The following is a 144,179-nucleotide window of genomic DNA, read 5'->3' as shown; positions in this document are numbered from 1 at the left end:
TGACTCTTTCCAGCTTGGCCCTTGTTTAACCCCAGATCCCGTGGGATCTGTGCACAAGGTATTGTCCCTGCCAGACCTGCCTGTGTGACCTGATTCACACATCCTCTGAGCAGGCATGACTGCACAGAACAAAGTGCCCCATGCAATCCTGCTTTACCCAGCAGCTCAGTAATGAGCTCTCTAGCCTTGGATGGAGGCTTCCAAACCCCTTCTGCCTTTGGGGTCTCGGACCCATGTGTCCCATGTGTCAAAGCCATGCCTTCCAGCAGGCTGATCATAGGTGGCCGTCTCTGCCATGTTGGTCTTCCACTGGTATACTACTTCCATATGATCAGTGGGTAGAAATCTGAAGGATGGAGCTGAACTTGACTTCTCCAGCCATAAAATGGGTGATTGACCAGGTGAGCTGGCCAAGGTCCAGATTCAGGGCATCTTTTAATGGCAAAAAGTGTGTTAAGCTTGATTGAAAAGAAAATAAGTTGGTTTTTTTTTTTTTTTTTTTTTTTTTTTTTTTTTTTTTTTTTTTTTAATATATGATTTACATTGCTGCCAATATTATACATAGAGTGAGGCCCTCTACACAGTGAGGGAATAAGTGACATAAGGGTCACTCAGAGACATACTGCATGTGACTCCTGTGAGGCTTTTTTTTTTTTAATTTTCACTTTGTATGATTTGATCAGTGAGTTTAGGTTGCAGAATACAGTGTTTTTTGAATATTCAGTAGGAAAGAGCTTAAGGGATAGTAGCAGCCAAGGGACAGAATATGAGAGAAAGTTGGGAGAGGAGGGGGTCAGAGAGAGTAAAAAGCAGAGAGGAGAGCTGCTCTCAGGCACCACGTTGCCTTAGCAGCAGAAATCCTGGTATGCAGGAGATGCCAGTTGCTCACTCTAGTCATGTTAGTCAGCTGCACAAGCTGCCTTCTGTTACAGATCAGGGTGGTACAGCACACTCATAACCAGGGGCAAACCCTTCAGTGGAGATGCCCTACAGAGAGCATGAAGCTGTCAGTTCTAAACTAAAACACTGAGGATTTCTATCTCTCTATATGCTGAGAATTTTTATAAGGAGCAGAAGCAAAACAAGCATTTAACTACACCCAGTTTTATTCTTGCAACCTCTGTGTTAACTATGGACTTTTGTGAAAACCACCATTTTGGTGAAGTCTGCATGACTCAAGGAAACCTTTGCCATGCAGACAGGAGATACTCCAAAAGAGCTTTTATCCATGTGGAAAATGCTAGCTCTGTAACATTGCCAAGACAGGTGTGAGCTTTGGCTCCCTGCAGCAGGAGAGCTTGCCACACATTCTTTGCCTGATTGAGAGCTAAAAGGGCCTGATTTCATTTCCGCAGGTGCTCACTGAAATCTCTCCAAACACATCTTCTTAACCTTTTCATTCAGACTGTAACCCTTCCTCCCCCCAGAACAAACATGCTCGAAGGAGCGGCTGATTCTGCAGTGGGGCATGAGTATTGTTCAGTGTCACTTTACAGAAGATGTTGTAACAAGCTCATCACCAAAATATTTGAGCATCCTCCAGGAATGCTTTAAGCATTATCACTAACATTTGTCGTCACTAATGCTTTACTCCTCTCCCAGGAGAAGAGGAGTTTGCAAAGGAATGTTTTGCTTGGGGCTTACTTAGACTGAGATGAAGATATACAGATAAATTTTCCGCTGGCTACCTCAACTTGTGGCACTTTGATTTTACAGGTATCTATTACCGGTTTAGGTGAGGGAAAGTGAGGTGAAGTGAGGTGAAGTGAAGTGAAGTGAAGTGAAGTGAAGTGATCACCTGGAACAGAAAGTGCAACAATTCCTAGTTTCTACAGAAGTTTGTTCCACAGTCCTCCGGCAGCTCCACAGAAAAGTGCAATTTCAGCAGAGGCAAACTATGCTGAAACTATTTGGAGATCTGGGTTTATCCAAAACAGTCTGTGCAAGAGTCATATATTTTCTTTGTGTTCTGTGATCTTCACAACAGCACTGATAATATCCTTTCCCCAGGGTGGCAGCTAGAAAGCAGTACACTGACAGAGCAAGTCAAGTAATCAGCAGTCACCTTGTCTTTTGATACATTTGCTAGCCCTGAACTGTTTTAAAACACAGTAGTTTATAATAGTCCTGTGAGGTTCCTTCCTTTTCCTGTCAGTAATATATCCTTTGTAACTGTTCTAGGTGCCAGGGGCACAACCCACTCATCAGGTTATACCAGCAGTGGGATCGCTGGTGGCTCCGTGGCCTCCAGCAGGATGTCTCAGGAGGCCACAGCTCACGGAGGTGGAGTTCCCAGAGGCAGCACCACTTCCACTGTGCAGTCCATCTGTAAGTGAGACTCCTCTCAATAAAGATGAATTAACAGATGACTTCTGAGCAGTCAGCGGTATTTCAGCTCTTTTACCGCACACTTACTAGATGAAGGGATGCAAGGGACAGAAGTGTCTGCTTTGTACTTAAAGCAATATTTCTAGTGTTTGTTTCTTTAAACTAGGTGGGAATATGAAACTGGGGAATTAGTGGAAATAACTATGCCACACACGTGCAAAGGTATGAGTGGACAGAAGAGACAGAAATCTGAAACACTGTGACAGAAAAAAAAAAAAAAAAAAAAGGGCTTTTAGATTATGCTTTTATCAGCATCACAGTGGCAGCTCAATAGTTCTTTTTCAATCACAAATTTAGGATTAAACCAAGAGCTCCACACTTGAACATACAAAGCAGATATAGAGGGAAAAAAACAGTGAAACATAAGAATGGAGTTTTCAGACTGACAGACAGGAATCATTAGCCTACTTCTTGGGGCCTTTCAGAGCAACTTAGCTTTCTTTCCTTTAAAGGAAATTCATTGAGTCAAAACCACAGGAATCTGCCTGAACTTACCAGCTCAAAGCAGAGAACAACAGAAATCTCCCTCATCACTGCCAGGTTAATGCAACCCATACCCAGATAAAACAAACCAAATTACGAGAGAGCCTAGTCTATGCCTGAATGCATCAGCAAGGATGCTAATTGTGTTAGTAGGATCCTGCAGGGTTAGGAAGAGCATTGGAGATAGGATTAAAGTTCTTAATTTCAAAAAGTATCTTTCAAATAATGACAGAGACCTTTGATTTCTGACCTGGGAAGGCTGATAACCAAGCTTGTATAGTCTGTATGTTTTCCTGTACTGCAACTCTGCTTTATATTGTCCTCACAATTCCTCTGTATCTCTCCTTAGCCATGGGTGGAAAAGGAGGAAGACGTTGAATAGAGGAAAAACATCAGTCTGGAAATAAGTACTACAAGCAGTTCACCCTTCACCGTTGGCTATGACAATTTCTCCCCTTCTGTGATCTCCCTGTTAGGAAAGGCAAAGCCTTCCACATGTACAAATAAAGTTTCTGTTAAAATGATGGATTCTTGCATTAAATTAATGGGGTTGGAGATGAGGGATGGTTCTTTCCTCCATTAAGTATTCCCTGAAGCACAGACAAACACAAGCCAATGGAAGTTAAGGTACTTGGACTGCAAGGCTGCCTTAGGAAAATCCTGGGTTTAGCACTAGGCTCCTCAATTGCAAGTAGCTTGCTTTATTTATATTACAAAAAGTAATTACAGTGCAAAAGTCACCCTGTTGTGAGAGAGAAACGTAGAAACACTTAGTAAGGGACAGACAGATGTTCCTTTTAGATGTACTTCTAATAGGCTATCAAATTAAATTCTACTTAATAAAGGAGACACAGCAAACAAAAAGAGGGCCCAGGACTGATTTTTGTACAGCTCTAGAGTTTTTAAGGTCCTTATCACCGTAATTTCTAGTCTCTGTTTGCTTGCAGCAAGGTGTCAGCTTTGACCCAATCAGACTGAAACTTTCCCTGCAAACTTATGATAGGTGTGAGTAGGTAAGGAAATCAGCCCATTTTCTCTGATAGTGGTCTCATTGTTGGGGCTTTTTGCTATTCCTCACACCTGACTCCTTTCCTTCATGTGTGCTCATATAATGATATTTCCCCAAATACACATAACATTGTGCATTCCCTATGCAAATCCCCACATACCAACTACCCCACACATCTTCCTTTTGTCTTTCTGGCTCCTCATCCTCCCTACTCTATCACCTCCCTCTCTCTGTATTTCAAACAAAACCACACAGCTGAGCTTCTTCTTCCCTTTCTCCGCTCCAAGATGGAGGGAGAGAATCTCACGCCTTCAGGCCAGAAGTTAAGAGGTGCTGGATTTGGGGAGCTGCAGTCAGTGATCTTCTCCAGTGACTCCTGTCACCCTGCTTGAGCAGTCCCACCTCAGCTGCATTTCTCCACAGCTGAGAAATGTGTTTTCTTCCATGCACCTCATGCTGTCAGATGTGGTCTTCTCCCTGCTGCCTGGGCACCTTCCAGGATGCACACAAGAAGTCAACATTTGCCTCCAGTCGAAGCAAAGTTGAATTATATGTTGAGTGCCGAAATGCTAGCATGGAGGAGAGACTAATGAAGAGGAGAAGAAATGTATCTTCTCTTGCTGGGCTATACAAAGCGTTAAAAGGAAATTGAAAAACCGGGGCTGAATTCCACAGGCTAGAGATGATGTCTTAACAAGGAGCTATCTTGGGCAAATGCTTAAATGTAACCACGACTTGAATTCATAAAATCATAGAAGGATTTAATTTCAAAGAGACCTTGGTGTGAGGAGAGTGAGGGCAGTTCTCTAATCTAAATTTCTGTTAAAGAAGGATTTACCTTAATGTTAGCCTTGTTTGCTCAGGACATTTTCCTGTCAGATTTTGAAAATCTTCCAGGAGATTTTTCGTAGAAATCTTCCATACACTTTCCTTCCTAGTTCTAACGTGGTAGCCTGGGACTACTAAAATACAGCTGTGATCTACTGACAGATCTTTTTTCCCCTCTATGCCCTTCCCACTGGCATGATTTGAAGCCAGAAATTCTACCCTGCATTTTTCCCATTCAGAAGTTTTCTCCAAGTGCGAATGCCAAGTTATGCTCCCAGAGAACAGTAGGGGAGGGCCTTGATCCCCACAAGCAGACATTCAAACAACTGCTTAACACTGATGATGATAAATGAGTCATAAGAATGGAAATAGTGTAAGAATGACAAGAAATACTAGAAAAAGCCAAGTACATACATAACTCATCAGACAAACTGAAGCTGTATTATCCAAGAAACAATGTGCGATCATTTCATGGCAATTAAAAACCTTGTTTCTTATTCAAAGGAGGGAGATTTAAAGGTGGGTTTCACCATTAATGTTGCCATCACTTGACCTCGGGTAATTTTGTCTCCTTAAAAAATGACTCACAATAATGACAGCTGAAAAAGGGTACTTATGCCTAAAAGAAGGAAACCAAAGCAAGGATGCTTCAATCACTTATCATCTCACTTTTCAGCTTCTACATAGTTCTGGTGTTAAAAGTCTGAATTATTTTCCCATTTAGATCTTGTGTTGAGAAGTAGCCTAGATGGCTTTGCTGAAGCAGGGAGAATTCCAGGCTTCATTTGAAATCCCTTCATTGAGTCAGCTCTAATAGGTCTACAGGAGAATAAAGGTACAAGCATCCCCCTGGAAGCCTTCCTCACAGACTGCTTCAGCAAATTCATATGTACAGAACTACAAATGAACTATTTACATATTTAACAGAATATAATTGGAAAGGTGAGATAACAGCAAATATTGCAATTTGAGTCCTCCATGTCTCTCAATCAATCTTTGCACAACAAATAGACAGAAAGAAAGAGAAAGGAGAAGAGGCAGCAGCGTGTGATTACCAGAGCAATAGCGCTGGAACAAAGCACTACAGAGAGCACATAGCTCTCTGCACAGAAATCAATTTCTCCCATGGGATGGGATCAATAGTCATCTGACAGGACACTATGGAGGCAATTTAATAGCATTTTATCTAAATGAATCTATTCCTCCCCCCAGCTGGCCTCACAGTTCATAAGAAGTCTCTCTTAGTAAAATAGATTTATTTATTTTTTATAATACAACAGGAAAATATTTATCATTGTGAAGACACTGCCATTGTCTATTAAAAATCATTTATCCCTGTTAGTTACTAATTACCTACCACTCTTTCCCAACATCTTTATTCTAATTAGCTAACTCATGGACACAGACCATAAAAATTACTTTCAGTTACTCCGGAAAAATTTTCTTACCCCAAAATTTTCTTAACTATATATCAGCCATTCAGGAAAAATAAGCCCACATTTGAGCAGGCAAACTCAGTTAACTCAAAGGAGTATCGCTATCTGAAAAGACATTTTTATGCAACAAAAAATCTTATTTTTTGAGGAATTATTTATACGCAGAAATTGATTGTTTGGTGTATCTATTTTAATAGTACTTAATAAATAATAAAGTCAATCTGATCTTATTAGTGGATATCTGTGTGAAGTAAATGATAATGAATGAGAAACCCTAATAAGTATAATTCCAAGGATGGATCTTTGGCACTCTGGGAGTTTGGTGTTGTGCCCCAAAGGCTCTTGTAAATCCAGCTGCAGTTCTTGCTCATCATTTAAAAGATTAGGGGCTGATAAGCGACAGTCAAACCTTATTAGAGCAGACTAAGGCAACAGGAAACATTAATTGGGTAATTTAATGCACAAGAAGACATTAAATGCCAGCATTGTGGTTCAGATGCTGCTTCCTCTATTGATTTGTTCACATCTTCTTCTATGAAATTCTCCTATATTCTTGGTGGAGAGGGTGTAAGACAAAGCCTAAGTTTAAAAATGCCAAAATATTTTTGTTATTTCCTAGGGCTTCCCTTTACTCCTTGTGTTAATAAGGGAGCCATCAGTAATCCTGCTCTTGCAAGCAAAAGAAAGAGTTCTCCCTTGTACAAGGACTCTTCCAACAAAGGTGGGGAGAAAATCCAAGCTCTAGTAGCTCTCTGCAATGAAATGCTGTCTCACCATCTCACTTGTTCTGGTTTTCTTCACAGTGTGTGCATAGAGCAGGAGCCCTACAAATCTGGGAAGAAGCTCAGGTGCTCTTTTCCTCTAGAAAGCTGGGAGCACCTAACAAAACCATATTCTCTTGCACTGTTCTGGGGGAGATGTAGAAATCGTTGCTGGACTGATCTTCCTCTGGAAATAAGGAAGATGAGAGGAAGGTCCTGATATAGCTGTTTCTTCTCTGTCTAACACCAGAATTAATCCACTTATGTGGGCGGGTTTACTCTGTTCCCTCAGTGGTGGATATTGGTGTCTGGAACACCAATATCTCTCAATTACATATTAGGTCCTGATTTGGGTCCCATTTTAAGACTTCCTTCCTGAGACATCTTTCCCACAGCTGGACAGAAATGAAAAGAAGTAACCTGACAGTGTAAAGAATTCAAGATGAAAAGGGGAGAGCCTTTCCTTTACCTCACTGACCTTGGCACTCTTTGTTTCTCCTCTTCTAGTACTGCAGCTTGGGAGATCAAGAGTGATAATTCATGGACACTTTATTTTAATAATTTACTTTTGCAGCAATTTAAATATTAAAATGCATTCTGAAGACTTGCAAGCCTCATTAATTTTCAAATAAACATTGTCCATTATGCTCTGCTTAACAGCATTCAATCCTACTTTTTGTAGCCATGGTCTCTCCCTCCCACCCAGCAGCCTGGCACTGTTCCTGCTGCCAGCAAGTTTCCCCATGTCCATGGCATGGGCTGGGAGGCCACTGTGGGCACAACACCCCTGCTCTTCAAGCTTCCTCAGGTTTCACATTTCCTGAAATTGGTGTCTTCTTCACACCTCCCCATGTTTTAAGGGAGAAAACAGCCTCTCTGACTTTATTTACCATCCCTAAAGTCATGTCAGCCATGGTAGAAGAGGCAGGGTCCACCTACAACCCAGCACATCCCCTCCAGCACAGCATTAATTGGTGCTCTGGATGTGCCCCTTGCTTCTCCTCAAGGATTGACTCAAAAAAGGTGATCGAAGATGGACCACTGGGCCAGAAACCTGGAACAAGACCAACACATTCCTTTCAAACCAGCAACTGGGTACCCAGTGGCCAGGCTACACAGGTCAGTCCCTTTCCCCTTCAGGAGAAGAAGAGTCCCCAACGCTCCTTCTGTGGGCTCTCATTCCACTGAAGGTTTTAGTGTTGTAACTGTTGTGAAAAGCAATAAAATTATGCTGGCTGCCCACTATGGTCTGTTTCCTGAGAACCCCATACATTAAAGAGACACAACTAATAATTCCCTTTTAATACACAATAATTTAAAAAATCATCATTATTATTATAGTAATTAACATTAAATCATTCCCCATCCTTCTCTGTATCTCTTTGGGGTAATAGTGAACATTGAAATATAACCTGCTTTAGTGCTTATCTAATGTAAGTAATATTTCATCCAGGCTATCTTCTTTTTATCCATTGTTCAGTGGGTGTTGGGTTTTGTTGTTTGTGGTGTTTTTTAAAGAATACCTGGCTGTGAAAATAAACAAACACATGCATTTTCCTAAATGTAATAAAATTTAATTTAAAATATTATTGCTAAAGAAATTATGTGTGCCACAAAAACAGTTCTTAAAAATTCAGATGATGCTTTTTGCAGTCTTTTGCTATTGGAATTTCCACCCATCCAAGATTTTTACTGGCCAGTTTTAAGCTACCTCTGCAATTTATGTTTATACATAAACAGCTCTGATTTTAATTGCTATCAACTTCTTATACTTGATAGATGGTCTTAAACATTTTTTGCCTCCAGAGACTGCTTACTTTGCCAAGTATTGACACACTTTCAAGATTTATACTTCTCTAAGGAACAAAGTTTACAATAAAATGTAATGTATTCCGTGGCTGTGAATGGTAATGTTGCTAAACAGTCCAAAGATATTTCACAACTGATAGTTATTTTCCTCTCACATTCAGCACTGCCCTCCTTTAATACTACTATAGTTTTAAGCTTTTAAAGAAAAAGCAGATCCTTAATTTGCCTAATTTATTTTCAGAGATCCAATATGCCTTAATTTATGTTTCCTTCCACTAAAGCCACTATTAGACTAATGATTACACTTTCATTTTTTCCCAATAATTATTTTAAGGGGCTAACTCTTGTGGAAGGGATTAATTCACTTCTGCTATTGGGAATGATCCCTTTCAGAGCTCAAATACCATACTCCAGCCAGAAAAGGTGGTTACAGAACTGTAAATTACAATGTCAAACATACAAGTAGTTACTAATTATTGGGCAGCCGAAGCTCAGTAGATGATTGAAGTCACATCTAGATTTAAATTTTGGATTGGATTCCTGGTAGCAATCATGGGTCACAATGCCCAGAGAAACTCCAGAGGACGAGGAAAGGTTTCTTAAAAATAATGCATCAACTTGTACCATCTCCATGAAACTGCTGTGGCATTGCAGCAAAAGTAGCATCATCAAGCCCTAGCAGGAGCTCTTGTAAAATCAGCTGAAAAGATCTTCAGCGCTGAAACAATTCACGGATGCTACTTTAGCGACCAAGTACACCTCTCAACCTTCTAAGAGGTACACTTTCAAGGGAGAAGATTTAATTTTCTTGTTTTATTTTTTCCCTGCCATTTAATCTCTTTAATGCAGTTTTTCATATTAATCCATTCTGTAAATAGGTCACACAGCTCCTTTGCACAGGCAAGAGAGACTTCTCTGAGTTGCTCAAAGGTGAGCAAATATTGCAACCATAAAAGGAAACACTCTCCAAGAGTTGCACCACCCATTTTCTTCACTGACCACGGAATGGAAAGGATGAAGTCCAAGAGGTTCTGTAATTTCCCTGGGAGACACGATGATACAGCCTATACCAGATTAATCTGTCATGAAGGTTTGAACTTAAAGTTCCCAGCTCTCAGTGAGACCACAATTCCACATTATTTGGCTTTTGAGCTCAAGATGAAGGGGACATTCCCTATAATTTCTATAAGAAGTACTAAAAATTCTAGGAATAGTTTATTTTGTCAAAGTGACAATTTCTGTAATTACAAATTTCCTTGCCCTGGTTCTCCCCCTCCTACCCATCTTACAGGGATTTTTTTTCTAGAGCAAAAATAGTTCAAACTGCAGACAGAATAAAAACTGAGAAAAGCATAAGAACAGAAATTTACAGAGACAGAAACAAGCAGTGGCTTAAGTCTGTTAATAACCAGATATAGCAACAATGAATGATAATGATCAGAAAACAGAAGAGGCTGAAAAGGAAAATATTTTTTAAGATTTCAACCCTGTAGGAGAAAGCAATAGAAACAGAGACCAAATTTAGCATGTGATTCAAAAAGAATGGAAGTGCTAACGTATGCATTTAAAATCTTACTTAGGCATTTATACACGAATGTTTAAGAAGTCCTTCATGTTCTGTCAGCAAGAAGTTAATTTTTGCTTTGGCACAGTAGTCTGTGTTGCAAAGACTTTTTTGCAAAAGCATCAGTGAATTTTCAACAAAAAATTTATTAGGGTATAAATTAACTCTAGAAACCTGTTTCAAGATATCAAACCAATAATTCTTCTGTAGTGCATTTTATTTACGCTTTTTAGTGCCAGGATATAAATCTGGGGGTAATTTTGTACCAGTCCAATAGAGGACTTATGAAAGACAATGGATGAGATAATTCATTTCTGATTATTCACTTTTATTTTGTCTTTAGCATAAATAGATAATGAAAATAATATTTTCCATGGCTCCTTTGATGAATTTTAAATTATATGTGGAATATTCTTAAGTAGAAAGATACCAAAAATATAAATTTATTATTATTTTTACTCCTCTTGGCTCCTGTGCTTAAAAATGGTATATACACAAAGAGGTTAATGGCCTTGTGATTTTCAGATAATCTGTTTTTAAACTACTGGCTTGGAAACCGTGAGATTAATAGCACTGAGAACATCTAAAGGTAATAGGATTACAATTTAATATTAACTAAGTGTTTCTTGAGGGTCTGCTGTAGCGGTGCCTCATCTCTGGGATCCACTAGAGTAATTAGTCTGTAGTGGCATACAGTGGTGGTGCACGATAACTGCAGCTTTTCCTCATGCAGTCTGGATTTTCCATTCACTGGCAAAGAGCTTTTATTTGCAATATCTTCATAAACAGGCACAGAGCAAGCTTGCAATTCTTTTGCCCTAAATTGATGCTGATTAGGGAGAGAACAGTTCTCAAAAAGTCACACCCGAGTCACCAGTCCCAGCTGAGCAGGGCAGTGAAGTGAGGGGTTTGGAGGTGTCCTGGTTTAGGGACAGATTTGGGAGAAAACCCCTGAACAGGATCCCTCCGGGAAGCAAACCCAAGTGGCCCCTCCCTCCAACCGGTCCGGTAAAAAACCTCTTTGGAGAAAAGTGGAAAAAACTCTTCCATTTAACAAACGGAGTGCATACAAGTATAAAGAATGAATAATATGAAACAATAACACCTCTCCTTCTGAAGTGAGATGGCAAATTGAGAAAGTCCTTGCCGTGGGTGTAGCTCGGCTCTCTCTCAGTCTCTCCTCAGTCCCAGTCCCTCCAGCGCTGCTGGAAAATGCCGAGGTCCAGGCCCCGGTGGGCCGCAGGTGCAGCCCCCAGTGCTCCCCTGGGTTTTCAGTCCAGAGCAGGTTTAAACAGTTCCAAGAAAAAGGAAAAAAAACAGTCCAGGGAACTTCTCTGCCCTAGTTCACTGAAACTAACTAAAAGAAAAAAAAAGAAAAAGAAAAAGAAAAAAAAAAAAAAAAAAAAAATCTCTGTCCTGCAGTCTCTCCAACTCTCCGCCAAACACACCGCATCCGGAGCAGAATGTGGAGGAGTCAGGCAGTTTTCTCAAAACAAACTCCACGCTTCTCCTTGCTCTTAGAACCAGTCTTAAAGGCACAGGACTCAATATACAGCACAAACAGAACAGAAAACTGGGGATACAAGCATCATAAAGTTACCCTAGGACAGGTTTTCCTCCTGTTGCTGGAGGAGCGGGTTTTATCTGTAAACAGGGCAGTCAACGGTGGGCAAGCTTTTTAGCATTGAGGAAGGGGTTGTTTACATCAAGATCAGGAGTCTGATGCTTGAGTAAGGATGAGGTACGGCTGGGTCAGCCGAGGGGCTGCATGGAAGGATGACAAAAGGCTCTTTTTACTTGGCATCGCTCTCCCTGCTCTCCCAACAGGAAGACGCATCGTATTATGGGGGTGCCCAAATCAGGACACAGAAACAATGCATTGTAAACTAATGCTTGACACGTACAGGGTCAGGGGGTTAAACAAGAAATGCTCAGAAGAAAAAGGTTCTCTTACACTAAGTACCAATCCTTAGGGGCTCAGACAGACCCATTCAACAAAGCCCTTCATGACAACCCTGCCAAGCCCTGAAGTGCAGCGAGGACTCTGCAGCCAGAGCCCCTCATCCTCCAGGTCACACAGAGGGACCTCTGCCCATGCTTTGAGGACATCTCCATCTCACTGCAGGTGTGCGGGCCTGAGTGAGCAAAATCTGGGAGAGCTTTGTATACTTGGTAGCAAAATGAAAACATTTAAGTTAGAAAAGTAGGCTCGCAAAAAAACCAAAAACAAACAAATAAACAAAACCCCAAAAAACACAAACAAACAAAAACAAAACAAAACAAAACAAAAAAACCCCCCACCACCCAAACAAAAAACCACCAATCTCAAACCCACAATCATTTGAGGGGGGATATTTTAATGATCTTGGTTTGCAGGATGTCCTCACAAAACATAGATCTCGAGAATTTTATGTGCTTCAAGAGCTGCCTCCTGCAGAATGTTAGAGTTTAAATGATGCTACTTGTGCATTTTAAAATCTGTTTCAGGTAGTGAATAACTTGTGACTTTGATTACAAGGATCCATTCACCTAGAACATTCAGATCTCCAGAGGAGCTCATGTGCTGCTGCCTCCACAAAAAAGTAGTGTTATGCTCGGTAACAATCCCCCCCATACTTTCCTACAGTTCAACTGTTTCATTTTCCAGCTATTTTTACCACTAATTTTTAATCCTCTGCTTGCTAGGAAATGTCTTTATACTAGTAGGAAAACTGTTAATGTTGCAAAAAATATAAAGAAATATAAATAGTGAAAACCAATAATAGACCCATCAATGTAATACACAGAGGATGAAATAAAAAAGGGCTCTAGTCATAATTTCCTTCAATTTCAAGGCTCTGAAGCCCGATGGATCCCATTAGATTAGTAGATAGGAGCCTACCTTACACTCAAAAAACTCCTGTGAGGCAGAAAGTTGTATTTGGGAGCACCTGAGTGCATGAGGAACCTGAAGAAACCCCACAGCTATTCAGCAGAAGAGGGACCTAAGACTTATCAGGTGGCACTGACATAGAATGTTTTTTACCGAGGATCAAAATTTAAAGTCATTTAAGTCCCATTCAAGTGTGTTAAAATGTCACCAAGATACTTTAAGTTGCTCACGTGACAAGAGCCACTGATTCTCCCCACTGCTTGACCCTGTGCTCCCTCATTGGTGTACCCCAGGGTCTGTAGGTGATCACTGACAAAATCAGCTCTAACTGTGCTGCACTCATTCACAGGCTTCCCTTGTTCAGAGTCCTTTGTTAGAAACTCAGTCCCACAGCATCAGAGACACCCAGAGGAAATGGAAAACAAATTGCCCAATATCAGTGAAACATTCAGTAAAAATATGTGACCATCGGCCAAGAAACACTATCAGAGGTGAGACAGAAGGCAAGATGCGTATTTACAAGAGAAAAATGTGACGCTGGACCTCTGGACTGAAGGGAAAATAACTCAGCAAGGGGCAGTCAATAAGCATCTCCTTCTGAGAAAGTACAGCACCTGAGCACAGAGTTCTCCTTGTAACCACGTCTGGACCACACTGGGTCACAGAAACGCTGGCCAGAAGGGACTTCCGAAGGTCATGTCCCACTCAAGGTGGAAGTTGATCGTGTCAGCTTTGCCCAGCCAAGTCTTGAAAACTTCAAAGGACAGAGAGACCTCAAAATATTTTCATGTCATGGCCACTGATTTCAACAGAATTTAGGATTTTAGATGCATACCAAAATCTATGTTTGAAACAATAAGACCAAACGATTCTTCCACCGTTGGTAAAAATAGTCACTGTTTTTTGAAGCAGTGATAAGTAAATGGGGGTGATCTGTATATTAAAGGATTATCAGCATGTCTTGTTGAGGCCAGCCAGCTCCTTCTGCCCCGTGCCAGCCATGGAAGCTTCTGTAGATGCTCTTGTGCATCTTTCTTATCCCTTGAAAGCAGCAGCAGAGTAGTGACAGGGCGGCATCCATTACGGGGCTAGAACATGTCCCTGCAGTGCACAAAGGATTGTTTAATGGATCCCTTCTCATGATATTTGCAAAAGCAGGCAGGCAGGCATTCTCTTCATGTGGAGGGAGAGCAGCATAGCCCACCCAGGAGTTGTTTTTGACCACTGCTAGTGATGGCTGCCTGCAGTGAGACAGCTAACGAAAGTATTAAACATTGATACATTTCAGTGTGCCAATTGACTGTGCATTTTAAATAAACTCTGGTATTCTCTCCTAGCGGAAAGATTTATTTTACTTTAAGAATATATGGGGCTGTGCTTTCAGTAGTTTTCCTTTGTTTAACAAGCAGCCCTCTTACAGAAAGCCCAGTAGACCACAAAACCAGTCAGGGGCTTTTATCCAGGATGTCTGACCCATCGCCTGACAATAATTAGTTCAGGTTAATTACAGCAAATCTGTAGATTTGCAGCCTGAAATCATCTCATCCCCTAAGCTGAACCCTCCAGAGGTTTCTTTTATGAGCTCTGCATCCTAAGGGTGGACTTAAAGTAATGAATTTGTCTCTAATAAGATTCATAGGTTTGTTCCCTAAGCAATGGTGTCAATTATAGAATCTAACTCTGATGGCTTATTTTGCTGAAAATAGAGAAATTGAGAGTTTTTAATGAAGCATGCAGGATTTTTAATGCTTTTGTTTAACTCTTTGCATTGTTGGAAAGTATAAAAATACAATTATGCGAAATATCGTACCACTTTCTAAGTATTTCTGTGTGTGCCAATAGCTAATTTCCTTCTGCTCTATAATGGAAAAGGTTAATGTAATGACTCTGAGATTTCATTTGGAGATGTTCCAGAAGAGTGTCTGAGTATTTGCTGCACTTAATGGCAGGAAGTAATAAGTGAGGTTATGTATTGGTGAAAAATATTTCATGTACCGAGAAGATTAATACTGGAGAGAGGCACATGGGACACAAGCCCGAGGCTTCCTCCTCAATTCTGGCACAATATAATATGTCCATACTTGATACGTGCCCTTCTGTAGTTAGCTCTTAATCATTAACAAAGCAGACAGTAAATCTCTGGGGGATGTGGTATCAGGAGAAGAGAGGGAACCAGATGTAGGATTCTGCTCTTTCCTGCAAGTGAGTGGCAGACACCTCCACCTGGGAACGCTGGGCCAGATGGTACCGGTACCAGCAAGGTGTCTGCATGGCAAGATAATTCCACAAGAACCTTAAAGGGCTCAACTCCACCCTGACTATTCCAATACCTACACTAATTTTGGGGGCATCGTTATTGTACTTAGGAAGATGAACCACCATGTCACAGCTTCATTTCAGCCTTTAACTTCACGTGAGACTGCTTACTTACGAAAAATTTAGCATCATTGTATATGAAAGATTTAGCCCTTTATTTCAAACTTTTAAAAACTGCTTTTAATTGAGATTCTATTCCTGCTGTCTGAGTCCATGTCACAAAACTGATGTTTGAAGCTCATGAGAAATAGCTCCAGTCATTGATTGTACTGATTCTAACAATTAAATTATTATTTTTTTTGCAATAGTGACTTTTTAAAAGGTCATCTGTTGAGAAGACATGGGAGAATGGCTTTAAACTGAAAGAGGTTGGGTTTAGATCAGGTATTAGGGTGATGAAACACCGGAGCAGGCTGCTCAGGGAAGTTGTGGATGCCCCTTCCCTGGAAGGATGGGGCTTTGAGCAAGCTGGTCTAGTTGAATATGGCCCTGCCCATGGCAGGGATATCTCTAAGGTCCCTTCCAACCCAAGCCATTCTGTGATTCTATTCCGTGATTCTACAATAGAACAGGCAATGGTCAAGGACTCTACACCACTGGAAAGACATTTTTGAGGATGGAACTGGAAGGGGTTAAATATGTCAGTAGTCATCACTGGAAGGATGGATAAGGGGCACAGGAACTCTTCACCTAAAACAGCTCCTAATACTCAAAGCACAATTTACTCCAGCGGGGAAAATTGTCAAAAAATTGAAGCCAACCTTCCTCTGCTGGCAGAGTGCCACAGGAGTTTGCTCTTCTTCCTGGCCAGGGGTAACACCAGCAGGCTGATGCAAGCTACTTTTTCAGAAAGGCTTTTAGATCAGCTGTGGTTTCTCTGCACTTTCAGCTGAGTTGGTTGAACTTAGGGGCTGTTGGGTCAGACTGGACAGGCTGCCGTGGTCTGGCTGACACAGGGAGCGGGGATTGAGGACTGTACCTCCTCTCCTTCCCCAAGTCCACTGAATTCTCACATTTTGCTGACTGCCATGCATAATCTTTCATTGATCTCCTCTCTGAAGGCTGCTTATCTAAAGAAGTCTATTTCAGTGCACATTTGAAGCAATAAAGTTATCCATTAAGAACATAATTTAGAAAAGAAAAAAAAAATTGCACTGGAGATAGAGAATTAGAAAAAAAATTTCTCTAGGTTAAGCACTGATCTGATGCTTGCAATGACACATATTTTTATCTGGAAAAGGCTGGAGCACTGTATTTGATTTACATGTCAAGGTTCTGGATAGAATAATCTCTTCCTGTCCTTACCTCGACCTATAAGCTTTTTGTCCTATTTTTCCTCTTTTCATATTTTCCCCTCACTCACTCCCCTTCCTCAGCAAGATCCTTGTCTTGCTGAGGAGGGGGAGTGAGAGACCAGCTTGGTGGGCACCTGATATCCAGCCAAACTCAAACCACTACAAGTACCAAAATCTAACCTTTAAATGGAAAAATTACTCGATCTCACGTTTTCCCAAAAAGATCTGGGACGGTGTTTCTGGAGAAGGAAACTCTAAGAGTGCAAATGGATTGATTGCTTGTTTCAAATGGCAGTGCTTCAACATCAGCTGCTGGTCTCTGTTTCAGGACAGGGATCTGAACCTACAGATTAGGTGTTGTGCATAGGTATCCACTCTGCTGGAGGGAAGAGAAGGTCCACATCAGCCTGTCTGTAGATCATGCTGCCCTCTTACTCATTCATGCAAATAAATAAAGACAAACTGTTGAAGGTTGTACCTGCAGCTTGGTGGTTCCAACGTTTGTCTTAAACACAACTTGATCCTGTGACATTACTGAGGGTAGAAGGATCACATTAGAAAATTTTCTTCTGATGTTGAATAAAATAAAAGTTCTGCAAACTCTCACAACTGTCATAGAGCTAAAAAAATCATTTTTCAGGTGGCCCTATAGCTTGACAATTGGTATCAATTACTTAGAAGGCTGCTTTGGCCACCTCTGAAAACGTTTCCATTACAAAGCTATCAAGCAGTGCTATAGGTAGGAGAGGCACACAATGTGCTCTCTTCTGTTAAACCTGTTAACAGTGCGGCGTGTTTTGCCACATAACAACCCTTCCCCTTAGAAGGGCACGGGAAAGCTCAGGTGCACAGACTAGCCGTTGTTCAATCCTGCGCTGCAGTCGGAACTCTCCTCACTTGGAACCTGCAACCTGTTAATTGCCTTGCCCTCATTTATATGATAAGTGGTTCATTTCCTTTATTGTGATTGAATCCCCTCCCTACATTACAAGAAAACTGGAGCTGCAGAGAGTGCTTGATTGGATTTCATTGCTGTAGGCCATTTCTTAAACAGGTTACAGGTTGACAAACACAGAAGGGGGATCAATATCCATCCTTTGCCTCATTGACAAGCTAATCTTTTCAGTAAACATTTCATCAGTACCTGCCATTTGTATACACACCTGCCTCATGAGGATGGAGAAAGCTCTGCTTTATAAGGTTTAGGTAACTAATAAATGAAAAGACAAGGATATAAATTGGGCGAATCATTAAGATAGCATTTTTAGGAAAATGGCCTTTCATTGCCTGCAGAATATAACCAAACACGTTTCCAACCACTCTTAATTTTAATTAGGTTGCATTACACTCAGCCCTGGTGTCAGCTCCTGTTTCTTTGACTCAGCTCGTACTGCTCTCTCAGAAAGGTCTGTGCCTCAGCCTAAAATCTCCCTCTTGCCAGAGCTGAAGATATTAAATGAGCTCAGGGGAACTAAACGGTCTCTTTTTCAGGAACATGGCCTGCCCACTTTTTGCCTGCTTTTTCATTCCAGTGCAGATAAGAAGGGCTGCCACACTGAATAAAGTGACATCCTCCTCTCTTATCAAAGGTAACAGGGCTATTTTGAGTGGGGATTCAAGTTGAGGCTCTACTAATCACTTAAAACACATGAGTCATACTCCAAAAGAAAGCAAGGGCGTTATGTTAAATGTGTTGGGAGACTTTTTTTTTGTTTGCTTTTGTGTCACATGTTGAAACCTCCTTCCCCCACAACCGATGTGGGCTGGAAACTGGCATTGTCTCTGACATAAATAAGGGCCAAGAGAATCAGTATATTTAGGCTTCTCTTAGAGTCCTGTGTATTAGGATTGCATGGCTAGATGACAAATGTTGTCAAAATTGGTGATGTTGGATTTCAGTCTAACCTAAGATGGAGCATGAGCACATCCCCTGCAAGGTCTGGGGTGAAGGAAAATGAACATCAAACATGAAACTTTGGGTTGACAAGAAAACTAAGAAATTCTGATGTGGATACTTTAGTAATAAGTTTATTATTACCTTCCTGTCTTTATTATTAACCAAAAAGTATATCTTAGTGATGCAAACAAGCTCTGAATCATGGCAGGTAATTTAATTAATTTACTAGCCCTTTCTCTGCTGCCAGGATCCAAGCACTGGCTGTGCTAGAGGACTGCACTATTTCCTCTTGCACTTCTGAAATACCACCAGCAGAAGGGTGTACACAGGAAAAATACTCCTTTCCAGGTAGAAAAGCCTCCCTTCACTGCTCATCCAGGCTAACAGAAGTGGGTCTGGTACAACCTGGCTGTTAGTGCATGTGCTGCTTTAGCTAAGCTGCTTCTGATCACAGTTACAGGACTTGATGTTACTCCAGCTTTAGGCAATGTCAAGGCTTCTAGAGCAACTCCACAGAGAGCTGCCAGTGGATGCAAGGACAGGAGACACTGGTCCTCTGCAGTCATATCAATACAGGTAGGATACTGCACCAGCTCTGTTCATAGTGTGTGTTTGTTCCTCTGGATGTCTTTAATTTGCCATCTCACAAAGCCCTGCAAACCAGAAAAGGTCCCCTGCAGTAATTTCGGAGGCAAACTCTTTATTCGATTTCTCACTAACTATCTTGTTTCCTTTCTTCTGTGACATAAAGAAACTCTACAAAGTCGCACAATAACACTTTCCAGTCAAATACATTTTGCAGAGAGTAGAATATAACTGAGGGGGAGATTTCCCCAGGTGTGACTTCACTGACAACACTTAAGTAATACTAGAAATATTTGGTGTTGCGTCTCGCCAGTGAAAAATGAGGTGATCGCTACTCGGTGGCATCACTGGGTGTAAAGGCAGTGTAAAGGTCAGGGGAACACATACACAGATCCTCTTCTCCCCATATTGGATGCCCTCTTTTCTCATATCCATCTGGTCCATGTATGCCTGAGAACTTTTGTTTTCTAGACTCTTCAATTAGCAAAAACATCTATGATACATCTAGGATACATCTTTTATTTGATGTGCAGACTAGAAGAGAAATGTATTAGGAAAAAAAAAAAAAAAAATCCCATACCCCTAGGTTAATTGCTAGCAAATGTTGCTCAAACAGTCCTGGGTGTGTTGATTAATGGCCTCAGTGAGCAGCTGAAAAATAGCTGGGCTGCTGGAGAGATCATTAGCAATTTTAACTGCTCAGCTACTGTGATGGGCATAGAGAAACAATTGCTAACATATATCACACATTTTTCTCAGTACAGTGGCACACTGAAACCAGTTATAGCAAGGGAGAAACAATCACTGAACTGTTATTGAAATCAATTTTATAGAAGTTTACAAGACAGAGAAAGAAAATAATTTTTTTCTCGATTTTTTCCAAAGCCTTTGGACACCTCTTTGACAAATGCATGGGAGGCTTTATACGTAAACACAAATACTCAGTTCTGCTCATTAAATCCTATTATTTGAAGGAGGAGAGGGACAGAGATGCTATGTGAAAGGTACCATGCCCGCAAGCAGACCCTGTTTTTACTTGTAAAGACACAGCAATATTAAGTGGAGCCTTGTGACAGCGCAAAGCTGGCAGTCCAGGGCTGAGGAAAAGAATGAGGATCTTTCAAGCTGCCTCTGATCTTTGAAAGCTCTGAATACCACTGCCTCCAGGAGACCATGATACTTTTGGGAATTCTTGACAATACGTCTTCTTACCCAGAGTGGCTGCAGACCTTGAGGGTGCCACAGTGCCAGCTGAAGTTTTGGGCAGGAAATCTCTCAGCAACCAGAAGAGGGGAAATCAAAGCTTTTACAGACCACTCCTGGCCATTTACACCACACAAAACCAGGGCAAGGATCCCAACACCCTCCTTTGGACAGGTACCCTGCTCCACAAATGCAGTCATAAATTGCCTTTTTCTACTTAAGTCCTCAGAAAAGGAGGAAGCATCACCTTCAGGCTGACTCTTCATAGTGAGGCTTCTGCAGGCTCGAGCATGGCCCCACAAAGACCTGAAGCACTGCATGCAGGAGGCTGGGAGAACAGCCAGATAAGAAGAGAGCCCATAGAAACACACAATAGTGCTTTGTTCAGGAACAAAGCAGCCTCCAGAAATTACAATCATGTTCCTTGAAATGATGTACCTTTCAGCAGGGTGTATTGGTACACAGGTCTGTCAAAACCAGCTCTGTGTTGCTGAATGATCTTTCTAGCCCTGAGAGTCCTCGGCTCACTTCAGGCACAGCTGGGACATCTCCTCTGCCTGCTCTGCTGCACGAGCCAGACCTGCACAGAACGATCTTCTGAAGTCCTGCAGACATTTCTGCCAATCCTCCCATATTCTTTGAGCCACCTTCAGCCCCAGGAATTTCACAATGACCCCTGCCCATCAGATCATGTCTTTACTGAAGAGTAGTGTAAGGGTAACACACTCTCTCGAGCAGGCATCGCTGTCTCCTGGACCATCCTTTGGCAAGCCCTAGTCTGGGATATAGGCACCATATAAACCCTTTAATGAAGCATCCCTACTGCTCAGAGCCCTTTCTTCCTGACACTTTTCCGTGCTAACCCAGAAAAACTTATGACACCTACTGTCAGAGACTTCATGATCCATATTAACACTCAAATCCCAGGAGGGGAAAATAAAACATCCCTAAACAACAAGAGAGAAAGGGTGGTAAGAAGCTGAAGGCTATAACTGGCTGATAATTAGACAAGTTCAATTGTAACAGGCTCCTGGAAAGCTCATCAGGAACAATCCCTCACATGGTTTCAGAAAATATGCAACAGGAAATTACAGCCTGAAGGCACTGTGTTCACTAGCAATTCCCAACCAAGGAAAAGAGAGACAACACAAACCAAAATAATTGTGTAAGGCTCTTTGAGCTTTACATGCAAGCTCTGCACTTGTCAAGGAAAGTGGGCAAGCAGCCAAAAGTTATTATCAAATATTGGAGAGAAATAGCCAGCCTGTTGGAGAAACAATTCATAGAAACAGAGAAACATAGTACCTTTTACGATGGAAAAGACTGTTAAGACTGTCAAATCCAGCCATGAATCCAACACTGCCAATTCCAGCACTAAACCATGTCCAGAAACTCGGAATCTTTTAAATATCTCTAGGGATGGTGACTTAACACATTTCCCACAGCTTAACTCTGTCTGGAGCAAGGCATTTGGTAAGGTATCTGTGATGGCAGGGCAGGGGGCAATCCCTTCATGTTCCTTACACTTGGTACAGCTTTTCTATTGAGGCTTCTAAAAGGAGACTCAGGCGGTGCACAGCATGGACACAGAGCATGCCAGGAGCTCCAAGCCATTTGCTTTGGGTAAAAAACGTATGGGATAAGTAATTTTGTACGGGAGTTTTCCACTGTCATAAGGCAAATGAACCCTTCTTGGCAATCCCACAAAAAGCCAAGGGGGTTGCAAGGGGTTTCTTCTCTGTTTTTCAGGAAGCCTAAGTAAAGGGGGGAGAAATGAAGAAAAGTGGAGGCAGGAGGACTGGGGAAGCCATCTACATCCCCTATTGCAGCCTGGAGGGACACTACTTTCCCTCAGGTTGGGGGAAGCACTACAGGTCCAGCCAAGCTGCTCTGAAGGGGTGTTCCAGGCAGCGATTCCCCCCTCTGTGTTCTGCCACTCGCAGCGCACCGAAAGACACCCATCAGTACACACACAGGTATCCAGCACCACCTTCTCCCTGTGCCTAAGGCCAGGGACAACGTTTAGATATTGAGTCAGGACTACAAAACAACACTGAGAACTGTGTCCGTCAGGATGCTTTAATAAACGCAAGCTTTTTGTGACTTTCTACATTATTGCTTTGTTTTCTGGCAGCTTAATGTGAATTTCGGATGCAGGTGTGGGAGGACCTGCAGCCCCCGAGTCGTAGCTACAGGTGCGGACGCTGGGCTCACCAAAACAGGACAGAATATAAATCCACTCCCCGTTCCCATCACTTTATCTCGCTGTATATTTGGGCGGACTCAGCTAAACCGCTTCCAAATCGCCTTTTCAGCCAAATCCGTGCAGCAGAGCCCCAACCCCCAGCCGGAGCTGCTCCGGCGGGAGCCGTGGGGTTGAGGGCGTGGGGCCGAGGCTGGAGCGCGGCCGGAGGGCGGCGGAGCCGGGCGGGATGAGCGGGATGCGCGGGGTGCGCGGGATGCGCGGGATGAGCGGGATGCTCGGGATGAGCGGGATGAGCGGGATGCGCGGGATGAGCGGGATGAGCGGGATGAGCGGGATGCGCGGGATGCGCGGGATGCGCGTGGTGCACGGGATGCGCGGGATGCGCGGGATGAGCGGGATGAGCGGGATGCGCGGGATGCGCGGGATGCGCGTGGTGCATGGGATGCGCGGGATGCGCGGGATGCGCGGGATGAGCGGGATGAGCAGGATGAGCGGGATGAGCGGGATGAGCGGGATGAGCGGGATGAGCGGGATGAGCGGGGTGCGCGGGATGAGCGGGATGAGCGGGATGCGCGTGGTGCACGGGATGCGCGGGATGAGCGGGATGCTCGGGATGCGCGGGGTGCGCGGGATGCGCGGGATGAGCAGGGTGCGCGGGATGAGCGGGATGCGCGGGATGCGCGTGGTGCGCGGGATGAGCGGGATGAGCGGGATGCGCGTGGTGCACGGGATGCGCGGGATGAGCGGGATGCTCGGGATGCGCGGGGTGCGCGGGATGCGCGGGATGAGCAGGGTGCGCGGGATGAGCGGGATGCGCGGGATGCGCGTGGTGCGCGGGATGAGCGGGATGCGCGGGATGCGCGGGGCTCGGCTTCCCCCTGCGGGCCGCGCAGGGAACGGCGCTGCCGGGAACGCGCCGGGACACGGCCCGAGCGCCGGGCAAGGCTGCGCTCCACAGGGACCGGAGTGGCGGGGACTGCAGTGCTGGGAAGGCAGGAGGTGAAAACCTGCCAACTACTGCCTAGACTAGGGGGATATCTGATCGTAGAGTCACAGAACGGGCTGGGAGGAACCTTAAAAACCATCTAGTTAACAATCCTCCTTGCCAGCCCCGTCCAGCCTGGCTTTGAAGGCTTCCAAGGATGGGGGTACTCACAGTTTCTCTGCACGACCTGTTCCAGTGCCCCACTACTCTCACAGTGAAGAATCTCTCCCTAATATCTAATCTAAACCTACCTTCTTTAAGGTCAGTTTAAAGCCATTCCCTGCATCACTACATGCCTTTAGAGAGAGTCCCTCTCCGGCTCTCATGCTTTTACAGACTGGAAGAATGCTACAAAGTCTTCCAGGAACCTTCTCTTTCCTGGGCTGATCAGCCCCATCTCTCTCAGCCTGTCTTCACAGCAGAGGTGCTCCAGCCTCCTGATCATCTTCGTGGCCTCCTCTGGACTCAGTCCAACAGGCCCACATCCTTCTTACACCAGGGGTCCCAGATGCTCCAGGGATGCAGGGAGAAGGTCTCACCAGAGCAGAGTAGAGGGCCAGAATCCCCTCTTTGCCCTGCTGGCCATGCTACTTTTGATGCAGCCCAGGATGCTCTTGGCTTGCCAGTGCACACTGTCAGGTCATGATGAACCAGTCCACCAGCAGCCTCAAGTTTCCTCAGGAAGATGTTTTGTCCTTTTGGGAAGAACAAGGAGGAAAGCTGGCAGTTGAAAATGCTTAATTCAGACTTTCTTTTAAAGCAGCACCTTTTAAAGACCAATCTCGGTTCTTCCCATGCTCTGTTATTATTTAATCCAGAAGACTAGAAATTAAGCCTCAGGCTAACAAGTATTCCCCCTTTTCTTCCTCCTCCTCTTTCTCCTCCTCCTGCTGCAAAAAAGACCTTAGAAATCATTTGCAAGCCTCTAAAAATAAGTATTTTTCCCAGTTTAGCCTATTCTTTGTTCCCAAGGTAAATGTTACTTCTACCTCTAAAACTCTGAGGACCATCTTGTTTGGCTCTAAACTGACAGGGGATAACCTTTCTTTGCCACCTCCCAATCTCCACAACTCTCCAAGATGTGGTAGAGAGTCTTGTAATACTGGTGGCTGGCAAGTCAAGGATCAGCGTACAATTCCCAAAAATCGTGTGGCTTTTGAGTGAGTCCCATCAGCGACATTACCCTTCTCTTGGCAGCTGGACTCCTACATGCACCATGGCTTGCTGCCCAGCCAGAGTTCATTTGCAGAAGGCATCAGCATCATAATCTTTGGTCAGGAAGAAGTAAATGAACAGTTTGGGGTTTTTTAATTGTTACAGTCATGCTTGCATGGATTTTTGTGGAGTGCATGAAGGAAGCACTGAGGCAATCTGAGTTGCTTTGTGCTTCTTCCACATCCAGTTACTTCTGATGCCCCTTTAAAATGGTCTGTCTAAAAACCTCCAGAAGTACTCTTGCCATTATCATTTTAAATGAAGATAAGCAGAGCACTGTTTTGTTTTGTCCTCTCTTTACCTATCTTCCCAGTCCTCTCTGAACTTAACATAAAACCTCGGTGGCAGCTGAGAAAGATTCTGACTTGACTCACTCAACTACAATATGCACAGTTTTGCATCAATCATTCAAGGAATTATAGGGCCAATAACATGATAGTCATTAGGAAGAACACAGAGTATTTTAACTCTGCCAATTTCTTTAACATCAGCTCTTCACTTTACGTCAGCTGCAGCAAGCCTGCTGTTTATTTTAGAAAGTCCTGTTTTCATTGCCATCTTCCTTGTCAGCTGAGGGCTGAGGGGAGGAAGGCCCCAAGTCTGCAGTTCCTGAAACACACACACCTGAGTGGGAGTCGAGTGGGTTTTCTTTACTGACAACACGTCACCCGAGAGAGGGAGCAGCAGAATGACACAGGGGACAGAGCAGGAGCTCGGGAGACACAGAGGTCTGCCTCTTCAGCTTCAGCTTTTTACTCAGTCCTTGTATGAAGTGAGGATTTATGATCTGCTGTATGATTTAGCCTCTCTTAGAAGGTCTCTTCTTTCTTTCCTGGACTAGAATAGTTGCTGCTTTTATTTTCCCCCATGTTACAAAAGTAATAATGTCATATGCTAATGTCCTGGCAATAAAATCTGAGGATTATTCAATAAAGAATCACATAACAGTAAAGGCTTGAGTAGTTCATATTCAAAAATATTTATTTTTCAGTTGTTCATGATACGTGTCAAATTCTTGGTTACAGCAAAAAATTGTAACAAACAGCATCACAGTGACATATAATCAAGCCATAAGAATGCAGTTTATTACAACTGTGTAAACAAAAAGAAGTTTTTCTATGATGGGACTGTCCATGAACCAGATTATGGCCTAAGAATCTCAGCAAAAGTCAAGAGAAACTTTTACAAAGAAAACAAACCCCCAAATTGAAGCACAGCATATGAACCTGGCCAAAATGGCCCAATCCACATTTAATCAGAGAAAAGAATGTTCCCAAAATTTTTGCTTGGCTTGCTCCTAAGGAAAGTAAATCTTCATTTATTTCAAGGCATCAATACAGCATGTGAAATAATACTATGATTGAATAATATGAATAAATAGCTCTTAATTGTGACAATGTAAATACCCCTACTGTTACATTATTAAAGGAGATGAGATGATTTGGGAATGTTATCGCCTGTGTAGCACAACACCTTTAAAAGGTATTCCTTAGGAAATAAGTTATTGAGAAATGAAATCCAAAGTGCACCATCAAAGAAACTTCTTTGTGCATAAATATCAGAAAGTAGAATCTTTATTTTCTGTAACAGAATTAAACAATATGATTATAATACATGGTACACACTGTAAACTGTAGGATGCACTTTGAAATTAAAATACACTCATCTCAAACATATTTCATGTATCAGCATCTAAAATGGAATTCAAACATTTTAGGGTTTTTTTTTTTTAGATCATGCATTAGTTACAGATGGGTACAGTTTGATGGGCACAGTTTTGCCAGCAGACTTTTAGTGTTCCACGAGATCCTCTTAATAAAAAAGCACAGGTCTGAATTCCACTATATTTTACACATGTACCTTTCAAACAGGAAGTTTTGCATGTGTTCCATCTGCAGGGAGTAGGTCCCACAACAGCAGGAGGTAAAGACAGAGCAACAAAGGTACAGTTATCAAAAAGTACTGGACAGCTGGGAGTACATAATATAACTACAAGCTGGCATCTTCAGTTTACAGAAAGCTATACATTTGTTTGTTTAAAAAAAAAAAAAAAAAATAGACATCCAACATGTGCTTACTCACATGCTGACACGGAGTTCACGCAAACAAATTAAAAAAAAACAAAAAACAAACAAAAAAACCCCCAAACATTTTACCCTTCAGAAATGCTGCATATAGTTCATCCTCAAATAAATTGAGGTCCCCTCAGAAACAACAGGGAGTTTCCTGATGTGCAGATTGACTCAAGCAACATGGAATTGCTTCCTCCACACTGAGATGTGAATAGCGGTATCAAACAGGAGGTTTCATTGAACTGGGCTTCACTTCAAACACTGTTAGGTTCAAATCCAGGTTCACTTGTCACTAAGCAATAAGACTACCTTAAAAAAAAAAAGTTATTTTCTTGGAGGAAGAACATTTTCTTCATAGTAGCCTGGATTTACTACATTTCCAGCTGGATCATATCTAGCCACCACAAAGGTTGAGCCGTCACTAGCAGATGCCTTTCCAACTCCCATCTTTTTTGTGTTCTTCCACACCATTGCTGTAAAGTGACCTGAAGAAAGAGAGGGAAACATAAACATTCCCTTTAGATGCTAAATCTGTAACATCCCCTTTAACCCCTTTATGTGTGAGGTGCTGGGAGAAAAAAATAATAATACACAGCTGCTTCTTTATCTAATATGAGAACAAGCTAAGGACAGGAAAAGGAACCCTACCTTTCACATTTTGCCTTGAAACCCCCTGTTCTGATCTGTTCTCGTACTACTATTCCCATTTCCATGCCCTATATCCAAATGAGAATATATAGCAGGAGAATCATGAAAGAAGTAGTTTGTTAAGTATCTGACTTAAAATTTGACAAAGACATCACAGTCTTGACTCCCTGCAGCGTGAGCAGCAGCTCTGGGAGTGACTATTATTCATTTGCTTTAACCACCTCATACTCCCCCATGTGTTTGCATGTGCAGCTCTTCAAAAACCCCACTGTTTCTCTGGTTTCTTCTGCCTAGCTTGATAGCCACACCTACATTGTTGTTCCCACTATGCACAGGCAAATCCCAAAATCGGGGAGAAAAGCGTGATTTTCTTAGCCTGAAACCAAGTCAGGTACCTCTCTTGCTTGAGCATTATTTGAGGAACAATGTGCTCAGATACATTTTGCACTAGATCGTCAATATGCAGCCAATGACCCATTCCCAATCTCCAAATTTTAGCTGAAGTGATCTCTGTTAGTGATAAGATTCAGTAGAAGTCACATGTCATTACAAACAACACCACAGTATATTTAGTAAGACTCCCATATGATTCCAACTCAGTATTTCTTACAAATTAATTTGTCTTAAAAATAAGTTGCCTATTCAAAACTTTGAAGTTGGAGGAAAAATGCAGTACTAAAAAACCCCTGCAAATTTTGCTTAGTTTCTAATTTCTCAGGGTCTTTTAGACTTTTGTCAGTTTTTAGCATAATAGTAGAAGCTTTGTTTTCAAAGAGACAGTTCCCAGTCTGAACTTACCTGTCCTAGAAGAAAACCCTGGGTTTTGAAAGCTGTAATTTTTTATTTCACTGTACCATCTGTCAGCCACATCTTTTCCTGAAAGACAAAAGAAATGTGCTGCAGAATCATGGCATAAACACAGAAGTGTAGCTCACTCACAGACTGGCCAGTAAGATCTTCTGTAACTTTCAGCTTGGAAGGTAATGAAGACACATCTTCCTCATCTTGGATACGTGCTCCTGTCATCAGGCTTATACACACAGCTTCCGCCAGCTTTTTCCTCTTGAAATGTGTTTGAAAATGCCTGTGTGCCACATTTTCTGAGCAAAAGACCACACCTGTGGATGTTTGCCCCTTCCAGCTCCAGGTAAACCAAAGAAAAATTAATTTTCTGGTGGCTGTTAGTTTCCCATGTTCTCACCAGCACTGAGTATTTCAGAGTGCTTTTAGTTTTAGTGGTTTCTACCAAGAATTTTGAAGGTCCATTTTGAGGCACTATAATCTGGGGTACTACAGAAACCTCAAATATTCATTCTTAGGAGCTGTTTCTGTGTGGAAGTCTGTGTGTCCAGCACTGTCTCATCCCATCCAAGGCTTTCCCTGGCAACAGCTGTATAAGGACTATGACTACGGCCAGGGATGTAGCTCAGACCAGACTCTGCAGATGCTATGCAGACAAATGCCAAATATGTCTTGTTTTCCATTACTGGTTGTCAGGAAATTCTTGTGTCAAACACCAGGGGGATGAGAGGGGTCAGGTTTTTCCCTGAGCAACCTCGACAATGAAATTTCTGCTTAGCATTCCAGGATGCATCATCAAGGCAAGGCCAGGAGATTTCACAGCAGGCTGCCAAAGCCGTTCAGCCTGCCATCATGAAGAATGCTGGTCCCTGGTGGACTGTTGGCTGCAGAAGAGCAATGACTCATGCTTTGCTATTTTGCAGCAAGAAGTCTCGAACTCGCGCACTTCTCGAAGTCAGACGCCGCGTTAACTTCTTCAAACTTCAGTTTGTTATGGCTGAAGTCAGCTAAAAGGATGGTGCTGTTAGCCTGGCAATCTGGGTGTCAGAGCCGCAGCTGAAAAGCAAATATTCAATGAAATGCCATCCCTAGAGAGGTTTATGAACTGGAAGTACAATGAACTTATACACCACACTGCTTGTTAGGAACAGTGCTCTGTGGAGTAAATTATTTTTTCCACATAAAAAGGTAACAAAACATCTCTTGCCTCCCAAAGTAAAAATTTCGGGAATAACAATTGGTTTCTTCTTTTCCCGCTCTCCTTGCACTGAAAAATACCAAACCCAGTAGAGCTGTACTCTGGCTGAAGTACGTAACACATACTTATTTGCTCATTTCTTACTCACACCGAAGCTAAAATGAAGACCAAAAGAAAGTGGAAATAGTGATCTTTATGCAATACAAGGGGAAAAGAAAAAGCACATAGTAAAAAAACCACACAAAACCCACACAGATCATCCTGTCCCACTCTGGATTTCAGAGCTATGAGGGATTTAGGTGGGTTTGTGGTAAGCTGGGTGTAACAGAAGTACAGAATGTGACTGCTGACATATCAGGCCTTATGAAGCCCATGTATTTCATGTGTACAAGTGGTGAAGTGACTATACTACACAAGCAGGATTTTGGCAGACGTAGGACTGCATTCTCACTGCTGCCAGCTTTTTATTCCCCCTGTTAATGTATCAGTGTGATATAGTGTAAACAGCATTTAAAGAGAAATACTCTTATTTTAAAGAGGAACACTCTGTTTACTGTAGCTCTGAGAAGCGTGCCTAGGCTGCACGTGACAGAACTTAAAATCTCCATAATGCAAGTATTGCAGGGCACATGGAAGTTTTGACAAACACTATCCCTTCATAATTAATTTGCTTTTCATTCAAAGAATACTATCATTTGAAAAATTGTTTGCTTTTTAATTCAAGGGAGACTAACAGTGGTGTAAGGTAAGACTGCCTCAATCCTGTACCTGAAAGAAAATTAGCATAGTTGGGTGGCACAGTCTATCATGTGCTAATTCCCAGATTTCAAGGATGAAAGCTTTCAACTGACTGAGGCCAAGCAGTTAAAGCTGAGAAGCTGATCACTATTCTCCATTTTTCACAAGCAGGATCAAATTTTCATTATATAGCATTGCTGTCATCATCTTTGAATTAAGAGTCATGGCCTCATAAGCTGTGAGAAAATAAAGACTGACTTTTTTTTCCAGCAAAAGAGAAGGTCACCAAAGGACTAGGCAACTTTTGACTAACTCTGTCTTGAAATCATGTTAAAGAAGTGTCCTGCAAGCGAAGGGAATGAATTGTATTTGTCATGTGGCAAAGGAAGTGAGGGAGAGTCCAGTGTGGAAGTTATTACCATGTGAGAAGACAGGTAGGTACCTAGTGATTAAACAGTCTCTCTATCCTCTGAAATACTTTTCTTCTGACTCTTTGCCCTTTGTGGAACAGTAAACAATGCCCTGGTGGGGCACAAGCCAAACCAGTGTTGAAAGTGGCAGCTGGCACACAGGGGACTAAGGAAAATCCCTGTTTTGAACCCAGTGACACCCAGGCTTCCAGAGAGAAAACAGCACAAGGGTCAGGAGTGCACTGAGCCTACCTGCTTTAGCAGCAACTTGCATCCTCAGACTTACTGGTTCAGAAAACTGACCACAATATTTCCTTTTAAATGTATTATGGAATAAATTACGCAGTCATATTTAGGGTCTGTTTTGATTGCTTTTCAATGCTTCATTGAAAACAGCTCCCCCTGCTCCCAAAGTTCCCCCAAAACAGAGGAAGTTGGTTCTGTTCAAAATGCTTTTCAGTCAGAAGGAAAAAAACACAGAAAAGAAATTGCTCACATCCCTCATTCCTGATCAGAGCAGAAATGATAAATGTACTCCTTTAAAGAAGCACATGGATCTGCCCTGCAGTCAGAGCTGCAGCTTCTCCTCTGCTGCTCTGCTTGTGGAAATGATTCATAAACATTCTGCTGGGCTTTTTCATCACCCTTCCTCTTTGCACCGCTGTAAACCACACTCAGTTTCAACACTTTCACTATGGAAACACAGTTTGACTCCACCCTTCTCCCAGTGAGAGAGAGCTCACTGATGACCTGCTCAGCTAGGCTTACTAGTGCCTCATTTCAGAACAGGCTGAATCTCACTCTAATGAGTTTCAATGGTGATGGTAAATCTTCTTCGAATGAAAACTTGGTGCAACCACCCTTGAACTAGTGCCCAAGTATAGTTTTGCCTAAGACTAGGACCAAAACCAGCACAGAGATTTGATTTTCTTTACACAAGATATATGCTTGCAAGGTGGTCACGCTGACTGTGCCTCAAGCATCCTCAGAGGGTCAGAGGAGTGACCACAGGGGCTCAGGCCAGATGTAGCACTGACAGTCTAAATTGTGTCCCCATTATTACCACGGGACCACTGCATGTAAGCAGGTGCCATCACTCTTGCCTGGCCATGCTCTGCCCCTCATCAGTTGTGCTGTCATCCCATTAAATGTCATTTCCAGCTGTTCTCCTGGGCAAGGAGCTCCATGCTGTGTGGATACTGAGGGTGTGAGTGCCAACAACAGGTGCCAGACCAAGGGCTGCAGGGACCTCTGTGTCTGTGGTGCCAGCACCTGCAGCACCAGCAGAGCACGACAGGGACCTGCAGGTGAGCAGGTGAAGTGCTCTGGGAGGAGCTGCCACAGAAGTGTATGGCCATTGCAGGGTGGGTTCTGGTCAGCAGCCAGGGACCTGTGTGTGTGAGATGCACTCTGTTGGCAGCTGGAGTGGAACTGCAGCCTCAGGAATTGGTGTGTCCAGGTACAAAGTACTGCAGAGATCAGGATCCAGGGACAGCTACTGCGCAGACTGAGTGTCTGAGCTTAATTACTGCTGAGATCCACACTGGAATTCTATTTCAATTTCCATTGTTTTTTATATATATAATTTAACACTATAAAATGTACATTATATCTACTTTTAAATCATTTGCTGAGAAATAGACATTTGGGTATTTTTATATACTATATGAATTTACTTATATGTACTCCAGTAACATATATTGGAACATATATTGGAGTCAGCTGGAAAATGAAAAAGGAAGAGGCCACCGGTGCTGTTCATTTTAATACTGACTGCATCTGCTTGTGCTGCTCTGCACATAAACACATGCCCATGTGTGTATATGTGTGTAAGGCTGGAAACATATCCCCAGACTGTGCAAGACGACACACATTCCCAGACTCACCCTTGGGAACACAATGCTGTGGCAGCTCTATTCCTGTATTCAGCTCCCCTCAACATTTAATTTCTCTGGGCCCAGCCTTACTATTTCTCCTCATACCAAAGAATGCTTAAATCCTCAAGTAATCCCACTGAATTGCTAAAAACATCCTAATAGAATCACATAGACCATATTTCTCTGCAAATGGGCAGCACCTTGGTGATCTACTTAAAAACTAAGTTTTCACAACATTCCTTCCATTAGTCTTAGGGGAAAGAGGGTAGACTTAACATGGCCTTCGAAATAAAATATCTACCTAGACTAAAGTTATACCAATGTCTTTTGGAAGGAATTCTCTACTTTCAACATCCCTCATGCAGCTCCTTATTTTATTTTACTTTATTTAACAGTATTGTATGAGCCTGGAGTTAGACAGCAAGAGATACATCAAGGCAGGCCTTCAGAGAGAGCACACTCCTCCAGGATTTGGACAGACAGTGCTTGTGCTGTTCTGCACACCAGTCCCAACCTTAGGAGACCCAGATGCCTCCCATGACAGATTTGGGGGATAGCTGACCACGGATTTCTCTTACGAACCCTCCACAGAGTTCATAAGCCGCAGTGTTTCCATCAGCAACAGGGCATGTTCTTCTCAGCCACAGCAGCCATCCCAGACAGAATTCCCACATCCAGGGCTTGCCTTCAGCCTCCTGACACACGAGAAATGAGATGAGGCACCCTGAGAAGCCTGACATAGCCCAGCTGCCAAGGCAGGCTGCGGTCTCTCGCATTAGTGGCAGATGACAGCTCACTTACTTGAACACAGACAAAGAAAAGTCTGCCACGGAGCAGTTCCTGCAGGACTGGAGGGAGGAAACAGCTGTCAACTATTTCTTGGATTACAGGGATAAACATATTTCTAGCAACAGCTTTAGGCTATGTAACTCTAAAATCCTGATTAGAATTCGAGGTGTTCTTGTACCATGAGAGGAGTGATATTAGAAGGCTTTATAGTTGAAAGCTTAAATCTTCCCTGAAACAAGAAATGCATTTTCTGGCATTATTACAGAACTTAGCAAGGGCCAAAATAAACAACAGCATCACTTTTTGAGAGAGAATACAGAGTATTCTAGAGGTTTATTGAGTCTTGCTTTATCTGGGAAAGAAACCAGAAGACACTGCCTGCCTTTGTTAAGCTCCTGAATGGATGTCTTAATCCAAATTTCAGCCTCATTGAGCAGGGTACAAATTAACTACCCAGAGGGAACTATATGAGAAAAAGAGGAAGAATGAACCAACTCCACAGAGGTGAAAACTAAGCCTAGATGAGAAAATAACTTCCTCTGAAGAACTAGCTTTCTCATTCTGGTACTTTGAGCTATCCTGCTGCACTGGAAATGTAGAAACGTTTCTCAGAACAAAAGAGGATGTAGCTTAATTTTCTCAACATGGCATGTAATCCTGTGGATAAAAACCAGCAAAACTTCTCAAAATTCGAAAGTTATGTATGGAAACTATGCATTGAAGGAAACAGACTAGAGCTAGAGAAATGACAGACATTATGTAGAAGGATTTGTGTGTTACGTTTCCAGCTCTCTAAATGGAAATTCTGTGGCTTTAACCTCGAGGGAAGGAGCACAGGCCATTAACACAAACAAGAAGAAAGAACTAAGCTCAGTGAGTGAGTCATAGCCACTATGCAAACTCTGCCATACATCTGTGTTTTCCCATGCTGCTCCAAATCCTTTCTTCATACCCTTGCAAAGGACAGGGTGCCAAATACGAGCAGATCAAATTGTATTTTTCCACGACAGGTTTTTCTTTTTCGACATGAAAATGTACCCACTTAGGACTAGAGTTGGCACTTGAAGAGGAGCTAAACAGCATCCCTGGGACTAAAATTTCCAGGTCCTTCAAACAGAGCCTCCAGACTGCAGAAACGAGCTTCTGTTTCTTTGGGGCTGTGCTGCTAATTCCAGGGGTAGATTGGAATAAAGAAAGCAAGTGGTCACTTTTAACACATCCCACCTGCTGTCCCAGCAGGCTGAGGCATGAGCTCTGCTCACTGGAAGGAGGCAGGAGGGAAGAGCCTGCTGAATCTCTCTCCAGCTGAGGGCTCACTACAGGCTGTCAGCCTGACCAAAATTCAGCTCCTGGGGCACCCAAACCAAAGCCTTCTAGTTACATATTACACTTACAAGCAGAAAATACCTGGGGTAAAATCATCTTCAAAAATGTAATAATGGAAAAGGGCTTAAAGCCTGTTTGCTGACAGAGCGGGAGATATTAGTGGAAGGACATTAGCCACTGTCACTTCGGTGTCCCGTCCCCTGCTTTCGCCCCCACAAACAGCAGCTGCTGTGCAGTGTGCAAGAGCCTTTTTTGCATTTCCCTCACTTCTTCTGCCACAGCTGGGCTGTGGGCAGACCTCTCTTTGTCTGGGACAAACTAAGGATAAAGGTGAAGCAGGGGGCATTGCCAGCTTCCTTCTCTCCTGCTGTGGTCATGCAGGTACCACTAAAGACAGCTCCACAGCAGGGACACGTGGAGCAGCCCAGCTGCCAAGTCCTGCCTCCAAGGCACATAACACCACCACAATCCCTTACTCCCTCTGTGCCCACCTATGCTCCCTGCTCTCAGGACACAGAGGTGACTGCAAACCACCAGCCTGTCCCCAGGGAGCCTGGGCTGGGCTATGCTGGATGCATTTTTGCAGTAGAGGAAACACCAGCGACTCTCGCAACCAGGTGCTCTGAGGCCAAAGTACTTGAGATAAGGCATTTACCAGGTGTGTGTGAGAGACATCAAGAGAAGAGAGCTCACCTGATTGGTCATAGGATGCCCATGCTAGGTTTTCTCCACAATTCCCATTAGCAGACTCGGAGCTGTGCTTGAGGACCCTCGTGGTAGCCAGTTCTTCTGCATACCTAGCAAAGAAATCCACGCTTTGGGTCAGGGACACCAGCTGCAATGAACAGAAAGGAGAAGGAACAGGAGGAAGAGAAGAATATGCAAACAAGGAGTTGTGCTGGAAATGACGGGTTTAAGTCGAGTAGCAAAGCCCTGGAACCAGAGATGCTTTAAGGTTACATAAATCTATGAGTTAGGCAAAGAAAAAACACATTTTTCCTGTCTTTATGAGCATCTATAGAAATTCTGAGAAGGGCCTAGAAGAAATCAAAGGGCAGATCCCCTCGTACCACATTTTAACCAGCACCTGGAAATCCACTGGCTACCCTTAGCCACAGCTGCTGGTGAAAAGGAAAACACCTACAGCAATTGCTACAGGTCACCTCCTGGCATTTCTAGATCCCTCACAGGAGTAAATTTAATGTTCTCAGTGAAACTGGAAAAAAAACAGAAGTGGGGATTCAGTCAAAGCAAGGGTAAACCCCCCACATTTACAAACGAAAGAAAAAAGTCAAATGCAAAAAAAGAGCAATGTATCAGGCAACAAGATGGAAGAGAAGGGGACCACATGGAGGCTCTGAGGAACCAACTGTGTAAACCAACATAGGGATAAGCAGCACTGTTTCTATGGAGAGTTTGACATGTGTGCGAGTGTGGGATGTATTTTATTTTCTTAGAACAATAGGGTTAAGATGATCATAACAGGTAAAACAATTACTCTATTCAACATTGGAAAGGCTTCAGTACAGAGACAGGGAAATTGGAAAGACCATTTGTTATTTCTTATAGTGGCAACACAGAGAGTCATAAGGTTGTAGATTTAAAATTCAAGCGAGACAAAGCACTGCTTCCACGCTGTGCAGCGGAAGTCATTGCCACAGGACAATGCAGACACCAAAGCACATGTGAGTTTGAAAAAGAGAGAGGAAAATTCACAGTTCATGGATGTGGGGAGGAATTTTCATATTAAACAATAGCAACAAATAAATGAGGATACAACTTATTGCTTAGGAAAACCGCAATTTCCAGGATAAATCTGTAATTTCCAGAAGATAATGGGGGAAGGATCACATTTGTTTTGTCCTCCTACTCCTTCCCTAATCATGAGTTACTGGCATCTGCCAGAGACATTAATGTTCCAGCTGAACATTTTGACCCAAGCTAGGACTTCAGTCATTAAGTTCTAATTTCCTTCTGCCCTAATCCTCCCACCAAGACAAACAAACAAACAAAGAGTATTTAGCTACATCCGTTAATTTAGAAAAAATGAAAACCTGTCAGTTGTCAGTTTGCTAGATCCTGGACTAGAGGATCTTTAGATGCTACCTCCACACTCCTGTAAGTTTTCTCAGGATCCTCATATCTCAAGTTAGAGGCAGGATTGGGACAAAGTACACATCACAGATGGATGAAGCTGCCAGGGGTTTGAGACAAAGGATAATTAATCCACTCCAGCTCAGGCAGTTGAAAACATGAGATTTTCATCTGAGATCATCACCCTGTGCTTCATTACAGTCAGAGATAAACAGACACCTGCTGAGGCTGACTCATCTCATGTTAAAGCAGAGATCCAATAGTCAGTTCACCTGTCACAGTAACTGGACCTGTAAATAGTAGGAAACATACCATTTTCAACACAGGTAGAGAAGCACAGAAAAGTACCCAAAGATACACTAAATACATTCCAACAAATGTGTATATATATAGGATATACTCAAAGAAAAAGTGAAGTTCTTCTTTTAGTTTAAGAATATGCAAAATCTGCCTTGACAAATACGAGATTTCTTAAATTTCTCGTCTTTTATTCAGACCAAAACATTTATTGTTCTTGCTATCAAGCCGTTTTGCCAGTCTCCGGACATGTCTTTTAGTTCTTACAAGTTACAGACCTCAGCCAAAGAGAGGTTTCCTATTGCTGTCCATCACAGCAGGGCGTCAGCTGAGACCAAAGATGGCTGTGAGGAATTTCTGAAGGATCTAAAAATACCCAGCAAGGGCAACAGCACACTTAGAGATAAATGTGGAGCAACGCATATTTGAGAGAATAATCTGAACTATTCATACGAGCCGACTTGTTCAAACCAAGTGTTGCACTTCTGAGACCCAACAAGTGCTATTGACAAGTCAATGAAATCCCTTCCTCACTGTGAGCATGAAAAATAGAAACAAAACTAAACAAAACAAAAAACAAACAAACAAAAAAAATCAACCTAACTCCCCCTCCCCCACCAAAAAACCAACAACTCAGAAGAACAGAAGGAAAGCCCCAGTAGATTACAAGGTTCGTGAATGAGTCACCGGCATTCTACATTTTAGGAGTACTGTTTCCAGTTACAATGGTGTCTCAAGAAAAAAAGAAAAAAATAAATAAAAAAAGAAAAAAGTGAAAACACCAAGATTTTTCTTGCTGCCAGAGGTCATATCCACGTGCCATTTAGATGGTGTGCTGTGCAGCACAACACCTGGGAGAAATCTAGGAGCCAGGAGCCAGTTCATCTGCCTGACATCTGTGTCCCATCATGCTGGGACAATAAATCAGGTTCTGGAAAGGCTACAGCATCCCTGTCTCCCAATCATCCAGCAAAGAGAAATCTGCATGGTTATGGTAGAAGGCTAATGGGAGGAGATCTTATGTCTAGAGCAGGGATCAAAATGCCCACCATTTAGTATCATTTATCTTCTGAATAGTTTAATCAGCATTTACTCCTTCAGTTATCTCCTTTGTACCATGAGGATTACATGAAAAAAAAAAAAGAAGTTTAAATCTACTTTTTTTGAAAAAGATTGCTGTAAAGAGAGGGAAATTAATCTGGTTATTGTAACTACAGTAAAGAGGACAAGCAGTATTGGACTCAAATTTCTGTAAGGAAGACTCAAGTCAGAGAGCAGGAAGATGGATCCACTGTATGTTAGACTCAGAAGAAGTTGTGCAGTCTTCAACCTGGGGAAGAGGCAAGATGTTTCCTTCCTGACAGAACAGAGAACATTAATAACTTTTACTTTTGGGACTGGGAGATAGATACATTAATCTGAAATGACTTCTTCCTGATTCCACTGATCTTAGACCAGTCACCACTTCTTACCGTGAAAAAATTATTTTCTCACTATTTCAGCAGTAGATATTCTCCTGCAGATGACAATTCCTCATTTGACAGAAGTGATGGTGAAGTAGGTTTTAGACAACTGCCCTCCACAGAGGACACCTACAGGTGCAGACATATGTAGTCCACATCTGAAAAAGGCTCCAAGAAAGATTTATACAGTTGTGACCACAGAAGTGTCTGTGTGAGCAGCTATTGCTATGTGATGGAAAAAGAGGGGATGAAAGGGTAGAGTCCCTCACTTTCTACTCAGTAAGTCTTCTCTGGCTATCAGCATGTCAAAATGCAAATATCTTTGCAGTAAACACAGTCAAATCTAACAAGCAAAAGTGTCACAAAACTCATTAGAGAAAATGAAGGACTGAACTCACTGTTGGGCTCCTCTGTTTAACTTCTTGCAGAGTTTTAATGGGGGGACTCCATGTTTCTTCCTGTAGTCATTGTGTACTTTCAAGACTTCTTCAGCAAATTGTTTGGAAGCTGAAATGACATTAAAAAAATTGGAAAGGTCTGTCAAACACAAGCATTAGTGAAGACAGAAAAAACATACCCTGTACCTAAGCCACTGGTACAGGCTGGACAGGAGAACACAAGAGTACCATCCTCATTACCTGGCAGCAGGACAAAATAAACTACTTAAGACTTCCATCCAGAAACAAACTCTAACAGACACTCCAACTGGGAAGCTACAGACTCACCAAAGGTTGAAGAAAACTGTGGTCCTTACTGCTTTCCTCAATAGCTAGGTGATTTAATGTTAGTCAATCGGTTTCAGTTTAAAACAGAAATCAGTGTGACTGACTTTCATTTTAAACTATCAGTGCAGTGCATCACCATTCCAATCTCAGAGTAAGCAACAAATAGGTCCTTCAAGGAGATGGATTAAAAATGCAAATGATTGTCCCTCTATAGAATTGTCTGTATTAGTCAGGGCACCACCTAAAGAGAATGAAGATACTAAAATATTTAGATCTCTGCAAGTACCTTGAAACATGCACCATTCTTCTAACTCATTTTATAGTACAAATTCATAGAAATCTCAAAATGCACCTTTATTTGGCTCAAGACAAACAAATGTTCACAAACGGCAAGTGGTAAGGAAAGAAACAACTCCTGTGGCATTGGTTTTTATATTTATTAATGATTCAACAGCTTCATTTTTGAAAATCCAAATTAGCATGACTACCATAATTTTCCTTGTAAGACACTTCAGAAACCCAGCAGATCCGATGACTAGAAAGTGTTTCCTGTTATTAACCTTAGATTTCTCAACTTCCTCTCACTACTTGACCCTAACAACTAAAATCAGTAATTCTCTGCTGTATTAGCATTATTCTCTTCAGCTGTTTGCAATGATGCTCTTTCCCCACAACAGAGCAGTCAGTTTGCACAGACTGCTCTCAGAACTTTTCCCTAAGGTGATTACCCAGCTCACTCTCATGCTTTAGGCTGTTCTTGGAGTTCTCTCCAGTTTCCTCAATAGCACTGGGATAATATAGCATCCTAAAATAATCTCAGTATCCAATGCACATTAGAAAGCCATTACAGTTTTATGCAGTACCTTAAATCTTTTGAACACAGTCTGAAGTTTGGTTGACTCTTTCCTGACCAAAGTGTCGTTGTGGACATACATCTAATCTATTCTCCATAACATGCCTTCAGGTTCACTTTTTTGGTATCAGTTGGTTGGTATAACACAGCAGCCCTGCTGAGCAAGGTGACATCTGCCCACCACCTTCCTCCTCTTCAGTTCCCTTGGTTTTGTGTATCCCAAGTTGCACATCATCAGAAAAACTCGCGCCTCCATTCTGGTATTCAAGCACACAAACTCCTTTTGCTAATGAACCTGCCCCATCACTCTTGTTACCATTGCTCACAGCTCAGTGATTCTATCAGGCCAGAGTCCTAAACCTCTCATCTGCTCTGTTATAGAGGTAACCAATTTCTACAGCATCTATCAGAAGTCACTGAAGAAAGCAAGCCTACATCCAATTCTCCCCCTTCCCTGATGCAGGTGGTCCAAGTTTCCAGCAAGGAAATGTTAATACAGCCTACAAATTAAATACATTGAAAAACACAGCTTTGAAAGTTGCATCACATACTCCAGGCTACCTTTTTTTGCTTGAGATCATACTAAACTTGTGGCTGTTATAATCTAGACTTAATATCTCACCCACTCATCACTGAGTTGTAGATAAACAATCTGACCTGCAAGTATGGAAGGTTCTATCCAAATCGTTTGCTCTCAATGGCAACATAAAATTGAAATGCTATTTAAAAAAATAAGTCAACTGAAATTCGGATTTTGTGAGTGCTCTGTCCGTACATTAACAGAAGTACTGCTCTGTATAATAATGTAGCTCTGTACTAACTTTCTGATTTACAAAGAGTAACAAGTCACGGACAAAACTGAGGTGCTCCTAGCTGCAACAGGCACTGCTATGCCATCCCTGGAGAACCTCCGTCCTCCCCTTCCCTCAAAGGTGGCTGCTATAGAAATGCTTATCTTCTGTGACTCAAGCTCATGTGCTAACCACCTCCCTCTGTACAGCTTCTCCCGTGCCTGATGATGTGTGGAGAGGGACGCCCAAGTGCCAGATATATTTCAGATTTGTTTCACAATGCATGTTAAGTTTTTCCATTTCACCAGTGTTCCATACACTGAGAAGCCAGGCATTAAAAGTGAGAGTTAATGGAAGTTTTCAGGCTCCCACCCAAATGGGAACAGCTTCCCAAACAGCTGTGGAGACGTACTTCTTTCCCTTCATGTAAGCTGCTTAAGCTGCTAGAAAAAAATTATTTTCTACTGCCAGAGAGTTAAGTTTGGTCATGAATCATTACACAGCTTAATAAGTAAAACAACTGAAGGTATCAGATACAGTTGCTTGCTCCTCAATATTCAATTATTTGCCTCTATTTCTTATTCTTCTGGAACACTGCCTAAGATAATGGCAGCACGTGACGATGAATTTCTAGGCTATGATGTGGTACAGAGCATACCTTAGAGCTGTTATGCTCTTGGACTTCCAGTTTCATTGATCAACTTTGTGTGACAGGGAAAAAAAGGCATAGGAATCTAAATTGTCTTTTCCCATCACATTTGTTTTTCAGAGAATTCTATTTCTCTATTCTTATTGTCTCTAAACAATGCCAACCGACGCAGTCTTTCTTGCATGAAGAGCTCTTCATAGCTGAATCCACACAGCCTCTTCTTAGAGCCCTCTTCTCCTGCCATTTCTGCCTCAGTTTGGGCATCCAAACAGAGGTGAGTCACCCAAACAAGTGCTCCACAACACGAGCTGCCCTGTACCACCTTTGTAGCTGTCAACTGCACCTCCTCCACTGGTCTTGTGTTAACAAGTTGCTAACAGTGAATTGTTCCACAAAGCACCAAATCCCTACACAGCAGGAATGCTGTGGGTAGCTTTTACCTCAGCACTCAGGACACACAACATTATAGCAGGCACACACATGACTAGCAAAGCAGGCACACATCTTTATGCCTAAGTATCCACCCCGGTGACTCAAAAATGAGCCCTCTATCAACCTCTAGAAGTATTGTTTCTTCTCAGTACTTTTCATCCTATTGTTTATGGATTAACCTTCACTGGTAATGTTTTACTTTCCATAAATACTAATTTTTTCCATTTAGCCTCCAAATAATTAATATATAATGCTATCAAGAAGAGAGAGTTGGGACTGTTCAGTCTAGAGAAGGCAAAGCTTTGGGGAGACCTTCTTGTGACCTCTCCTTAAAGGGGGCTTATAAGAAAGATAGAGGCAGACAATTTACTAGGGCCTGTAGTGATAGGACAAGGGATAACAGGTTTAAAGTAAAAGAAGGTAGATTCAGGCATGTAGATATATGGAAGATTTTTTTTTTTTTATGATGAGAGTGGTGAAACACTGGCATGGGCTGCCCAGAGAGGTGGTGAAGAACCCACCCCTGGAAACATTCAAGGTCAGGTTGAATGGAGCTCTGAGAAACCTGACGTAGTTGAAGATATACCTACTCTGGGGGTTGTATTAGAGAACCTTCAACAATCTCTCCCAACCCAAATTGCCCTGTGTTACTACAAAACAATCCTCATTCAGAATCCTACACAGAAGGGTACCATTATGTCTGTCTCAATCTCTCTTTGAACCATGACACAGGCTCCAAACTCTCCAATGTGTGCATTAGAGGTAAATTGAGATAATGACCCCACCTTTCAATCTTCTCCCAAAAGTAAATAACTAGAAATGTGCTCATATTTATAACAGGACGCTGCATGTTACTTCTGTGTTACTCTTTTGGGCCCAGAACGTGGGCAGAAAGAAACTGTCCTATTTCCAACCAGGCCAGGGCTAATTTTTGCACTATAAAGGAGGAAGCACAGCCAGGACCTGGAGATTATTCTATACCACCTCTCATCATTTTCCATGAATAGAAGAAGGGGTCTCTCTATGTCAAAGTAGTGTGGCATGATCAAGTATTTTAGGCTCCAAGTGGTAGTGAGCATTTGCATATGAATTGATCACCTGTCTTATACATTTTTCTATTAATATTGTTGCTGTTACTCTTTGTTTTCTTCCTGTTTCCAGCAAACTGTTCTTATCTCAACACATCCTTATTTTTTGTTTCTCCAGTTCTCCTCTCCAGCCACCCACGGGTAGGGAGAGAGGGGATTGAGAGAGTGGTGCAACATTTTTGGAGTGGTTTCAGTGGGAACACTGAGTTGGAGAATACAATTCCTAAACCACAACAGAAGCCAAGTGCCAGAATACATGGAGAAGACACATGCAAAGTTGAAAGAAAACACATAAAAGGTAATCAAGTAACTGTTTAAACACTGAGTTTAAAGCTCTGCTTTAAAACTGAAATCTCTTCAGTCTCCCTTGATTCTGCAGAATTGTTCTGCTCTACCCTAGAAGCAGAAGTGGGTTATAGAATAAGAATGCAGCAAATATAGCTTTTAGTATGCCCAACAGGTTTGTGGAACAAATAATTAGAAGCTTTACAGAACTGTAAAGTAATTACATCAAAAAGTCCTTTGTTACTGTCCCAGGTAACTAATAGTTCTATTGTGACAAACTTCTCAAAGTATATTCACCGACTGGAAACAAACAAAATTCTTGAGTAGAAGAGATCCCAGCTTCTAAAGACCACATTTGCATCTAGACTCTTGTAAGAGAACTGGCATTTATTATTAATCTTTAGCCACACTTGAAATGTAACTCTCCCTAGCTGAATCTTTCACACCCTGAGAATAGCGCTCCTTCTATGGAGAAGTGATGGATGTCTAACTGCCATGAGAAATGTTAAGAAGATAGTCACGTTCTATTGCACTTTGACTCAGCTCTTTGGCTTGAAGCCACAAATGCTTCGGGGTGGTCTCATACTGGCTGGTGTCTGCCGCAACACAGGGAGTGAGCATTCCACTAGTCTTTCTCCACATATTTAACTGCACTTTCTTGCCCCCCATCTGGGACTGTAACACTTCCAAGACTGGCCCTTAACGCTATATGCCATTTGGGAAAATGGATCTGACACTCCAATCCATGTATCATTTCCAGCTATAAAAACTGATCTCCCTCAGTGTTAAATTCCCTTTTCCTATAACATAATTGGTTGACTGCTTGGAAATATACAGAAGAAATGAAATCATGTATAACCACCAGAGGAAAGAAAAGATAACATCATACTATGTTTAGAAAGTATTGTATCCTGGGTGGGGTTTCCTTGTCTCCTTTTACACAATCAAGAATTCAATAAAGGGGCAAGGTCTCCATCCTATTCAATAGGCATTTATGAGAGATACTGTAGTTGCTGGTACATGATTTCCCTTCCAACCTGATAACCTTACTAAAAGAAGAGAAAGTATTGCTTATGGAAGTGAAAGGAATCGGGAGTTATAATTAGATACTAGTTTAAATGGGAGTAGTTTCCTGGAACATTCTTATGTTTACTGCTCAAAATAGCTTTCCCTTCAGCTCAGGAGATCCTTCTTCAGGGAGGAGTTTCTGTGATGTTTCTCAGCACCCAGTTTTGCCTGAACTTTGCTCACACACGTGCTTATCACTCGAGTGAGCTTCAGGACAACAGTGAGATGTCTTAGTTAACTAGATCTGATGGACAAGGACCCCACTTATTTTAGTATGTGGACTTGCTCTACAGCAAACTGGCAGCTTAATAACCTTGCACTACCTGTGCCACATGATGTAACACACTCTTCTCCCCCATACCCAATTTGGGGCATGTGGCCCGAGAATATGAAGCTGCTGATGCAATAATGTTTTGAGACATTAGTCATGTCACTATTTGATTGCAAATTCTATTCTTGCTATAATAGACAGTGCTGATTATTTCCTCACTTAAGGCCTTTTGTAAACAGCAAGGCAATTGACTGCCCTGATTAAAAAGGAACACCTGGTAAACTGGAGGCAGCACAGCCCTGAGAGGCAGCAGAGCCTTCTGTGATACAGGCATTTAAAAAAAAAAGCAGCACTAATCAGCAGTCTTGAGGCCTTGAGCACTCAAGTGCTCCAAGTTTTCACTTTCACTGGAGGCAACAGTGTGAGGAGAAGTCCTTGGCTTGTAGCCCCTGTCTCCTCCAAACTGACCAACAATCAGAACAGCAAGCAGTCCCTTCCATGGAGTGTTCATCTTGCATAAGGTTGGAACTGACTGCTCACCATCTCCAGAGCAGCCATTCCTGGCTTTGCATGAAAGACAGTCAAAAGTGTTGTTTTTATTACTATTCTGCCAGGGAGGATACCCAAATATTGCAATCATGCCACACACCCACAGAGACAACATTTGTAGGCAGCTAATGTGCATGCTGCTATTGCTTTTAAAAAGACTAAGGAGACTCTCCCATCAGAAAGACCTTTTATTCTTAAACCCAACTGCACAGAATTCCTAGGGCACATGCGCTTCCAAATACAAAGCCACAAGTGGCCTGCATGTGTTAGAATCACACTACACAGGAGAAGTGATTCATGTAATCTTCTCCCCAGCACTGTATATGCTTAGAGCTTATAGTCACAGAAATTTATTCAAGAAAGTAAAGCACGACTACATTCATTACCGAGTGACAACAGAAATCAATTGGTTTGAGTAATTGCAAACAAGTAATTGAATTGAAACAGAATAATTTTTTTCTGGTCACCTATTCATATTTTGGATGCTGCATGTTCTTATACTCTCTGGATGGACAGCAACAGACAGAACCTGGTTTTTACCCAGTGCCAAGTTCAATTTGCATAGCGCTGCTGGCTGTGTGGTGCCAGCCAAAGTCTTTGGAAAGTGAAGAATTTTGCAAACAAGAACCAAAGAGAAATAGAAGAACTATCCCGTGTCTCCTGGGATGTGGTCCTTCAGTTTACACCTCTACCATTCATGTTCTATCACGGTTTGGGGTAGGCATACCTGAATTAGCTTTAATCTCATCAGCTCAATATCCTCCCACCTAGCTTTTCTGCCAAGGACATCCAAGATAGCTGTGGCAATGCTCAAAGTATGTTTATTTATGCACCTCCCTGAGGCATGGAAATATGACCATGCACATTTCTTCTGACCACTGATGTGTGAGAACTCACCTATCCAGTAGCCAAAGCCAGGCAGGGAGGGACAGAAATCTTTATTTACATTTACTATCAATTACATCACCTGTTTTTCATCCCTCTGCTCAACAGGTTAAACTCCAGTTCTCACAATACAAAATATTTTTTAAAAGGTTTTTATTTCATAGAATCACAGAACAATAGAATGGTTTGGGTTGAAAGGAACCTTTGAAGGTCATCTAGAAATCTTCAACTATACGAGATTGCTCAGAGCCTCATCTGACCTGATGGTGAACATTTCCAGGGATACATTAAATGGTGTTTACAGTGACCTAAACAGGCCCATATTGTCTTCCTACCCAACGCCCCAGACTCCACCTCCTCACATCTACTTGCACAGGAGCCAGTTCTGCACCAGGGAGACTGGGCACCCACAAAGCCTCACCTCATCCCCCTCTGCAGGGCCACCCAGCTCAGCTCTGGTCTCAGTTCAGACCTTCACAGACTGGGCAGAACTTGCCTAGATCTGCCTGTAAAAACAGAACAGAGAGAGGCTCCAACTTATCTTTCAGAGAACAGCACAGCCTCTACAGAAAGAGAGATCTGACACAGCCTTCTGGCCTGTTGAGATAAATAATAAACAACAAAACAGTTAAAATCAAAATACATGTTTTCTCATACTTTTTGTTCCTGCACATAGAGCAACTACAGAAGCAAATTCAAACCCAGACAAGACAGACACTACCAACTGTACTGATAGAAAATGCAGGATTTGTATGTTCCCAGTAATGAAAGCTTTCTTCATGCTCAAATTAAAAAAAAAAAAAAAAAAAAAAGTTCAACACAATAGCACAGGAAACCTTGGTAGGTATCTCAGTTACTACAGACAACCATATTCTATCTTATTCCTGAGCCCTTCTCACTTGTTTTGGTATTTATCTGCCTTGAACATGTGGAGCTAAGGGTATAATCTAAAAGCTGACAGGAGCAACCATTGTTGCATGTGGTGGCTGCTGCATTCTCCTCCCCCACCAAAACCCTGATGGTTCAGCAGACAGGTAAAAATTTGGCCCAGAATACTGCCAAAGCTTGACACATTCCTGGAAGACTTTTTTTAATCTGCTATTTATTGAACTTGGACCCAGCAATCAATGTCTTCTGCACATAAAAAAATGGAGCTGCGGGGCTATGAATTGAATTAACTTAGGTTTTGAAACATCATTTTCCCACCACACCTCAAGCTCAGTTCTGGGTAAAGAAAAAGACAGTAACTTAGGCTGGCAAGTTCTGCAAATGTCCCAGTGTTACCAAATGCAAAAGCTCAGTTTCTAGCACTTCAGAGCAATCCATCTTCCCTATTCCCACCAGTCCTGTAAAACCAGCCAGGACAACCCTTTGCCATTTTGGCAGCTTAGGAGTATCTCATTTCCCAGAAAGCAAACAGGTCACTTGTCTAAGATGCCTGTACTTTTGTCATGACCTGCCACAGCTATCTCTTACCAGGATGCTGAAGTACAAGTCAGCATTTCAGCTGAAGATGTAGCTCGTTCTTGTAGAAAGCACAACAGTCCTTTTTACTGTACTCTGAAGATGCATCTTAAGAGTTAAAAACTAGCACATGCTTCTAAATGAGATTAAAACCAGCACAGAAAACTGCACTGAGTCTGGCTCCTGTCTCTTTTCCTTTTGTGAAAACCCTTTCTCAGTCCCTCTTTGGTTTTTTTTGTACTGACTCAACACAGAGCGGTGTGTAACTCCCAGCCCTTTTTCTGGAGTCCCACCCACACTTGCAGAAAGGGAGAAAAAAGGAAAAACAGCAGAAAAATAAAACCAAACTATAAAAAGAAAACCAAACTCTGTAAAATGACAGCAGTATTTACTGAGTCTGACCTTGACTTTGACACCCACTTGCCGGAATAAAGAGGGCTATTCCCCCGTAGGGAGCGAGTGGGGAAAGCTTCCTTCACCCACGAGGTGGAACCTGGGGGCAAGCGGGAGAAATAAGACTTTTAGCAGCCTTTCCTACCACCATCCCAGCCTTTTCAGAGACTCCCACTGCTCAGCAGAAATCCACGTGCTGCGGAGCGGAGGAGTGGAGCTTGCAGCCAGCCGCTTCCCCGAGCGCCGCCCGCAGCCGCTCGCAGGGCTGGATGGAGATGCCCCGCGGGGCGGGGGCTGCCCGCAGGACCCCGGCACAGCTGCAGCGGGGGCAGAGCCCTGCCAGCACGGCCGTCTGAGCAACAGGGCAACGAAGAGCTGCCGGCTCACCATGCCCTCCTCTCCTGCAGAAACACTTATCCCGGCCTTTTTGGATAGAGCTCGCTGGGACCTGTGGGGACGGCTGCCTGCACCCACCACTAATCCAAATGGTGTCTGAAAAGAGAAGACCCGGGCGAGGGCAGAGGGGGTCTCCGTGTTTGGCTTAAGTATTTGCAGGAGTTATGACCACGGGAGGCATTTTTCTAACCCTGATAAGGAAGTTTCAGTATGAATTTGGTTTCATCAGCCTGCAACTTCCAGGGAAGAGAGCTGAGTCAGAGGCGCCGATGCTTTCAAAACTCAGCTCTATCCAATGAAACTCAGCAATGCTTAGTCTCTAGCTCTGACACTTGGAATGAACATTGCTTCAAATATAATCTAACAACCAGTGATACAACATTATTGAAGAGTTTTAATCGAAGAACTGAGATTTCCAATAACAGGTTTTCTTTGCGTGGGGATACTTAGAATACAAGACAGATTTACCAAAACCAAAAAGTTAAAGAAACCACTCATTTATATTAAAGTAGTGCACCTCCTTGTCATGAATTAGAGTATCCTTCAATTAAACCTTCAGATAATCTCTCCCTTAATCTTTCCGACCCAGGAGAGGAGCAAGGAATCTGTTTTGAGGTCAGACAGTTCTGCCATGCAACCTGTTACAAGCTCATGTACCCTAGTACAGAGAAATTTGTCTGCATCACACCTTAAGAGTACTAGAGTGGGAACCATTCTGTATTTCACACAAAACTCTGTAAAACAGCTGTTCTCCCCCTTCAAAGGCAAACCACACCAAATGATCTCAGACAGGAATTCGAAGACCTTAGTGAACTAGAAAGGGCAGATGGGATTTAGTCAATAAACCAATTGTCAGGACAGTTTTATGATTCATCTAAAAATATTGCACACAGCTCAAAGACAATAACCTGGACCCAGTTTAACATTGGTTTGAAAAGCGTGACACAAGTGACAAAACATTTTTAACACGTACCTAGATCTCAAGCTCTGTTTGTATAAACACTTAAGGATGCAAACATTACCCACGCCCTGGCAAAGGGAGTTTCTGGTCTGTCATTGTTCCTAAGTTTGTAAAAATCAACTAATGCACAGCAATAAATGTGCAGGGAAAAAAAATTAAGATGGCAATTTTGTTATGACTGTTTCAGCAATTTGCATGTATTAGAACAAAAGAAGATTTTTATTCCTTTGGGGATTGGAGGTGCACAGTGCAGTGCATCTCTACTGCTTTTGCCCAATGTGCTTGGCTAACGTAATGTACAGGCACTACACTCATTTGGTATTCGTACTTCTTATTATGTTAGCATGGGAAGTGATGAACTTGATGCTTCACAGCAACTACACTTATTTAAATTGTTAAAGGGTTATTTATCCCAATCTAGCTGCCAGGAAATGAGGACAAACCCACACACTAGCAGCTGGACTTTGCCAAAAAGAAAAGCAGGTGGTTTGTCTGGACTGGGTGTCATACCAATAAGCCCTCTATAGTCACATTTGCAGAAAGCTCTGATTTCATCTAGCAAGCTGACCTTTAAAAACAAAGAAAAAGGAAAAAACCCTCAATACACCCATGCTGAGGCTCTTCAAAGTGTTACTCACAAAAAGATTTTCCTTAAGTTTCTCTGAAGTGGCCTATAGTTTTGAGTTAATCTAGTACTAGGTTTTGCTGAGCATGTCCCCATATGTACCACTCACACACAGGACAGACAGACAACATGCCACCAGGCTCTGATTTATCACAGAAACCATGCCCTAAGAACAAGAACAAAAAGTCCCATCCAGTTTCACAGCTGTTTCAGAAATTCAGAACAGTTTTTCATTCATGGCCTTAACAGGACAAAGTGGAGAAAACCCGGGGCACTGAGCACTCCCTTCTTTAGGGCTCTGGCTCCTTGGCAGCTTTGGAGAAGTCTCTCCCAGCCCAAACTGAGCAGGGCACGCAGACAGCCAGCAGCAGTGGGGAAAGAACCAACAGCACAGGCAGAAGCAACAGGGAAAGGCTTAAAGAATATTTGCACAGATGGGCAGAGACTTAGGAGCTGAGCAAGGCTGTCCCCAGTTAAATGGTATCCAAATCCTACATTTAAAACCTTACGACAGGAAGGGTGAAAAAACTTACCCACCTCAAAGCATCCTGCTGCTTATCTGCAAGGCTAGTAAGTTTTGTCAGACAGCAAGACACGAAATAACTTTAAAGCTACAGAATCCATAATAATTTTTTTACAGCAAAGCAAAAGTACTTTAGGCTACAAAATACAAACTGTATATGAAATACAACTACCTCGACACGTGCAGGCTGAGGAGGAAGGGGGTCGCTTTTCTTTTTTTTTTTTTTTTTTTCCAATCCAACCCTTTGTCAGAGAGAACGCTCCTCCCAGGCTGTACCATGCACAAATGAAAGCAGCCTTCTCCGAGCAAAGCCACTGAACGCTTTAACAACGCTTTCCAAGCACAAAACCAGGCACGGACTTTGTGCGAACACACAGCCAGCTGCACGAAGGCGTTTGCTCACCTGATTTCCCCATGACCGTGTGGGTTTCTTTTTTTTGTTTGTTTATTTTTTTTTTTTTTTTTTTTTTTTTTTAAACTTCACCCGCTTCCTCCTCTCTTGACTGAGTTTTGCCGCTAAGTGCCGGATGAAGTGCTTGCAGTTTCAGCTCAACTTCTTCATTCGCCTGCGACCGCTGCTGGAAAAAAACTCAGCAGCACGAAGCCGCTCCCGCCCCTTCTTGAGCTCTGGAATAAGCCTGCCCATGCCTTTATAAGGCATAGGGGCACTGCTCTTTTTTCATGAAAAGATCCTGGTTAGGGTCAGGAGCTATTTATCCTCCGCAGTAACCAAGCAGCTCCAAAACACCATATGTTTCCACATACCATTTTAGCTTAGTAATCGCATCTGTCTTCTGATAAGAGTAGGCTGTGAGAAGAAATTCTGCTGACAAATAGTTCCGCTGCCACAGTGGGCATAGCCCGTGGGGCTAATTCATACAGCTAAATGCTGTTGAAGTTTTACCCGCTTGCTGTACGTAAAGTTGAAACAGAAAAGTGATAAAGCACTTTGAAGTATAACTACATTTGTACGTCTAAAATGAATCACTTCCTGCACTGTTACAACATAATCTGGAGGAGGTATTAGTAAAATAAGATTTTGCAGGCTAAAGAGGAACCGTGCTGATGGTGTGTTTCTGTGAAAAGCATTGGATGTGAGCACATCTCATTTTATCTGTGTAAGCACGCTGTGCCACTGTTATCTCCACATTACATCGAATGCCTCAAGCTAATCTGGCAAATATTAACTACTTTAACTACAGTGAACATGATACTTTGATTTAACTTCAGAACTGCTGCATATCTACAAACAGTAATTCAGTTACGTGTTTCCAACTTTCATCTTCTCATCATCACAAAAATCATCTGAGGTTAATGCCTCCCAATTTTTTACAATGCCTTTCAATATTTCAAGGTTCTTCTTGGTTTTGTGCCAAGTCTGCTAGCTCAGCAGGATTAAATTATCTTTTGTCCACCTTTGTAGGCTTGGCTCCATGGTAATAAAAGGAAAGAAAAAAAAAAAGATGCAAGGCTTGGGTTGGTTTTTTTCTTATGCAAGTAGCAGCAGCAGGTGGGGAAAGGCAACATACCTTCACCAACACACTGCTCCTCCTGTGGTTGTTTCACTGGCAGGGCTGAAACACAGGTTGAGGCAGTGTCACTGACAGCTGATGGGCTCACTGAGAAGAGGCATGAGGGCAACTGATCACCACCCAGAGGAGGAAACCGCAGGGTGTGAGACCACATTCATCTTCACAGCTGCCTTTTTCCTTTGCTGGCAGCAAGGCATGCAGCAGAACAGGAGAAGGAAGTCAGAGAAGGTGCAGAGTGCCAACTCTGCGGCCAGCGGCAGTAGTTGGCTGAGGAGGAGGGTGGAGAGCTGGAGTTGGTACTATCAAAGCCCTATCAGGAAAAAGTGCTGTTTCACTTGCTTGCAGAAGTGAACAAACCATGGATCAGTCTGAATGAACCACATCCCTAGTCTCTGAAAAAGCTCTACTAAACTTGAAATACTGCGCTGTACTACTCCAAGGACATACATCAGTGCTCAGCAACAGCCAGTGCCACCCCATGGCCGTGATAAGGAGCTGAAGGGATTTTACATTTGTACAGTTGGGAGTCTCTGGTATTTGAAATGTTCATTTATATTCTCATACTTGATTATTAAATTTTATACTGTTTGTGTTTTAGATCGTTATAATATTTATCTGAATTATAAAGGAACATCCCTTCGCGACCTGGACTGCTAGCAGGAAACAGCACCAAGCATTTTCAAAAGTGACCAGATACACCTTCATGCCATTGACACAACATCCTGTGACATCACAACTTGGAAAAGAGGGCTTCTCCGATCTGACAAAAATCCAGTGATACCAACAGGGGGAAAAAATTGTGCTTTTTCTGATCTGAAAACAAGGAAACCAAAATCAGTGCTCTGGCTTGAAATGTAAAAGCATCAGTACAGAGTAAATGCAATGACTCATCAAAGACAGGAAGGCAGTGTAAGATGAGACACACAAAAGCAAAGAGGAAGGAGGGAGCTGGGCTTTTTTATTATTTTAACATCACCTACTGAAAGTTCCACACTAAAGAATATTACTGAAGAATATTATCAGATGGAAATTTAGAGGAAGTATGTACACTAATAATTAAGAATTCAAACAAGCCTTTGAAAATAGTTAAGAGTGATTAAATAAAAGCCACTGCTAGTGATAATTTTCAGGCTGTAAGCCATTAACTTCCTTTTACCAGTTTCAGGCAGTATCAAACAAACGTGAATGGTAACAAACAGGATTTTCTATTTGCTTTATGATGTGTCAAAGCATCTCCAAAAGCATAAATCCTTTATACAGAGAAAATATTAGGATGACATTATGACTATTATCTAATAGTGGACATTAGAAACTACATTACAGCTACAGAAATGTCCTGTGCAGTCAGAGGACTTCAGTATTCTGCCTCCCATGGCCATACCTACTAAATGTTTCTGGAAAAGGAGCAAAAGAAGGTATAATGTGGACTGACTAATTTTTAATTGTTTCATCATCCTGTTAAAAGGAAAGCAGAAGAGAAACAGCTGGCTAAGAAAATGAACACTTACCTAGTAAAGACTGGTGTAATAAATATTCTTTCTGGAAATAAGACTATAGAGCACATGAGAAGGAAAAATGGATTTTGAAAGGAAGTGCATGAATCAATACAATCAGGGAGTTAGTGATAACCCATCTGCAGTAGAGCTATTTCATCTGCATCCTGAAAATCTGTGGCTAAAATTTTGGTGCAAACTGACTGGGCCATTCAGATGACAAAACATTCCTCCTTCTATCCTATCTCCTCTTTTCTCCTAACAAAGCAAATTCATTTCACCTGCCCACATCAGCCGCTTCTCTACTTTCCTGTGACCGTCCCTAATGCACAGTCTCATAACCTCTTCTGGTGCCACCAGAGACTTCCCTTCTTTGCTTTCCTGTCTCTTCTGGAAGCTTCTTGCACCTCTCTTTTTCCCTCCTGTGCCCTAGCCTGACCCACTTGATCTGCTGCTTGCATTGTGACCAGCCCTGGGTAACCACAGGGACCCCTGCGGTGCCCCACAGGTTGCCCCAGGGCTGTGGACCTTGCCAGACCAGTGGTGGAAGTGGCAGTGTGGATTTCTGGGCTCAGCTGGGATGGTGCTGCTGGTGCTGCTACCTGCTGTCTCACCCAGCTTGGTCTTCACAGCCGTGTGCTGACAGCCTTCGATATTCCTCCAGGACCCTCCACCAGCCAGCCATATAAGGCCAAATCTGTAGAAGCTCAGGATTAAACAGATGTCTTTTGATAGATCAAGGAGTCCCAGGCAGATCCCAGTTTACCTGTTGTCTTCCCAGGGGTCTGCCTGCACACAGCTAAATATCCCTTTCCATCTGGCAAGGGCACCCCCTAAGCAGGGCTCCCCAGCAGCTGTGTGCCTGTTGCGAGGGCCCCGGTAGCATCATGGATTTCAACCTGCACATTTCTGCTCCAGCAGCAGGGCAAGGGAGGAAGTAACAGCCAGCCAGCTGCTGCCTGTGCAGATCCCCAGCTGCTGGCAGGCAGGTTCAGACATATATAAGGAAGCCTGAGATGAACCTTTCCACATGTGCACGCTCTGATGGGTCCAGTTGATGCAAATGCCTGTCACCATCAATGTTTTGAGTCATTAATTCATTCAATCAGTCAGCATCTATCAGGTACAATTAGGTGTCTACAGAGACTGGGACAGACATATGACAACACTGTCACACGCGGGCCCTGCCAGGGAGGTGTGGATGCATCCAACCCTGCTTCTAAATACAACACTGAGCAGTTTCTCCACAAGTCAAAGCATGCAGACAAAATGTTTGTGAGCAATTCTGAATGTAACAAATCTGTTTTCCCCAGACACCCTTAACAAGCAACACTAAGGACCAACAGTATTTATATGACTATAAAAACATCACACAGAAATAACATCACATGTAGTTACAAGAACTGTGAGTAAACTGTAAAATTATTCACAAAGCTTTATCAGGCAACAGAAAACTGCTTATTTTAAAAAACGTAAAAGGAAAATTATGGTAGAATATTTGAGAATATTCCTCCTCCTACAGTTATGCCAGGCTTTGCTTCTGGGCTGTATATTGGTATTGCCATTTCACCTGTGAATTAAGCCAGGTTGTGTAGCAACAAAAAGTCAACTTGAACACAGCTGGAGATGTTAATTTTCCTTGCAAGACAAGATACTGCTTTTTAATTTGACCATAATGCTCAGTTGCTGAAGAAAATGAAAAGAACCGAGCTGAAAAGAAGAAGAGCGCAAAAGCACGGCTATTCCTCTTTTCTCAGGAATGTGCTCTTATCAGATGGCCACATCCACAAAAACCCTTACACAGAAAACAGCAGACTGTGAGCGCTGAATAGTCATTGACTTCAACTTCTTCCTACACACTGCAAGATAAAAGTAGCGCGTGATTAATCATCACAATAGAATTACAGAACGCTTTGGGTTGGAAGGCACCTTAAAGATCATCTAGCTCCAATCCCCCTGCCATGGTGGGGGGTGGAACCAACAACAGTCTCAAGGACTGGGTTCCAAGCAAAGGTTTGGGGAACAAAAGGTGTGAGTATTGTGGTCCAAAGGAGTGTAGCACAAGCACTGCTGTTCTCTCGAGGGGCCCAGCTGGCATTCTTCAGGATCATCTAAATGTCTGAGAGTAGCAGTACACTAATCTCACCAGAGCAGGGCAGTCAAATGCCTGCTTTGGACCTGGGATGTTCCTCAACACGGCTCAAACTACGGGGGTTCTCACTTCACAAAAGAACCAGAGCAACACTCTAGTTGCTTTCAAGTAGCTCAAAGCAGGAGCCTCCATAGGAAATGCCACTTCCCACCTGTCCCGATGCTCAGAGTGCTGCCCCTCCACCTTAGCAGGGAGAAAAGGGGCTCTGTAAGAGGCAGAGAAGAAGGTACCCTGGACAGACTTGTGACACAAAGAAGGATTCTGAGAACTGAAAAGAGAGTTCTATCAATTCTTCAAGGTGTTACCTGTCTCCTCCAAGGCTGCAGTAGGCTGAACTGTATCTGAAGCATGCTTCATGGGCTCTCTGCTTCAGCACAGTACCTCAGGACAATTTTACCAGGACCACTGCTCTGTAGCTATGATAAGAAAAGATAAATGACAGGCCAGGTGAGCACAAACACACAAAGGGGTCAGACAACTAGTCCAGTTGCTGACCTCCAGTAGTGGTGTATCCACACAAACACACTGACAAATGCAGCACCTGTATTTTACCTTCTTCTGCATTGCCTCACAATCTACTACTTTTTATATCTGATCCATATAACCTTTGTTTTAGCAAAACCTCATCCTACTGATTGGAAGTAGCTCCTGCTTAACAACCACAGATTTAGCTATTACATTAAAATATCCTTGTACATGAACCACAATATGAGTCAGAAAGTAAATTTGAGCAGTTACTCATAAATGAGATCACACAAATCTGATAGGTCCTGGAAACCATCAGTTTAAACATTCAGAACAAGACAAGTAAGCACATCTGATATAGGGGAATAACTAGAGAAGAAACAAGAAGAAGGCAGGTTGTGGTACTGTTTAAACCTCTGATTTGCTTCTGCCTTAAATTACACGGGTAGTCCTAGTTTTCTGATCTCAAATAGGATACAGCAGAAACAGGAAAGGATCAGAGAAAGGCAGCAAGGGCATGGAAGATTCATACAAGAAATAACAGGGCTTTAAGCAACCTGTTCTAGAGGAAAGTATCCCTGCCCATGGTGAGGGGTGGAACCAGATGATCTTTAAGGTCCCTTCAAACCCAGGGCATTCTATGATTCTTCAGCCAACGGAAGCGATCGTGGAAAAGGAAATAACAAACATTACTACAAGAGGATGAGCAACACAGATGGCTCATGACTGTTGATTGTGTCCTCCATTATAAGAATTAGAGGATATTAAAAGAAGCTTGTGGGAACAAGGTTCAAAAATATGAATGTGGGATGCAACAGAGAAGGTGTTCTGGCAAGGAGATTTTTGTGCACGCTGCCTCCTGTCTTACCAATGGGAACTACTGAGAAGTGCTTGTCTCCCTCTCCTCCACTCCCCCCTTTCAAGTATTTATACAGATTGATGAGATCACCCCTGAGTCTTCTTCAGGATGGACGATCCCGGTTCTCTCAGACACTCCTCACAGATGTTCCAGTCCCTTATTTGTCTTTGTGCACCTGAACTGAACTTACTCCAGTAATAAGATCTATATCTATCCCTCCATCATCTCCGCTCCAGCAGCAGCTTTCCTACCTGACATTTACATCTGGCTTTTCACAATTCCTACAATGTCCATATTCAAGCACCATCACATGTGCATTCATCCCAGAACTTTGGTTCAGTCTTTTTACCCCTGCAGAGTGTTGTTTGCTAGTCTGAGGCTATGACTGAGCTGGAAGCAAGTACTTCAGCACAGTAGTTCAGGCAGATTCATAGTTTAATGTTTCATCTTGGCCTAAAACTAGTGCATGGCCAGCAGCACGGAATGAATACCCAAGAACAGTTGCAGCAAGTCAGCTAAACTCCTGAGCTGGCTGTATTCAATCCCAAAATAATCCATTTTACACCCAGGGGCAGTCCCACAGTGCAAATTAATGAGAGACAGAACGGTATTCAAGATGGGCACTGGTATCTCGCATAACCCTGCTTTTGCTGACCTCTTTCTATTACTGACTCCGTGTCCTCATAATTTCAACTCACTTAGCAGAATCTTGACTTATCTCACTGGTACAAGTAATGAGCTTGTAATGGCACTGCTCATCTACCTTGTTAGCTAACAACATCATACTTGATTTTCCTTAGGTAAGATTCCTCTGTCATTATTGCTTCGTGTTGTCCTTCAGCTACAGAAACACAATTAAATTCAGGAGAAGTCAAGCTAATAAATCCAGAAAGAAAATACAATTTTCATTCAATTATAGTATTTGGTATTTTTCCTCCCAGATATGTTTTGGCTTAATAATACCCTGGATTTTAGATGCAACAGGCACACTTCCAAAAAAGTTCCCAGCAACCTCAGACACGAAGAATAACGGCACTGCTTATCACTAGCAGATGAACCATCACATTTTAGTTGATAAAATATTGCTGGAAGCAGGTATCTGAGGACACACAGACATCTCTGTAATGACAACAAGAAGGTTATTCCCAATACCTTGTTTCTTTCCTGTTCCTCTTTCCCTCTGTGTTTCCAATCAAATTGCAAAGGCATCCCTGTAGAGAAAAGGGCTAATCAAAGAAACATGAAGAAGACAGATGTTAATTCCATAGCAGGCATCTCCCCAGCTGTACATAGGGAAGCACTGCCAGGGTAAGTTCTTTGCTTGCCTCCTCAGGGGGATGGCTGAGAGTAGAGGAGTGTCATCCCCTCACCCTTGTGCCAGGACATCAGTGCTGGGCTGGACTCTTTGGCTTGGCAGGACTGATTTTTAGCCAGAACAGTTCAATGACCTGGCTAACTAACTGCAAGTCCTACTGCTTTTGAGAAAGAGGCAGTAACCAGAGGGAGTAACAGCAGCCTGGTTTTAGGAGGGGTTATAATTGTACTAGAACTCATCCATAGTTATAGCCCTTCCTAAAACCATGTACTTGGGAATAGTGCACACTGGAGGGGAAAAAAAAAGCTCCTAAACTGTGAAAAAAATAACAACATCACATATATATGTCATGTCTGTTGTGGATCTCCATTCATACCCCCCCTCCCAGTTCAGGGATCCTGCCCCAGTCTGTTGATGCTGCTCACAGCTCTGTCACCATGAGTTCACACCTTGGCACCTGTCCTGGCTATGCTATTTTCTGCCTCTTCCATTCCTGCATAAGGCTCTTAATTTTTTTTTTCTTTTTTTTTTTTTTTATATGAATCAATCAGAACCATCTTTATTGCCAGTCTGCAGTTCTCAGGGCCTTCTGTCATATTTAGTGCCAGCCCCCAGTTTTAATGTCCTAGGATTGTGGAAATGTCTTTTGTTTTTTCTTAAAGGTTGCTTTCTAGGCCTCTTGCTTGTAAAGAAATTCCTGACAATGTCACCTGTAAGGAACAGATGGCAATTAATTTATTTTTAAATAATGTAGGCATTGAGCTATTCTCAAGAAACCTACAGCTTCTGAAACAGTGGGAGATGAGAAATTGAATTGGATACTTATCCTTCTTTTCTCAGTGAGTGCACTTTCCCCCCATGAATTCTGTCCCTTTGTCTTTTCACTCAGAACTCTCAGATGAAATCCTTGCTAACATTCAGTTAATTTTCTTAAGTCTGGCAGTACATTTATATAGCTGTATTTTCAATATACTTTTAAAATATACTATCTAAGATCCCATATAAATAGCACAGTGGAATGATTATTAATGCAATTTTAATGTGTTTTTATTACTTTAATAGTCCACCAAAGAATGTACAGCTAAGATTAAACTTGACAAAAATGAAACACCATTTTGAGTCTTCCATGTAGAGTTTAGACAGGATATTTCAGTTTCCCTACCATATCCTTTAATCTGACATAATTCCAAAGCATTATTTCAATTTTCCTTTTCACACTCTGTATCTATAGGTGAGTGCATTCTGTCTCCCTGGCATTGTACCATACTGCCCACGAGCAACACCTTCTGTCCCCCTTTTTTCTGTTTTGCTTGTTCCTTGGCATTTTTAAGATATCATGCATCATTCGCATACCCCTTGGAGTTTTTCAAAACCATAAAAAATGGCTAGCATTGAAAGAGTGCATGAGTAGATAATACCAAGCAAGAAAGTCAAGAAAACTCCCCAAATCTCTGAGATCAGCTGGAGTCTATACTACCATCTTTAGGTTATACTACCACCCATCGGCTCGAAGCAGAATCAACAAAAGCAGCTGAGTGCACAAAGCCTTTGCTCTGCTGCTGCAGCACAGCCTGCCAGCAGCTCAGCTCCTACAGGAAGGTGAATCCCAGCAGCTGGAAGCTCCTCAGCCCTGATGCATTTAGCTGCAGTGGTTAGAGAGGTACCGACTCCTGTGATGGTCCTCTTTGGCCAGAGCTACATCTGACAGTGATTTTGGCTTTTCAAGGATTTTATTGGTAGCTGGCCCAAGACTAGATTTCTTTTCTATGAAATGTGAGGGAGTCTAAAAAAGTAATTACTAAAAAAATCCTTTTTCTTTTTCTTTTTCTTTTTTTTTTTTTTTTACGGGATTATTTACCAATTTCAAATATAAAGTTCTTTTCACAGATGCAAGCTATTTTGCTCTTCCTTCTCGTTCTGGGAGATCTTTCACTCGGGATCACTCTTTTCAGCTTAAACTTGCTATTTAATTCTTAGTATTGCAGGTAAAACTACTTAATCTTGAAGGTTATTGTCAGAAGAAGTAATGAAAAGCCACAGGTTTTGATGTCAATGTAATCCAGTGCATCTTTAAGTAATTTATCTCATTTGATCAGATAAACCATCAAACCTGTTTCTTTTAATTTCAGTCATCTGCATCCTTCTGTAATTTCTATGGGCTTTACCGCAGTTGCAGCAGCAATGCTTGATTGGAACAAAATCTGCTGGTCCAAAAATTGTTAAATACAAATCTCAAACTTTATGCAGCAACTCCAGCCACAGTTTGTCATATAACTAAATATCTGTGTAAGACAGATCACGCTGATTTTTGTCCAGGAGCTATGAAAATTGTAGACCTCTAACATTCAGTCCAACCTGGCTGTGATGTAACGTCACTGTGAATATCTTGTGAATGCAGCTTCCGTGACATATTGACACACACTGTACAGCAAACAGGTAATTTTTAGAAAGCTGCAGCATTAGTTTCAATCAGCATTAGGCTAATGCTAATTAACATAGGCCTAAAATGTCCATAACTATAAGAATATACAAAGTTACAGCATTACTTTCGCTAGGATTGCTTTAAAATGTTTCCTTATGACACAGAAGAAAAGTAAGATTTCTATACAGACTCCTTTGTTGATATTAAATATTAGCTCATTTCATGTGCCTGATACCCAACTTTTAGCAACTCAGCACAGTAACCACATTTGGCTTTACACCAGTTCTAGATGAAGAGCTCTTCATGTCAAAAACAGGTGATGAAGCTCCATAGTTACAGGCTTGTATCTTGGAACTCAGGCAAGAGGACAAACATTGTGCAGGGGAAAATGCAAATACAGACTTCTGGGCATGTGAATATTGGTTTCTGTGGATTTTGGGATTCAGATTTTGTTTGCAGCTAGCAAACCCAGTAAATATTGAACCTAATTCAGAATATAGTTATTACTGGATTTACACTAATCCAAGGTAACAGCAGACAGAATAAAAGAATATTCTGAGTCTTTCTTTACCAAGTGTGAAGACTTAGGATGGTTTTTTCTGCTATTCCTGTGTCGTGAGACTAACCATGAATAAGGAGACAGCCAAGGTACAAACAAACCAATAGCAGAGTGCGTTTTGTCAGTATTATGAGAATGCTTCAATTTCATAACCATGAGCTCAATTTCATAACAGATGAATTGTGACCTTGGTATTTTGTACCATGTATTTTTAAAAGCCATAATTTATTTATTGTCTGTACTTTTATAGCATTGCCTTAATTTTTTTTTCTATGCATTTTTCATTATCTTCAGTAATAAAAATATTTTGGAGAATTTCCAACATAGAACTATAGTATTTATAGGAACTGTCTGTTCTTTGTTTGTGGTGTGCCTTGAAGATACAGCCCTTTTTTTTCCATACAACAGTTCAACAGAAACGCTCACTTCAGAATATACGAACTTTCATTGTTATTAATATGAACAATATTGTGTGAAAAATACTCAGCTCTATAAACTTGTTAAAACCTTTTTTAATATTTCAAACATTATCTGTTTAAAAGAAACTGCGCTCTGCTGTGTGGAGCCAAAATGCAAAGTTATTTGATTGAGAAGTTGATACATTTTATTATAAAGGTCTTTGAGTGTAACTTTTTTCATATCAGTGTTACTATGTTTAAGAGTATTTGACTGTAGCCTTATGTTGCTACACTAAGTACGCCATTCTATTAGATCTCACTGAGGAGGGCTAAAACTCCAAGCATTATTCATGCATACACTGAAAGTCACCACGTCTTTTACAAATGCAACTGTTGCTCCAGTGTAACACCTGAATAATGAACAATTTCTGAAAACAAGTAGAATGGGAGGGAAGCCCTTCCTCAAAGTCATGTCTGTTTCATTCTGTATAATATGTGATTATTTTTCTAGAGTCTTGATGTTAAAATTCAGGTAAGTTTTACATCATAACTGCTTTCGGAGCCTACTAACTTTGACTTGAAAGTCTTTGTTTTAGTTTTTAATAAGGGTTGCTTTAGATACTGAAGAGCTGTTTAAAACCCAAGCCCTGATGGTCTTTGGAGACAGGATCTACAAATATATAATCTCTGTTCTGCAACTCCATACCTGTTTTGTGCATGCAACATGAAATCTAGAGAAATACTGTTTCTTTAAAGAATTCTCTTGAATTTTGAGTATTTCTAATGAGTTACATTGGCAATAGCGCAGCAGAGGAATACATCGATTTATGGTTAACACCTGCTAGGTGGGTCAATACTGTCCAGGGAAATGCAAGACCACAACAGGGGTTAGCCAGCTATTAGTTTATTGATAATATAAATTGCAAACAGCATGGGAGCCCTCAGTAACCACAGAAAGTTGTGAAGGAAAAGCAATCTGGTCAGGTTCCTGATCCAGGTTCAGTCCAGAGTCATCCCTGCCTCAATTTAGATACTCATTCTTTTTGACAGCAGGTTTTATACATCTATACATCTCTCTTTATATATAAATCTATTTCATGCCCACCTGGTTACACATCAAACAATACAATGATGCAACAATTAACAGCTTGGGTCATTGTGACCTGAGGATCATCAATGGGAACAGGATGTTTGCTTTCTGAACTGGGACTACATCACATGAATTAAGCCATGTCCTTGATTTCTTGATCTTCCACATCCTGCCCATGCAACAAGTACATCCCAGTGTAGTGCATTTCTCTGTACAAACTGCAGGGACCGGGCTTAAAAACTTGGAATAGATGATTTTATGCATAGTTTTTCTTTCACCTCAATCAGCACATCATGAAAAAAGACAAATAAACCCCCATCCTTGTGGCATAGCTACTTACATTTGCAGCAGCACAGATATTTACGTGTTAAAAAACTTATATACAATAGTATGTTTCCTATTATTTCTGTATTAAAAAAAAACATGATGCAAAAATATTCTTTAATTCCTTCCCCCAAATAATCTGAAAACTTACGTGGTGTTTTAGGAAGGCTTTTGAAATAATGTGCACAAACAAAGATTACCTGAAAATATTGCCTGAAGGAAGACAATGTGAATCAGAATGGCAATGTGCCATCAATAGTGCTTAGAAAATGCAGCTGTTCTGAGGTTGGCATTCCTTTTGTTCACTTAGCTCTCTCTATTCCAGCTGATCCATGTCAATCCCAAAGCAAAAATCATCAATAAGGTGCTTCATTAAGACATGGAAAATAGTCTTCAGTCTTGAAGAGGACTGGAGGCTCATAGAGGGTCTGCTGTTGTCGTGAGGAAGACGATTTCTGCAAATTAGATAAGTTTATTTTTTGCCTTTTTCATAAAGCATTTTAAAACAAAGCCTGCAGAGCAAAAACGCAAAATAAGGCAAGTTTCTAAGGAGTATCTCCTTAGTTGAATAAATTCTTAATCATAGCTCAGATGAGTCTGGCATGTTCCTAACGTTAGTGAAGAAACACAGCCTTTGACCTTTGCCGTTCCAGCACCTAAACCGACCCAGTTCTGGAACATATACGATATGCCAGCACTGCAGGAACCAAACTGTACCCCCCAGCTGATGGAGAGTCATTGTAACCTTCATCCTTTCCAAGCCATACAGCTTTACCTTTCCTGCTCCAGCCTTTGAATTCTCCTCAGCCGCTTCTTTTGAGTCACCTCTGCGCCTGGCTTCTCATTTAGTTAGCCAAAAACTCTTTCTATGGAAACACACCTAGCAACAGATTCTTTCAAGAAGGTTGCTGCTCCTGCTGAGCTTCTTCATAATGACACATTGTTAAAAACAATCTGGCAGTGGACTGGAAAAGAGCTGTTACACTGTTTTTCAGGAAAGAAACATGTTTCTTTTAAAAATTAACTGTACATTGTTTTGCTATATCAAATGGCTCGTTGAAAGAGACAACATCAAGGACCACTGCTGACGACTCTGTCAGCCCTGCTGCATGTAAGTAATGCTGCAATGAAACACAGACACAGGGTATGTTTTCAATGCCTGACATTAAATAGAATGCTTAAAAACAAGATGTCATTCATTAAAAGTTCTTCTCAACTAATAAAAAGATTTTGATGAACTATTTTGTAGAGCCCTCTCAGTTTGGAATGAGGAAATTAGCCTTCCGCAATAATAAAGTTTAAAGTATACCAAATATCATTGGTAACCTTGGAGTTTAGAATGGTTTTACAGCACCAAAATATAGATATAAGTAACCATACCTACAAAACAAACTGGAAATTTCTTAATATTCAGTTGAGCTGTATACTTGTATTCCATATGAACTAAGTACATGTTTTCCTGCTATATACAAAATTTCGGATATATTAGTTTATGTGTTTAACTTGACAATACCATTAATTTACCTAAGTTTGTTTTGCCATTCAAGTTGCAATGAATTATAAAATATAAACAAAGAACTGATCTATAAACAGTGTATATTATCAGTGTTCTCTGCATCAGAAATTCTGCCAAATGATTCTTCAAAATCAAAGCTCTGTTTTTTAAAATCATTTCCTAGCCCATACTGTCCTATCAGATAACAACCTGCAAGCATGGGAAACCAAGGTCATAGGTCTTCTGCAACTCCTGACACGGATTTAAGAGGAGTTGTATTTGCCTCTGTGCAAGAGTGGGGGTAATTTCAATCCAGCGACAAAATTTATAGGCAGGCACAGGACCCACAATTGCCTAAGCACACATTCATAGTTAGTTATTTTTGCAGCTGCTTAGCAGACATTTATACCTCTTGAGAGTCTACATTCTTAGCAATATTAGAAGTCTTATAGTACTGTTCTTTACACTGCCTGATATTCACAAGGGAAGAACTTCGGGCAAAATCTGAAAGGGAGATTATAAATGCACACCTTGAGAAATAGAAAATACAGCCTTTGTGTAAAGAAATAGATACATTTAAATAGGAAGAGAATGAGGGAACCTGAGTAAATTAAAACTAGCAGTAAAATGTGAACTACAGCTACAGTGAAAATCATGACACCAGAATAACCTTCTTTTCCAAACCATGTATTTTACCACTGATGTATTGAGCTAGTTAAATATCAGGCATGTGGAGAAATCTCTGTAGGCATTTTCATTCACATTATGCTTGTGTTTACTACTGAAAGCAAGTATTTTACTATGCAATACCCAGAACCACTGTGGAACATTAGCCTGCCTTTTAGTGAATCAAATAATGCCAGTAAGTTCTGAGTGTTATTTTATTGCTACCCATAATCAAACTAAGAAACCCCTGGAGATGCTAGGTTCACCTTCAAGACACTTTCAAAGATTTTCTACCTTTTAAGTTGTGGAAAAAGGGCTTATTTGACAAAGTGTTCCCATACAACACTGAAAAAAGCAGTTTCTTAGAACTATCAAACTTTTCAAGTGAAAATTGTAATTTCTTGGTTGATAACTGTTTATAGAAAAAAATTTGAAAATACTGCTGAATATTCTTCAGGGCAACTTGTGCAGTTTTTTGGTTTTGTAACTGGCCCATAAAGTGCAGCTTTGTGCTGTTTTTAGAGGATTTTTTAAGAAAAAATATCAGAACTCTAAACTTAAACACCAAGGAAAATGAAGGAATGAGATGAGAAATCAACTAACTTAAAGACTGCACGGTAAAGAGCAGTGAAGAACAAGTTCCTTGAACTGAGCCTTAACAAGACAACACATGTTCTTTTTATATGTATTTTTCTCTGCTGCCATACATGCTTGGAAGATGTAGGAACAAAAATTTCTCAAAGAGCCATAACCTTCTTCCTCTCCCCCTCTACAAAGCTATTTTTTTCACCATTCTTACCAGAATACAGAAAACTGAGTCAGTACAGGATGAATACATGAAAAGATAAGACAATCTGTGAGCTGACAAGATGCAAAAGAGTAGAAATTATAAATGGTGTACTGACAGGTGATGTCAAGAAGCATCAGGTATTCAGCTGATTTTTTTTTAACCAAAAGATTATTTTAAACCCAAGGCATAATGACAGTTCATTGTTGGGTAAGGCATCTGTGAAATATACCAGAGAAAGCACTACAAGTGTTTTGTAAAGGAACAGTCCACAAGGAAAGACAGAGAAAACTGCATCCTTAGAAAGTTTACCAGGGTGGTAACATGATTATCGAACTGTGTGGAATGAATATAAACATGACCTTTATTTTAAAAATAATGTGCAGATCGGCTTTCATTTTCTTCTTTGGTAATATTTGTGCAGTGATGTTATCAATGCAGAAGGATCCTTTAACAGTGTTGCCTGTACAGGCTCTTCCTGCTTGCTTTGCATAACACTAGAGATCAGAGGTGCTTTAGTATAAAGGCTTGTGCATTATATGCTTGTTTGTGTCCTTCACATTCATTTCTTTGTGTGCCTGGCCTTCTTTTGCAACGTTACACAAATCCTTGTAAGAAATTAAAATGTTAAGTTTGGTTGTTTCCTTTTTCTTTTTTAAAGACGCCTGAGAACCCTGTAAAAATCCTAATAAAGTATATAAAAAATGTACAGCTACATCCAGATAAATGTGTAACAAACTTATTTTAATCATTGCTCTAGTATGCAGAACAACTAAGCTTGTCACATGGCAGCAAAACTTTACTTACATTAAGGAAGGATGGCATGCTGATCGTGTGCAAGATTTTCCTGAATGTGCTCGGAAAAGCTCCAAGGTCTGTTTCTGCCTTAATGACCCGTTCTTCCAGTCCAGCTACGCTATTTCCAATCATTTTCACAAAAGCCTAGTGTGAAAAAAACCCACCCAAAATAAATATGGCATTTTCACTAACAAAATAAAACAGGATTACGTATTGCGAGACAGTGGTGAAAGATCCATTGCTTAAATGAGGATTCAAAAACATGCTCTATTTCCCTTCCACCTACAAGTCCACATTAATGCTAGAAATTACTTGAGATACTTAGAAGGCTGAAAACCACGTTATGTCTAATAAAATAATCTTCCTCTTCCAATTTACCTTTCAAATAACTAATTTGGGAGTTTTCAGAATCTAGACTTCTACCTGCTTTTTTACTAACAAGAGAAAAACCAAGGACCTGAACCTCGGTTTTGAACCTTTATTAGGGATCGAGAGATCTCTCATTCTATTTGTTTCTGAAACTTTGTAAGCTAACACAAAAAACTGCCTTGCTTCAAACAGTCAATGAAGAATTTATTTTCTTTTTAATATGTTAAAAAAAAAAAAAAGATCTAAAACATGTCTGAAATTCCCACAGTCCCCAGAAATTCTTCATAAATTTAGTCCTCTTTATTAATCTTGAAGTATTGAATGCAGCGCGGACGTAGAGAGCACAACTCACCTGAGCTCACTCCACGTGTATGCACATATGCACACAAACACGCAGACTTTGATTTTTCCCTCCGTTAGAAAACAAAATGCCTCTAGAAGACAGCAAATACATACCTCTAGTTTGTCAATCTTCCTATATATCTGCCTCATTTCTGTAGCTTTTGTGTAAATTTGAGGTATACTTTCATTGACAACTTGAGAGGAATCACTGCGAATCTAAAGACAATGCAAGGAAGTAATACAAAAATTAGTGAATGAAACAAAGTGTTTAATAGATTTTATTCTGGAAACTAGAACTGTGCTCCAATGAACAGACTAAAATTTTGAGTTTAAAAATACTGGAATAAATTAGTATAAAAACCACTAAATTAAAATAAACACACTGTAGGGTTTTTTTGTATAGTTTCTAAGTAACTTTGAAGAAAATTTATTTTTGCAGAGACTAATATTTACCTTGATATTTAAATTAAAAATAGGCTAATACAATCTCTTCTGAACTGAGATGGAACATTTCCTAAGACACACTAAAGAATTAAATATATTAAGCTAAAATTTTGTCTTAAGTTTTACTACCCGTACTTTTTCTAAGGTTTGCTGAAAAAGTCAGGCCACAGAAATTCTTAGTTTACTGGTATTAAAAAAAAAACCCCAAACATATAATAGAATTGTACAGGAGAACCATATATGCTACACTTTAAAAGACAGCCTGTCTACCAGCATCAGCTTACAGGAACTTTCTATTCAGTTCCCCCATCTAACCCTATGAGAAAAGTTAAAACAACGCTGCCTTTCTGAAAAGAGGGTCCCCTAAAGACAAATCTAGCTTTGGTGGTTTGGCAACTCTGATTAGATACTTTCATCATAAAACAAAGGATGTCTTTATGTATTTTAATGGATAAGCAGAATATCATACTGTTCTTAAAAACCTCTGTCACTGCACCATTCAAAATGGGATTCTGTGCATATACATAGACAGGAATACAAATACAACTACACAAATACGCAGTTAGGAAAAATGTCTTCACGGAAAGGGTTCTCAAGCACTGAAGTAGGCTGCCCAGGGAAGTGGTTGAGTCACTATCCACGGAGGTATTTAGAAGATGTGGGACTTTGGGACATTCACACTTAGTGGTAAATACGGCAGTGTTGGGTTAATGGCTGGATTTGACGATCTTGGAGATCTTTTCCAATCTAAGAAGTTATATATGATTCTATAGTTACATGTACACATTTTGTTCTGACATGAAAGCTTGGTAATTTTCATCCATGAGTTACCTGATTACCAAAATAAGTAATATAATTATCAAATGTGTTTTCATACTGGAACATGTTTAGACTAAAGGCTTCTTTCTCTCTCTGTCTTACTTACAAACACCGATTGAACTGTGTTTAATCTGACTTCAAATACACGACCACGTGCAAGTTATACATACCATGTCCAGCATTCCCACGAATTCATCCACTCTGGTCAGTAAGTCTTCTAGACTCTTGTCTAAGCTTTCTATCTGCAAAACAGACATCACTTAAAGTGCTTGAAAACAGACACACACATTCACAAATCCTCAGCCAGTCTCACAAACAAGACCACCGCGTATAAACACCGGTCAGACCACAGAGCCAGTCCCACAGCAATCCCACGGCTTTTCCCTCTCTCTTCGTTCAGCGCAAGGGACGCGACCCCCGGCCCATCCGGTCCTGCAGAGCCCCAGCCCGGGAGCGTGTCCAGCTCCAGAGGGCTCCGCTGCCATGGCCCCCCGTTCCTGTGCCCGGGAGCCGTGCGGGAGCCCCCGGCGCGGCCCCTCGCCCACCTGCTCGCTGAAGAGGCTGCGGTCGGCGAGCAGGTACGCGGAGTAAGCGGCGGCGGTGGCGCTGAGCGACGCCTCCGAGGCGTCCTCGTCCTCCGCTTCCCCGAGGCCGGAGGCTCTGCTTTGGCTCTGGGACACGTTCCCGCTGTCCGCGCCGGGGCAGGCGTCCGGCAGCTCGGCTCCAGCCCGCTCGCCCGCACCGGCGGCCGCCGCCATGCCGCGGCCCGCTCCGCCGGGATGCGCCGCCCCTCACATGACCGGGCGGGCCGGCGCAGCCGCGCTCCCGGCGGGCGGGGCGGGAGCGGCCCGGGCCCCGCGGCCCGGCCCCGGGAGCGGGCGGGGCGCACGCCGGGACGGCGAATGGCGCCCGGCCGGAGGAAACTCGGGCCCCGCCGTCTCCGAGCTGCCCCCGCCGGGCGCTGGGACGGGAAGGCGGCTCCGTCTGCGGGAGCGTTTGTGGAGGATGTGGCCTTTAGCGAGGGCTGGCGTGCCGCTGCTCCCTGAGCCCCACACCCTCAGAGCCCGGTCAGCCATTTAATCCCGCGGCCGAAGGGGCCCCGGCGGGTGAAGCCCGAGCGGCTCAGCCGCGTTTCCCCCGATTCCTCCCGTTAGGGCCTGAGGTGGGAAGGGAGCTCACTGTGAGGGGCCACTGCACAACAGAGCTTCACTTATGGCTATGGGGCACTCAAAATAGAAGCTGGGCTCTGTGTGTGTGTGTGTGTTTACTTTCTCCACGAGGTCTGCGGCAGGCCATTCTATGAGGAGGGTAGGAAGCTACTTGGTTCCCATGGAAATCAGGATAACAGGAACCTTTACTAAAAGCAGCACTGAGAAAAAACACTGCACTAAAATGGTTGCATAGTTGAAGAGCCACCCAAACCGGATTCCTTGTTTTCATAGGGAGGGGAGATACTTCCACATAAAATGCTTGAGGCACCGGCAAAAAATACAGAGCAGAAGTAAGACAGTGAACATTTTATTGCAGACAAGGTCACATTTTCATCAGTTAACTAAGGTAAAATGAGTAACTTCAGCCAGACAAATCCACTTATTCATAAAAGTAGTCTTATTTAAAGTGTAACAATTTTTTTCCGGATGAGATGGTCTGATTGACTGAAGCATATCCAGCTATTAATTTACTGCACCAATAATAATTTTTTCTTCTTTTTTTTTAATGAAAACCTTTGGTAAAGTACAAACACAGTTTTAAGATGAACAGCATCAATGTTCTATTCTTACTGTGCTGGGAAAAGTAAGTACAGCTCTATAGCTGCTTTGATACCTAGAAAAGTTTTAATTAGAGTAAGTGAAAGACTTTTAAAATAAACTCTTAAAGCAAATCTAAAAGAAATAAACTAAGTTCAATGTCCCAAAGATATTTAACCATGAGCAGAAGACTTGTTGTTCCACAGGTATTCTAAATTAGCGACAATGAATTAGTCCACACATCCTTTTTCCAGCCATTACAGATTCCAAAACGGAATGTAATTTTTCCAAACCAAGACTCCTGAATTTTCATATTCATAAAATATTTAAGAAATGTCTATTCCACCATGTAAAAAAAAAGCTTTAATGTACTACAAAGTTAAAAACAAAGAGCAAATGACACAAGCTAAAAGTAGAAAAATACATTTTAAAACATTTATATTTTGTTCCTTACACTGATCAAGATATAACAAAATATTTTAGATTAGACCACTTTCATAAAACTCATGGTGTTTCCAGAAGCAGACGGGTACTGACTCAACAGTCGCTGGTCGCTCACTAGCCACCTGGCCACCCAGCAAAGTTTCTGACCTTCACAAATACCCAGTATGTTTTAACTTTCTGTTAGTCCTGTGTAGGCATTAAGCTTTATTACTGGAGGAGTCCAGAAATAACAGAACTATTCTAAGTTAGGCTTGAGAGTCAGTCAGCACCCCTCCCCTCTGTAGGGCCATCTCTTGTCAAGGAAAGACCTTGTGGATTTGGATCACCTCAAAGGTACAGCAAGGAGCTGTGTTACCTCTGAGGCTTGCACGCCTAAAACTCACACGAACCATGATTTTGAAAAACAGAGATGATGCGGAGAGGGAAAAACAAAACAAAACAACAACAAAAGGAGGTATTATCTAATAAATATGGAAAGAGAACAGAAAGCGGCAGCGGCGCCGCCCCCGCTGCGGTGCCCCCGCCGGCCGGCAGGTGGCGCCCACGGCCCGGCAGCCGCGGGAAACACGCGGGTTTACATGGATGTGGATTTCTATCGTTTCCTTTGGAAAATGTGTCTGCAGCGTCCCCCGAACGCTGTTACTACCGGAATAGGAAACGGCTGCTTTTGCAGAGCTCGTCTGGATTAGACATAACGCTGAGGAGATGGTGTAAACAAGTTGGCAGAAGGGCTGTACGTAACAGAAGAGGGGATGGCTATTAAGAAGCACACTCTCCTTAGCTGGTATTAGAAGAAAACCAGGTTCCACTTCAAATAGACATATCTGTTACTATTAAAATCTAATTCATATACATGCATGTATAAATACACCTACCCATGCTTTCAAACCCGAGTATATAACACTGCCATGGGTAGCCTATAAGACTGCTTAGGTTTATACCAACTAAAACAAATCTATGTTCTCACTCCAGGGCTGGGACATAAACCAGGTTTTGCAGTCTGGCTTTCTCCTGACAAATTTTGCAGTGCGCCTGACAGTTTTATGTCTAACTCCAGATGCTATGTTTCCTAGAAAGCAACAATTTTCTGCACCCGTGAGGTCTGTGAGAATATCAGCTTCCTGTTTTGTGCACGTGTTGCACGAGTCAATTGTCCTAATTGGCACTTAAGACTGTAAGAAGAATTGCAGAAATTGCTACTAAAGTGTAATGACTGTTCCGTCCTCCTCAATACCTCCTCTGGGGATAACCAGACTGTGTCGGGGATCAGTTTTTAAGGAACTGAGTAATTTGTGGATGCTGCCGTTGCTTTCTCGACCAGAGTTGTTGTTGAGCACCAGGTCCCTTTGAAGTCTGTGGCTAAGGCTGCTGCCATTGATTCGAGAGAGGCTACTGGAAGTAAGGCTGTGCAGTTTAGGAATGTGTTGTGGCTCCAGCCCACCCTCGATGACAATGTCAGCCTCTTCGTCACTCTCCATTTCATCAGGATGGAAGTTCTGCAGCACATGGGATGTAGACAAGCTGTGGTGACTCGCAGTGCTGTCTGTAGACTGGCCAGAGCTACCAGACATCCTACTGCTCCGAATAATATTGTTCCTCTGGTTTGCTGGCTTGACCGTGATAATGAGATTATGGCTGTTGGCAATCATCATGTCTGTGACTTGGTCAAGAGTCTTTCCTGCTACTTCAATGCCATTAACTTCCAGGACTTCGTCATTCACAGCCAGCAAGCCCGTGCTCTCTGCCAAGCCACCAGGAACCATACGGGAGATGAAGATACCGGGTACTTTTTCCAGTCCGTGAGGAGTCACCCTTACACTGGTGCCATCGCGGATGTAAAATCCCAGGGGTTTCTCACACCCGTGTCGATACAGCCTCACTCTCCTGTGTGTTTCGGGGAGAATGTCCACATCGATTATGGAAGACACTGGTCTAAAATCATGAGGCATACTGATGTTGATGTGGGGACGCCGGCGGAGGTTGTCATTGCGCAGTGTCACCAGAGCCTTCTTCTTCCTCGACAGCGTATTGGTCCCGAAATTGCTGTAGTCCACTTCATCTGAAAGAGAAACAGTACCAATAATTCAATCTGCAGGGCATTTTCCTCCTCCAATTGGTCCAGCGAAAGCACTAATAATAATATGGATATAATAATAATATGAAAAAAATAATACTAATATGGGGAAAAAATCAAATTAATTCTTCCATTTACTCTAATCTTTGTTTCACTTAATGTCCATCAGCACAACACTCAGAATGAATTAATTCTTTACAATGACTCCCCATACTTCTTCCTTGTTTTGGAGAAAAGAGACTTCTGATTCTCAACTCTTGTCAGCTGTGCAGAAGGCAATTTCTTGCTGCAAGCCTGATACACCATATCTTGGACGTGAGACTGTATTTTGAGAGCTGGACTGTAATTTTACACACACCTCTCAAGTGGGCAAGGAGCATATACAAATTCCTAACCTAGAAGTCTCAACTGGGGAGTATTTTAATACCCAATACACTACCTTAACTTTAGGTACAATCATGAAAGCAAGAGTGCAAGAGAGTAGTTAGGTATGTTTCCAGCCTAGGCTTTTCTAGTAAAGGAGTTTTGTTAATAAGCATCTCTTGGTACATCACTTTTCTCTCTGGATGACTTTACTTCAGTTCAGCTGAACTTGACAGCAATAAAAAGTGCTAAAGGTGACAGATAACAAAAGGTACTGTGTAAGCAAGCAGCCTGGCAGAAAGAGAAGCAGGTAGAAGGAAACTCCTCTGCTTAGTCTGTATGCTAAGGATCACAGGATGGACAGGGATTCACACACACGCTCCTGCCTTTGAGAGCAAGAGTCACAGGAAAATGCCTTTCTGGGATCTGCACTTTAAGGAATTGCTTAAATATTTTAGCCTCTGTAGCAGTTATCTCAAGGGTATGTGTAAAGTGATCACCTTACATTCATCCAAGTAAACTAAGTTATTCCATATAAGAAGTTCATGTTGTGCTTTGCATAAAAAATACTTAAGTCATGAAATTGTTAGTGTACAAACTGTGTCACTGAATCTCACAATACAAATACTGTGCATATTTTAAACATGAACCATACACTAGCTGGAAAGTTTTTTCACCAGGAGTTTGAGCATGCTTTTCAGATGAACTAACAGACTTTCAGTTTATTCTCCTGTTGAAGATGAGCAGTACCATACAAAGTACAAATACAGAACTGCCACTAAGAAAATTGTTTCTCTGACAAATAAACCTTGCATAGCAACGTTTGAGAGAGCAAGGCAATACCTCTACCTGATAAAGGTTGGAGGGGGGGAAGAGGTGTTAGCAAAAACAAGCTTATAATTGCATATTTATGTCTTGCAAGGTTTCATTTTCAAGCCCACTTTCAAGACGTATTATTGACAGACTTCAATTACATGATGTTAAGTTACACCAATTAAAGGACACGCAAAAAAAAGTAGTCTGTAGCAACCTGATCTAACTGAGCCTCCTCGGAGCAGGGTGTTAGATTAGCTGGGCTCCAGAGGTGGTCCCCTCCAGTCTAAGTTATACAGTGATCCTACACAGTCCTTTGGGCTGTAAAAAAAAAAAAAAAAAAAATCATTTAAAGACTTCAGAAAGACTATTTCTGCATTCTCCAATAACTTATTTACACTGGCTATGGTAACCCTGAGGATATCACAAGGCATCTGGAAGGTCATGCTGAAGAGAAAGTTTCTGTGAAATGAAGATAGTCCCTGGACAAATCTGTTGTGTTTAACCTCACATTCACCTCTTCTCTCCCCTCCCAGGATGTTTAGAGCTGTACCAGCTGCAGAGGCCTTAATGTGTTATTTAGACTGGTGAAGCACAGAATTGGAAGCCCTTAAAATCACCCAAACACAAGAAGCTCTCAACTGGTTTCTGGATGTTAAATTAGAGAAAATTTAACAAAACAGAGACTCTGGAGAGATGGCATCTCCTCAAGTCCACCTGGTGGACAGTCAGTGCAGTGACTACTCTTTTGAGTACAGCAGCCAATTTCTGCAGCCAAAGCCAGGTATTATTCCTCTTCTTCCATCAACAGGATCACCATCTACATTCAGCTGCTTTTGATAGATGATTCCAAAGTTTCAAAACAAATATTTTTCCTTGTGAAATATGGATGTACAAGAGATACCTTTCATCACCACAGTCTCCAACACTGTGCCCAGCTCAGCCCTCTAATTCACTGATAAATTTCTGTGACAGTCCTATGAAAACAACCTGGGGCTCCAGATCTAGATTCCAAATTCTTCCTTACTTGAAATACAGTTCTGTAGAACAGTAGTGCTGTGCCTTAAGTCCAAGAGAAACTTTATCACAAATTTTCAGTTTAAGATGCCAATTAAAATTACACATGGTTTATGCACTTAAGACTGTCTCTAGGAGTACTGGCAAAAAAGCTTAAAACAAAACCTGCATTCCTTAAAGACTCAGAAAATCAGGCAAGTCAGTACAGTTCATTGCACTGCACGTAAAATGAAACACATGCCCTGGTTAGCCACCTATTCCCTGGAAGCACGCAGGTAGCTGCTATCTCCCTCCCCCTCTCTGTTAGTACATTAATACTGAATTACTTTAGGGCAAACTTGCAAAAGCTTTACCAAATAATTAATCTGTGAATATTTGTTGACAAAACTGTTTTCTTTTCCTTAAATTAACAACAACCTAAAGAGTTAATTCTCACAAGATGCAAATTTGTGATGATAAAGTAGCAAAGTCATGGAAGTATGATGACCCTCCTAAGACACATAAGCAATTTCTGAAGCACCTCCCTTGAGCTGAACCACTAGCAGGGCATTGGAACAAAAGAAGTGGTTGTTTTGTGCCTGCGACCTCCTCACCTGTGCTCAGACCACTAACCAGTCTCCCCAGATGATTGCCAGCATTCCTAACCTCTGAAGAGCTTCAAAACAACCACCTCCTTTAAAAACAAAAAGCCCATCTCACCACAAAAATGCTAACTTTTTCCTCCAAACCCAAACCAGGCATGAGCAAGGATTACATTACAAGTGATGCAGGTTACCTTTAGCGTGGGACTACTGACTGTTCTAGGATTTAGTATTACGGGGCTGGACTGTGTTAAAAAATTAAGTCCATGTCCTGCTGACAACTGGAGATTTTGTTTTTAAAACAAAAAGTGGCAAGCAGTAGTTCCCAACTCTGACTATAAATGGGGTTCTATATGAGGAAGATGAAATCTGATTGTAACAGGTAAAATCTATTACAAGCTATTACAGGTTGGAGAAATGAGAGCTAATTTGAAGAGCTTTTAAGAAAAAACACTAACTTTATTTTCTAGAAAAGATTTGAAGTTCAGAATACGTGCTCTTTAACAATACTGGGATTATTACATTACTTGAATTCAAGGTAACCTGCTCTCTAGCAGTTATATTCGCTTGAGACATCACCTTAAAAAAACCAGTAGAACAAACAAAACCCAAAAATCCTGTAGAACACAACACCTACACCCTCAATGTTATTTAGGACCACTACTCTTGCTGCAGGAATAAAGCAAAGTATCTCAACTGAAGTTTAACATCAGCTGTTACTGTGGCAGCAGAAAGTCATCAATCACTACCACAATGAAAATAAAATCTTCTTCACAAGGGAACTGGGAGAAGTTAGTCAGCATAATTCACTTTTATCAAATATGGGGTGCTCACACAACTGCGCACTATCCCTGTCCAGTACTAAACTGCTCAGGTGGCATGTGTCAGGCTGAAATGAAACTGTATCAGTGCATAATTTATGATGACACACTTCTAATGAAGGTCAGCAGCTCGTTAGGTTTTGAGTTTCTCACCATACAGGATTTCAAGCAGGAATGCCACTTCAGCTAAAGAAATGGACTGTGCTTGATTGCCAGGTCACAGGCAAGAGCAGAATGTACCATATGGAACCAGACTGAGCTCATTTTTCATTTTTTTATTTGTTGCAGTATCAATTTCTCCTTTTGCTCTGCAAAAAGGGTATATAGAACTCTGCATGAGAAGTGTCATCAAATGGCACATCTGAACAATGCTTAAAGCACTGAATCTTACAGAGTGTCATATTTTCTTATGTCTCAAAGGAGGCCCGTGATCGGGGCAAAGCAATCACACAGAGATGAGAGATTTTCGCAGGGCAGAGAGTTCCTCTGAGCGAGCTCAAGGCTGAGAGCCCCTCTGCCTGTTTATTTCTTACTTTTTATACAGTTGTGGGTCTGGCTGTGGATTTGCTCCTGGAGTTTTCACCTTCTAGCCAAATGGCCAGACCAACTGTCAGTTACAATTGTTTTCAGGTTAGAAATATGCAAACAAAGGACAAAGAATGAAAAACAAAGGATTTGTTTATGTTACATGTGTGAGAAAAAGTGAAAACTGCTCCTAATATTGTACAGTAGCTAAAAAGTCTGACTCCATTTTATGAACAATCAAAAGGCTTTAAAAAACTCAGAAAAACCAGGGTGACAGAGGCCAGAGTTAAATATTACTTACATAACAGTGAGAGAGGGAGAATTAGTCTTTTAGGTCTTGAATATGTCCCTCATTTCTCAGAATATGCCAGATTATATGGGTCATTTTAATCTACAAGATGCAATGCTTTCAGATAAAATGTACTACGAACTGGATGGATAATCCTGGATAACAAATAAACTTTAAAAGACTTAGACTGAATTTTACTTGTGCCCATAATTTGCTTCTGACTGAAAATACTGTTCCTGTAAAAAGAGATGAGGAACATAATTTACCACAGTTGGAGAAGAACTCCTGACCTTTTCAAGTCTCTCTTACTTGAATCTGAAACCCAAAGCTACACAAAAAATACCTCACACTCTTCTGTAGACACTAAATAGCCACTCTTTTCCCCAAAAGCTTCAGCTTTCAGCACGTTTGAAGAAACATTTTCTCTATTAATGAGTTACACAAAATCTGAAGTATTTTGGCAGTCTTTTCCATTACTATGTGTTTGGTTGGTGGGGTATTTTGGGTTTTGGGGCTTTTGCTAATAGCATTGTCACTATCTACTTACCCACAGGGACCTTTCTGTTAGAGTAGATACATGTACAGATCTCTTCATGCAGAGATGGAGACTGTGCTCACTTTCTTGACAACAGGGATGGCAGTGGTTAAAAACATACCGGTAAAATCGGTCTCTTTGAGGTGCTCTTCTAACAATTCTGTAGTCAGCCTGTGGTTTTACAGAGCACCTTACACCTTCCTAGTGGGCATCACGAATCCTACCACTAAGTCACACAGGACATAACAGCAGAGCATACTAAAGGGCTATTTATAAGGCTAAGAAAACTGCTTAGAGCATTTGGTTGTAGCCAAGAGAGTATTGTATTTCTGCAATTTACATGAAACAAGAAATTATAGACTTTCTGAAAAAACCACCAGGAGCACCACTCCCACTGCTTGGACAGCTGCTTTTCATAGCAGCTGCCTGCCAGATAAAATACCAAAGCTTAGCCAGATAAGATTATATAAACAAGCTGAATTCCACAGAGAAGCAGACTGCCAGGCTCCTATAAGAACGGTTTGTTTCAGACTCTACATTTTCAGTGTACATGCACTCATGGCTTATTATTTCCTCTGGGAACTGTGGAACATTAGTTGACAGCTCTGGAAAGTACTTCAAAGACAAAATTACTTCCACTAGGGAGAGCGGCACTTCAGGCAGCTTGGGAAGGAGGCCAATGAGTCATTAATAGTGAAGGGTAACCCCTCCATCCAACAGATCTCTATTACTGAGCATTCAAATTAGCAGCAGTCATAAGGCCACTTCAAGGGAATGTGTCATGTTTAACCCTTCTATCTTTCTGTGTCCTGGCTGCAAAACACCGTCCATGTTTGACAGAAACTGCAATCACCTTCTATTTTCCCAGAAAGATCAACACCAGAAGCATTTGTGAAAGCAATCAGACAGCAAATAAACTGGCAGTCTCTCATTTATGACCCGTAAGGCTGGCTGCATGCGAAGGGATCTAAGAGGAAACAGATATGAAATTAACTATGACTTAGGGGGAGGACCAGTGCCAATACTGCTCATCAAGGAGTATTTAATGGCGGGAAAAAGAAGGTTATCTGAATGCTAACATTGCATTGTATGTGTTGCAGGAATATTTTTTAAAAATTCCAGCCATACTGGTGCCAGCAACCTCTGGGTGAACCACACAAAAAACCCCACACTGTAGGTAAAGTAGTTATATCTGCTATTCTGTCAAAAAGCAAGCAATGTATCCCACACATGCACAGACCCACACACAGATACTCACTCCTCTCTCTCCCCTCGTATCACTGTATCAGGAGAAACTGGACACAAACTCATCAACACTTAGAAGACCACCTAAATGCTATAGTTTATCATTAACATTCAACAGGACTTTTTGAAGCAGGAACTACACCTAATAAACTGCAGTTTTGCAAAATGCAACTTTCTTTCTCAGGTGGTTCAGTCAGTGCTAGAGATAAATCTGCCTTCCTGCTTAGGAAGTGTTCATTAGTAGGTTAGGATTAAAATCTAACACAGATGTATAATATAAATGTACTTCCAACACGTTCATAAACTTGTAATATCCTACATTCTTTCAAGAAGGTAAATGTTATTTTGTTCATTGGTTTAGCATGATACAGCAGTCAAAACTAGAGTTGCATTAATCTCAGTCTTTATGGTGTCAAACGTGTATAAAAACATTTTCAAGCTGGTTGCCTTGAGGATGGAGACAATCAATTCCTTGGGACTTCAGCCTGCGCTACTGGTGTAGCTCCTGCATTTCTCACTGCTTGTCATCAGAGGCCACTGTTCCCTTGCTGAATCCTTCCCTTCCTAGCAGAAGGCCCTTGTTTTTGACTCCCAGCCCTGCTCCAGTGGAGCAGAAGCACAACCTACACGTTTGCCCCATGAAAGAAGTGAGGTCTTTGGAAGAGACAGACCAAATATAAGTAAGCACCCAGGCATGTACCTCCTCAAGTTATCTTTGTCCTCAGAAATATCAAAACCCAGCTCTCCCAACTGTCCCATAAGCCAACTATAGGACTCCAAATTTTACAGTCAAAGTAGAGATAGTGATTACTAGGATTGTCACAATTTTCTTCCTCTAAGTTTGTGTATGTAGTATGTGACTTCTCTTTTATCCTAAAACATGCCAGAAACAACAGCCTTTCTCCCCTTGCTGCTTTCCACAAACCACATAATGCCAAGATTACGTTATTGCAGCTCTAGAAAATTGTGGGGTTTGAGCTTTGACTTTATTGCTGTTTTTTTTTTTTTTTGTTTTGCTTTTTTTTAAGTATTAGTTAATCTTTCCCATTTCCTGCAGGAGGTCAGTCGGAAGTTGGGAGGAGTAATGTTTCTGCTGCTCTTCTCAGACATCAATCATTATTATGTTCATCTCAGGTGCTGCCCGGGAGGTTTTGATGGTGAGATGGCTTCCCAGGACAGTCAGGAGTGAGGACACCCAGCAGCAGTACTTGATCGGTGATGCATGCAGAGAGCTACAGCCTCGCATGTAAACAGCTCTCCTGCCCGCCTGGCAAAAGAAGCCCATCACCAGGCATCCAACAACTCCCAACAACCATTAACAACTATATTCACTCAGCTGATGGTACCAAAATGGGAGGGCTATCAATCCTATTCAAAGATGTTTGGGGGGGACAAAAAAAACACCCTCAGAACCACCCTCTCCAACCGATAATTTCATGCAATCTATTCAGCATTATAAGCTTTAAATCTTAAAGTTATTAAAAAGCAATCTTTAATTATTCTATTTCAACTACTCCATTTTTCACCTGCAAACACTGTTCCATTCATTCAGATCAGGCAATTGAGGGGAGCACCATTTGCTCTCTCAAACAAGCACTAAAGGAATCACTTTTTTCCACAGAAAATGTGTATGTGTTATGCAAAACAAAATGAGAGATGAAACTGCAGTAACTCTTACTAGCCAGCACAGATACAATAAAAATCTCATTAATGACACAAAAAGTGGTAAATTTTATCCAGTGAATATTGAATATAACAGTTTCCCAACTGGTAGTAGCAAATATTACTTCTTGCACAAGTCTAAAGCGTGGAAGGCACAAAATATTTACAGATTGAGCCAAAGAGCAAATTCAGAAGAATATAATTCTATTTTTCATAGCTGCAATATTTGGAAAAACCACAAGTAATAAAAAAAATTCACCACAGGATCACATGAATTCAGAACACGAATTTTATACCTCTGAAAAGAAACAAAATTTGTCTCATTCTAGTCTCAGGAGAAGCTTCAAATATAGCTTGGAAAGGCAGCATAACATCAGGCAGCACAAAACAAAGGGGGTGTATTTGCACAACGTGACTATTTACACAGCCATAGGTGAAAGGAAATTATTTTTAAGGGCTGCAATCTGATCAGAACCATCACCCTGCAGATGAAAATATTAAAACACAGCCTTTTCCTCTTTTCAGAGGTAACTTGATCAGCATCAAAGATCATTTCAACAGCCAAGAGAGGTGAGCCATGCCAGGAAGGCAGGACCTCTCTTACTCAGCTAACACAGCCTGTGGCTCACCTGAGGGAGCCCAAATCCAGTGTGGTACTTCACACTCCCTTCTGCTACTGTCTGCCACTTATGTACACCTTCTCTGCCAGGTGCTCTCCTCCTCTCCAATCTAGGGTGATCCTCCCTCCATAGCTAAAAGCAAAATTGATAGTGATCAAGATTCTTTTATTACCCCGTGCTCAGCCAACTGCTGCTAATCTTGTCTCTGTAGCATGCAAGCAGTTTTTCTTCTTGGGAGGAAAAGATATCCCAGATCTGAGAGCACTTATTCAAAGGTGGCAATAGAGACATTCAATTGCTGCAAACATTAGATATGTGACATACTGCTAAAGGGTACTACTACAAAGACTGTTTTCTGTTCTGAAGTAATTCTTTCTCACGCATTCTTTTGCTGAGTAACACCGTATTCATCCCAAGCTAGTTCAGACAGGCAAGCTAGGAAGTGCCTTTTCACTTATTCTTCTAAATTCCCAGTAAAAATAATTTTTAAAAACACCCTGAACTGTGGAGAAGTTCATATTTAATGAAGATATAGGTCTCAAAGAAATAAATGGCAATCTCTTCCACACTCTTTATCCCGGAGTGTTCTGAAGTTGCTACCAGATTTTCTCAGAGAAAGATGTTTTATGCAGTTGAAATTTTTTATAAGTTTACGTTTTCTCTCTTCCAAAAAGGATGCAATAATGTTTATATAGTTTCACTGCTGTGGTGTGGTAATACTACATACATCCTGCAAAGGGGGGTGAGGGAGAGAAAACATTTGCAGTGCTTCACAATGCACTTTTCTGGTTCCTGCCTCCAACCCAGCGAATTACAAATGAAGTCCAGATTCTGCCTCTTATCACGGAATTAAAAAGGCTTCAAAACAAGCGTGGCATAAGAAATTAATTACAACACTTGTCTTTCAAGTCACGACCTCTGGGAGTCTCCCAAACTTTGCTGGCTGGAGTCAGGTGAGTCACAAGATAAACACCGGCGGTGGCCAGCCCCGACAGCTGCACCTCTCCGCAGCCGCTGCCCCGGATGCCCCGGGCCCCAGGGCGCTGGCAGGCTCCCGCCTCCACCTGTGGCCTCCCGGATGCACCGGGATGCCCTCCTGGCTGCTGGGACTGTGGGAATCCCAGACAGCTTATCTCCTGTGTTCTGGTGGGCAGGAACAGGCGGCGCTGCCCCTGCAGAGACACGTTTTCCAGCCCCCTGCTCCCCAGGCTGGAGCAGGCCGGGGCAGGCCGCAGCGAGCCCGCGGGCAGCAGGAGGAGGAGCGGCACGGAGCCCCGGCAGAAGCCGGTCTGAGCCAGCCGCCAGCCGTCAGCCGTGCCGAGGAGCGCGGCCCGTGCAGCCCGCGCGGCCCACACGGAGATGACGGCACTGGAAAGGAGCATCAGCCGGTGAAGAAAAATCCTGGGCTCCTCAGGTGGTGGGGGACAAGGGAGGAGCAACTTCAAAGTGCTGCCGGTGCAAAGCAGAAAGGTTGCAAATGCCTGCTATGTAAATATATTTAACGTTCGGTTTTCTAAAGCAGAGGAGAAGCGAGGTCAAGAGCCCTGTCTATTACAATTCAAACTGCATCTGTAACACTTCCCCATGTTGCCGGCACTCTTCCCCCTTCAGAGGACAATGGCTGCTCACTCCACAAATGGAAGGCATCTTCTTCCCGGTCATAAACAAAGCAAAAGCCAGGAAGCCCTCCTGCCTGAGGACAGGTTGCAAAGCAGTAAAAGCTGCCTGCAGAGTGCAAAGTCAGAATTTACCTGAATGATCATGAGGGCAGAAGCAAAGGAGACTTTTCTCTAGAACTCAGTTGCTCCTGCAGAGGCCCAGCCGTGTGCCAGGCAGTGCAGAGCCGATCTGCTCTACAGGAGAGGCTGGGAAGAACTCCCCACTTGGGAAACAAAATGCCAACCCCATCCCCAATGCACAGCTGCCCCCAGCTGAACGCTGCTACTGGTGTGCCCTGAGCCCCTGCCCACAAACTAAGGAAGGGATGAAAAAAAGTCAGTCCAAGGAGGGCTGTCTGTCTTTACCTCATGTACATCCCCACTAGACACACTGGCCATCTTGGTGGAGAGAGAGGCTCCACAATAGATTTTTTTTCCCCATGTAAAACAGTAGATATTTAAAGAAAAAAACTTTATCTTGCAGGTTCTCAGTGTGATATTTATCATAATCCCTGTGGTCTTCACACTCATGCACATATAGGGCACATTACTATGTGGCCCCATAACTCCTTCTGCAATGGTGGCCCTTACCTGGGCTACTGTAGCACATCACCTCCTCCTTTCCTTTGCTGCTTTAACACCACAAAGAGGGTTACAGCAATGTCCCTACCCCTCTTCCTCAAAACAGAAATGAAGCCTTGCCTAACATGTAAGAACCACGGCTTCCACTGCTTAAAACAACACCAACTGTTACTTTTAATGTTAGATTAGCAATAACCTTTCCTGACCAGGGAAAGCAAGAGGCCTTTAACTCTCATCCCCAGTTCTGTCAGTAAGAACTTGATGTTTTACTTAGAAGCAGCTTAAAGGATCATGGTGATTCAGGCAGAAGGATCAGCTGTGTAGAGTTACTGGCTAAATTATTTCTGTAACATTTTCAGAATGCTGTATTCCTTTCTCCATCACTGGCTACAGCTCCATACACAATTATGTACACAAAGTAATTAAAGGCTGCAGCTTGGCAAAACTTTGCACCTGAGGAAACTCCCCAAGATCTACTGACACTCACAGCACTTGCATACTTGAGGGGCTTATCCCACAGATGACCACTAACTGGACTGTGAAGTTTCTCTTTTCCTAGAACATTAAGCATTGTTCTGCAACACTGAAAAAACAAACACGAGGAAAAAAATCCCAAGTACACCACCTATATTTACACTGCTAAAACCTGGCTTTGTTCTTCCAGCTCTTGAGATGCTCCATCATTACGTGAGTGTAGTGAGCTCGTGGATGGTGCACTTTTTCCTTTAAAAAAGTGCTTCTTCCTATGAGCACATGATACAAACAAGGGAGTGGCAGACAGGAAGTGATTATTCAGAAATTAAAGAATTAGATCAGGTTCCATGATATCAGAACAAAGCATGACACATGGCAAGCGAAGCCGACATTTACTGGCTCAAATGTAAGAAAACTTTTCTTTATTTACAAAATATAATTCAGGCATCATGCAAGCATTTTGCACTTATTTTGATACTTAATGAGTATCATTGTTGGCAGCTGACCTGTCTCCTGGGAGCACCAGTTACTCTATGTACTGCACCAGCAAAGGTACTCCTAACACAGAAATAGACTTACAGCTTCTACCCAAACAAGTGTGGTTTTTTTTTTTTAAGGAAAGCATAACTCTGCCAGTAGCAGCAGCAAGTGATGGAACTTCTGCTCATGGTTTGACTGGCACAGCTGCTCCAGATACGCTAAACACATACACTGCTCAAGTTCAGCCCTCTGTTGCTAACAATCTCCTGCCACAAAGAACGGAGGTTCCCAATGCCACGGGTACACCCAGTATTCATGCCACTGGGAATTCCCTTAATGATCTCAGTTTTCCTGTTACACAAGAGATAACAACACTGAGTCATCACCATGTTTGCCTGTTAATTTTTGGGGGATAGGGGCAGACATCTACCTGACAGAACATACAGCCTTCACAGCCTGTTCTGTGCTCTAAGTGCACAAACTGTGTTAGGACATGAATTTTACTGTAGCTGGAAAATTAAGTTGTGGCCAGACTACTGCTGTGCAACTCCTTAGTGTGGAATTGCTCCTCCTGATTTACTACCATTTCAAGTTCCAGAAAAGACACCTTAAAAAAAGACATCCTACACAAGAGAACTAATTATATAAAATCCTTCTCATCTGTGAATCCTGAAGTGCTAAAAATAAAAGTTTTACTGTTCACAGCAGACTAAGCTCCCATTAAAATGGTTAAACTAAAAACATGGAGAATACATCAGAGGTTACGCAAAGCCAAGCAGCTTTAAAGGAAAGAGGAGGGATTTGCAGGGTTCAAAGGCAGGAAAAGAACAGATGAGGTATGTTAGGACTTATTTTCATTACACTGCATAGTTTGTTTCCAAGCATGCTTTCAACAGAAGCATCCTCTCCATACAAAAGGCAAGTGCTTGTTAAGCTGACAAGCTTCGACACAAGCTGTGTCCCAGCCCAGAGACAGCGAACTGCTACCAGTAACCCTGGCTCACCACTTCTTGTGTCTGCTTGAGACCTTTCTCCACCTTCAGTCCCTCGGGGCTCTACTGTGAGCAGCCAGATCACATCTTCGCCTCCCGTAAGAAGCAAGAATGAATTAAAAACACCTTCTGCTTTTCTTTAGACAAAAGCCCAGTGTCCCTTTTCTGTCTTTTCTCACCTCACTTAAATTGCTAGACAGCATCAGGAATTGGCAAGATCTTTAATAATAAGATCAGGCACTCTTACTAAATCCATACTAAATTCCCACAACAGGAGCCAAATGGTGACCAAGACAAGAATTTTTATTCAATGATGTGTTCCATCTTCAGAAGAAGACTGTTCCAAGGACATGAAAAGTGAAGACAAATAGCTATATAAAGCAAAACAATGGCTCAGAGGTTGATGTGATTAAAATGCCTTCTTGCTAAGATGCTCTTGGGGGGGTTACAAAAACTCAGCGCTAAGTTGCGCCATATTTTAACGTGTGCTCATTAGCACACCAGCTAATGGATCATCTTATTTACAGTCTACCACCTTGACAAAGTTTTACAGCTGTAGTGTAGAGACTAACATTAAGTGCCAACAACTCACTCTCAGGATTAAGCAAGTCTTCTTTGTGCTTATGTTAAGTGTTATGGACATGTTTAAAGGTGGCCAAGAACCAAAGTGCAGCACCTTTTTGTTCTGTACAAGCATCAGTGCAGGGCACCTGCTGCAGAAACCGGGAAGATCCCAGAACTTCCTCCCATGCTGAAGGACAGATAGAAAATGTCAGAGACAGGTTAAACAAGTTCCAAAGTTAACGACACCCGTCCTTAGCTTAGCAGCAGCAACCGGAACCACATTAATTCAGGGAGCTACAGTGAAAAAAAAAATAAGACACAGAAGTAGAATTATTTTTTCTGGCCTTCTTTTCCTTACCCAGGCAGATTGTATTTATCTGCTCAGCTGCAGTTTTTCCTTCTGCATGGATGCAATTTAACAACCACATCACTATGCTAAAACTCTACACAAGACAGCTCATCTTGCCATTGTCTGTATCAGCTTATTTCACACAAGTTAGGCCTTCGACCATGGCAAATCAAATGATATGTTAGTTGAAAGGAATCCACTTGAACTCTTAGTCTCCACTTTTTAACACACAGATACAGTAGTGAAAGTTTAAGAAAGAAAATTGGGAAAAAGGCTCTGGCTATGAATTACCTGTTTGTCTGCAGAAAAAAAAAAAATCTGGAAAATCCTGATACTAGGACTACCTGAGGTATAGTGAAAGAGTGGCAAAGCATTCAAGACTAGCTAGGCATCATAGAGATCAAAAAGCCAGTCAATAGAAAAGAGGATCTCATTTGTAACACATATTTCTCCTGGGAAAGCACCACTGTCCTGTTTGGTTTTATGCCTCTCATATCAGATCAGTCAAAGGCCAATGTGAAGTTAACATGCCAGATTTCACATCATCTGCTTGCCCAAACAGCTGGGAAAACAGTTTTAGCTGAGCTCTGCTCTTTTGCTCGCTTCAGATTGTTGTGTTAATTAAAAAGTCTTGCTCTTGTGTTACACAGCCCACAGGAAGTGAGGAGGAGATTCCTAACTTCATAATCACGTTAGCCAATAGCTCCCAGCGCTCTCCCCGCTGCTCCGCAGAGCACCAGTGCTGTGCTCTCGGGCTCACAGGCTGTGGGAGGAGGCTGCGTAGGAGACTCCTCACGTTATGCAGCGTCAGCCCGAGCTCCTTCACAATGGGAGCTTTCTGCCAAAGAGCAACAAAAAATCCTCCCTAAAACTACAAGCCAGTCCGATCCAATTTCCCAAACAGAAAGCCAGCCTCACAAAAATCCACTCGGTAAGCAAAAGGTAGTTGCTAGCTGGAGAGTTACTGGATATGGATGTGTCCCCTTTGGGCTCATCCCTAGCCTAACAAGTAAAAAATATTACTATTGTCACCTCCAAGCTAAACTTTGGAATTTCCATCTTGGAAGCACTACAAGGAGTGAGTCACTCTATATACCTTGGCAGTGATTTGCAGGCCAACAGGGAATATCCAAAAGGAAATAATGTCACCAGTTGGTGAGGCAGCAGCTATGTTTACCAGTCTCAGCAAGCTCGTGTCTCAGTACTGTTAGTCGTGGCCAACAGCGAATCTCCAATTCACAGGTCATAAAACTTCTAGTTAAGAAGTAATTTACAATTTAATGTGTCTGAAAATTAGAGAGCTTCAAAAGTTAACCCAATCACTGAAGAAAAATACTAGATATTAGAATTACACCAAGTAGTGAATTCTTTTGAATACCATATTGTCTGTCCTTGCCTGATCTCTGCAAGGTCTTTAGCAGAGCAGGAGGTTTGGACCCTGGAAATGCAGAATGTCAGAGCAGCTGCCACCTTATCCTATCTCTGAGAAGCAGGAGGAAGTCTTCATCAACAGGAACCAGGTGTGGTGGCACACGGCTCCCACAGGACAGCAACCACAGCAGCTCAGCACAGACAGGAGCGAGGTAGGGAGATGTCAACCTGATTGATTTTGACAGCCTGAGGAAGCTTTAGGCATTTCAGCAGCTACAGCTGACCATCACCAAGAACTTGCAAGGTGTGACGAAGCTAGTTACGAAAAAAACAAACAAACAAAGCCCCCACCCCAAGCCATTTTGTACTGGTCAAACTGAGTTTTGAGGAAGATATTAATAAACAAGGCATAGAATAATTAAGAGGACTGATCATGTGTCAGATGAGATGGTTAATACTGTACAAGGTGGGCCTTAGCTAAGGCTAAGAATAAACTGAGGAATTAAGGGCTCTCAACACATCAGTTCATTCCACAAGCTCTAGCAGTTTACACTCATGCTACCTGATGAGCAGTGCTAAGACACTCAGCAGTGCACTTAAGGAAGTCTTTTTTACTTCATGGCAAATACACTCTGCACATGACTTACATCTTGAGCTAAAAGCTTACTTTTGAAAAGGGCTAATGGAGATGCATCCACTACACCTTTGAAGTGAGGCAGCTGCACAGAGCCAAGCTTATGGCATAGTAGAGTCAGGATGAATGTTACAGCAAAGGCTGGCTAGGAAGCTGTGAGAATACCACTAAGCAGCCTCTTGAGAGAAAGTGTATTAATGAAGCAAGACCCTTAAGCTGGTTTTGGTCTACTTCTAACAGATCTATTACCCTCAGAGGATTTATTCTTTCCAAAGCATGCCAACTGCCTTCATTACCAGAAATGCTTTATAAAAAGCTGGACACTTGTATGAGCAAGTATCACATGCAACAATTGCATGTTTTCAAAATGGTCTGCAAAAAATGAGGATGCAACCCCCTTCTACTACACTGATTCAGAAATCAGGAGACATATCTTGTCACCTTTGCCCTTCCCTAAGAAGTTTCGAAATTGTCTGACAATAGACTACATACACATCCGTTCAAGCCTTTTTATTTGTCTGTATATTTTAAGTCTCTAGGATGCTTTCCTTAAGGCCACAAATGAGTACAAACTCTGCCCTATTCCTCTCTGTAATTTGTAGATTCCTTTAAGTAAAACTTAAAGTAAAGCACAATAGTTTGACCAAGATGCTTAAATCCCCTACACCCATTTCAAGAAATCACATTACAACGGAGGTAAACAAATGAAAGCGACCATCTTGATAAAGCGTTTACAATTGGAGTAACTTGTAAAGTTTGAGAATTTGGTTTAGGCAGAATGTTTGCACAGCAAGTTCTTTTAGATGACTAAGCTGTCATTGAAACTGCCTGAAACTCTGAACCACAATTCCTCTCACAGTGGGCTTTGCCAGCTCTGCTGCCTACTGCCAGTTTTCATCAGCTCAGCAGCAGCCGGCACCACCACCTGACAAAACTGCTTCCAAATTCAGCTTCGGTATCAAGCCTTGCAGTCCAGGGGCAAGGTAAGCCAGCCAAGCATGGCAAGAAAATTCAGACTTCTTATACTGTGGAGCTTGACTCAGAATGAGGGACAAGTTCTTTTGAATGTTTCTAGGAATTTACACAAGATCAATACTGATATATTTCTCTCTATTGCTCCAGGAGGGAAAGCCACATGGAAAAGAAAAAAAAAAAAAAAAAGACAGATTACTGTATCAGACTTCTTCCCTCCTCCAACATTTTTATTTCCCCCCTTTCACGTGTCTAATGAAGCATGAAAGCTGTTGCTCTGTTCCCACTGCTTTCTCTCTCTGCCAGCAATACAGCCAAGAGATTCTAGCTTTAAGACTTACAGACTTTATTATAGCCTGTCAGCACCTCTAATATTAAAAAAAAAAAAAAGCCAGATCATATCCTTCAAACAATTTTCATCAGAAGTCATGCTGTCAGTGGGGTGCAGAAAGTGGAGGAATTCCTGTTTACTGTTACGCTTGAAAATTTACTGGGGAAAGGACTTCCAATTGCAAGCTAATACCTGAAACACCACACCAATTTGGGTGTCATTAGCACAGGTGTTTATCTAGAAGACCAACCAGACCAACCCAATGTTTGTGGATGAAGAATCATTGCAGAAGGGTGACCAGCGGCTAACATGAGAGGAATGGGACATGCAGAAAAACATTGCTCAGTGCCTGTTAGGGTAGGAAGTGATACCAGAGGAGAGACGTGACCCCGTCCTCTCAGAGGAGAACAGTGCAAAAAAAAGGGTACTCTGTGCCATGCTATTGCACTCCCAAATGTCATTGTCAGGGCTCAGACTGCTACATGGATTCTGACACTGAGCTGCTAGGCATGCACAGACTTCAGCTTCCAAAAGCTCTGATCTGTCATTTCGTTCTAGGACAGGCTTGACTTCGTGATGTTTTATGTTTTAGACGCTGTATTATTTTTACAGGTTCCTTAGAAGTTAAGACACGAGCTGTTAGCAGGAGCTGGCTCACTAAAAGGTACCTTAGACTTGAAACTCAAACCTGACCACAAAATGCAGGTAAAGAGTCACTAGTATCCAAGTGTGAGAGTCAAATAAAGCTGGCAAAGCTGGGACTGCCACTGCAAGGAGAACACACCTAACATCCTGCAGCATGCACAAGTGGATGCCACCCGCTCCAGCCAGGGCTGAGCACAGCTCTGTCCTAATCTTACTCAATTAATCACTGCAAAATGGGGAGAGGGGAAGTAGACACACTGTGGGTCTTCTCATGCAAGCTCCCAACCCAAATAAAAGCCAGATTCCTGCCCCGTGTTGGGAAAGAACACACCTGCCCAGGATATCACCACATCTCTCCTGAGTAAGGGCAGCGAGGCCCTCAGAACACAAGCTGGCTCATTACTGAGCTGTAGGCAGACAGATCTCATTTCTGCCTGTTCATGGGTGGCTGATTCGTACCAATAGTGCAGCTCTGCCAAACCCACCCAACAGGCCCAGTCTGAAACCTCCAATGCTGCCAGCTTCCCATAGACAAACCTGATCTTTGCTAACTAAACTCCACCCTCAGCTCTTTCATCCTGACAAGAGACTAGGTTGCTCCTGGCTGGCTGATAAGCAAACTCTTTTTGATTACTGCTGGTTATACTAATACAGGCAACACTCTAGCAGCTGGCTCTACACAACAGAAAGCTTGAGAAAACAAAAACCCAGTCACTACACCAAAATACAGGGCCATTGACAGATGAACCACTTGGAAAAGCAAATAATTTGTCAGCCATTGGCCTGCTTCAGTCTGATCATGCAGCAACTCTGTCTAGTCTCTCCTGACAGACTTCTTTCAGGGCAGGGACTGGATCCACGTTTTTGGTACACTGAGTCTTCAAATTCTAAACACAATATGGAGATCATTGAAGCTTGTGGAAGAGAAAATGCAAGCAGAGAAAGCACTTGTAAACAATCTAGTAAATTACTTGGTTTGTAAACAACCTACAAATTTTTCCTTTTCCTGTATAAAGAATGCAACATTTTTCATATATATATATATATGAAAATTATGTTCATACATATATATGAACAAGCATTTCACAATTTTCAATCACACATTTTCATTTGCTTTGGCCCACTGCTGTCTGGAAGACAGCCACACTGTATTGAACATTCCACAGTTTCCAAGTTTAGACATAACAGGCCTGAAGACAATCTGGATTCAACACAAAAAGCAAATTTGCCTCAATTGAACTTTATTGCCAATTCTACTTGTGAAGAGGCAACCTAAGAGAAGGGAAGACTCATGTCAGTGATACATTCAATTTCAGTCACAGAGAAACTTTCAGTGTGAAAGTTTTTCTCTGTTTACACTACGAAAAGTAAAAAAGCAATATGGAAAGCACATTTGAGAGGCAGTAGGAAAGCAGTATTGATACTATTAAGTTCTGAAGAAAGGCTGTGAACAGAAGTGTGAGTAATAAGGACCACATCCAGCCTGTAGTTTTGCAAAAAGGACAGATTCAATCCATGAGCAATTCCAGCATGCCTCCATGGTTCAAGGCTACACGTTTAGGTCTCAGACTGAGTATTTTAAATACCCACTCTACTCAAGCTTGAATTTGGGTTGACTTCTTGCCTACACTTCCATCTAGCTTTTGTGGTTAATCCAATTGGTCCCTGCCTCTATCTTCTCAGGCTGCCGTAAGCCATGCCATGGTATGACTATAGCCTGATCTCAGGATTGCTACAGCAAGTCAAACTCACTGCTGTATCTTTCTCCACTTTCCCAGGACAGCGGGTTTTGTGGCCAGGTAAGAGTGTTTCCTCCCTGACAGCCTCCGAGCCATCAGGACGAAGTCTCTGCTAGTCCCTGCAGATAACCAACTACAGCTTTTAGTCTCTCCCCATGGGAAACTAGAATTTTGGGATTTATCAGGTTAATGAACTAGCAGTAATGCTGCCAGGAGTTTAACACACCAGTATTAACAAGATGATTTTTACTTTAACCTTTTCTTGACTGTGGGATGTCTAGTGCATTAACTGTTTCTTCTGAGTCCTCCTAGCTAAACAATGAGACATTTCCAGGCCAAGTCAATTCACCCAGCTCTCTCCTAGAATTTCATCCATAATTAGAAAGTTTTCACTTCATTGTCATCTTGCTCCTTTCCTAAGAAATTCCAAGGATTAAAAAAAAAAAATAATGACATACATTTTCTCGGAATTCTACAGAATTATTTAACGCAGTTTACTTGCAAGTTTGTAGTAGAAGACTACCAATTCAGGATCAGTCAATTATATCACACATTGAAAACATTGGTCCTTAGAGATAAATATTTCCCATATTGTCTTAGCTCAGAAGCCTAAGCCTTGCCTGCTCCAAGTTTGATTTGCAGACTTTGCTTTGGAAAGGATTCTTTTCAAGTCAAGAGAGGCCTGTTAAATAAAGTCAAATACATATGATAGTTCTGTATCAGCTGTTTCTGGACACCTTTATAGCAGTAATCAGCAATCTTATGCATGTTATCACCTGACTATACAGACATCACCTCTGAGGCAGCTACTGAGGAAAGCAGGCAGGAAGTAAAGTCATGACTTCTGCTTTGGAGATAAGGGAAACACTTGAAGGACTATTAAAAAAACCATTAAGATAGCAAGCTAGTAACTGACTGTTCATCTGTCCTGGTTTCAGAATAAATCCTTGAAATTTGTCTACGAATCCTCAAGCAGCCCCAGGATCAAAAGGACAGTGAAGAACCTCTGCCCTCATCAAGCTGCTTCTGGAACAAAGACATACATGCACACATGCGCTGGAGCACAGATGATGATAAGCTCAGCAGAGCTAGGCCATGTGGCCAACATCAGAGGGGTGATAAACCCTGTGTGAATGTATCTGCATTGAAAAGGCCTTTAAAGTCAGATTGCTGACTGCAGGATGTGCTGCTCCTACTGTTACCAGCCAACAACTTGCTCCAAAAGGATGACTGCTGTCTGTACAGCTGCTCATTGCCTTGCAGTGCAAAAGAGAAGGTGACCTGTGGATTTACCACTCATGAATGTAACCACAAGCTCCTAAACACAGGGCTACAACCCAGATTCTGTTCTAAATGTCAGACATCCTTCCAGTCCAATCTGCAGAGAACTGACAGCAAATTACTTCAGTATGAGCAGAGGAACCGAGAGAAGGGACAGTGCCACAGCTCACTTTGACAATCTGGTTAAATTCTGAAGGAACATCTAAAGAAAGGAAAGGTTTGCATCTGATGTTGAGTGAGACTTGGAGTAAGAGCAGATAAAAAACAGGGTTGTTTGTCCTAGAAGGTTCTGACAGGATCTTAAAGCAATACTTAGTGTCTGGTCATCATCGCTAACAAAGGCCAGCAGAGCCAGCAGATGGAAAGCAGTGTTAAGTGCTACTGTGGCGGGAGCAAAAAGCATCCAACCATCCGCTGAGCTCACTGAAAACAGTGAAGTCTGTCTACTCAAGTGAAGAAAATAACTTCCAGAAAAACAAAAGAAAGCACAGCCTGTTCTTCAGGCAGTCAACTTAATAGATACCCACTCTAAGAATCTGGATTTTACAGCAGAAGCATACAAGGCAGTAGCCCAGTGTACACACAGAGAGCCAAAGGCTGTCATGGACACTCAGTCACAGAGATATTTAGAGAAGCACAATGGAGAAAGAGAAATAAAAATGAACAGGAAGAGAGGAGAGAGGAAGAAAAGGGGAGTGTGGAGGGGGTTAGCGCTGAGATAATGATACATTACAAGGAGCATGTATCATGGAAAAGAAGCAATGAGAGCATTTACAAGAGTCAAAGTCTGTATAGTCTTAGAAGGCTGGCCACAGGGGAAGAGAAGAAAACTAGAAGGTAAGGCATCAGCTCATGCAGTAGAAAGAGCACTGTGGCCAGCACTGAGAAAAAATGAGATTCATTATTTGGGAGAGGATGGAACTAAAACCAATTCTAAAGACTGAAAGGACTTCTGTTAATAGACCTATATACATTTCCTCAAACACCTCACTTCACTCTAAGATATATGCTCCTCTTAATGGAGATTCCAGGAGGCATATGAAGAAAAGTTTGCAATTCATCCCACCTAGATACAAAATGCTGATTTGTTTGTATCCTCTTTTCTTTCCATTGAAGAGAGTAGAAAACCCTAATCTAAATTCACATCAAAATCTTTCATTTTCACCTCTAGAAAAAAGAAAGCTGTAGCTTTTATTGTCAAATGAAAAATTAAGAACTCTACATTGTAAGGCCTCCATGAGCTGTGACTAGATTTACAGCTGCATCATCAGCTGTCATGTATCACTATCATTCCACTGAAGTCAGTGGGGCTGCAGCTGGATCTGCTTCATGAACTTCACGGTCTAAACATCAGTCTGATGTGCTGTCAAGTTGCAGGAAAAAAAAAAAACCCCATCCTTCAGAGATTTATATATTTTCTACCAAGACAGTGAATCCTGCCTTCTGTTTTTCGTCAAGTTTTCAAGGTCTACGCCTAGTCTTCTGGAGGCCATCAAAGGCAGCGCCTGCCTCAACTGTTCAAAACTTGGCACCAACATTTGCAGCCTAACAGTGTTGAGATGTCCTCTGATGACTTACTCCTGGCAACATGCAGAGAGGTGGATTGCATTGTCCAAAGTCTATACAGGTGTTCAATGAATAGTGCTTTATAAGCTCTTCAGCCTACAGGGACAGAGCTATCACACCATGTCTTGGTGACTTCTCTTTGAAGGCTAAGGTTAACTTGCAAGTGGGTGGGAGCCACACCATTCCACTTTGGTGCTGCAGAAAAACAGGAGCATTGCTTGAAACTAGGAAAAGACAAGGCATTTCCAACCCAGCAACACAATAAATTTTGACCCTACCCTAAAGTCATTTCATGCCTATTCCCCATGCTTCTCCTCTCGGCCGCTGAAGCAATCAAGTTGTACAGCTCCAGTCCTATAGCAGAGCACAAAAACAGAACTAAGGGCAGAGGAGACATGAGGTTAACCGAGCTGCTGCACTGCACTCAGCAGAGAATTCTTGTTCCCTGAACTGATGAGGCCACAGAGAAAAATCTCTCACTGCTGCGACTCTGTTCTCTCGAGTAATGAATGCTCAGTGTTGGGAGGAGGGATAAGGGTGGTGGAGGTGGTGGTAGGAGATGATCTCACATAGCTATCAAGAAAAACAGGAGAGAGGGAGAGGAAAGAAAGCACACCTGACAGACGTGTTAAGAGATGTCTGAACAAGAACAGGGCTGGCCCAAAACCACACCAAGTCTCTTGGGAGTTGTGGAAGTAAAAGCTGTTCTGCAACTAAAGGCTTATCAATCACTTGTGTGCATATGCTCTACAGAACTCCGGAGGAATAAAAGATGGGAATTGAAGGATGACTCCAGCAGGCTCTCAACAGGAAGAGCAGATATGGGAAGAGGGGAGGGCATAAGAAGCAGCACAAACATTATGTTTGGGAAAAGCCAAGGCATACAAAATGCCCCTGTGTCACATGCCTGGAACAATTCTTTTCTCACCTCCTTTGAATAACCAGTGTCACATTGCTGACTTCCTTCATACTCCCACTTACATCAGACTCTCCCAAAACATCTTGTCTTTTTCAGCAGTGGTGACTGCTATGCTGCAACATACAAACAGCTCCTGAAGGAAGGATGCAGTGAGTTTTTGGTCGACTTACTAGTCATGCAACTCTGTCAAAAGAGAATAATAATTCACAGAACCATTCTGTGGAACAGGATTATGAGAATTATATACTGAACTATCACCATTAGTTTACTAAGCATGCTTGTCCACAACTTTAGCAATCCAGAAGAGGTGGTCAGCTCGCTTCCTAGGGAAAAAAAAACAAGCAAGCTGGATAACACCAGGTTACAGACTTAATCCCACAAAACATGACACCGCCTTGCGAAAACACATTCCAGCCTAAGCTTGTTTAGGTAATTAAAACAAAAGATCTTCCACCCTAACTTTGCTATAAGGTATTCCAGTACAACTGTACTCAACACTTAGCCTGAAAACATGTCCATTCAAGTCTGGATACTGGATTCAACCCACTTAAAAATTCTTCTGCATAACTTGAAAAACTGAGTGTATACTTCCTTAACAGCTGGATGATTAGCGTTAATCAGCCATTTCACTCTTCTCTCACTGTCACCGTAGCCAAAGGCTGAAAGGATTCACTATAAAAGCCACTCAATTTATAAAGCTTTGTCACATGATAAATATGGTCATGACTTAAGATTATCACCAAGCCTTTCCTGAGTGAGCACCACCAGACTGACCCATCTCCTGCAGCGAGTGTCTGTACAGTGCAGCCACACTACTCCAGTCGTACAAACTCCAACTCTTATTTCTGGCAATATTGCTCCATCATCATCAGAGCAGGTTTTAACATGGATTTGAAGTCCAACACTATGCAGCTATAGCTGTATGCCAGTATTCAGTGCTGCCAGATCACTGCATTGATTTGGTGTTTGTCATAGTTCATTCCTGTCTGAATATACTGTTCTCTAACAACTCTCCAGACTAGCACAGCACACTCTGTAGTAGCACACTCAGTAAGCCACCCTCATAATACAGCTCCTCCTCAACCCAGAAACAAGAGCCCTAGAAGGGCAGAGTAAGATATTTGTAAGCTTTCAGGCTTAGAGGAATTTCAGAGAGCACGTGTCCAATCCCTCACCATCACACTCAGTTTCATAGAGGGGGTCTCCTGAAGCCGGTTAGATGCTTTTTTCATTTTGTATCATTGGACGGCTCTCTGAAATCACATGCTCCATTGATTAGAGACCATTTGAGCTGTGGCACAGGTATCAGTTCACAAGCATTTATTCTCATGCTAAAACAAGCCTTCAGCTTCCTCACCCTCCTTTCCCTTCCCCAGTCTCACCCACCAGTGCTTCATATATTGACATCCATAAAACTCCTCCTTATAGGATTCTCTGGCCAGGACCAGTGATCTTTGAATTGGTACAGCCAGGTCTTTGCCATCTAATGAGCTCCCAGTTTCTATCTTTCTAGCTCTGAAAGATCTGAAGGCATCTGCCTGCAAGGGCCTGGACTGCAGGCAGAAGCATTTCAGAACTGCTGCTCCATTATTTCACCTATGACAAAGTCAGGAGTTTACAAGAACAGAATAGGAATAGGCATGTTAGTTTTGACAAGCCGGGGCTTGAAAATAGGAGCATTAGGGCATGTCAAGTAAAAAAAAATAGCACAATTCTCAGAGTTTTATGAGAAGCTTATTGAGAAAACATTCATGGTTTTTGCTTATATTTAAACTTCACCCTTCACTTCCACCAGAGTTAACAGAAGATAATTAAGTCCTTTTTTTACTGCATTTGCTTATATTGCCCTTTTTTTGAGGGGTGGTGTGTGTAATCCAGACTTCGGCATCTGTTTCTCTCCCCTTGGCTCCCCTGACATTCCTTATCACACTAGACCTGACCATGAAAGACTCCAACAAATTGCTTGAACATTTTCAAGTATGTCAAATCAGCATTACCACTCCTCAATCTGCCCTCCCACACCCCATGCAAGGCTACTCATTGTAAAAGCACCACCTGCTGAAAGAGCAGACATCACACAACTGACATGTTTTCGTAAGGTAGTGAGACACCTCCAGCCACCCATTTTCTGTGGATTCCCAGCAAGGATGGACTGCTGATACTCCAGGCATGAAAGAAAAAAACCAAACAAAAACAAAGTAACCAAGTCACAGTTTCACATCAGCAAAATGCAATGCCGCTTCTGCAGCAAGTAGTGTGGAGAAGACATTTCCCAGTTTCTGCCACTTGCCTCCTCCAGATTCCAACAATTCAAGTCTTTCTAGTCAGCAAAAGCCCCTTTCTTCACACGAGCAAGGGGGTAAGAAGTCAGCTGTGCCATACAGCCGTGGTGCTGTGAGACTGCTGTGACACTCAGCTTGAATCTTGCCAGCACAGACATATTTGTGAAGAAATTAAAGCAGCTTTAGCAACACACTGCACGGCCACCTACGCATCTTGTGAAGTCACAGCTTGGCTCCATGTGCTGAGGAGACCTATGGAATGCTGGCAAGCAGAAACAGTTGCCAAAACCAGCAAACCAAACTGGCATCAGCATCACAGGGAAACCAGTGGTTAACACCTGCTGCTCTAGGGTCAGACCTGCAAGCAAGCAAGGTTCCAGAGAACAGTTTTTCAAAGCCATATACAAGATTTAACCAACTCCTGCAGCAAGGATAGAAAATCATGCATCTTGGATGCTTCAAGCACAAAACCACGTTCATTTCTTTTCCTCAATCAGACAGAAAAAGCATTTTCAGTGAAGCCAGAAATAGGATAAAACCTAAAAACTAATTCTCCCTTTATACATAGCGGGACAGGGGAAAAGTGCATTTCTCATCCAGCAGAGGCAGCTGCTAAAGGAAGGAGCAGTATTGCCAAAATCAGCAAGACAAACATCAGAACAGCTTCAGCACCTCACCCCCTGCCTGCTGGCAAAGGAGATGCCTTTTTGCCAAGGCACAGGGGAAGATCAGCCATCGTAGAAGTAATTGAAACAGAGATGAACACTGGGGATAGATTTCCTCGAAGAGTCTCATTAGCAGATCAACTAGAGCCTGATCTCCTCCCTCTTTACTATAAAAACATCAAAACATATTCTTTATTAAACTACACTTGCAAGTGATTTCAGAGAGGCTAAGAGAAGGGCACATTTAATAACAAAACATGACTGGAAGGGCTAGACCTGATTTTAAAAGTCAATAAAGAGTGTGTTTTCATTTAAGAAACAAAACTTAACTGTGGTTTTAATAAAAATACAACCCTTATTTGTTTTGGAGGAGAAGAAGGGAGATCAGTGTGCTGCTCCTCTTGCCTCTTCAATTTTGAATCTATCTCACTGCTCATGGCAACAACAAACAAAATTCAGCTCATCCCTATGAGAGGTCTGCTCCTAAATCAAGTGGAAAACCCAGGCATGTGCTGGGTGGATAGAGGAAAACCACTTGGAGATTCTTGCAGTGCTTCAAAGATTAATCTAACATTTTAATTTTAGACCAGAAGCAGCACAGCAAGATAGGGATTTTGTTTTTAAAGGGCAATTAGAGCCTTCCTCCTCCATTTGTTCTTTCTTTAGAAGAAATATCTCTATTGTCTTGACATTTTGGAAAGGAAAAGCCCCACTGTGATTGTTTCACAGCAGTTATGAAATGCAGCAGCCACACAATATGCAGCCCTAGGTTTGTGTTTTTGGTTCTCATTAAGGTGCCCAGTTGGGGTGGTGCAGGCATGAAATAATTTGCCTGACAGCTCAGCTACTGGTCACTTATCTAATGAGAAGATCACTGATGACTGCAAACCAAGATAAACACCTGATGTGCACAATAGAAGAACACTGAAAAACAATATACTCTTTCAAAAAGAGCCCACACTTTAATGACACATTTCTTCTCCACCTTAGCCACTACCTCTTCCAGACTCATATCTTACTGATCAGCCTATTCAAACTCAGATATAAAAATATTTGGTTTACAGACCATACACAGACTTAAGAACAAGTTACCCTGGGAGGCACACTTCCAAATTTATAGTCTAAAAAAAACAGGACAACCAACCATCTACTAAAATGGCATCTGAAGAGCCATCTTCAAAGTCCTTTAACCTCTTATTTCAAGAAGACTGGCCAGTACCAAATGAATCGCAGTCATGCTAGCTAAGGTCAAGAGTTCTGCAACACTGTGCTATATTTTATCAGGCATATGAAATGCAGAACTCCCCACACGTGCCAGCAGCCACCCCACAACATTTGGAGTGAGTGAATTTTCTCACTGTAAGCAGTTCCTGGGGACTGCTCGGATTCCTCAAAAATTTGCCGTTTATGAGGTGCTCGCTTTTAACCCTGCAAGACTGCAACTTTGTTTCAGAGTCTGAAGGAGGAAATTTTGGGAAGCTTTAGTGGAGACACAGCAGGACAGAAGCCCACTCCATAAAGGTCAGATCCTTATTTACCCCATACAGCAGTTATCAAAAACAAACCCAAGAATCCCCAGGATTTTCACCTCAGTTTAGGGCTGGAGGAGGTGGGGGGAAGTGCCTGGTATTTGATTCCAGATTTCCCACAGTGATTAACGCATTTTAAAAAAGTTCCCCAGTAAGACACAAGAGCTGTAGTGATCCAGTCGATTTCACGCCATGACACTGACAGTAAGACGCCTTCCTGCCAACAGCTGGTTCTTACTAATCCTCCCATTCAACGTGCTGGAACACGATTTTGCACCCAAGGCCACATGTAAAAGCTTCTGGCTCAGGAGGAGAAAAAGAGATGCTGTTAAGCAGGAGGAGTTCCACACCTTCCTTTTTTCTATCCCCACCAATGAACACAATGTTTGATGCCAGATTCCACAGGCCCTGAGATGGAGGCTGCAGCCAGGAAATGCTTCTTTAGAAATGGGGGCAGAAGCATACGCTATAAATTAGGTACAGGCCGGTGCAGATGGCCACAAGGTTATAATGTAATGCAAACTTAATTAGACATACATCATTGAAGTCTCTTCAACTTACTAAATAGAAGAGACCAAGCAGTCAAGAGTCTGCTGTGAACTCTTTTCATCTTACAGTTGCCAACTTATATGGGAAGATCAAGGAGGTGAACAGCAGCTTCCAACATATGCGAATTCCAGCAGAGACCATTTTAAGATGTTAACAGAAACAGGGCTGGACAGTAAAAGCCTAAACCTAAGCAGGTTCAAGGCACTCCAGCCCTTTCCTGCTATAAAATGCCATGTTCAGATGGAATCGAGTTTTTATGCCTTGATCTAGGGAGGATTTCCTTTTCTAGGACAGAGTAGCATACCATTTCCTTCCCTCATATAAAAGCAGCAAAACCAGGTCTTCTGAACTTAACTTGATCCAGCTATGCTGGCATTGAATGCTGATCAAACAAAAAGGGAGAAATTATTTAAAAAAAAAATTAACGTAATAGTTCACTCAGAGACTGCCTTTGCACTAAGACTCAGGAAATGGATGGCAGAGGTTTTATTATAACTAGAGGGGGAACATTTTTCTTTAATAATCTCCACAACTGAAGTTACTCAGGTGTGTCTCCAACCGACCCAGTCTGAGACACATTGCATAGTCAAAAGATGAAGTCATCGCCAGGGCAAAAACCAGTCTAGCCACCAAAGACAGAGGCTTTTCTCACAGTCAGCTACTTAGAGCAAGCATCTGGTGCACCTGAACAGGGCAGAGCATGGCCAAAAGTCACAGCAAGCTCCCCAGGAAGTGGCAAGACACAGAGCAGAAGCTACAAATTCAGTAACAGAGAGCCCTGTGAAGGACCATGTTGTCAAGCTGTGGAACTGTTCTGTGTTACTGATGAGGGATTAAGAACTGACATATACCTGCCTTGGAGGTCCATAACAAGACAGCTGGAGAGCCTTTAATGCATCTCTCTCTCCTGGGTCGGAGTGTGTCCCAACTGTCCAGCCGCAGGGCAATTAATGGCGGTCACTGGTTAGAATTGCTTCCTGAGCTGGCCAAATTTAAACATACAGCATAATGAGCTTGTGCAAGGTGTGTGCCATTTAGGACACAGCATCCTCCATTCAGATTAGCTTTTGTTTATTTACTATTTACATCAGTCAATAATGTTCCCTTTTCTTCCATCTTAGGCAATTTCAACTGCTGGCCGGGGAAAGGAGAAGGAAAGAAGGAAGTAAAATCATAAAATCATAGAATGGCCTGGGTTGGAAGGGACCTTAAAGATTATCTAGTTCCAACCCCCATACCATGGGCAAGGATACTTCCCACTAGACCAGGTTGCTCAGAGCTCCATCCAATTTGGCCTGAAATACTTCCAGGGATAGGACACCCCCAGCTTCTCTGGACAATCTGTTCCAGTGTTTCCCATGAGGAAAGATGGTCCATCACTTCTAGTGGGACCAGTCTTTCTTATTTCACCTTTTGTAACTCTGTTCTGGGGAAAAGCATGGCTTTGCTTCCCCCAACTTTATGTTTGATTTTTGTCTCATTCACTCTCCTAACCATCATTTCGATCTGGGCAAAATATGCTAAGACTGCAAAAACATCATATGCTTATGGTGGAAAGCACACAGGCATCTCTAAATATCTCTGCAGGAGCACGTGGCAGCCAAGGAAAACTTCTACCACGTACCACCTGTTTGGTATGCAGGGACTGAGAAAGCTCCTCAAGAGCCCATTTAGTGCAATTCTCTACAGCAAGACAAAAGTCACTTCTTTCCCAGGAAGGGAAAATAGCAAGAGGATGAAAAAAGGGCTTCTGACAACTTCCAATGACAGCATGAAAGGCAGCTATAAACAAACAACCAAACAAAACAACATAACAATGACAACAAAGAAAACAAACACAAAAAACCCCATCCACCCAAAAATGAGAATCCACTGAAAGGGAGAACAAAAGTGTGCCACACATTTCCACTAGAACAAGGGGATCTGCAGCCACAGCAAGTCAAGATTCAGCATTTCCAGCCTCCCCTATGTGCAGTCTGTCCTTAGCACCACACTAGAGCTGGCCCTGCAGTTCCAAATAGCTTGGCCCACTTGAAGCAACCTATAGAACAATGATATAGATGGTCTCAACAGCCTGACTATTAAAGGTCTGTGAGGCTTTTATTTCAGACCAGGTCTCTTGCCATTGATCAAACACCCGGCATATCAGGCAAGCCAGGTGGGCTTTGAGAATGCAGCCTCTGGTTCTGTTCTAGGTAGAAGGAATCCAGCTTGCATCTCCTGATGCCACTCAGCAATGCCAGCCAGCACATAGGGCAATACAGGGGGGAAGTAGAGATTCACTTCATAAGGGCCTTCCATATCCAAATCAAAATATAAAAGGCAAGAACACCCAACTTCCAATGCTTTTACCCCATACCTGTATCAAACACTTGTTCTCCTCCCTCAGTTCATCTGCTCATTTTGGGAAACAGGAGAAGGAAGAAGTGTCCTAAGCCTCTTTGCCTTCTAACTGCATACCTCTAGACCCTTCCTTCATAAGATGAAGGGTTGATAGTAACAATAGGCAGAGCATATTAAATAGAGGCTCCCCCATACCAAATTGCTTCTCAGCTGCCAGTGTGCTGATTTTATTGATGAATGCAATCTTTGCAGCATGTTTTTATGTCACGTTCCCTAGTCTGCCATTGACAATGCTGGGTGAAACCACGGACTTAAAGAACAGCTTTTACAACTGTTTTCAAAGAGCTCCCCCACCACTTCCAGCATTGCTTACAAAATGGCTCAAGGCTGAGAGTGGTGAGGGAGGAAGAAGACACTGCACTGACAAGTCCATTGCATGGGCCAGGTGCTGGGCTGCTGCTGGAGCAGGGAGGGATGGGAAGCACCCACCAGGACAAGGACCCTGGTCCAGCTGAAAGCACTTACTGGTGGAGTTGAAGCCACTCAGTGAACTTGAAAGCTCCTCAGCTGAGGAAATTTCCCCAGAAAATGGGCATTGCCACCAGCTGCACCAGGCTTATGGGCAATGCCGTGCAGGGCCATGGGCCAAAATAAGATTGGGTGCTTTGCTAGGCTGCAGTCTGAAAGCACAACTTGGTCCTATGTAATAATCCCCCTTTTAAAAAGAGACTGTCACTTGTGGGAAGCTTTTGCAGAGAATTACAACTTACACACAAACAAACACATACACACACCCTTACATACCTTGAAAAGCTTCAAGCAATACTCAAAACACCCCCAAGACTTCCAGTTGCTGTCTCAGCTTAATTGCCTAATACAGGACCATACACTTTTCCCTCCTACCACGTGAATGCCTTCCCCAGGTTCCCAGAGATCCACCGCTGCCCGCATGAAGACAGACAGGGGTTACACTTGCGGCAGCTGAGGGAACAAAGCTGCATGATCTACACAGCAGATCTGCAGCGACTTCTCACAGCACAAAAGAGTGCTTGAGATAGGGAAGAGGAAAGCACAAGGCGAACAATGTGCTTTTCTCCAGCTAGGAGATACCAAGTGGGAGTGTTTTTGTTTATTTCAAGGGAAAAAAACCCAATAAATTCTTATTAGTATGCATACTATAATTCAAAGTCTTGCGAGTTTCTGTGCAACAGTGATCTGAAAGACATTGCCAGGCCCAGAACTGCTGTATGGCAGAAAACTGAGTATAAGTGGAAAAACTGCATCAAATAGGTTTTCCTCCTCTTCTAAAGAAGTTTTACATCAACACACTAGCATTTAATTCCTCCCTCCATCACCACAGTCACTGATGCTCTCAAGGCTGACAGCACTTGTCTGCATCACTCTGCCCAGCTGGTTCAGAAAGCAATGACCAGGGTAACTCGGTGCAGGCAAAGGGAGATTCAAATCAAGCTAGGAAACAGTGTGAGTAGCAAAGCCAGACCCTGTGCTTTCAGGAGGGTCTGCTTCTCCTCCCTCAAACAGCAGCCTCCTTCAGTCCCAGTCCTCACTGAGGCCACCTTTCCTTCTAGTCCCCAATGTTGCGAGTCACCATCAAAGGACTGAGGTCAGCCTCTGAAAACCACCAATTTTTTTCCTGTAATGCATGTGGTAGAGACCATACAAACTTTTCAGGAAAAATTTGCCCCTGAGGGCATGCCTTCGTTCACTGTCACCCAGTGACCCTTTTGGCTGCATAGGTACTGACTTTAATGCTGATAAAGGACTGATCATCATCACTTGTGCTACAAAAACTGAGATGCAGTAGAGAAAATATCTGTTCATAGTATAGCAAATAACTGGTGTGAGCCACACATTCCCCTCCTCCACTTCCTCACCCAGAAAGAGAGCACAGCGCAGCAAAAATAAAACAAATATACATAGTTCTGTTAATTCACCCACAAAGGACCAAGGCCAAGGGCATTGATCTCCTGTCCACAGCAGATGGCTGCTCTCCCAGCCCACTCCAGACACCATGCACAGGAGTATGAGCTTGGCACCACACTAACCCAGCTATGTGACTTCTGGAGCAAAACCAGGTCATGTTCAGCCAAGAAAGCAGAGCAGCCAAGATGCAGCTGCCTGTACCACTATGCCCTTAGATACTCGTACTGCTTGTGTTTTCAGGTCAAATTCTTTTTTCCATGGTAACTGAAAAATAGACAACTTTCAGAAGTGCCTCAGAAGTTGACCACAGACTGTAGAATGCAAGAGCTTTGCAAATAAAAACACCCTGCACTGTCAGAACTAAATAAAGCAGCTGAAGTTTACCTAGCTAAGAGCATGTTAACTATAACATACTTTCTTGGAAGTCACTGTTTCATTCTTTGAAACTACAAGCAACAGCATGCGCTGCAGTGCTGCCTCCACAGCCTGCACAGAGGATATAGTCTGCTACTTTAATTTTCTACTTGAATTTTTCCTTGGAAGTCTCCACCCCCTACACCACATTCCCATCTAGCCACCCCCAAGCACTTGGACTAAATTAAGCCAAAAAAATCAAAGCCAGCTGATTATTTATTAAACAAACAGGACACATTTTGTCTTGGGTAGAATTGAGCACTCCTGGTTAGCTGAAGACTTTAAACTTCATATTGGGGGGTGCAGATTGAAAGGAAGGAAGCAGTGTTTCACTTTAGGAGAACATACTGAGAACTCGTTATTTGACTTAAAAGCCATCTGCCTACAAAATGAAACTGTATCAGTACATAAGACTTAACAGGCTGTAAGCAAGCACCAACAGCAACAATCACATTTCAGTGATAATAGCCAGCTTTGATCACGTTTCTTTAGGATAACCCTCCCCTTCAAATCATTTTCAATTCTCTCAACTCCTGTCAAGCCCATCTCCCACATCTGCCAATTAAAAGAAGCAGCAGAAACTGAAATTAATGGGGGTGCAGGGAGCAAGCTAGTGTGCTTTGTTTGTGTGTCAAAAACTTTACCAGGATGCAGAGAGGTCCCTGACAAACAGGGGCCAGCAACACATGCAAATAAAAAAAAGCCAGTTATGTACATGGAAAGGCATTCCTAAATTTTTCCAGACAAATTCTGAACACTTTGTTTCCTGTGAGAAAATAAGCATTTGACTAGAGATCTCCTAATCAGGAAACAGACACGTCAGGTATTTCTAGAATGCTAATGAATGTACAGCACAGTGCAGGGATTATCTGCTGCCTGCCTCAGCTGACACCAGGGACTCCCAGTATCTGAACTCCCTCCTGTTTTTATTCAAGGCACAGTTTGCAGAAAGATCTTGCCCATGAAAAGAAAAACAATATGTGAAGTCAGCTCCCAAACGGATACACAGAGCTACATGTGGAGCTACAGGAAGAAAGAGCTTAGAAGCCACTTGCATCAGGGATTGTTTTCTTCTTCTGGTTAGGGAAAAAAGAGAAAAAACTTATCCAAGACAAGAATGTGCAATAAAATCAGATTAAGGAATGTTAGTCACTCCTGGCTTCCCCTCAAAACAGAAGTCAAAAAGTTTCCTCCATTTATTCACAAGATGTCTAAACAGTGAGTCTTGCTGAAAGAACAGGAAAAGAAAGAAAAACAAAAAGAGAAAAGTGAAAGGAAAGAAAGAATGTTGCTCTTCTCAACCTACTAATAAGCTCCTGAAGTATTCTTCCTTCATCCATCCAAAGCTATCCCTGCAGCATCAGCAGGCACCGTGGTCACTGCTGGGTCCCAGCCAGCCAAGAGTGCAAATACAGTATTAAATGGATTCATACTTTCCCACTGAGACAAAGCCTGAATAGCCTAACAACTGCTCCATCCTCTGTGCTCCCTCTTCCCAGCTAAGCTTCTCATAGTGCTCCTAAATACAGATGTCCCTGACTGTTTCCGTCCATGTTTACACAAGGAAGAGGCTGAGGGTCACAGGGTGGAACAGCTGAGAAGAGCAGGCACATTGCTGCAAACGTGTCCACTCTTCTTCAGATCTGGCTCTGGTAGTCAATGGCTCTGCTGCTGCTGTTCAGCATCCATTTACACAAACACCAGTGTGGTTCTTGGAGAAAGGAGGATTGTAATTGAAACCACCAAAAATAACCATTGGCATACAACACTTGTTATTTAGCACAGACCCCCTTCAGCAGTTTTCATGGCCATGATTCAGTAGACACAGTGGCAGCACTCCAAAATAAGGTCTCCTTCTCCTCTTTCTGCAAAAGAGCCATGGATCTGCACAAGCAGCCTAGGAGAGGACCTCATGCCCCAAGCTTAACCGATTTACCACCACACTGCATTCCAGCCACAAGAGAAAACATAGACTAAATGCAGTTGTAGGCAGAGAATCGTGCTAAGCCCTCACAAAGCCTCTCCCACGGAGCCCTGTTTCCCTACGAGCAAAATGGACCCGGGCTATTCCCAGTAGCTGATGAGTCAAATAACTTCATTATGAAATGTTTGCTTAAGACCAGGGTTGTTATTTAAGGAGCCAGTATCTCACCTGCCTCTCAGAGATAATAGAGGTACACGAGACAACACACCCAGAGCACAGCTCCTCTCTCTACCTACAGAAGTGATGCGCTCTGAAGCAGCTTTTGACTGCTTTAATTGTGTCACGCTAGCACAGGAGTTGTTTACCCAACTTCTGCAGAGATAATAAAGCTGGACATGTAACACCTCCCAGCAGCTGCAAAAGGCAGTCAACATACAAAATCAAAAAAAAAAAAAAAAAAAAAAAACCACAACCAACCCCTTGGTTATGTTTGGCTTGTTTAAAAAAAGAAAAAAAAAGAAAAAAAAAAAAAAAAAAAAAAAATCCTCATTTCAAAGAGGGCCAGGCAGAAAAAGTTACTGAATGGACGTATGAAGTGATGTTTTTCTCCAATTTTTGCCACACGAAGAGCACAGAGGGTAACATATACCCAAGACGACTTGTAAATATATTTCAATATAAAAAAGATTGTACCACACAGTTTCAGAACAGCTGAAATAAACAGCCCTTCCCTCCTGTAAATCTGTAGTTAAACTACAGGCATAACATACCATATTTAGCATTTCCAGAGGAATGCACACAGAGATGACCATGAGGAAGATGACTGTGGTTGTAGACTTCCCTTTAAACTCATCTTTTGGTTTGAAAACAGACAAACACACCTCATCTGAAGAGAAGGAGCTGTTTAACAGCCCCCAATTCACACATCTGCCAAGCAAGAGAGTTCCCACAGATATGAGATTGTCTTGCATTGGTCACAAATCCTTTGAGCTGTCAGACACAACCATCTTCTTATACAAGGAGTCAGAATCTTCTAACCCAACCTGGAGGAACGTTTCTTTTCCTTGGAGTCTTTATATGGCTTTAATTGAACCTGGCCCGTCAGCTTTGAACCTCACCATCCTCCAAAGGTCCTGGGCTGCTGCCTATTCAGATGGTTAATGGTCACTGCCCCCTTGGGAGGGCTGGGAACCAGAGTACAAGGAAAGGGCAGCAGAGTGTAACAGTGGTATCATGCTGGTGTTTGAAGAGACATAGAGAAAATGACAGACAGGAAACAACTTTTCTAAAAAATTGTGGAATTGTGCATTGGACAGTTCTTTTAATCGAAGTAAACCACTCAGAAATGTGTTCTGAGCAGATTACTCACCATAACCATTTTAAAACTATTAGGTGGCAATTATTTCCCAGCTGACATGGATTCCCAGTTGAAGGTGCACTGGACAACAAATCTAAACACCTTAGTTTTTTTCCCCCCATCATTAAAAACAACTAAGTGGCATGGGACCTGCATGTCTTAAAAAACACTTGATAACTGTTGTCCTCAATAAAATCTTATCAAACCAGGGCAAAAGCTTTTCACCCAGCTCCTACTGGGATGATAAAAAGGTATACAACTTACACATCACAAGAAGAAAAAAAAGAAGCGTACCCACCTCTGGCTGTTGGGAAAGCAGGATTCTGCAAGTTGCAAAAGCTCATACGCTTTATCATGGAAATGATTACATTATTCAGGAGTGGCTGGTGGCAGTGACTGTGCCACCACCCTGGCAGACACACCACTTGGTGTGAACTGGCAGCCTGGCAATCATCCTGGCGCCCACCCTCAGTTTCCAAAAGAAGCACCGCTCTGGAGAGTGAAAAGCAAAGCTCTCTGCAGAAGCTCTACACTGCAAGCAACTTCAGGGGCTGTGTTTCAGGAGTTCTACTCTTCCACACCTTACAAATGAATTCTATTTTACTGACATTCAAGCTGCCAAAGATTGAGATTTAGATAAAAACAAGAAGTGTAGATAAATATTACAACCACTCTGTTCCTTCCAAATGCCAATATTTTCAGTGCCGTTGACACTGATAAAATGCTTGAACTGTATACTGTACTTTATTATCCAAATTCAGCATCTATTCTCCTTGTGATGACCTCCCTGACAGGGTTTCTCCAAAGCCATTCTAGCCAGATTGTGGGATATCAGCTACCTAAGCCTCTCAAATTGCTGTTCAGAACAACTACTGTTTCTGCACTTGTATTTTCAAGCCAGTTGGTTGAGAATGCTAAGTGCTATAGAGTTAAGATGATTATTTGTTTTAAAATTATTCATGTTTTAACTATATTAAGAAAAAGTCTTTAGGCAAAAGATCTAGGAAGCAAGGTTTTGCAGATAAAATATATGAATTTGGAACTGAAGTCTTTTAAAAACCAATGAGGTTTTGCCTTTTTTTTTTTTCTGCTACAGTTTTCTTCCCCCCCTCTTTCCCACAGGTATTTCCTGTGCATTCTCTCTTCCCCTGCACCTTGAATCTTACTAGAACTTTGTGTCTGTGGGAGGTAGATTCTGGAGGAAACCTCAGAGATATGAAGACAGCAATCTCAGAACCATCACACTTCCTACCAGCTAATGAAGCAGCCAAGAGCACAGCTGGAAGTTAGGTGCCATGTGAGCCCAAAGAGACCCCAGACTGCACCTGAACAGGGACAAGACTTCCCCTTTGATCCTGAACTCTGCCCTGGTGCTCTGCACCAAAGTGCACCAACCTCTGGGTCAGCTCACAGAGCCCATCCACATGCGCTGCAGCCAAACACCGAGTTCAACAGGACAGGATTCACTGCATGCAATAACAAGCATTCCTGATTTATTTTAGGCTGCATGAAAGCTAATAACATAAGCAAAACTTGTGTTTGCCTTGAAACAGTACAAACACTAAGAGCCAGGGAACAATGCCTCAGCAAGACAGCAGGAACCAAATGGGAGTAATCACAGAAGAGTTTGGGTTGGAAGGTAGCTTTAAAGGTCATCTAGTCCAACCCCCCTGCAATGAGCAGGGACAGAGACCCCATGACTGCATGGCAGAGCTGACACAGCCCTATCATGCAGGAGGGAGGCAAGGCCATGCCAGAGCCTTTGTGCACCTTACAGACACGGGACTGTAGCGAGCCACCTTTCCAGATCTTTGGATCTCAGCACAACCCCTGAATTACCTCCAGCAGCATTCCCTCTGCAGCGATCCCTCCTGAGCAGGGATGCAACCTCTGCTTGCTACTTCCATGTGCAAGCAGCTGTCCAGCAATTTATGTCACTGACACTGACGTGCCTGGTAGTGCCAGGAGCTCTCTAAGCTCTCTGGTTTGCTGGAATCGTTCAGTTCACACCAGTTGTGAGAGCTGCCACGGAAAGGTAGCATTCAGCAAGAAGCTGGCAAGCAGCCTAGCTAACCTAGGTTACACTAGCAGGTTCTCCCACAGCTGCTGCTGATGCACCTACATAAGCAACTTCATCACACTGATCTCTTTCACCTCTCTTGGGACGTCCACATGGAACTGAAGTGGTCTGAAACAGAGGCAATAACATTTCTGAAGACAGATGGTGCTAGGAACTCTGATTATTCAAGATAAGCACACACCCATAAACCAGACCAACAAGACTCAGGAGCGTGCTACCCACACACTGTATGACACCCATCATGGTAGAAAGGCACCTGGACCACACTCTGCAGCTCCAGTACTTCCTCATGATGCAACACAGCTCTGGGATCTCAGGATGCAACTGGTGAGAGGAAGGGTGTGGGACACCGCCGCCACTTACCAGCTGAACTGGGACCAAATGAGGTACAGTGCTAAAAAAATCCACCCGGGGAAATTATTATTCCAGGCATCTAGAGGCAGGACAAACTAGCCACGGGGATGCTCTGCACATGGTCTGGTGATCAACACTGGTGAAGTCCACTGTAAGACAGGGCTTGGCACACACCTCCAACAACATCCTTTCTCTTGCTCACCACTGCTGTGCACTTGCCAGAGCTGGTGCAGATGACACGTACCCTTGCTGAGGGGTCATCTGAGCAAAGGAAGATGATTTTGTTGCGGCAAGCTGTTTCCTGTGATCTGCACCCCATGAGTTGGCTCCTGTGGCCAGCTGCTTCTGGGAATGTTTCAGAGACAGGAGATGGGTTCTGAGGTACTGCCAAGCCACTCTGCCCACAGGAGAACATGTTAAATCACAACGGATATCCAGTCTGCAGCTCCTCCCAGGGCTCCCCCTCTCCTCCTCTCACCATCCCTTCTAGATGGCATGGCGTGCCTGTGAGATGAGCTTCAAGATGAGCACCCAGAGTGCCCAGCAGCACCTGCACAACAGAGAGCAGTGGACAGGCAAGAACAACCTCTAACACAGACCCTCTGTTACACCCACAGGCACCACACTCCTGGCGTGTCCCCTGCCAGGGGACTGGAAACTCTGTGAGGCAAGGGGACGAGTGCTATGGTACAGTAGCCAAGTACATCAAGAACAAAGTTAAATCCCCCTTTAAGCAAAATACAGCACAGGGAACCAGTGTTCTTCTGGGGGGCAGGCTGGGACCCTCAGGAGAGCCTGCTGACAGGTATTCAATTCCCCTCTTTCAGGGCAAGAAATGTTAACTCTACACATGGGTGACAGAAGCTGCTGGGTAATGCTGTCACATTGCCTCTGAAGTCTGCCAAAAAAACAGGGAAGGGAAAATTCCACAATACTATCAACAGCACCTTTACATCCACAAGCAAAAGGCAAGAGACTCGAACTGAAGACTAAGTTAAATAAAAAAGTTTCCTGTTTTTCAGAGTCACAGCCCATTACAAGCACAGATACCTTGATGAGGTCAGAAAGGCACCAGCCACACAACTACTGAAATCAACTTAGAAAAAGTAATCTGATGTGCCTCTGGGCTTGGTCTATTTACACAAGAAGTGTTAGCCAGATCTAGCGAAAATCACGACCACTATTAGCATTTTCAGTCACCCATGCACATGTTAAGCTCACTAGCTGATCCTTGTCAGCACTCTTTGCCCTCTATTATTTTCTACCCAGGGCAAACATTTGGGATACTTTTGGGTACAAGCTGATAAATGGAGACATCATGTGGTTAGCCATACAGAAAAGTAACTCCCTCATTAAAGAACCTCATGGATGAAGAAGCAACTTTTGAACCATAGCACTGTATGACCCACTGGAAACAAGCATCTCACATTTTGTAAGCAGTACAGATAAATCCTTTACCAGGATTTGATGCACAAATGTTGACTCCCTACATGCTACCTTCTCCTCTCTAACATGTAGGGATTTTAAAATGCAATGAGTACATTGCACTAGTGTTCAGTGCACTTTTAAGTGACTGAAGAATAATGCAGACACAAACGCTCCTCCTGCTATTGATAGTCTCAGCTAAGAATCGTTCTGAAACAAAATCTTTGACATTTCCTGTTGCATACTGTACTCCAAGTATCTTATACATCGACCCCCCCCCCCTTCCCAAAGGATAAGGCATGTTAGAATCATGCTGCTTCAAGGAATACAAGCTTAGGAAACTCCATTTTTAATTTTTATTAGCCACTAAGGCACCACCCTAGGAGTTATTTATGGGCTCTATTATAAAGCATTCATTTATTCACTCAGAGTCAGAAAGAATTTCTCCTTTTCTGAAAACTGCGAGAAACTTCATGGTTTTCTGATTAACACAATGTGTTTTGTTAATGCAACGAGTTTTCCTCCCCCTTACTCACGTTAACTGCATTTCAAACTAGATCTTCGTAAGCACACAAAAGCAAAAATGTAGAGATTACATGATTTTGTATAAAAACCACTGCATCATACTACTAAAACTACCAAATTGCTTGGCAGAATGAAAACAAAGTCATAATAAACCAGGCTAATAAACTGAAAAAATGGGCTGCCACCGGTGTCCACCCTGCGGACATAACTAACAGACCTCCTCTTAGGACACCTTCATGACATCCAGGGATGAGGGAAACAGCTTCAGCCCCTTTCAAATCCCAGCTGGTAACTCAGCTTTAAAGGAAGCACTTGTGTTCACCTACAGCAGCTGAAGAGACAGAAAGGCTGGCTCAAAGCTCACCACGACCAACAGCTGGGTAGCCTTGCAGTGCCTTTGCAGAGGGAGCTTTTCTCCAACTCCACTGAATTCCAGCTGACTCCCAAAGACACCAGACAGTACAGAATTTCTTATTTATATATCAATTCCAATCAAATAATAATTTTTCTTCAAAACTTTACAACTTTTTATTTTATTTTTAATGCAAAGGGATAATCAGAGAAGAAAAATAACAAGTCCAAGACTCACAGCAAAAAGCCAGTTCTCCTCACTAAGTGTTACTTCCATACCTGTTCTGTCACTGCTCTCCAAGTCTTTTTTCTAGTGCTGGGAGTAAAGCAACACCAGCACCTGTGTGCCTTCCCCTAACACAACCTCCTGCCCAGGGTGCAACAGCATTGCACAGCAATTAAAAAGCTGAGGCAAAGAGTAGAAAGCCAACAACTGAGAGGACGAAAAAGCAAAACCTGGGAGAAAAAGCAGAAGAGAAAAGCTACAAGAAAATGGAGGGTGGCAGGGGAGAGAAGTGGTGCGGAAGCTATTCATGTGGAGCTTTTAGAGGTTACTTAACATCAGCATATGGCAAGGGCCTGAAGAGCAAGAACAACAGTGGACTTTTCTAGGTTAATAGTTTCCTTCATATTCCCACAGGATTCTTTACTACTCTAAACATAGCAGAGAGGAAAAAATAAGATCCAAGATCATCATCAGGGGCAGGTTCAAGAAAGGGTTCTTTTGACCTCCCCAAACTGCTTTCTCTCTTGGAGCTGAAAAATACCCAAAGTTCTTATGCAGTATTAATACTGACCCATTTTAATTTGAAACATGCAATCCCAACAATGCAGGCAGATTGAAGACAAAAGAGAAGGTTGCATTCATTTAAAAAAATAGGTTGAGTGGAGTTATATTTGTTGAAATATATTTGGAATTAATTTTTCAGCGCCTGCTACAAACACCTAGCAGAAATATCCTTCACTGCATGCTTGTTTTCAGTGCAAGAGTCTACCAATTAAGTTATCCTAAGACCTTTAATGTCATTAAGGACTTAGAACAGTTCAAAACTTCAGCAGAAAACCTACTCCTGAAGGCCTAAATCTTGCGTTAATGTTTGTATTTGCACTGTGCTATCTACCTTCATGTGCTATGTGAAAGCTACTTCGAGCTTGTGAGGTCTTGTCAGGTAAAACCCAGTGTCAAAGAGAGACTGTCCACTCTCATTATCATCTGCACATTATACTTGTTTCCATCACTCACAGAAGGGAAATGACAATTAGGCCAAACAGGAAAAAAACCTGAGCCATGAGCAGGAAACAGAATCTCTTGTTTTGACTACTAAGGTAAGAAAAGGTAAATAGTGGAAAATTCCCCTCATACAGGGACCATAACAGAGGTGGATCATTTGACAAGTATTCCTTGCCAAGCCACCTGTCAGAGCAGCTTCACTATCTTAAAGAAAAAGCATCAAACCAAGGAAGGAAACAAGAAATAGCATCACTTGAGACTGTGAGAATACTTAATTGGGAAGTTCTTGTATTTTGGTTTTTTTACGTATTTTTAGGGCAGCATTCCACAACTATAAGACAACAAAGAGAAGTTTGGAGGGACAGAAGAGTGTTTATTTGCTCCTACTTACATGGCTTAGGAACTGAAGCTAGGCATGGAGTTGAGGAAAGGCTCCTATTAAAGGCTGCACAAGTTCCCACTCTAAACAAGTTTCTTTAGCCTAAATTCAGCACAGTGTGTGGCGCTGGTATGAACTTGATGCAGTTTTTAAGACTGTGAAAGTCTATTTTTATTCTTAATATAGTTGGTTATGTGTAGTTATTACTAAGTTATTAAACTTTGAAACTGAAAACAAATGCCATGTAGCTTTAACACGGAAGTGCAATAAATGTTTGCTGTTTTTGCCAAGCTTCTGTTCTGTGATTACTGTACACTGCAACAACAAATATTTATGCAGCGCATACTTCTGCAATAGTTCCCACTATCAGCTATCAACCGACCCCACAAAGCCTAGCTGTAGGCTAAGCTATTTCCATCCCTCTTTCACTGAAATTCTTCTTTAGCAGCTGTTCTGGTTACAATTAAAAGTAACTGGTGATGAAAACCAAATATGCTCATACTCTGGAAATGGAGTTTTCGAGGAGAAGAAGCAGCCTCACACTGGCTCTGCTCAGCCACCAGGTATCACTAACTGTGCAAGCAACAAAATCCAAGCCCACTTTTTGTTTACATCTGACAAGCCAGATTAAAAACTCTATGTTTTTAAAGTTGCTTAATAAACCAGTAGAAAGATAATGATTACCCAGTCTCAGCATTTGCACATGAAAGGTGGAACAGAGAAGTTACAGTAATTTGTTGCCAGACTTCACTGGAACAAACAGCTGCATTTTACTTATCTTCAAATATCAAAGTACTTGAGTAGGACAAAGATTATTTGGCTTGACAAGCTTTCAAAGACCCCTCCAGCTCAAAACCAGAAACTGAAGTTATTGAAGAAAGTCATGAAAGCATTTAATATAAGCCTAGCAGCAATTCCTAAACACTAGCACAAAATTTACCACCATCCTCTAATCTTGTCTGAGCTAAGACAAGATGCTTTGCCTCCTTTCCAAATCCAATGGAATTGTACACTTCCAAAGGCTAGAAGCAGACAAGTTCTTCCACCCAGGAAGCAAGGGCTTCACAGCAGTGTTCAGATGCTTTAAATCAGCCTATCCCATGCTAGCTCCTCACTGAAGCGACTTGTTTTCTGCCACAGAGCTGGCTGAGGGAGCTCAGCCACTGGGTCACACTAGTGCCAGGGCAGAGGACACAGGGAAGCAGCCTCGGGACAGTCAGACCAACAGCAGAGCCACATCCTCCACTGCTCCCATGAGCTACACCGAGTGTCAGCAGAGCTTCTTCTTCACCCTCCCGCCCTCCTTTGGAGCAGATAAGCTGAAGACCTCAAATCATGTTCCCTGCACTTTAATAAAATTTATTCTATCCCCTCAGACTCCTAAAAGACTATTGTGAAAATCTGCTCAGCCCAACCAAAAGGAAGACCAGAAGGAGTTCAGTATTTTCGCTTAATATGTGCTGCAACCTGCTGTATTATTGAATACATCAAATACCTTTGACAAGAGCAGTAAAATCACATTGTTCTTGTTTAGAAATACAACATTTTGAGAAAACAAAGTCAATGTCTGTGCTGCAAAACAAACAGGACTGTTACTGAAGAACTAAAAAGAAAGTGTGAAACAATTGAACTCAAACTTTTGCAACTGTACCCACTCTAGAGGGCTGAGCAGAGAGTTAAAAGTTTTAGGTAGCTGGAAATAGCTGCTGCCTCAAAGCCAGTTTTTGTGTTTAACACATGTGGTTAGACAGCCAACAACCATTCCTGGGGATTATCTGCTCAGAGTATGAAAGACAATAAAACAACCCACCACTGTTTTTTCAGGCAGACCTGGGCATGATTCCCATTAGCACACTTTTATTTTAAAACTGAGTGTGATTGCTCTGATTTTATAAGAAAAGAAAGCTAAGCACAGATGTTGGTACTTAGAGCTGCACAAAACCTTGCCAGGTAAATAACAAATTGCAGAGTTATGAACTGCTTCTGAACATGCACAAATATATTGCATGGCACAGCAGCTTAAATACATTAGTCACTGTATGCAGTTGGAGAAAAACAACATCTTCCAGTCTTTACATTAAAACAAGCCAAATCCAAAACCCAACCAGGTAAATGCACGTTTTTCCCCTGTTGATTTTGGATCAAGCTTTAAGTGAGAACTGACGGTAGACAGCAGTTCTAACCACTCAAGGAGGAAAGCAATGACTGGTGTTCAGTACTGGTTTACTGTAACAGTAATGGACTATTAAAAAATATAACTACAAAAGAAAAGACACATATCAAATTTCTGAAGGTGGCACTTGATGGCTTTTTACACACTATCACTTTTCCAGACTGCAAAATGCAAGACAAGACAGATATCAGAAGTCATCAGCCTTCTCTAACTTCCATCCATGTCAATTAACAGCTGCAGTTAATTTGTGGTATTTACTAATTCACGATGTAAGGCCCTGCTCCATTTTGCTGTGGAGTGTGGTTGAGTGTATTGGCTATTAGAATGCTATTCAGCTTGTTCAGATTTTTTTGCCTTTCATGTTCCTACAAGATGTGTTAATACTTGACAAAGTTAACCTGAAATACAAATTTGTCACTTGACATTTCGGTGCTTCATCTATCTCCTACTTGCAGGACACTTATAATGAAACCATTTAAATCTTTAGAAAGCTTTAAAATTAACTTTACTGATGAAAAGTTTGTGAATTTGAGCTAGAATTTGCTTTAGGATTGACAAAATGCCCCCATATTTATTAATGTATTGTTATTTTTATAGAATCAGAACATACCTCCTGTTGCGGACAGAACAGAAAGGCTTCTCAGGTGAGTTCATTTGACCTCAGTCTGGCATCAAGATGAGACCAGACAGGCTGTGCACCAGCTCTCCCACCTCCTTTGCAACTTGAGGTACAGCACATTTTCTGTTACTGCCCATGCAAACACTGTCAACCCTGTCAGCCCTGGTAGGAAGTGACGGTCTGGTCATCAGCAGCCTTCATCAGTTCTCCCAGTATCAGAATCAGAATCATTAGCCTGGATTTACCGTGGTGTGCTCAGTTAACCACTCTGTTCACTCTACTTGCTATTCTTGGTCCTAGGCATATCACTTGGGAAAAGAGAAACCTTGGGAAAACAGCACTGCACAGAGTACTTACAGGGTGATCAGCTTGGTTATTTTGCAATGAACAATGCTTGAGTTTCTGAACTTTCTAGGTTGAACACACCCCAGTAGGTAACACAAGCAAAAGAGGAGAAATTCTCAAATCTCTTCCATTTGGTAGACCTCCACTTATATCCTTATACCCGCCCACCCCCTGCAAAGGAGTCATTTGAGGCAGGTTTGCAATGAAGAATTCGTTGTAATTCTGCCATTTATTCCATTCTGTTTAAGATGCTCCAATACAGATCAGTTTGAACGCATACTGTGCCTCTGTGACACAGGCATTAAAGCAAGATTTGATAATAATTTCATTCCATTTAATCAAACAAGAAATAATGTAATGCATTCACAGTATGTAATACTAACTCCTTTCAGTTTTTCTGGTTTATGTTTCTGCTTGAATTCACAGCTTACACTTAAATAGTTTTGCAGTATACAACAGATTGTTTCAAATGCTGTAGTTTAAGTCAGACACAGACCAAACAGTCTGTATCTGACTTAAACATGATCAGCATCATCAGATAAGCTCTTCCTTGATGCAGGTCTTGGCTAAAATGCAAAAGTTAGTATGGAGCAAGTCAAGCACATCCTCAAGTTCTTGCATTGTTCTACAGTCTTTGAGACATCTATCCCTTCCACAGCAGCAGGCACCTTCCACAGGGAGCTCTGTGTATGTCTGGTATCAGTTACAGCTGAGTGAACAAATCCTCACGCTCAAAGCATCAATTGATGTGAATCACTACCTTACTAACGAAGCCAAAAGAGCCACGTCAGTTTACAACATGGGACATGACCCATACTTGCAGCCTGGGAAAGCAAGTCAAAGGAAAACTGCATTTTCTTTTTATAGCCTGGTTCTCTAATTAGGATTTTTGTCCACACTGTAATTTGGTATTGGAGGGGGAAAAAAAAAAAAAAAAAAAAAAGCACCATATACTTTAGGCAAACAAATCACTATGAGATACAAAAACTTGCTATAGCTCAATTTGCTCAAACATAACCTGCAAATGTCCCAGATTCTTCAATATCCAAAAAAATACAAACAGCAATGATTGCAAGCACACTGGGAACACCAATTCTAGTCCTTACTAAAATGTCTGGCTAATAAGCACTAACATTCCCTGTATAGGACTACTGTGATCCTGAAAAATTTGGGGCTCAGGAGATCTCAAACAAAAAGAAAAAAAAAGAAAGGGGAATAAAACAGCCATCCCATACCTGGACATCAACCTGGCATGAAGAGTGCAAGCAATGAGCACAATGTTTTCCTCTGGGGACAAGTGAGAAAAAAGCTTTTGAACAGAAAAAGCACAAAACTATGCTCAGACACCTAGGCAAACAAAAACATCAAGCTAGGAAATAGTTGCTTGATTATTGTTCAAAGACTAAGTTACCTATTTTGCCACTCTGAGAATGTTTTAAGTGTTTTAACATGACTGTGAAACTGACCTGACAAGAGAAAGGGTAACTCAGCTATAAACTGGGAAAACAGACAGGATGACTAATCACACAGTTGATAAACAGTTTGCTATGCTAGAAAAAGAGACCTGACCTTCAACCGTTCAGTCCCTCTATGCCTGCATACTTCTGCCTTGTTCCCTGGAACTCTCCCTACTCTACAGCACTGTGAGACCAACCTCTGGCAGCCAGCTCCCAGGACTGCTCCCACTGAAAAGCAGTGATCCCTGATCCCTGAGCCTAGAGAGCTGATGCTCTGCAGTCTCCTTCAAAGCCCCAGGAGAGCACTGCTCATATATTTTACTAGCATCCCTGTCACGCTAGTTTCCTGCCTCTGAAGTGAGAATTTAGGGTGCAGGCACACCACATTTCTCTGAATGGCACAATGATTTCTCCATGCTAGTCCCCCTGTTCTCTTGTGCAGGTCTCCAACAGAAGGACCAGCACTGCTGTATCCCTCCAGCAGAGCAAAGGAAAAAGAGATGAAGATTTCACCTTCATTCTTGAAGGGAAAAAATTCTAAAGGCTTTGTCTAAGCAAGGGAGATGAACATGACTGTTAGGGATCACCCACAAGTACGAATCTCAAATGTTAACCTCAGGAGTCCCTGACAAAAGCCAGCACTAAGCAAAGGGATGGGCCAGAATTTACTGTTCCCTTCAGCTTTATAGAGGGAGAAGATATGTTGGGAAAGATTTCAGGCTCTGCCACACGTGAGGAAGAACAGGCCTGCCTTCCTTTACTTGTCAGCATGATTCTTCTCACTGAGAAACAGGTAAAATAAAAGCTTTTTTAAAAGGAAGTATTGCTCTTTTCCATTAAAGTTAAAAGATAGAAACTTTAACAACCAGCACACTTCTAGAAGATGAGGGAGAATTTTTTCGATATGTAGGCAACAGCTCCCTGATTTGCCCAGTTCTGTGATCAGCATTTCAGTGGCAAACCCCTCCCAGCGCAGCCTTAGGTCAGTGGTTTCAGCAGTCTGTCCAGAGCATGGACAACTGTGCTCTGAACAGCACTGATCCAGAGACACGAACAAACTCAAACTGAAGCAGACGTGACAAAGTCATGCAAGGGATTTCTCATGACTTGGCCCACCACGAACACTCACAAGCCCTAACAGGCATTGCAAGAAGACCTAATCGGATTTGTGATCCACATTTGCACTTTCTGCACAAGAAGGAGGAGCAAGTTTTCTCCCACAGACATTTCCACTCACCTAATAGACAGACCAACTAAACAAACTGCTTCAAACCCTCTTCTGACTTGGCTCCTAGAGCATCTAAAAATTGCATCTAAAAGGTGGCAGACAATATGCTCTGAACAGACAGGAGCCACACAGCCCTGGATGTATTTGATGGCACCAAATCAAACCACACACTACACCAGCTCACACCAATGAGCAGGTTGGAGCCTCTTGCTAAATCCTTATCAGTACACAGCAAGAGTCCAGGCCAAAAAAAGCTACATGACTGCTCCAAGTCTCAAATCAAGTCTTGTTTCTGAATCTGTTGCTGACGAGATTTTAATTCCAAAACCCCTGTGCTATAAATCACTACATGGCTAAAAAAAACCTGTGGAGGAAGTGCTAACACAGTGTTATCACTGTGTTAGCACAGTGGGATTTAAATCCCCTGGGATTTAAGGAGCTCTGTGAGAAGACACCTTGTTATAAAAGCCACTTGTCTTCTGAAGCGACTGCCAAACATGGTCTCCTTAAGGAGAACAACACACAGGGCAGTTAAACCTGATGTCATCTTGATATTCAGGCAGTTCTCCCAAGGTTTTGATGATTCAAAATGGGAAGAATCAGTATTTCTTAGTGTAAGGACAGAGGGAAAAAAAAAAAAGCATCATTTGCTTGTTTGCCAGGTTAACATAATCAAACAAGATGTCATTTGTGACAATTGTTTTTTTTTCCTTTCACAGCTACACATCTGTGTGCATTCACACACAGACATGAATAACTTGGGTATGACACTGACTATCAAGATGGAGAGATAAGATTTCTAAATGCGAAGCTGCAGTGCTAAGACCCCCTCCCTCCACCAAGTGGAATGGTACACTTGGCATGCTCAGGTGATGACACGGCACCAGCAGCACAAGGGACAGACAACAAAGGGGCTCATGGTGACTCTCAGCATGGTATCCTTCAAACATCTCACAGGCAGCAGTGCAGTCCCTCTGCCTGCCATGATGCCATGCCATTCCTGCCAGCTGCAGTGAAGTGCCTGTGAGGAAGAGCAAGATGGCTCCTACATGCCTCCTACATAATTTCAGCCTCTAAATGGGTGCTATAAATCCACTCTTCCCCTTGCCGCAGCACACTTTGAGGCACTGAAATGAAACTGCATCTTACCTTGTCTTTGGATAAAAACCCTGAGCAGGGGATGAGCACTTGAAACAGCCTTGAAGAAGTTGTCATCATTATTAATAGGGAGAAGGTCTCCATGCACATCAGCATATCCAATCATCACTTCCAGGTTGGCTATGTGATGAATGTGAAGAATCAGTTTGTAGAAGTCTTCAAACTTGCCTGGCTTGTAGCGATCCAGAGAAAACCTTCTGAACTCTGCCCCAAACTGCAAGAGAAAGCAAACAGAGCATCAGCAGATGCGTCACCACAGGCCAATGCTCCAGTTTGGCACCTGAACGTGGTATACATCACCTCTCTTTTCATAGAATTAGAGAGCCACAGGATCAGTCAGGTTGGAAAAGACTTCTGAGATCATTGAGTCCAGTTTCTACTATTCAAACCTATCCTGTGGTGAATCCCATCAGAACGTAACCATGACATCACAGGTACACTCAAGTGTTCCATCTTAAAAGAAACCGCATTTTTAAAATATTAAGTTTTCATTAAATCCTCTAGAGGATAACTGCATTTGTAGGACCTAACTTTGAAGGTCCATTATTCATTATCATCATCTCAGGCATCCACAGAACCATTCTTCTCCAAAGCAGAAGTATTCACTCTACTGCTTTCAAGAGAAGTTACTCAGCTATTCAAACAACTTTATAAAAATTCTTTGCACGTTTCCCATCAATACCACTGGGATCCCAACCACAAGACCTTTAAAGAAGCACGGCATGTGAGCATGCAGCTTGTTATTAGAAAATACACTCACTCTACATGACCCCTGAATTTTCTGGCAATCCATGCAGCAGAAGGAAAGCTAGTTTTCACGGCTTTAATTTTTCTGTCACTCCAGTGGTTTTTATTTTTAAAGCTTTACAGACCATTAGGTGATTGTCAAAAAAAAAAAAAAGGCAGAAGTAGGAGGGTGTGATTTGGCATAAGACAATAGAAAATGTTATAAATCCATGAAGCTGTTTTAAGTAAGTCAAAGTGACTGAGAAGATTTTAATGGGCCTTATTTCTGATACTGGAAACAAAATACGCAGTTAAGAACATGAGGGAAAAATGTGATCTTCTATTTAAGGGAATTAAAATAATGAAAACAGGCATCTAGTCAGGCTAAACAGCTTAAATCACCTTTCTGGTACATTTAATGAACTATTTCAGATGATATAGTATGAGTATATATGTACGAGATACACTGTTCCCCAACCGAACGTTTAAAACGGATCCTAACTCACTCTTGAGCACATGGAACCACAGCCACAAATCCAAGAACAAGTAAGGCTGTAACTAGGACCTCATGGAAGTTCTTATTTGCAAAGTCAGCCAATGCCAGGGCTAGAAACCAGAGACACAAAACAAGCGCACAAAAGAAATAAAAAGGGAGAGAATCTTCTCTAGACAGTGTCTTCCTCAGAATGGACTTGCTTAGAGGTTCTCAGCTGTTAAATCAACTATACATGCAAGTCACTCTGTTGCTGAGACTAAAAGTATGAATCATCACCATAATCATCCTCAAGCAAAAAGGATAAAAAGAAGCCAACATAACCCTACTGGCTTTGGGCACAAGCGTGCTCTCAAATTACTTCCGCAGTTATGAAAATCCCACTCTTGAGCATCAAAGCCTAGTTGTGATCATCTGAAAGCTTGTTTAGTCAAATTACGCTGCTCGTTTGCAATATTAACTGCTAGTTCCAGTTTGGATTTCAGAGTGCCCATCCAAATGCACAAAAGGCAGACAAACCACAGCTGGTTCCAATGGAGGAAAAACAGTTCTCTTTTGTCCTCTACCCCCTACTCCTCTCCAGAAGAATCCGAGTGGCAACTTACTTCTGTGGACACACTTCAAACTGAAAAGAAAAAACTTCAAGCCTTTTTATTTAAAAAGCATCCTAAAGTTTTCTTTTTCTTAGATTCAAACTAGAAAAAGCCATCTTCAAGTGTCAAGTTTAACGCCTACGTACATGACAAAACTAAAGGGGCAGGAACAAGGTCTAAGTCTTGCTTAGAGCTGCATCCACTGCTCCGCACGCCTGAACAGGAGCAGGACTCCTCGGGATTCCCTTAGCCAAAAGGCCGGGGCGCTCAGACGCCGATCCCAGTGACCATTTGCTCGCCGGACAGCTTGCCCAGCTGTGGTGAAGGGGAGGCAGCGGCTGCGCAGGGGTGCCCCGGGCAGTACCACCCCCACCCCACACGGCACCCTGGCACCCAGGGTCTGCCGCGGGAACCATCCGACCTGCTGCGCCCCACGCAGCCGAGGCACCCAGCAGGCACCCAGCAGGAAAGCAACACAGAAAAGGACAGAGCAGAGGACTAAGGATGGCTACTTGCGCTTGGCTGGCGTGACCCAAAGCTCAGCTGAAGCTGCCGTGTGAGAAGACAGCTGGCACAAGGGCCGAGCCTCCCAGCCTAGCCCCTGCATGCACGCTGGAAACTACTGGGTCAGTGGAGCCTGACGCGTGGGAATGCCGCTGCGGGCTTGGGGCGCTGAGCTCTGACAGGAATGCTGCGCAGTCAAATTGACTTGTTCACATGTTCAGCCTCAGGAAAGGCCAAGAGTCAATTCCATTTGCCTGGCAATAGCACAATGGTAAACAAACGCGAAAGGTTTCACTTGTGCTTTCTGTATGACCCAGCTTTTTAAGGCAAGGGAGCTAGAAGGTGATTCTGTAGATTAGAAGGGAAGAATCAAGAGATATAAGCAGATAATGAGACTGACTTTCTTTTTGTTTAAAGGTTAGTACTACCGTAGTAATAGTTTAGCTGATTTATTCACCCTGTGAATATACACAGGCAGCAACCATTGTCAGCAGGTCTTTTCAGAAGAGGGGGAAAAAACTGCTTCAGCTCATTCATCATCCCTAATGAGGCCGATAGAGAGTATCACAGTAATAATGGGGTTTGCAGAACCACTCAGCTTGGAGACCGGGTGCTCTGCATTGTATTCAGCCAGGATTTCAAGATAACATCCATCGTGTATCGTACAGAAACTACAAATTCTGATAGCCAAAACGACTGATCTGCTTCTCTAAGTCACAAAGCCCATCTTATCATATCCCTTCACAGAAAGATACACAAGGACTGGTGTCTGCCAGCAAAGTTTCTGCTGGGACAATACTGCATTACACTGTTTGATAAACTAACAGTTTTAACAAGCAGATTAGTTTTCCATAATTAAGTAAATTACTCAGGCCTATATAACTAATGCAAATACTGCATCCAGTATTGCAGAAGTCAGTGGACAGGAGGAACGCAGAGAACTTAAAAAGAATGTAGTCTGACAGAGCTTATTATGACTGAAAAAAACCCAAAACAAACAAACAAACACTTAGAAAGAATGGTACATTTTGTTTCACAAAAAAACCCTTTGTCCCAAGACCCTCAAAGTATCAGCCAATCTCAGTATTTGCTGTCTGCAGTTTGATGACAAAAAGCACACAACAAAATGCAACACACCAGGCAGGAACCCCGAACAAAAACAGATGCCCAGCAAAGTGTTCTGATAAAAGTTGTGTTAAAGAAGGAAGACACAGCTAGCTGATCAAAACTTACATAGGCTGATCAAGAGCAATCAACTGCTTTCTCTGGCTTTTTTTCTGGCTAGAGGACACAAGAGGTCAGAGGAGATGAGGGAACAGGATTTTGAAGTTTGTTTACTTAGACAGCTGTTATTTTGTGAAATTAAGGAGTTCTTTGCAAGCAAAAGAGAGCAACTTTCTTTTTTCCCTTGAAATTTTAAGTTTCAAGATGTTTACAGGGCCAAAAATGAAGCCCTATGTTTATGAGGTGCCATCCCTCTGGTTTATTGCTGGCTTTGAAATCAGGCTATTGTAATAAGAAGACATCAAAGAGCAACATTTAGCAATAAACATGAATTACATTAGCCACCTACTTCTCTCGTGAAGTAAAAAAATCAAGAACAGAAAGAAAACTAAACACTTTCATCCTTGCATAGACAGTAATTTCTGCTTACATGTGAGATTTTCAAAACTGGGAAGACCTAATCAAGGATGCTTTATCAGTGACAATGAGCAGAGGGCAAGAAAGAGGACGAGGGAAGACAATGTAAATGGTTTTGTGCTTGCTGACTTCACCTGGGATTTCAGAGCTCTGCTGTCACATTCATGTCTGTTTCTCTGTTCCCTTTTTCTCCCCCAGTTACATCTTCCCCAGCTCACACAGCATTCTCTGGCTCTGCTCCCAGTCTCAGAGTGGTTGTCACTAGTGGCAAGAAGCCACCAAGCAAGGAGATGTTCTCTGCAACAAGTTCTCTCTGCAATGGCTTGCTCCAGAGCAGCTCTGCTTCCCTAAAATGATCGAGCTGGTGGGAAGTGTGAGATGATCTCATGCTCTGCTCAGTCCCCTGCTCACATCTTGCTATTTCTTCCAAGAGAGAGTCACAAGAGTGAGACAGCCTCTCTTCTACTTGTCCTTCATAGAAAACCCATCAGGGATAGAATTTCACTACCTTGTCCCCCAAACTTTTTTCCTGATTGACATCATGCCATACATCTATCCTTCTTCCTTCTATTCCCTCCTTTTAACTCTCCCAGAAAAACAGAGCCCTGCTTTAGTATCTTAAATGCTTAGAATAGTTTTCTCTTACCAAAGAAAATCAGCGGTTCCCCTTCTTTTTCCTTCATCTTTGACTCAATGTTTCACATCTCTGCTTTTCCTTTGAAGAACAACCTTTGTAACTCCTTCAACCCTCTCCAGGGGTCTGCAAGGCTCAGTTCAGGACAACACTTTTCCCACTTCTGCGTATACTTGGAAGAGAAATTCTCTGTTCCCACCACCCTCAGATAACCTTCTTCTCATGAGATGCACCTCGCATTCAGTCTCACAGAGATCTTCTCACAGATGCTCGGCTGTCAGCTCAAGGACAACTTAAAGCCAAGGTTACCCTTTCCCCTGCCTCACTTACCTTAACTTCACAATTTTTGGGAACTAGACCACTACACTGCTTATTCTACCTCAGTGCCACATGGCAGTCTGTGAAAACAGTTATCCACAAACCCAGTTTTACCAGCCTGTTTGTTTGGAGCCATCATCCCTTTCTTTGCCAGCCTTGCTCCAGTAGTTCCTCTCCTGTCAGGTCACCCATGTAGCTGCTTTCTCCCAACCATCTCTGTCACCACTGCCTCCAAGCACTGCCAGCCTTTCTCACTGTCTCACCTCCTGATATGTAAATCCCTAGTGTTGTTCTCCTTCAAGATACAATAGTTTGCAGGAAAGCAAAGCCCTTAAAAATAAATCTGTGATTGAAGTGCCAAGTCTACCTTTACAACAGCAAGTATCTTCCTTCCAGTCCCCTGCATCTCTGGGAACAAACCAAAGTCTGTTTGCAAATGACGAACACCGAGATGGTCCTGGATTTTCATGCAACACACGGTCCATCACAGCACAGAGCTCAAGCACAAATGCAGCACAGGATGCACACATCCATGGCATTGTCACCATCAGCATGAGGTAGAAAAAAGAAGATTTAGCACCTCGCCACCCAGAGGGACAAAGCAATCAGGTCTGGTCAACACTGTGATAAGCCTGTGAGCCTAGCTTCCTGCACAAAGGCAGCCCTGCCCTACAGCAGGTCTCCAGCGAGAGCAAACCGCTTTCGGAACATTTACTGAGAGGTATCCACATGGATACAAGAAATCTGTAACCAGTAATGGCTCTGGCTGGTTTCAAACTTATTTAAGACTCTTTTAGCTGCCGCCAGAGGTTTCCCCATGAGCTCGGTGCCAGCAACAGCTGCAGAGAAGTAATTTGATGCAGATGCACGCACACCCCCGGCCAGACCTGAAGAGGGACTGGGAACAGCTGTGCAGGGCGGAAGCAGGAGGAATGGCACAAGGATGGGTGGCCCAGGGGCTGGTGCACCACACCCTTCCCCAGACATTTCTGCTTGAACAAACTTCGGGCATTTCCAATGGGAACGGGAATACCGCTGTACCGGGAGATTCTGCCTTCACTTAGAGGGAGGCAATGTGTCCCAAGGTATATTTCATCTTTTAACTCCTGGCCTGCCATTGGAAAGGTAATTAGAGGCAAGCAGCGAACCCATGGAAAGCCTTCCTTGGATCCTAAAAGCTCAGATTAAGTGCACACAAAGTCTCTCACAAAGGGAATGATAAGGGAGGAAGGCACTATTAACTGCACCTCTCAGGAACTCCTTGGAGGTGGCTGGTCCTGGAGCCTGTTAGACAGAGCCTCCACAGGTATTTTAGCCTCACACGGGAGACATTCCTTTCTGACGAGGATATAAACAACATTTAATTTTCTGAGGTGCTCTTTAAAGTTGAAAGGTCCATTGTTTTCAGTGTCCTTTTAGGATTGTTTCAGTGTGGTGAGACTAAATTTGAGGAGACTACTCACATAAGACAGACTGGCTGGATGGAGTTTTAAGCAAATCAGAAATTTCCAAGTTACTAGACTAAGAAGTATTACAAACAAGAGAGAAGCTGGAGGCAGGATCAAGAATGGGAAAGCATGGGAATACTGGAACACAAGATAGCAGCATTTTGGTCAGTGCCAACCATCCAGTTAGCACAGCTGGTACCCAAGCCCATACCAACATTCTTGCTTCAGGAACATTGCCGGAGGAACTACCGTCTTTCTGTGATAAGGCAGACCCGAGACGACATCAAGCCTGAGCACCAGAGCATATCTTCCACCACACCATGCTCTGTGACACCAGGTAGCTCAAGGTAATGTTCCAGCCTCCTTTGTATCTCCTAGAGGCACTACTGCTCCCACGGTGCCAGAGCACAGGCCAGACAAGAGGGTTACACTGTGCTGGTGCTCACTGCAGCTGTCACCTGAAGAGAATTGCTCACAGACACTTGGCTGTGCCACACTATTCAGCTGAAGGGTTTGGCCTCTCCTCTGTGAAGGGCAGCAAGCCACTGCCACGGCTCAGCTGAAAGCTGTGGTCACTTTCTCTCATGTCACCTAGCAGACAGACTTAAGGTTACTGAGTCCACTATGATCGCTTCAGAAAGCTTTCCTACTATGAAAAACAAAGATTTGCTTGTAATGAGAAAGGAACCGGGAGTTTAGTAGGTGCTATTTAGCACATCAGAATAAGCACAATACCTGCTGTGAAAAGCCCAGCAAACTGGGAGGGAGAGGAACAGAGGCAACACTTCTTAAGAGATTAATGTTTACAGTCTCTTTCTCTTGACATGTTTTGCAACAATCCAGACCGTCTCAAGTTGCTATTACTGTGGCACACTGTCTTCATTTGAGAGGGGGAAGCACTGTGGTTTTCTGAGTCCGTGACACATTTGGTTTGCATATAATCGAATATGTTTTCAAGCTCAAGAACAGAAGTTAAATGAGATGGTTACAGGGCTTTTTACTGCACCTATTTTAGTTTTATGCCAGGTATGACAAGTGTGACCTTAACTTGGAAGAATCTAAAGTAGTGCTTAAAAACTTTAAGCAGACTTAAAGTCTGTTTTAACAGTCTCCTAGTTTAAACTCCTGTTTAAACTAGTCTCCTAGTTTAGTGTTTAAAAAGAGCACTGCTTTTTGATCTATTTTGAAGTGTGCTACACATGGAAAACTCTTCTTAAAACTTCAGAAGGCCTGTACAGCTTCAGGGTTAGAGTGAAATCAAAGTACACAAGGCTGGAAAACACAATTTGTAGACCTCTCTCAGTTAACACCAGACAGTGCAGAACCAGACCTTTAAAATCTCTTTAGAGAGGGCTATTAAAAGTAAGCTTGCTCTTACTGCTTTTGCTGCAGTTTCAACACTGCTTGATGCTGCACTTTATACATTTCAAACACACAATGCGTATACAGATACTGCCATGGCTGAACAGTCATGTGGACATGCAATATCAGCACCTTTGGCAGGGGAGGAGATGCAAAGGGTTTAAACCATTGATCTTCATGGAGCAGCACAGGCACGCTTCTTCTAAGAAGGGGGGGAAACACGTGAGCAGGACAAAGCCCCCACAAGCTGTTTGAATGCTACGTCTATGGCAGCTGGGCAGGCTTGCTGAGTGCTACATGTGCCTCAGATCAAAACAGTCGTTCAGCTGCTGGTGACTTTGTAAGAGCACAGATGATCCCAAACACCCTTTTTGTCTTTGAACACCGTAACAGTATCACGTCTACTCAGGACACATCAGAAAATGGTTGAAAATGTATTAATGATCCATTTACGGCACCCATCAAAACACCAACATTTAATGAGAGTCAAAACAGGATGGGAGAAGAGAGCATAAAAATATGGTTATAATTAACTGGTTCTATTTATCTTAATGGGTCTGTTTATAGTAGTAGGATGCTAGTCTCATTATTGTTAATTTGTAAATCAGTCTGCAATGCCAGAAAACATGACACTAAGGCAGAAATGTGACAGTCAGCACGTGAGTCAGGTAGCCGTGCTTTTACAATCCTCAGCCGCTATCAAAAGTTCCATTGTCCCAGTGGGTTCATCAGCAACAAAGGGTTCTTTTGCAAAGCACTTTTATCAGGGAACAACGAGCACATTTAGCCATCTTCGAAATCATGAAAATTAATCCTTACTAGTACATACAGTTCACAGGAATTCATATAGTAGTAACAGAAAAACAGTACTCTGCTGCTTTCAAGCCAAAAACATGGACCTGTCAGTTTCAAAGTGAAAAAAACCCTCAACACATACTTTCACAAACAATTCAAAGTGCTATCATTTAAAGGCCAGAGGCAATCTTATACTTCTACTGTTCCAAAATATCTAAGAGATTGGAAAAGAAATACACATTTGGGCTGATAGTTGCCCTCCTGTTTGAAAAACTGTGTATAATATTCAAGGGAACAAAAAGTAAAATCTCCTTTCACTCAGAGCAAGACAAAAGAAGATTGGCTACATGGAGCTATAATTCAAGAGAAGTTCCATCACTAATGTAGGAATCCCTATTTTAAAAGCATTTAAATTTTGTTCTTCTGTAGGCTTATATTCATGGGCAAAGAAGCCCGCAACCTCTCTGTAAAGCTAAAGACAGGAAATGAAAAATAGGTTAAAAACTCTGCCTGTGGCCACAAGATCCCAAACAAAACAAACACAAAAAGCCCCACACATTGCAGGCACCGGAGCTCTTGGCAAAAGGGAAAAAAGGGGAGAGAAAGGGTCATCTGGAAACCTTTTTCAGAGATTAGAGGTAGTTTCTTGAGAGAGGACAGATCCTTCACTTGTCACCCAACAGAGCAAAGGAGCTAGTGAGTACTAGACACATGAGAATACACAGTTGTTCTAAGCCAGCAAGATAATGTGTTTTCAGATCCTGTCTAAAAGGGCTGAAACATTAATCCTGAGCTACAGAGACAACACCTAGATAAGAACTGAGCTTCTCATTTATTTTGTCATGAAAGACGGGAGAGAAGGGCTAAGGTGTAATTACAATTCAATTAATATTTTCTTATGACGTGTGCCAACTTCTAAGCAGGTTTCTCTTTACCCTCCCTCTTTTCTATCTAGCAAGAAGCTTTTAAGTGTTTTGATTTTAAGGCCAGCTCTCTGAGGATGAGGCAGAGGAAGTGAGAATGCAGGGAGCCGGACAGAAGGGGACTTCTTAAAGCAGAAGACTGCAGCAATTTCCACCACTGCCATGTCTGAAAACAGAGGTGTGCACAGATGGCAGAGGGTTTTCCCCTTCAGTACTTGCTGCAGCAAGAGATCCATGAAACTTTTGTACCACCTTACAGTCACACAGAGAAGAAGTGACCTGGCATACACCAAAAGATACAACACGGGTGCCACAAAGCTCATCCTTCTGCCACGACATAGCCAGAGAATATATCACTGCCAGTGTCCCCACCACGTAGTCACAGACATGAAAAATCCACAGCCACAAGAATCATGAGCTGAAGTGTGCTTTGGGCCACGTTCCCAGCAGGGGTGATGGGTCAGGCTAGGTTCAGCAAAGGTACAGGCTGGTTCAGACCCGCTGAAATCCGATCATCCACAAACCTCACACGTCTACCGGACAAAAAAAGAGGAATACCGCCTGCAGGTTTTGGCCCTCTGGCACAAGAAGGATGTTGAAAACTGGAATGAGTTCAGCCATCAGGATGCTCCCTCCTCCTCTTCCAGCCCCCTTCCAACACACAGATATATACACACAAACTGTTTTTAACAACCCTCTGGCACACATCAAGAACCTTATAACTTAAGGATATTTGGGGATTTCCAGAGAAGTGTAGTACTTAGCACTGACAGACTCCTCCCTTCCAATAATCAAGGGCACAAACTGACTTTCAAGAACTTTTTTTTTTTTTTTTTTTGAGAAAAGGAAAGAAATTCAGAAAATCCAGAAAAATCAGATTTCACGGGAGCCATTTCTGAATTGTGACTAATGCGAGACCCCAGCAGGATGCTGGTTTATCCTTAAGGAAGGAACCACCTGGTAATCATAACAGAGGCGGGAATATCAAAACCCCAGCATCTGCAAACTATCTCCCCGCCTTCCAGCACCCCACGACCATTTCTTCCAGAGCTCCTTCTGATCAAACTCAATCTTCAGAGGAGAAAAGCTATTTCACACCTTTGTGTAAAAGCAGCACTCTCTCACACTCAGCTCCTCTGCTAAAAGGGATTCCACCTGCCCACGGACTGCCACTTCCCCAGCCTTTGAAAAGCCACCAAGAATCCCTTGATCCCCGGCCAGCAGCATGCCCCGGCGCAGAGGCTGAGCTGCACCCACCTCCGCTCACCTGGCAGCCTGCGCTCCCAGGCGATAGCTGCAAAATCATGAGTTCTCAGACTCAACTTTCAAGTTCTCAGGCAAGCCCAGACAGGCCTCATACTTACAAAACACAAGCAACTAAGTGTTTAAAAGGTTGACTACATAGGGCTACCAAAAGTAGCATTACTGAACCTTTTGTTTCCCCAGCCTCAGATAGTCCATGCAAAAACAAAAAAAATCTCAACACTCGGTATTTCTAGATGATCACAGCCCGACAACACAGTGTCCCACGGGGACAAGGCTGCCAGCATCACAACCCACCCTGCAAGAGCACCGTGTTTTTGTAAGAAGTATGAGGTTTTTATATGGCACCTTGCCAGGTAATACTGGCCAGAACTTCTCACTGGACCCCCTTCAGACCACTGAAGAGTAACACTGTGAGAGGGAACCTATGAGCTATGCAGGCAAAACAAAACTATCCCGCAATGTCAGCACCGACAGCCTGCAACATCAACAGCCTGGCTGTTATTGTGCCCAAGTCATGCTAACAGTAAAACTCACCAGCACCAGGAAATTCAAGAGCACAGCTTCCACTGACACATGCTGCAGGCTCACAGATCCTCGCTGGGTGCAGGCCCTCAACAGGGTATTTTGAATTTAGACTCTATTTTAAGTTTTCTTCCAAGGCAGTACAGTTCTCCACACTAACTTCTGGGCTATCAGCAGTGACCACACTGAGCTACAAAAGGCCTTCAGTAAACCCATCCCACTCATACAGGTGTATTTTCCTTCCCTCCAAAAATCCACAATCATTCCAAGGCTTACCATCTCCCTATACATTACTCTGTGTCTATAGAGCCAGGCAGGACTCACAGAATTCCTGCAGCTGTAAGGGAAGCTACAAGCTCTTTACTATAAGGTTGCTTTCTAATTGTTAATACAACAAATTCAAGCTATGGCAATATTGAAGTACAAGAGAGAGAATGAACTTAAAAATTCTTGTATGTGGTCAAGGCTTTGGTTTAACACTCAGAGAACGTAAGGGGTATAATTCAGAAAACAGGATCTGGAGTATTTGGGAGCCACAAGGAATGCTGTGGGTGCGTTACATCTTAGAACCAGTAAAAGCCGAACCAAAACTTTCCAGCTATGGAAGCAGAATGGAACTTTCTAGGCCAGTTGAGCCCTTTCAAGTGGCAACAGGAGGTTAGGAAATAAGGGGCTGAACCCACATTTCAGGTGCCATGTTTAGAAATGACTGGAAGTTCCATTGTACACAAGGCACTTCTTCCACTGAAGCCATCTCTGCTCTATGTGTTGCTCAAGGCCATTTGATCTGAATGCAAAAATGGACAAAACTGAGCAGCACCCAAGAGTGAGAGTCCCAAAGACATCCCGTTCAACACCATCTCAGCAGGTGATCAGGGACTCCCGCAAAGGTTTAAGTCATCCGTACTCTTTCCAGCTTACGCTTTACCTACACCTTGCCTATTATATGTGTGTAACACACTGGCTTTCGGGGAGATTTCTCAGTTTTGTTTAAGAGCTACTTATTTTTGCCCTCAGGGGCACAGGCAAGATTTTGATGCGCTGGTTCGACCGAGAGCGACCAAAGTCTCTTGACGAGAGCTCCGCAAGACCAAGGCCAGGCACGGCCACCCGACGCCGTCCTTCGAGGCGGCCAGCTCCGGCAGCCCTGCCGATCTCGGCTCCTTCCCCGGCACCGCCAGCGTGCACAAGCTGATGCCGGTATCCCGGCACGGCGGGGGAAGTTTCCCGCAGGTCTCCCTCCGGCTCCTGCGGCTCGGTCCTACGGCAAGGACCGCGGCGCCGCCAGCACCGGCGGGGGGACCCGGCTCTTGTCCCTCCCGGTCCTGCGCTCCTCTCCTCCGAACGCGTCGGGACACCCGTCCCGCCTACCGGGAGCCGGTCGGAGCACCGGGGGGCCGAAACGTCCCGGGGCGGGGCGGGGCGGGAGCGGCTCCGCCGCCGCCGCGCTTCCCGGTGCCCCCGGGCCGAGCCCCAGCCCGCCCGCCAGGCGAGGCCGGCGGCGCTTCCCGAGCCGCCCCACGAAGTCACGGCCGGAGTCCCCGCGGCGAAACAAAAGACGGAGCAGGAGCGGCGGGCGCCGCGCCGGGGGCGGGCGGGGAAGGGTCGCGCCGCCGCCTCGGGCCGGGCAGGGGCGGCTCGCCGGGAGCTGCGCCCGGAGCGGCGATCCCGCCTCTCCGCCGGCCGCCGCCAGCCCGTCAGCGCTCTGCGGGGCTGAGCCTGGGGCACGGCTCCGGCCGCACCGGGCGGGGAGGGGGAGACACGGGGGGAAGGAGGGGGGCGGGGGGGGCTCCATTCATTTTCGGGAGCACCACGGGGCAGGGGCGCTCCCGGCCGAGGCCGCGCCGCGGTCTGCTCACCTTACTCTTCACTTCCACCGCGCTGCACTCCAGATACCGCAGAGTCTGAGATTTGTTGAAACTCCGGTTCATCTTCCCGGCGCCGCTGCCTCCCCTTCCCGCGCCGCCGCCGCCGGCCCCGCTCGCGCCGCGCTCCGCTCCCGCGGCCACTTTGTTCCCGGCGCGCGCGCGCCAACGGCAGCGGCGGCGCCCGCAGGGATCCGCGCGGGGCTCGCGCTCCGGCTGGGCCGGCGGCGGGCGGGCGCCTTGGGCCGGCGGGACACGCCCCGGACACGCCCCGAGCACGCCCCGAGCACGCCCCGAGCACGCCCCGAGCACGCCCCGGACACGCCCCGGACACGCCCCCGGACACGCCCCCGCGCGGCCCGGACACGCCCCTCGGCGGCCGCGGGGCTCCGGCGCTCCCGGCGGGGCTCCGGCGGCAGGAACGGGTGCGGGAAGCGGCGTGTCGGGCGGCCGGCGGGCTCCGCTGCTGCAGCCGCGCTCGAAGCGCACCCGCGGCTCCCCGTGGCTCCCCCGCTGCCCCCCAGCGCTCGGAGGTGCCCGTTGTGCGCCACAAAAGAGACCCGCGCAAACTTTTCCAGGCGACGCTGATTGTTCTTGAAAGAGGGTTGGGATCTGAAAAGTGCTGCGAGTCATTAATTTGAGACCGCAGATCACCAGGTTTGGGAGGAGAGTTTCCACCACGCCCTCCTTGAAATAGATCGGTGGACTGCCTCCCTCTGCTAGCAGCTCTTGCTAATTAGGTAGGTTATTAATTTGAGAATCTCGAAGGAACTTAACTTCTTTACGTCTTCTGCCAAGGATCTTTTTAATTTTAACAGACCTTTTTCCTTCAGTCAGCATCTTTTAGTCACTGCGATCCTTTGAAAGTGTATTTTTTTCCTACACAATCCTGCCCAAAACATCAAGTCGTGATGTACAGAAGCTCAGGACACGGCACGGACCTGTGCAACCAGTTCTGTCCTGCTCGACATCTCCTAGGATCGTCTGCCCGTCTAAGCAAGGAGCACAAAGTCCTAACACACATCACAAGCCACCCATTTCTTCTCTAGGCTCGCTGGGCAGGTGTCAATGGCAGTGATGGGAAAACCCACGAATTTAGGGGCAAAAGAACAAGAACTGAGTTGACTTTTCATGTGACTCCAAGTAGGAGGATCAAAGCACGTGCCCCAAATACAAACCAGCTCCATCTTATTGAAAAATGGACCCGAAGTGAACATTTGCCGCATGTTCTGGGCTTGCACTGTGTTTGGAAGGCTTGCTGTAAGTTAAACTGGAAAAATAAAGTCTAGAGAGCCGAGAAAGGAAATGTTTGTGTGAACTTGATCTTTTCCTCTTTTCATCTTAGCATGAGCAATGCAGCAGCTGCAGCAGCTTTGCTTTCCTGCTGTGATGGCCAAGGCCAAGCTGTGGAGATACAGCATCCCTGGGGTGCCCAGAGGCTCAACAGCCCTGTTGGGATCTTTTAGTGTAAAGATGGGTTGAAATCCAGCAGCTGGATGTGTATGGTTTAGTGCTTCAACATCTGGAGCAACAAGGCCAGTTCACTGGCATGAAGTTAATCAGTAGCTGAAGGACTGGTCTTCAGTCAAGTTTTTGGGTTTTTTTTTTTTTTCAATTTATTTGGGGGTTTGTTTGGTTTTTTTTGGTGGTGTGGGTGTTTTTTTTGTTTGTTTGTTTTTCGGTTTTTTGTGTGTTTTTTTTTTTTTTTAAAGAAACAAAGTTCTCAATAGGCAGAAGCCAGCAAGCAATTTTAGTCTTAATTTTAAAACTGGTACTTGTGTTTGTGATGCCCATTTGAGAAGTACAGACTAAACTTGCTTGTGTTTTATTTTATGCTTACTTCAGGGAGGGCAAATGTTTCATTACCATCTCTTTTATATTAATAAAGACTCTTCAAACTAATAATGCCTACTGAGTTGTGTATAACCAGAATGAGAATTCAATGACAATTAATTAAAAATATATATACATAATTTTGGGTGAGATAAAAGCTGGTAAGCCATACTGAAATAACAAAGAATGAAGGTATATGTTTCAAAGCATAAAACAGGGGTTTATTTACCAGCAGATCTAAAGGGATTTCCATTCTCCCTTCCCCAGCCATTGCAGATCCTGTTCATCTTTCCACCACCACATGAATAGACAATCCTCTTTTTCTCATCTACCCTGTCTTTGAAGCTAACAGGTATATTGAGGACAAAAATTACTTTATTTGAGGAGTGGAGCTAATTTTTTTTTTAATTATTATTATTTCTTCTATCCTACAAGAATTTACAGATGACAGATTACTGCCTCTCCTTTTTTTTTTTTTTTTTTTTTTTTTTTTTTAAATTTGCCTGTAAGAAATGCTGCTTTTTGGCTGTTCCATTCCTTCCCAATTTTTCAACCTTGCATTAAACAAGGTTTAGAGAAACAAGCTGAATACACTAGTATGAGGAAATATGCTTTTTATACCTCCAAGGAGGCTGCTGCTAGCAAAGGTTCCTTTCAAATTACTTCAACAAAATCTGTTTTCAGCTGTTTTTTCCCATTTTCTGCTGTTTTTTCTCGATTTGAGCTAAATACCCATCCTTGTGTAGGTCAGTGTAGACGCCTTTAACCCACTCTGATCTGAGAAATTATCTGTTTGTGGATAGCTTATTAATTAGGCTAAAAAAGAGAATCATGGTATGAGAAACTGTCTGTATTCTTTTGTTGGTAGAAAAATAGAATATTACTTAATTATTTTAAAACAATGTATGATTTATCAATATTATCTCTTAATGGCACTTAATAATTTATTAAAAGTGAATGCTTCTCAATCAAGCTTCCCTGAAATCCAATTCAGTCCGTTCTTGTAAACTCTCTAGGATACACTTTTCCCTGTTTCCAAATTACTTGCAGCTTTAGCCCCTTTCCTCCAGAGCGGAGCTGAGGCACAACTGGGAGCGCTTGAGCAAAGTTCCTTCTTCTCTTGCCTCCCCTTTCCATGCCCGTGCTGTGCTGTACCAAGCAGCGACTCTGGCTCCACGCACCAGCAGGATCCAAAGCACTGGGGCTGCTCCCAGGCCGCCCCAGCCAGGGTTGCACGAGGCTGCAGCCCCTGCCAGCTGTTTTCCTCCTCAGACTCGGTCACAAAGATGGTTTTAATTTAACTGCTTTTGCTCAGCCACCTTTCTGGGTTTGGGTTTGCTGTTTTTTTTTTTTTTTTTTCTCATCGCTTGCCAAGGGCACAGCATTCCTTTGACAATTTCTATAAATCTTCATCTGTTTTAGTAATCTGTGGTTACTTTACCCTGTTTCTGACCTGCAGAGCTTTTAAATCACCGTTTCTTCCCTCGTGCCCGTCTCTCAGCCCTGTCTTGTAGCCTTGTTCCCAGATGCATGTGGAACATGGTGGGGGGCACATTTGCTGTCACCCAGCCCCTTCCTGCATGCAGCACTTCACCAAATACTCTTTGCCCTGAACTGGGCAGGGAAGCCACAGTGTAGGGATCCTAACAGGCCTAACATTTAAAAAATATGCAGATTTTCCTGTTTTCACAGCTTTTTATTTACCAGAACAGCAAAAAGTGCTGCAACATGTGCCAGACTCACATTCCTGCAGTGCTGGCTCTCGGCTTGCAAGGGGCTTCCCTCTGACCTGCTGCGTGCCTCATCAGTATTAACAAGTCATCTGTATGCTCTGAGAGGAAAAAATACCCCAGACTCACATCCAATGAGTTATTTTTCTAACTCTACACCCTGCATTGCATTTGCACAAGTTACAAACAGCCCATCCGAAGGGCTTGGGGAAACTTCTGAAATGACAGCATGGTTTTGGTTTCTTTAAATGCAAACCAAAATGAAGCACGAAGAAGGGAAGAGGGAGGATGACAACTATTGTTTTGCTTGTAGCAAGCAGTGTTCCTGCCACAATGAAGATGGTTTCTACTTCATCAAACTCAAAGTACAATCCCAGAGAACATCCATTGCCCTAGTGCAGGAGCTACCTAGAGGGGAACAAGAAGAATAATGCCACCAGCCCCAGCAGTAATGGATGCTCCAGGACCAGAGACCAGCTGCTCCAATGGTTTTCCATTGTTTCACTCCTTGTGGCATTGAAATATCTTCTTTTCCTTTCCTTTTAAGAGCTTTTGCCTTCAGGCCTACGAGAGATGTATGTGTATTTAAGAGGAGAAAGAGCAGAGAGAGGGGAGGGTTGTTCTCCAGGCGTGGGGAACTTGATGCTTCTTTTCTACCAAGGATGATGAAGCATTTGAGGAAACCTCTTGTGTGACTTTACTACAAAACACCTGAAGAGGGGAGACCAGAACAGTAGTTGAGGGATTGGCACCTGCAGGGCTCAAAAGCAAACATGAGGGTGAGCACTTGCTGTTGCAGCTCCCAGTGTTTATCCAGAGAGATGTGCCAGGGGGAGTGGATGGAGGTCCCCAAGCTGTCTGCACACAGGTACTGTGGCTTCAGCAGATCAAACCAACAGGCTCTGGCATCAGCTGAAAATTTTCCCATTTGGCTTTACAGGTGAATATCATATAACCAGTTATGCTTTGACATGTAGCAGTGTGAAAACAATTCAGGAACCAAAGCTGCTGGGATACCACAATCCCAGCAGCCAAACTCTGAGCATCACGAGAAGGGGAGTAAAGGGGGTTATGAGATCATTTGTCCTTCTTCCAAATTACACCTCGATTGGGATTAAAAGCAGCAGTGCTTTACAAGGATGGGAAAGGTGAGTTTTGTTGCCAGGGATGAGTTTAGGCTTGGAAGGAGGTAAGAGAGAGGATCATGCTCCTTATTCTGCATCCAAAGCATGCTTTAACTACATGACTCGAAGGATTTGACATTTCCCATGAAATTTTAAAAAAAAAAAAAAAAAAAAAATCAAACTTTATTTGTTCTGTACATGAATCTGCTGAATTTAATGATCTTTGCCTCCCTTTTGGACGTTGGCAAGTGCAGCATACATCTTCTAATTAGTCCAATGTTATCAAATAATTTATGCAGATGGCATCATCTTTATAATCCCAAGCACTTTTTCTGTGTGAAACTATGAATATTGAAACACACTATGACACTGGAGTAATTTTTCTGCAGTAGTTACCAATTTTTCTAATGGAGCTAATCTGATCAGATCTGGAAAGAGAATTGGTGTTATTAATTTTCAAAGTTAATGTCTTTTGGAGAAAACTGCTATCATGAAGATGTAATCACGCCTTTCTTTGAAGTGCTTATCTAGCTTGCTCAGTGAAGAGAGAATCCTGCCTGTGGAACCTTTCTGCCATTCTTCTCAGCCACAGACTGGCTTTAATCTCTCTTGAATGCCATCTACCATCTTTGTTTCCAGGCAGCTGAAGTGTAGGGTCTGGTGTGCTGGCTTGAAGGCAAAACCATCGAGAGACTCCAAGTCAGAAAAAAACCAATTTAATAGGAGAGAAAAAAAAGGTAAAATAAAATAAAACACATGCAATGGTACAAAAAAAATCACTGACAGAGTCAGAATACAACCTGAAACCGTGGTGGTAGCAGTCCAGATGAAGGGGTCTTGTTGAAGCAGTGTTCCTGCAGAAAGGTCTGGTAGCTCTTGTCCTCTGGGAATCCAGTGGGTAAGGCTGCCTGTGCTGTCCCAAATCCCAGATTATATCCAGGTGGGAATGCTTGGCTCCTCCCCCTGGGCAGAGCATCTCACAATGGACTGATATCATTCTATGAGTCTTGCAATGGGTCCTTGATTGCCTATTAAACAGAGATCGCTCCTGGAGGGAGTTATCTATGAGTCATGTAGCAGGGCACTGATGGGCCATTAACAGAAAATAGTCTGGAGGGAGGGGGCACGGGAAACAGTGGTGCACAACTTAGTTTCAACATTTCATGTAGATGGTGATAGAATACATACTTTGAGCACATCTTACATTGTAACCCAGGGACATCTGGTAACAGGGTAAGGGAGTGTGAATTTTGCCCGGACTGGCTCACTCCCTCACCAAGAGCACAGAGAGGTTTTTAGCTTTGCATGGAATGCAATTAACTGCAAGGAGCAACCAGAATGTTTGTGAGAATATAATTTATTGAGAACTTCCACTTGGGAAGTGACTAAATGTCACCTTAAATAAACAAGCCCAATATTCCTGAATTGCAGCTTTAGGCAATTTGTAAGGCACTATGTCTAGCTAGTAAGTTAAGCCCTCTCAGAAGTGGTGGTTTGTGGTCTCACCGGCTAATAAAGGAAATAATAAGAAACTGTCCTAGCCGTGCAAGTCATACAACAAACAAATCTTGTCTGTTTGCTTACTGGCTTGAATTCCTAAAAAATATAACATGCTGCAGCTGAAGGCTTCTTAGTAATAAACAGATAAAAAATTGTCAGATGACTTTTAAAATCTCCCCTTTACAAAATTTCTTTGGCAGATCTGCTAGACCAGCAGCAGTGTTAAGATAAAGAGATTCAAAGACGTCATTCCTGATTAAAAATAATAATTTTAAAAAAAGGTTAGAGGGAAATGTCACATGTTCACATAGCTAATTCCGTCTGATGTTTACTGCACATAGCTGTACCAGGCTGAAATCACCTGATCCTGTCAGAACTACTGAAGCAAACTCCTGTATGGAAAGGCACTGTGAAGCTCTAATTGGCTGGGACTGGACATAATCTCTTCTTCACCCACCCGATTTGCAAAGAGATTTGCCAAGAAGCGGCTTACTACATTGGAGATGTCCTTCAGCATGCCTTTGTGCCCTGCAAACACTGACACTTAAATAATGTGTGTACAATCAATCCTTTCCGGAGCTTTCAGCGGAGGAAAACAGCCTCATGTGAGACTTGAAGAAGTCCTTCAGAGCAGCTGTTTAGAAATGCATGAAGCATGAGGCACATTATATTCTCTTCCCACAGGCTGAGGGCCAGATGTTCAGTGGGTGTAAAGCAACAGAGCCTCAGTGTGGCTTTTTTGGGGGGCCATGATGATTTATACCAGTCTAGAATCTGGCCTTTTGTGTTTCAGCCAATTGACTTCCCCAGCCTCTGCTGCTGAGGAGCATGGTTTTGTGAGGTGAGAAGGGGTGGGAAGTGTTCAGGATTACTGGCCGAAAGTGCTGAAAAGAGAAACCTCTCAGAAGATTCCTGACACCACTTCTCCAGCCCAGATTGCTGAAGTGAGCGCAGGTTTTTCGTTGTCATGCATTTACATATTTTCCTGTGTGTGTTTCTGTTGCTAGCAATGTACGTGGGCTCTTTATATCTGTTTACTTCCAAAGCAAGTTCACTTTTCTGTCCTCTTAAGATCAGGAAATGAGGATATTTCTAAGCAGAGGTGATGTTCTTGTATTTTTGTTTCCTTCATAACTTGCACTTTCCTGAAATATGAATGAGAATTACACATGGGAATATGGATTTCAGAATCAGATCTTTTGGTCATTTTGACAGTGTCATGGGAGGAAAAAACTGTTTCCCAGAACCAAACAATTTTATTGCATTCCAGAATCATGTGCAAAACAGGGATCCCATCTGTTCAACAGCATAAATACAGTTCTGCCTGTAGCTCACCAGAATAAGCAGCTCAACAAAGGAGCCTTAGCTTTCAATGATAAATACAAGACAGCAGTAGAAAGGGCTTCATAATAACTTGCACATTTGCCAAGATGTATTTTCTTAAATACTGCTTTGACTGCTAAGGTCACTGCAGAGCAGTAGAGCACTAGAGCACTCACTCATAAATTAAGCTTTCTCTGTGATCAGTTTTGCCAATTCTTCCATATCCACAATAAATGAATAAAAAAATTTTAAAAACCACATTAGTCTCAAAACTGATGGACTAAAACTGGGCTAAAATAGACTTCTTTGTTTTTCTCCCTTGACAGTTTGAAGAGTTCTGAATAAAGGGTGCCTGATTGCAGCACTCTAGGTTTAGGCTAGTTTACTAGAACAATCCTGCAATAAAAAGATTATTAAATAAGGAGGGTTTAATTTATGAGAATCCATTAACTGAGGACTGGTGCCTGAGATTTTTATCATTACCGTGAACATCAGCAAGTTTTGCTTAACAAGTGCAATGAAGAGCTTATAGAAACCCCAGGTTAGAGTTTTATAGTTGCTGAATTCTGCATATCTACATTTCTAAGTGTCTGCTTTGAGTTGCTCCAAAGTCCTCTTATCAGTTGCTCCATCTGATAAGATTCCCTTGACAGCTCTGCTTGTGCTTTTCCTTAGAGAATCTGATCTGAAAAATGAAATGCCATTTCAGTGCTTGCCTGTGGAAAGGGAGCGTTGTTGGTCTGGGGAGTCAGCCTTGCTGGTGCACACGCTTTGCCTGTGGGTGAGGAGTGATGCCCACCAAGCCCAGTTTGCCCCAGCCTCCCTTGTTCCCAGGCTAGAGGAGCATGGAAATACTTGACCATACCAATACCAGCTCATGGATAGTAGCAAGAGGGCTGGAAGAGAGATGTCTTCCAAGACAGGGACTAAAATTGTTTTCTCCTTTCCTGTAAAGGTTCAGAGGGAGAACAGGATATCGACCAAGCCTTATTCCACCCTTTTTGCCCAAAGTCCAATGAGCACGTCTGGTGCACGAGCATGGTTCTGCAGCAGAGCCGCCTCTTTCCTGTAGTCCTCCGATACACACAGCGCTGGGATGCA

The 144,179-nt window shown here is 42.8% G+C and overlaps 4 protein-coding genes across 5 annotated transcripts in view; 1 reads left to right on the top strand and 3 right to left on the bottom strand.

Moving 5' to 3' along the window:
* Window positions 1-3,733, top strand: part of LOC120755833 (interferon alpha-inducible protein 27-like protein 2B) — a 4,632-nt gene extending 899 nt beyond the window's left edge. Inside the window, exons 2-3 of the mRNA XM_040071381.1 lie at window positions 2,182-2,328; window positions 3,221-3,733. Coding sequence (XP_039927315.1) covers window positions 2,182-2,328; window positions 3,221-3,249 — 176 coding nt within the window. The 3' untranslated portion in view covers window positions 3,250-3,733. The remainder of the gene's footprint in view (window positions 1-2,181; window positions 2,329-3,220) is intronic.
* A 22,106-nt stretch (window positions 3,734-25,839) lies between these two features.
* Window positions 25,840-51,065, bottom strand: GLIPR2 (GLI pathogenesis related 2). Of its 2 annotated transcripts, none has more exons than XM_040083036.2 (5): window positions 50,927-51,065; window positions 38,964-39,072; window positions 35,405-35,508; window positions 28,371-28,448; window positions 25,840-27,409 (listed from the first exon to the last, which is right to left on the bottom strand). In XM_040083036.2, the coding sequence occupies exons 1-5, from the start codon at window positions 50,937-50,939 to the stop codon at window positions 27,249-27,251; spliced, it is 465 nt and encodes a 154-aa protein (XP_039938970.1). In that variant the 5' UTR covers window positions 50,940-51,065; the 3' UTR covers window positions 25,840-27,248. The 2 variants fall into 2 exon arrangements, with proteins under 2 accessions (XP_039938970.1, XP_039938979.1); XM_040083045.2 differs by lacking the exons at window positions 25,840-27,409; window positions 28,371-28,448 and adding exons at window positions 32,445-33,291; window positions 33,398-33,444 and having other exon boundaries at window positions 50,927-51,059.
* Window positions 51,066-62,606: 11,541 nt separating this feature from the next.
* On the bottom strand, window positions 62,607-69,610 carry BLOC1S4 (biogenesis of lysosomal organelles complex 1 subunit 4). Its single transcript, XM_040081395.2, has 5 exons — window positions 69,398-69,610; window positions 69,023-69,094; window positions 67,704-67,805; window positions 66,888-67,022; window positions 62,607-63,587 (listed from the first exon to the last, which is right to left on the bottom strand). The coding sequence occupies exons 1-5, from the start codon at window positions 69,608-69,610 to the stop codon at window positions 63,489-63,491; spliced, it is 621 nt and encodes a 206-aa protein (XP_039937329.1). The 3' UTR covers window positions 62,607-63,488.
* A 747-nt stretch (window positions 69,611-70,357) lies between these two features.
* Window positions 70,358-135,685, bottom strand: LOC120763355 (partitioning defective 6 homolog gamma-like). The gene is made up of 3 exons (XM_040086570.1): window positions 135,563-135,685; window positions 122,470-122,692; window positions 70,358-73,103 (listed from the first exon to the last, which is right to left on the bottom strand). Exons 1-3 carry the CDS (start codon window positions 135,632-135,634, stop codon window positions 72,244-72,246), a joined length of 1,155 nt encoding a protein of 384 aa, XP_039942504.1. The 5' UTR covers window positions 135,635-135,685; the 3' UTR covers window positions 70,358-72,243.
* Between the last annotated feature and the right edge of the window lie 8,494 nt (window positions 135,686-144,179).

Source organism: Hirundo rustica, chromosome 1, assembly GCF_015227805.2.
Source record: "Hirundo rustica isolate bHirRus1 chromosome 1, bHirRus1.pri.v3, whole genome shotgun sequence".
Lineage (NCBI taxonomy): Eukaryota > Metazoa > Chordata > Aves > Passeriformes > Hirundinidae > Hirundo > Hirundo rustica.
The sequence above is the reverse complement of the archived record's forward strand: the minus strand, read 5'-3'. Positions and strand labels throughout refer to the sequence as shown.

What these genes read in the sequence shown, in the direction of transcription:
- LOC120763355 (XM_040086570.1), bottom strand. Translation starts at nt 135,634, where the DNA reads ATGAACCGGAGTTTCAACAAATCTCAGACTCTGCGGTATCTGGAGTGC. An exon ending in CGGTGGAAGTGAAGAGTAAG is followed by an intron (nt 122,693 to 135,562) that starts GTGAGCAGACCG and finishes TTTCTCTTGCAG; the next exon opens with TTTGGGGCAGAGTTCAGAAG. An exon ending in GGTTTTTATCCAAAGACAAG is followed by an intron (nt 73,104 to 122,469) that starts GTAAGATGCAGT and finishes TTTCTCTTTCAG; the next exon opens with ATGAAGTGGACTACAGCAAT.
- GLIPR2 (XM_040083036.2), bottom strand. An exon ending in GGCATCCTATGACCAATCAG is followed by an intron (nt 28,449 to 35,404) that starts GTGAGCTCTCTT and finishes TTTGTCTTTCAG; the next exon opens with GAAAAGATGTGGCTGACAGA. An exon ending in AGGGTTTTCTTCTAGGACAG is followed by an intron (nt 27,410 to 28,370) that starts GTAAGTTCAGAC and finishes CTCTTTCTTCAG; the next exon opens with GTCACTTTACAGCAATGGTG.
- BLOC1S4 (XM_040081395.2), bottom strand. Translation starts at nt 69,610, where the DNA reads ATGGCGGCGGCCGCCGGTGCGGGCGAGCGGGCTGGAGCCGAGCTGCCG. An exon ending in TCGTGGGAATGCTGGACATG is followed by an intron (nt 67,806 to 69,022) that starts GTATGTATAACT and finishes CATTGTCTTTAG; the next exon opens with ATTCGCAGTGATTCCTCTCA. An exon ending in GGAAGATTGACAAACTAGAG is followed by an intron (nt 67,023 to 67,703) that starts GTATGTATTTGC and finishes TTTTCACACTAG; the next exon opens with GCTTTTGTGAAAATGATTGG.